Source organism: Aotus nancymaae, unplaced genomic scaffold (assembly GCF_030222135.1).
Source record: "Aotus nancymaae isolate 86718 unplaced genomic scaffold, 86718_ANA_hifiasm-v0.15.2.pri h1tg000004l, whole genome shotgun sequence".
NCBI classification, from domain to species: Eukaryota; Metazoa; Chordata; class Mammalia; order Primates; family Aotidae; genus Aotus; species Aotus nancymaae.
This window is the reverse complement of record NW_026988415.1, coordinates 28,198,816-28,342,994: the sequence shown is the minus strand read 5'-3', so window position 1 is coordinate 28,342,994 and position 144,179 is coordinate 28,198,816. Positions and strand designations below refer to the sequence as shown.

At 40.5% G+C, this 144,179-nt stretch overlaps 2 protein-coding genes, 1 non-coding gene and 2 pseudogenes across 6 annotated transcripts in view; 2 read left to right on the top strand and 3 right to left on the bottom strand.

Annotated features, from left to right (window-relative positions):
- ATP1B4 (ATPase Na+/K+ transporting family member beta 4) overlaps positions 1-4,306 on the top strand; it is a 20,616-nt gene extending 16,310 nt beyond the window's left edge. For both annotated transcript variants that reach the window (XM_012475592.3, XM_012475586.3), the window contains exon 8: positions 565-4,306. In XM_012475592.3, coding sequence (XP_012331015.2) covers positions 565-726 — 162 coding nt within the window. In that variant the 3' untranslated portion in view covers positions 727-4,306. The remainder of the gene's footprint in view (positions 1-564) is intronic.
- Positions 4,307-50,267: 45,961 nt separating this feature from the next.
- On the bottom strand, positions 50,268-100,742 carry LAMP2 (lysosomal associated membrane protein 2). Of its 3 annotated transcripts, none has more exons than XM_012475561.3 (9): positions 100,511-100,742; positions 83,030-83,148; positions 81,430-81,643; positions 74,381-74,539; positions 73,263-73,447; positions 71,456-71,578; positions 67,000-67,063; positions 66,122-66,286; positions 50,268-52,748 (listed from the first exon to the last, which is right to left on the bottom strand). In XM_012475561.3, the coding sequence occupies exons 1-9, from the start codon at positions 100,572-100,574 to the stop codon at positions 52,606-52,608; spliced, it is 1,236 nt and encodes a 411-aa protein (XP_012330984.1). In that variant the 5' UTR covers positions 100,575-100,742; the 3' UTR covers positions 50,268-52,605. The 3 variants fall into 3 exon arrangements, with proteins under 3 accessions (XP_012330984.1, XP_012330987.2, XP_012330995.1); XM_012475564.3 differs by having other exon boundaries at positions 50,268-55,563; positions 100,511-100,729; XM_012475572.3 differs by lacking the exon at positions 50,268-52,748 and adding an exon at positions 61,008-63,688.
- Positions 83,890-84,556, top strand: LOC105733259 (histone H3.3A-like; annotated as a pseudogene).
- A 41,464-nt stretch (positions 100,743-142,206) lies between the features above and the next one.
- On the bottom strand, positions 142,207-142,266 carry LOC135269352 (U7 small nuclear RNA). The gene has a single exon (XR_010337654.1). It is a non-coding gene; the product is annotated as a U7 small nuclear RNA (small nuclear RNA).
- A 1,593-nt stretch (positions 142,267-143,859) lies between these two features.
- LOC135269357 (U7 small nuclear RNA) lies at positions 143,860-143,910 on the bottom strand (annotated as a pseudogene).
- Positions 143,911-144,179: the final 269 nt, after the last annotated feature.

The window sequence follows — 144,179 nt, the reverse complement described above, 5'->3', positions numbered from 1 at the left end:
CCCTCATCCAATTCTTATCACAACCACACTCCTTTCCGTATCTGAAAGAATCTTATATATGGCCTAGTTTAACATTTTAAGTTTACAGATGGGAAAATTGGGGTTTGGAAAGAGAAAGTGACTTGCCCAAGATCACACTGCTAGTTAGTGGCAGAGCCAGGAGCAGATAAGTTACTACCATTGTGCTTAAACATGTCCTAATAATCACACTTCTGTTTCTCCCATTTGAAGCGTTGGGGTAAGTCGCCAACATAGGGACTGGATAGACACTAGTTTTGGTTTAATTCATGGTGTGATTTCCAGAAAAATCATATCATACTGAGTCAGAATTGGTTTCCCCAGAGGACAATTAGATATCAGAAAGTGACTTATTAGAGAAATGTATGATTTTCCCACACTTTCCCAACTGAAAGAGAGTATGTCAGTTGCTTTGGCCATTTGTAAATTGGCATCACAGGATTTACTCAGTTCTCTTTGGGACAGTTATCATCCTGCAGTGATTATTTGATCACTTCCCTCATACCACCTCCCCACACTTAGAATTCATTGTTCTTCCACCTACAGGTTAACTACACCTCCCCGCTGGTGGCAATGCACTTTACAGACGTGGTGAAGAACCAAGCAGTGCCTGTGCAGTGCCAACTGAAGGGCAAAGGCATCATAAATGATGTCATCAATGATCGTTTTGTGGGCAGGGTAATCTTTACCCTGAACATAGAAACCTAAGAACCTCAGGGGGCCACTCCTACCAGTTCTGTTTCTGTTTTATCTCATGGTATCTCTGGAAACACCTGAATTCTTTTTCTTCAATTAGGACACAGCCAGATGGACATCTAAGACAGCAGATCATCTTTCCTTGCCTATGACATGTGTATAAAATGACATTATGGGAGCTGTTTGATTTTTTTAAAGGTAGTCTCTCCTGATGACAAATAGAGTATATTAATTTCCTTTCCTTCCACTTAAAACTAAAACCTATTCTTGCTGCTAGTAGTCTCCCTGTAGCGTAAACATAGTATCTGATAAAATTCACAATAGCCATGCAATAGCCATGAAGGAGAGTTTCTATTATGATTATAAATTCATCATGTTTTCTAAAATTCTGCTGGTTTTAGAGGTCAGATTCCTCCCAACCAGGCTAATAATCTAACCAATTTTATAAAAATCTGCCTAAGCCAGATGTGGTGGCATGCACCGGTAGTCTCACCTATTCGGGAGATTAAGGCAGGAAGATTGCTTAAGCCTGGGACGTTGAAGCTGCAGTGAGCTGAATTGCACTCCAGCCTGTGTGACAGAGCAAGATCCTGTCTCTGAAGGAAAAAAAAAAACCTGTCTGGCAAGGTTCTTCCCTGGGAATCACCACTCAGACCAACCTAGACAACCTAGACCACTGTACCTATGGAGCTTTATATCCAGAGGGGCTTAAGAAACTGCTGCCTCCCACAGACAACTAAATGCTGATTCGAAAACTAGGTTATTTTCAACTGGGGAAAAAAACAGTGCTAACAGGATATTGTTCTGGGATAGGGATGAAGACCGTCCTTGTGACTTTTTAAAGAGGTGGGGCTCACTGCAACTGGGGAGAACACATATGGATGTGATTGGTGTTTGATTCCTTGCTCTCTAAAGGCAAACATTCCTGCAAATAGGTTTTTGTCAGCTTCAGGCAGAGGAGACAACATGGAAGAAGATCCCCACCAGCTAATTCTTGTTGGGCTATTTGTTTGACAGTAGCATGATGTTTTCTGAGACCATCGGGGTGGTTACATTGACCTGCAATTACAGCTCTAGAGATTGAAATCAGAGTCTGTCAATGAATACATGACAAGACAGAACGTTCCTGCCAGGCCAGGCAAAAGCCAAGTCCATTAGCCAGTTGAGCATTTACTTTAAAAATGGCATGAGGCAGATGCTTATCCAGGATGTGGATCAGCCAGGTCACTTTGTCTTATCTTTGGTCACCTGCTCACTCCACTGCTTCTTATCACCTCCACCAGGGGGAGGGCTGGGACAAGGAGAAAAAAGGCAAGCATCAGCGAATAGTATAGTGTCTCAGGGTCCGAAGCAAGTTTAAATGCCATGTAGGAGCATCCAAAGTCTGAATCTCCTCTACGATGTTTACTTTCTCCCAAAACAGGGAACTGGCAGTCTAGTAGTGAAGACAGGCAAGTGGAGAAGTTATATAGTATAGTTTGATGAGCGTTATAAAACCAGTATGTGGAAAGCTATGGGAACATGAGGAAAAATATCCTGAGCTGAGAAAGTAGCAGACAAAATTTCACATGCAAAACCAGAGTCATGAAGAGACCACGGTGTGTCTGGGTAACTGTGAGCAGTATATGTAGCTGGAATGACAAGGGCTCAGAGGAATGGCAGGGAGTGTCAGGAGATCAAGCTAGAGGGTATTCAGGGATGGAAAGAGAACTTTGAGTTTTATCCAATAGGTGAAAATGAGTCATTAAAGCATTTTAATCAGGGAGGCTCTGTGGTCACATTTGTGTTTTATTTTATTTTTTGTTGTCGTTTCTTTTGTTTGTTTGTTTTTGAGACGGAGTTTCGGTCTTGTCACCTGGGCTGGAGTGCAGTGGTGCAATCTCTACTCACTGAAACCTCTGCCTCCTGGGTTCAAGCAATTCTCCAGCCTCAGCCTCCCGAGTAGCTGTGACTACAGGTGCACACCACCACACCCAGCTAATCTTTGTATTTTTGGTGTAGACGGGGTTTCACCATGTTGGCCAGGCTGGTTTCGAACTCCTGACCTTCAGTGATCCTCCTGCCTCAACCTCCCAAAGTGCTGAGATTACAGGTGTGAGCCACCGCGCCCGGCTTGCATTTTAGAAAGAGCACTTGGCAACCACTATGTGAAGGGTGATTGGAGAGGGACAAGACTGGAGAATGGGGAATAAGGAAGGAGAAGTTTGCAAAATGACTCCAAAGGTTTGAACTTGGCTAGAACTGGTAAGGTGGTGACATTGTTGATCAAGACTGGGAATACGAGACAGAAGCAGGTTTGGAGAGATCAATTTTGAACATTTTAGACGTGATTTTCTATTGATCAGACATTGATGTGGAGATGTAAACACATGTAGGGTTGGAAAGAAGGAAAGATGAGAACAAAAGCAACATTGGGTTAAGTGAATTCACTTAGGAAATTTTAAGCTATTTAATCTTGACAATTAAAGCCAGTCATGTAAACATCCTACACCAATCTAATCCCTAATGTGATTTTTTTTCTCTTGGCATTGTGGCAGAAAGAATAGCTGCTCCTCTTTGGAATCTCCTTCCCAGACACCTTGTAAGTCTTATTGATGGAGTAGAGGGGGGCCAACTGCTATTAGCAAGTAATAGAAGATATAGGATCTTCTATAGCAGGTTAATTGAAAATACAAAAACAAACAAACAAACAATGAAGCTGCCTCCTTTCAACCATTTTCTTTTAACAAATTCAATTTGCAAAACTAACCTTTAAAAAGACAAAGAACGAAATGAAAAAAGACAACAACTCAACTACTTGAAAATTACCTCAAACAATCAAACTCTCAAGATTCAGTAGTAAAAGATAATAGAATGTTAGATCTGGAAAGGATATTAGAGAGTGTTTAGAAAAAACAGCTTGCATTGCATCTGACTCCAGGTCCAGTGCTCTTTCTACTCTGAGCTGCTGCTTACCAGAAAGTACCATCTTGTTAAAAATCAATGAATGATATCCCAAACATTTTGAAACATATGTCAAATTTAAGTTAAAACAGTTAACATTTCACAGGAATTCTACTACTGGTGCTATATTTTATACATAATACATTATCCTGTTAAATGCATTGACTATTAGACAAGGAATTATGAATCATTTGTCAAACAATATTTCTCTTTCAATGGAATCCATTGTGTCCACAATTGAAAAGCAATATTGAAGAGTACTAAGGTAGTTTGGGTTGTCAGCTAGGACATGAAAAAAGTAGCGTTATCATACAGAACTGGATTCATTAATGTACTAACTGTTCAATAAACTTCTAGTAGATTAATTTAAATAGTTCCCCATACTGTGCTGCATCAGGATTTTATTTGTATGCCATCTGTTGCAATGTACTTGGTTTTGCTTGACTGCCAATGAGAAATACCACTTCTAAATATCTTCATGGTTTTGTCCATGCTGGACTTTGGTTATGATTTTTCGCCTTCTACCCCCCTGAAATCATTATCCTAAAGTAACCTTTCTTAGGCATCTATTTTCTGGGAATCAACATGTAACAACATTTATATTGTGTTGAGGAGTTGTCAACAACAATAAATTGAAATAAAAAAGAAATGTATGATTTTCTCCTTCTAGACCATATCGCTAATTTTCCCAAAGGAATATTGGGCAGCCATGTGGGTGGAAAACTTGACAACTGACAAGCTGTTAGTTAAATATTGTTTTTCTTTTCTCTCCCCTCTTTTTGACTTTTGGGATTTAGTTACAGGAGGATAAAACTAAAAGTTGTTTTATTTCTGGGCATTTTTTCTTTTGCAGTCTCTGTGCTCTGGTTTCTCAGAAGATGGCGTTGTGAGAGCAGCCTTTCTTTATCAAGGTTGAGCCCTGGTATAAACTGTTCTGTTTGTTTGTATAGGAGAGGAACACTAAGATAAACTTTCAGGTGGAGGGACAGAACCAAAATTCAAAGAGAAACTTTGTTTGATGAAAGTCTGACTAAATGCCTTTAAGACACATCTAGCCACAGACTGTCTCCCAGAGTAAATCTCTAAAGGCAATTACAATTAAAGACAGAAATATTTCCAATCCCTTACTCAACTCAGAGGCTAGGCTGTAGCAGGAATCTTTCCTTTCCTTAGAAGCTGCCTTGGCCTAAAGTCTACTAGGCAACAGATCCATTATCCCAACATATTTCTCCATGTCTACATCTTCATTAGAGTCATTTTCTTTACTAACGCCCTCTTAAAATCTTCATACATAATAAAGTAGTATAACCAAAACATATGGACGTATGATTTACACTGTACTTTTATCCAGGCAGAAAATGGAGGTTTGGGTGTTTATATGCATGTGTTGGGAGGAAAGAGAGTGAATAGGATGTATGGAGGCAAATGGCAAGGAAAAATAAATGGAAACACTACTTCACAAAGTTCTTTAGTTGTAAGCTAGAATGGAAGAAGGGTTGATGGGGGATCCAAAACTTTTAAGCAGAATACAGTAAGCTTTCAGTCTGACAGCTTACTTTGCAGAATGTACTTCCTTGCAGACCCCTATATGACCATAACTCAATAAGAAATAGATACACACTTGACAAAAAAGGATAATTAGAAGAGGATTTATTTACAAAGGGATTACTTATAAAAGCATAGATATAGGGACCCAACAATAGCACAGTAACCCACCCAAGTAAGAGCCGAACTCTTACCATCTCTTGACCCTAAGGTATAGGAGCAAGAAATGGTTACCAGAACTCAGAAGGAATGAGTTGTGTACACTTGGCTGCCTTGAGAGGATTAGTGGCTTTGTTGAAGGACTAAGCTAGCCCAAGGTGAACTTTTAGGGAGAATAAATACTGCAACTGAATTTTTCTCATTAGCCAAACCCAACCAAAAGTTAGAGGGGAAAAAAACTATTGAGGCAGTCCATACAGGTCAGCCTCCTAAAAAAGAAAGCAGTGTGGGGCCAGCCGAGGTGGCTCACACCTGTAATCCCAGCACTTTGAGTGGGGGAGGCGGGCAGATCGCAAGGTCAAGAGATCGAGACCATCCTGGCCAACATGGTTAAACCCTGTCTCTACTAAAACTACAAAAATTAGCTGGGCGTGATAGTGCATGCCTGTAGTCCCAGCTACTTGGAAGGCTGAGGCAGGTGAATTGCTTGAACCCAGGAGGTGGAGGTTGCAGTAAGCTGAGGTTGATCCACTGCACTCCAGCCTGGGTGACAGAGCAAGACACCATCTCAAAAAAAATAAATAAATGAAAAATAATAAAAAAAAGATCAAAAGAGGCAAAGAAGGACATTATCAATGTAACAAGAAGAGCTAACGATTCTATAGATCAACGAGACAGAAAATTAACAAGGACATCCAGGACTTAAACTCAGACCCGGAACAAGTAAACTTAATAAACATTTATAGCACTCTCCACTTCAAATACACAAAACATACATTACCACCTCACACCTATTCCAAAAGTGACTACATAATTGGAAGTAAATCACTTCTCAGTAATCGCATAGCATTTCATAGGTTTAAATGAAATATTGGTTGGCTGCTTGTTTGTTATTTTCTTCCCTTATTCCTTCCTGTCTACATCATTAAGTATAATTATTGGTATAAAAGAGGTTTTCAATACCCATTTTTAAACTGCATTCTAGCCTGGGCAAGAAAGCAATACTCCCATTCTCTCTCTCTCTTTCTCTTCCTCTTCTTCATTCTTTTTTTTTCTTTCTTAAAAAAAAAAAAAAAAGAAAAGAAAATGCCGGCTGGGCATGGTGGCTCATGCCTGTCATCCCAGCACTTTAGGAGAACGACGCAGGAGGATCACTTAAGGCCAGGAGTTTAACACCAGCCCGGCCAACATGGTTGAAGCCCCAGCTCTACTAAAAATACAGAGATTGGCTGGGCATGGTGGTGTGTACCTGTAGTCCCACGTATTCAGGAGGCTGAGGCATGAAAATTACTTGAACCCGGGAGGTGGAGGTTGCAGTGAGCAGAGATCATGCCACTGCACTCCAGCCTGGGTGATAGAGCAAGAAAATAATAATAATAATAATAATAATAATAATAATAATAATAATAAAGAAAGCAGGGTGGAGAAAGGTAGAGAGTGCATCTGGAGGGGCAAACTGGTGACATCTAACACAGTTATCGAGTGGAGGTTCTGTGAGTGGAGGTTCTGTGAGTGGACTCCTTGGAGCCTGGTATAGTGTTGGAATCATCTACTGAAACAACCCCAGAGACTGGGGCAATTTTATTGTCATACATACTTTGATCCATGGCTGTGGGGTCAAAGGCATTAGGCTTTTCCATTATAGAACTTTTTTCTCTATTCTGTAGTATTCATTCCCTTTTCCTTCCTAATCTGGTAGTATCCTTTGGTATATTATTTAGAACTCTTTTGCTTGCATGTGACAAAACAAACAAATGAACAAAAATAAAATCAAATTGACTTAAGGATAAATGAGAATTTACCAAATCAAAAAACTGAAAAGTCTAGTAGTAGTTTGGCTTCAGGCATAGCCAGGTCCAGGAACCCAAAGATGTCATTAGGAATCAATCTCTCTCCACCTCTGTATTCTGCTCTCCATCACAAATCAAGATAGGCAAGGTGGCTGCCTGCATTGCCAGGCCTACATCCTTAAAGGCTAATGTCCAATTGAAAAGAAGGCTTCTCTTCCCTGAAAATTCAAATAAAAAATAAAAAATTCTTAGTAGAGGCTTCAAGTGGCTCACTAGCAGCATCTCATATTTGCCTCCTGTACTAATAAGGACTAAAATAGTGAGTAGATAATCATACTTAGAATAGACAATCCAAGAAAGAATACTGAAATTTAACAGAAATGTGACAGGAAACACCTAAAGCAAAGAAGGAGGGAAGCAAAGCAGCCTACTCAGCTGGAATCAACTGGGAGCCTGGAGAGACTCCCCAATGCTGGGAACGGGTAAGTCAGAGACCCCCACGGGATCCACATTCCCACCATGAACTCCTGCCATCCTAGCCAGGGGAAAGCCTCTAAATTCTTGCAGGCCCTGAAACTAACCTAGAGAGCTTCCTGGAAACCACACAATGACACTGCTCCAGGGATAGAGTCTGTGTGGGGTCCCACACTCCCTCCCATTCCTAAGAAGCTATGTACAGCAAAGTGCCATTTTGAGAGCCCAGCTGACAATAGACTGCATATTGTACTGGGGCCCAGCAGCACCCTGGCTGAGGTGCCACCTAATTGCAGTTTGTCACAGAGCTGAGGCACAAGCAAGATGCAGCCTGGCATAACAGAACTTAGGATACAAAAACACGCATTCCCTACCTTACTGCCACCATCCCAGCTGGCACCTACCTGAACATGCCACCTGCAGACCTGGAGATTGGCCCACACAGCCCATCGCAGCCACCACCAATGCCAGCATGCACCACTCAGGACCCAGAGGGTTCTCTTGCCACCACTACTGCCATTGCCCACACCACATCTGCTGCTCAGGGCCTGAGAACTTGCATACCTGCCTAGCCCACCACTGCCACTACCAGCATCTGAGCAAGACACCTGGAGGCCCAAGGATCTGTCCCCCTGGACCCACTGACATTAGTGCCAGTATACACTGCCCTGGGGCTCAAGGAAAGACACAGCTCACAGCTGCCACCAGTGGCAAAGACTTGGCCACCTGGTATCTCAGTCCTCAGCAAAACTTCACTAATAAACATACCCTAAGCCACCTAGGAAATTACAGATACCAGACATTGCTTACAGCCAAAGAAATCATACAGAGGCTGGATGTGATGGCTCACATCTGTAATCCCAAAACTTTGGGAGACAAAGGTGGGAGGATCACTTGAGACCAGGAGTTGAAGATCAGCCTGGTCAACATGTTGAGACCCTATCTCCACCAATAATAATAATAATAACAATAATAATAATAATAAACAAAGATAGCATACAGAGACTATGCTACTGCATGCACTCAGAATCAGAGCCAAAGTGCCCTATCCAACCAACACCATAGACACATTGTCATGAAAAAGTCATCCTCTACAAAAGCAAATTCAAAAAATTGGAGGAAGCAACTGCTACACTAGATGCACAAATATTAACATCAGGACACAGGATACATGACAAAGCAAGGAAATATGACACCTTCAAAGGCACACAATAATTCTTCAGGACAGATCCCGATCAAAAAGAAATTTATGAAATTCCAGAAAAGAAATTAAAAATATTGATTTTAAAGAAGCTTAGTGATCCCAAATAGCCAAAGCAAAAAGAACAAAGCTGGAGGCATCACATTACCTGACTTCAAATTATACTACAAGGCTATAGTAACCAAGACAGCATGGTACTAGTATAAAAATAGATACATAGGTCAACGGAACAGAATAGAGAACCCATAAATAAATCCACATATTTATAGCCCACTGATCTTTGACAAAGTTAATGAGAACACACACTGGGTAAAGGGCACTCTATTTAATAAATGATGCTGGGAAAATTGAATAGTCATATGCAGAAGAATGCCACTGGACCCCTGCCTCTCACCGTATACAAAAATCAAATCAAACTGGTTTAAAGAAAGCTAGCATCCAAATTGGAAGAGATGAAGTCAAATTTTCCCTCTTTGCAAATGATACTGAAATGTTTATATCTAGAAAAACCTAGAAAGTTTACTGAAAAACTATTAGATCTGATAAATAAATTCAGTAAAATTGCAGGATACAAAATCAACATACAAAGATCAGTAGTGTTTTATACACCTAATAAATTAGCTGGGAAAGATCAAGAAGGCAATCTCATTTATAATTGCTACAAAAAAGAACAAAATACCTAGGAATAAACTTAACCAAGGAGATGAAAGACCTCTACAATGAAAACTATTAAAAGTTAATGAAAGAAATTAGAGAGGACACAAACAAATGGAAAGACATTCCATGCTTCATGAATTGAAAGAATTGACATCATTAGAATGGCCATATGCCCAAAGTAACCTACAGATTCAATGTAGTTCCTATAAAATATCAATGTCATTTTTTCACAGATGTAAAAAAATCCTAATATTTGTATGGACCCAAAAAAGAACCTGAATAGCCAAAGCAATCCTGAGCAAAAAGAAGACACCTGGAGGCATCACATTATCTGACTTCAAAATATATTACAAGGATATAGTAAACCAAAATAGCATGGTATTGGTATAAAAAGAGACACATAGACCAACAGAACAAAACAGAGAGTACAAAAATTAATCCACATATTTACAGCCAACTGATTATTGGCAAAGATGCCAAGACCATATATTGAGGAAAGGGTAATCTGTTTAATAAATGGTGCTGGAAAAATTGAATATACACATGCAGATGAATGTAACTGGACCCCTATCTCTCACTATATACAAAAACCAACTCAAGGTGGATTAAAGACTTAAACACAAGATCCCAAAATATAAAAATACTAGAAGAAAGCATAGGGGAAACACTTCAGGACATTTGTCTAGGAAAAGATTTTATGGCTAAGACCACAAAAGCACAGGCTACAAAAACAAAAATAGACAAATGGGGCTATATTAAACTAAAAAAATCATAACGGGGATCTCTGAAAATGAAAAAAATAAATAAAATAAAAAGCTTTTGCACAGCAAAAGAAACTGGACCCCTTTCTTACACCTTATACAAAAATTAACTCAAGATGGATTAAGACAAATGTAAGACATAAAACCATAAAAACCCTAGAAGAAGAAAACACAGGCAATACCAATCAGAACACAGGCATGGGCAAAGACTTCATGACTAAGACACCAAAAGCAATGGCAACAAAAGCCAAAATTGACAAATGGGATCTAATTAAACTAAAGAGCTTCTGCACAGCAAAAGATACTATCATCAGAGTGAACAGGCAACCTACAGAATGCGAGAAAATTTTTGCAATCTATCCATCTGACAAAGGGCTAATATCAGGAATCTACAAGGAACTTAAATTTATAAGAGAAAAACAACCCCATCAAAAAATGTGTGAAGGATATAAACAGACACTTCTGGAAAGAAGACATTTATGCGGCCAACAAACATATGAAAAAAAGCTCATCATCACTGGTCATTAGAGAAATGCAAATCAAAACCACGAGATATCATCTCACTCCAGTTAGAATGGCGATTATTAAAAAGTCAGGAAACAACAGATGCTGAAGAGGATGTGGAGAAATAGGAACACTTTTACGTTGTTGGTGGGAGTGTAAATTAGTTCAACCATTGTGGAAGGCAGTGTGGCAATTCCTCAAGGATCTAGAACCAGAAATACCATTTGACTCAGCAATCCCATTACTGGGTATATACCCAAATGATTATAAATCATTCTACTATAAAGACACACGCACATGTATGTTTGTATGTTTATTACATCACTGTTCACAATAGCAAAGACTTGGAACCAACCCAAATGCCCATCAATGATACACTGGATAAAGAAAATGTGGCACATATATACCATGGAATACTATGGAGCTATAAAAAAATCCCTTTTCAAGGACATGGATGAAGCTGGAAACTATCATTCTCAGCAAACTAACACAGGAACAGAAAACAAAACACCACATGTTCTAACTCATAAGGGGGAGTTGAACAGTGAGAACACATGGACACAGGGAGGGGATCGTAACACACTGGGGCCTGTCAGTGGGTGGGGGGCTAGGGGAGAGATAGCATTAGGAGAAATACCTAGTGTAGATGACAGGTTGATGGGTGCAACAAACCACCATGGCACATGTATATCTATTTAACAAACCTGCACATTCTGCACATATATCCCAGAACTTAAAATATAATTAAAAAATGCAACAAATATAAAAGTTAATTTCAAAAAATCATGCAAAAAAATTTTTAAAAGTGCAGGACATAAATAGACATTTCTCAAAAGAAGACATACAAATGACCAACATGTATATGATAAAATGCTCAGCATCACTAATCAACAGGGAAATGTAAATCAAAATCACAATAAGATATCATCTTATCCCATCTTATTCCAGTTAGGATGGCCATTATTAAAAAGACAACAAATTACAGATGGTGGTGAGGATGTGGAGAAAAGAGAACTCTTATTCACAGCTGGTGGGATGTAAATTAATACAACTACTATAGAAACAGCATAGGCATTTCTTTTTTAAAAAAATTAAAAATAGTACTACCGGAGACGGATCCAAGATGGCTGATTAGGAGCAGCTCAGGATTGCAGCTCCCAGCGAAAGCATGGAGGGTGAGTGGATGCTGCATTTCCAGACGGATTTTTATTGCCCACAGACCAGGAGATTCCCAGGCGGAGGAGCCCCACTGGTCACCAGTGTGGCTGTTTTGGCTGGCGCGGCTGTTTTGGCCAGCGCCCCAGTGCAGTGGTTCTCCGCACAAAATACACGGGTCCGGGCACTGTTTTAGCTGGTGATTGGAGCTTGGGGAAGACAGAGTCGCCCATTCAACTGATAGAAAAGGGGACTGAAACAGGGAGCCAGGCCGGGAGATTCCTGGGCAAAAAAGCACCACGAATCTCAGTGCGGCTGTTTCAGCCAGCACAGGCACAGTGGGTCGCCACACGGGAAATCACACAGATCCCGGCACCTTTTCAACAGGTGACTGGAACACCTGGGAGACAGAAAAAAAGGCTCTGAGGCAGGGAGCCAGGTGATCAGGCTCAGCTGGTCCCACCTCCCACAAAAAAACAGCAATCTGAAATGCTCTGGATTGAGAGTTTCACAGCAAGCACAGCTGAACCTGGGATGGTCCAGCTCTGTGGGGGAAGGGTGTCTGCCATTACCGAGGCACTCCACCACTACGGAGGTAGTCCACCATTGCTGAGGCAGCCCGCTGTTGCCGAGGGAGCCTGCCATTACAGAGAGAGTCCACCATTACAGAGGTGGGTCGCCATTGCCGAGGCAGTTCTAACTACACCCATATAAACAGGACTGCAGGGAAGTCCACATGGCAGCTGGGCAGAGCCCACAGCAGCTCAGCAAAGCCTCTGCAGGCAGACAGTGACTAGGCTGCCTCCTCACTGGGCAGGGCAGCCCTGAAAAAAGGCAGCAGCACAACAGAAACTCATAAATAAAGCCCTAACTCCCCAGGACAGAGCACCTGGGGAAAAAAAGGGGGTTTATGAGTTCAGCTGCAGCAGACTTAAACGTACCTACCCCCCAGCTCTGAATGAACAATGGAGCTCACAGCTCAGCACTTGAGCTCCTGTAAAGGACAGACTGTCTCCTCAAACAGCCCCCTGACCCCTGTATATCCAAAGAGTCACCTCATAAAGGAGAGCTCAGACTGACATCAGGTGGGTATCCTTCAGGGACAAAGATAGCAGAAGAAACTGGCAGCAACCCCTATTGTTTTGCAGCTGCTACAGGTGATCCTCAGGCAAGCAGGGCCTGGAGTGGACCTCAGCAGTCCTACAGCAGAGGGGCCTGACTGGTAAAAGGAAAACCAAGAAACAGAAAGAAATAACTTCATCATCAACAAATGGGATGTCCACTCAGAGACCCAATCTGAAAGTCAACAACTACAAAGATGACAGGTGGATAAATACACAAAGATGGGAAGAAACCAGTGCAAAAAGGATGAAAACACCCAAAATCAGAACACCTCTTCTCCTACAAGGGATTCCAACTCCTCACCAGCAAGGGAACAAGGCTGGATGGAGAATGAGTGTGATGAATTGACAGAGTCAGGCTTCAGAAGGTAGGTAATAAGAAACTTCTGTGAGCTAAAAGAACATGTTCTAACCCAATGCAAAGAAACTAAGAACCTTGAAAAAAGATTTGATGAAATGTTAATGAGAACAAACAACTTAGAGAGGAATATAAGTGAATTGATGGAGCTGAAAAACACGAGAACTTTGCGAAGCATACACAAGTTTCAACAGCCAAATTGACCAAGCAGGAGAAAGGATATCAGAGGTCGAAGATCAACTCAATGAAATAAAACAAGAAGGCAAGATTAGAGAAAAAAGAGTAAAAAGGAAAGAACAGAGTCTCCAAGAAATATGGGACTATGTGAAAAGACCTAATCTACATTTGATAGGTGCACCTGAATGTGATGGAGAGAATGAACCCAAGCTGGAAAATACTCTTCAGGATATTATCCAGGAAAACTTTGCCAACCTAGCAAGACAGGCCAATATTCAAGGCCAGGAAATACAGAGAACACCACAAAGATATTCCTCAAAAAGAGCAACCCCAAGGCACATAATCATCAGATTCACCAGGGTTGAAATGAAGGAAAAAATGCTAAGGGCAGCCAGAGAGAAAGGTCGGGTTACCCACAAAGGGAAGCCCATCAGACTTACAGCAGATCTCTCAGCAGAAACCCTACAAGCCAGAAGAGAGTGAGGGCCAATATTCAACATCCTTAAAGAAAAGAACTTTCAACCCAGAATTTCATATCCAGCCAAACTAAGTTTCATAAATGAAGGAAATATAAAATCCTTTGTGAAACAAGCAAGGACTCAGAGATTTCATCACCACCAGGCCTGCTTTACAAGAGCTCCTGAAAGAGGTACTAAACATAGAAAGGAACAACCAGTACCAGCCACTCAAAAAATGTACCAAATGGTAAAGAGCATTGACACAATGAAGAAACTGCATCAACTAATGGGCAAAACAACCAGCTAGCATCAAAATGGCAGGATCAAATTCACACATAACAATATTAACCCTAAACGTAAATGGGCTAAATGCCCCAATCAAAAGACACAGCCTGGCAAATTGGATAAAAAGCCAAAACTCATCCGTGTGCTGTATCCAGGAAACCCATCTCACATGCAAGGATACACAAAGGCTCAAAATAAAGGGATGGAGGAAGATTTACCAAGCAAATGGAGAGCAAAAAAAAAGCAGGAGTTGCAATTCTCGTCTCTGATAAAATAGACTTTAAAGCAACAAAGATCAAAAGAGACAAAGAAGGACATTACATAATGGTAAAAGGATCAATGCAACAAGAAGAGCTAAAGATCCTAAATACATACGCACCCAATACAGGAGCACCCAGATACATAAAGCAAGTTCCTAATGACTTACAAGGAGACTTAGACTTCCACACAATAAGAGTGGGAGACTTTAACACCCCATTGTCAATATTAGACAGATCAACGAGACAGAAAATTAACAAGGATATCCAGGACTTGAACTCAGACCTGGACCAAGCAAACCTAATAGACATTTACAGAACTCTCCACCCCAAATCCAAGAATATACATTCTTCTCAGCACCACACCACACCTACTCTAAAATTGACCACATAATTGAAAGTAAATCACTCCTCAGCAAATGCAAAAGAATGGAAATCATAAAAAACAGTCTCTCGGACCACAGTGCAATCAAGATAGAACTCAGAATTGAGAAACTAACTCAGAACCGCACAGCTTCATGGAAACTGAACAACTGACTCTTGAATGTTGACTGGATAAACAATGAAATGAAGGCAGAAATAAAGATGTTCTTTGAAACCAACAAGAACGAAGACACAACATACCAGAATCTCTGGGACACATTTAAAGCAGTCTCTAGAGGAAAATATATAGCAGTAAATGCTCATATGAGAAGCAAGGAAAGATCTAAAATCGACACCCTATCATCAAAATTGAAAGAGCTAGAGGAGCAAGACCAAAAAAACTCAAAACCTAGCAGGAGACAAGAAATAACTAAGATCAGAGCAGAACTGAAGGAGATACAGACACAAAACACCCTTCAAAAAATCAATAAATCCAGGAGCTGGTTTTTCGAAAAGATCAACAAAATAGACAGACCACTAGCCAGATTAATAAAAAAGAAAAGAGAGAATAATCAAATAGATGCAATAAAAAAAAGATAAAGGGGACATCACCACGGATTCCACAGAAATACAAACCATCATCAGAGATTATTACAAACATCTCTATGCACATAAACTAGTAAACCTGGAAGAAATGGATAAATTCCTGGACACTTGCCTCCTCCCATGCCTAAGCCAGGAAGAAGCTGAAACCCTGAACAGACCAATAACAAGGTCTGAAGTTGAGGCAGCAATTAAGAGCCTACCACCCAAAAAAAGTCCAGGTCCAGATGGGTTCACAGCCGAATTCTACCAGACATACAAAGAGGAGCTGGTACCATTCCTTCTGAAACTATTCCAAACAATCCAAAAAGAGGGAATCCTTCCCAAATCATTTTATGAGACCAACATCATCCTGATACCAAAAACTGGCAGAGACTCAACAAGAAAAGAAAACTTCAGGCCAATTTCCATGATGAACATAGATGCAAAAATCTTCAATAAAATACTGGCAAACTGATTGCAACAGCACATCAAAAAGCTTATCCACCATGATCAAGTAGGCTTCATCCCGGGGATGCAAGGCTGGTTCAACATACGCAAGTCTATCAACGTAATTCACCACATAAACAGAACCAAAGACAAAAACCACATGATTATCTCAATTGATGCAGAGAGGCCTTTGACAAAATTCAACAGCACTTTATGCTAAAAACCCTCAATAAACTAGGTATTGATGGAACGTATCTCAAAATAATAAAAGCTATTTATGACAAACTGACAGCCAATATCATACTAAATAGGCAAAAACTGGAAGCATTCCCTTTGAAATCTGGCACTAGACAAGGATGCCCTCTCTCACCACTCCTATTCAATATAGTATTGGAAGTTCTAGCCAGAGCAATCAGGCAAGAAAAAGAAATAAAAGGTATTCAAATAGGAAAGGAGGAAGTCAAATTGTCTCTATTTGCAGACGACATGATTGTATATCTAGAAGACTCCATCATCTCAGCCCCAAATCTCCTGAAACTGATAAGCAACTTCAGCAAAGTCTCAGGATACAAAATCAATGTGCAAAAATCACAAGCATTCCTATACACCAATAACAGACTTAAAGAGAGCCACATCAAGAATGAACTGCCATTCACAATTGCTACAAAGAGAATAAAATACCTGGGAATGCAACTAACAAGGGATATAAAGGACCTCTTCAAGAACTACAAACCACTGCTCAACGAAATAAGAGAGGACACAAACAGATGGCGAAACATTCCATGTTCATGGTTAGGAAGAATCAATATCGTGAAAATGGCCATACTACCCAAAGTAATTTACAGATTCAATGCTATCCCCATCAAGCTACCAATGACCTTCTTCACAGAACTGGAAAAAACCACCTTAAACTTCATATGGAACCAAAAGAGAGCCCACATATCCAAGTCAATTCTAAGCAAAAAGAACAAAGCGGGAGGCATCACACTACCGGACATCAAATTAGACTACAAGGCTACAGTAATCAAAACAGCATGGTACTGGTACCAAAACAGAGATATAGACCAATGGAACAGAACAGAGGCGTTGGAGGCAACACCACACATCTACAACCATCCGATCTTGGACAAACCTGACCAAAACAAGCAATGGGGAAAGGATTCCCTGTTTAATAAGTGGTGTTGGGAAAACTGGCTAGCTATATGCAGAAAGCAGAAACACGACCCCTTCCTGAAACCTTACACTAAAATTGACTCCAGATGGATTAAAGACTTAAACATAAGACCTAACACCATAAAAACCATAGAAGAAAATCTAGGCAAAACCATTCAGGACATAGGCGTAGGCAAGGACTTCATGACCAAAACACCAAAAGCATTGGCAACAAAAGCCAAAATAGACAAATGGGACCTAATCAAACTCCATAGCTTCTGCATGGCGAAAGAAACAGTCAATAGAGTGAATCGGCAACCAACAGAATGGGAAAAAATTTTTGCAGCCTACCCGTCTGACAAAGGGCTGATATCCAGAATTTACAAAGAGCTAAAACAGATTTACAAGAAAAAAACAAACAAGCCCATTCAAAAGTGGGCAAAGGATATGAACAGACACTTTACAAAAGAAGACATACATGAGGCCAACAAACATACGAAAAAATACTCATCATCACTGGCCATTAGAGAAGTGCAAATCAAAACTACATACCACCTCATGCCAGTTAGAATGGCGATTATTAAAAAATCTGGAGACAACAGATGCTGGAGAGGATGTGGAGAAATAGGAACACTTTTACACTGTTAGTGGAAGTGTCAATTAGTTCAACCATTGTGGAAGACAGTGTGGCGATTCCTCAAGGACCTAGACATAGAAATTCCACTTGACCCAGCAATCCCATTACTGGGTATATATCCAAAGGATTATAAATCATTCTACTATAAGGACACATGAACACGAATGTTCTTTGCAGCACTGTTTATGATAGCAAAGACCTGGAACCCACCCAAATGCCCATCGATGATAGACTGGACAGGGAAAATGTGGCACATACACCATGGAATACTATGCAGCCATCAAAAACGATGAGTTCGTGTCCTTTGTAGGGACATGGATGAACCTGGAAATCATCATTCTCAGCAAACTGATACAAGAACAGAAAATCAAACACCATATGTTCTCACTCATAGGTGGGTGTTGAACAATGAGAACACATGGACACAGGGAAGGGAGCATCACACACTGAGGTCTGTAGGGGGGAAATAGGGAAGGGACAGCAGGGGGTGGGGAGTTGGGGAGAGATAGCATGGGGAGAAATGCCAGATATAGGTGATGGGGAGGAAGGCAGCACATCACACTGCCATGTGTGTACCTATGCAACAATCTTGCGTGTTCTTCACATGTACCCCAAAACCTAAAATGCAAAAAATAAAAATAAAAATAAAAATAAAAATAAAAATAAAAATAGTACTACCATATGATCCAAGAATCCATTACTGGGTATTCATCCAAAGGAAAAGAAATTAGTATATCAAAGGGATACCTGCACCTCCATGTATATCCCAGCACTATTCACGATGGCAAAGATATGGAATCAACCTAGATGTTTATCAAAGAATGAATGGATCAAGAAAATGTGATACACACACACATACAATGGAATACTATTCGGCCATAAAACATGGAATCATGTCATTTGCAACAACATGGATGGAACTGGAGGCCATTATGTTAAGTGAAATAAGCAAGGCCCAAAAAGACAAATATTGTATTTTCTCACTCATGTGAGAGCTAAAAAACTTGATCTCATGGAGATAGAGATTAGAATAATAGATACCAGAAGCTGGGAAGGGTGTGTGTGTGGGAGAGGAGGAATGAAGAGAGGTTGGTTAATGAGTGTACAGTTAAATAGAAGAAATATTCTAATATTTGATAGCAGAGTAGGGAGACTATAGTTTATAATAGTGTATTGCATATTTCAAAGTAGCTAGAAGAGAGGATATGAAATGTTTCCAACACACAAAAATATAAATACTCAAGCTGATGGATACTCCAAGTTGATAATTATACACTCGATGCATGTAACAAATACTTACATGTACTATTGATACATAAGTAGTATGTATCAATAGAATAATATTTTTACAAAAAATAAAAATTCTCAGTCTCCCATTGGCTTGAATTTGATCCTGTGCCAATCTGTGCACCAATCTCTGTGGCCACTGGAAGAAATGTCTCTGATTGGCCAGGCTTCAGTTACATGCCCACCCCTGGAGCTTAGAGTGATATCAATGTGACTCAAACTGCCTGGATTGAATGTCAGGGAAGGGTAATCCCCTGAGGAAAATTGAGGTGATGTGACCAATGAAGAGTGAATGGATATGAAATGGCAGATAGAATACATAGAATATGAAGTGGCAGATAGAATAGGTGTTCACTACATTTTGTCAAACAGTTCCCTGTCAAATTCTACACCTATGGTTATATCTGAACTTTTAGATTAAAATATTTTCAAAATTTTAACATGAAAATCTCCAAGGAAGATTTTATCCCACCTTAGCATTTTGTTTATCCCACCCTAGCATTTTTTTTCACATTTTCTCAAAAGAAGGAAGGGGTAGGAAGAGAGAGAGAGAGAGAGAGAGAGAGAGAGAGAGAGAGAGAGAGAGAGAAAGAGAGAGAAGCCTTCTTGACTTATTGAGCTTTGCCTTTGCCAAAGAAAATTCTATAATTAAATTCTGCATTAGAAGTCTAGCTTGAGGTCAGGTACAGTGGCTCATGCCTGTAATCCTAACACTTTGTGAGTCCAAGGCAGGAGGATTGCTTGAGGCCAGGAGGTTGAGACTAGCCTGGGCAACACAGCAAGACCCCATCTATATAGCATAAAAAATAGCATAAAAAGAAATAGAAAAATAGTGAGATCCATCTCTATAAAATAAACAAATAAAATAGCATAAAAAGAATAAAATAGGAAAATATTAACAAAAGAAATCTAAGACTTATACTCTGAAATCTACATACTATTACTGAAATAAAGAACTAAATAAAGGGAAAGACATTGGGCTCATGGATTAGGAGATTAATATTATTAAAATGGCAATGCTCACCAAATTTATCTACAAATCAATACATTTCTTTCAAAATTCCAACTACCATTTTTTTCCCCAGACATTGACAAGGTGATCCTAAAATTCATATGGAAATGGAAGGGACACAGAATAGCCAAAACGATCTTTCAAAAGAAGAACGAAGCTGAAAGACTTACAATTTAAAATTTTACTATAGGCACCAGGTGTAGTGGTTTATGCCTGTAATCCCAGTGCTTTGGGATGCTGAGGTGGGAGGATCTTTTGAGCCCAGGAGTGCAAAGTTACAGTGAGCTATGATTATACGACTGCACTCCAGCATGGGAAACAAAGTGAGACCTTGTCCCTATAAAAATAAAAATAAAATTTTAAAATGATAAAACTCTTAGAAGAAAACATAAATATAAACCCTCATGAACTTGGATTAAACAATGGTTTCTTAAGTATAACACCAAAAGCACAAGTGACAAAAAAATAGATAACTTGGACTTCATTAAAATTAAAGTCTTTTGTGCTTTGAAAGACACTATCAAGAAAATGAAAATACAGCCCACGGAATAAAAGAAAATATTTGCAAATTATATATCTGTTAAGGGTCTAGTATCCAGAATATGTAAAGAACTCTTACACTTAGACAATAAAAAGACAAATAACTAAACTAAAATCTACAAAGAATCCAAATAGATATTTCCTCAGAGAAGATATACAAATGGTCGAAACACATGAAAAGATGCTCATCGTCATCACTCTTTAGAGAAATGGCAATCAAAACCACAATAAGGTCTTATGTTTATATGCCTTTGATCCATTTTCAACTGATTTTTGCAAATGGTATAAAATAAGGGTCCAATTTTATTTTTTTGAATATGCATATCCAGTTTTCCCAACACCATTTATTAAAGAGACTATCCTTTCCCCACTATGTGTTCTTGGCACCTTGTTGAAGGTTAGATGATCATATATATGCAGGTTTATTTCTGTGCTCTCTATTCTGTTCCATAGGTCTATGTGTCTGTTTTTATGCCAGTACCATATTTTGATTACTCTATCTTGGTATTATGGTTTGAAATAAGGATATATGATGCCTCCAGCTTTGTTCTTACTGCTCAAAATTGTTTTATCTATGTGGGTTCTGTTGTGGTTTTATATGCATTTTAGGATTTTTTTTCTATTAAAAAGGTCAAAAGATAACGAATGTTGGTAAGGATGTAAAGAAAAGGAAACCCTTTCACTGCTGTACCCTTTCACTGTTGGGAGGGAATGTAAATTGGTACAACCATTATGGAAAACAGTACAGAGGTTTCTCAAAAAATTAAAAATAGAACAACCACAGGATATAGCAGCCCACTTCTGGGTATATATCCAGAAGAAATAAAATCACTATCACAAAGAGATAGCTGCACTTTTATATTCATTGCAGCATTATTCAAAGTAGCCAAGATGGAGAAACAATCTAAGTGTCCATGAACAAATGAATGAATACACACAATGTGGCATATATATGCAATAGAATGTTATTCACCCTTTAAAAAAAGTAAATCCTGCCATTTGCAACAACATGGATGAATCTTGAGGACATTATGCTAAGCAAAATAAACCAGACACATCAAGTCTAATATTGCATGGTCTCAGTTATATGTGGAATCTGAAAACAAAAAAAGTTGAACTAATAGTAACAGAGAGTAGAAGGGTGGTTGTCAGGGGTTAGGGCATAGGAGAAAAGGACAGACACTGGTCAAAGGGTACCAACCTTCAGTTGTAAGATGAGTGAATACTGGAGACCAAATGTAAAGCATAATGACTGTAGTTAGTAATAATGTATTGCATACTTGAAATTTGCTGAGAGTAGATCTGAAGTGTTGTCACCACACACACACATCACACAAAGGTAACTATGTGAGGTGATCGATATGTTAATTAGCTTGTGTTAATCATTTCACAATGTATATATGTATATCAAAACATCACATTGTACATCCTAAATATATATAATTTTTATTTCTCAATAATACTTCAGTAAAGCTGGAAAAAAGATACATTTCACACCCTCTATGATGGTTATAATTTTTAAAAGTGAAAAATAACATGGGTTTTTGAGGATGTAGAGAAATTATAACCCTTATTCAGTGCTGGAGGAAATTTTAAATGGTGAAGCCCTTTTGAAATAATTGTTTGGCAGTTCTTTAAAAGGCTAAATAGAGTTACGATAGGACCCAGCCATTTCACTCCTAGATATACATTGAAGGTAATTGATAATATATGTCCATGCAAAAACATGTACACAAATGTTCATAGCAGCAATATTCATGATAACCAAAAGTAGAAGCAACTGAAATGTCCATCGATGACAGACAGATAAGCAAAGTATGGTGTATTATTCAACCATAAAAGGAATACAACATTGATTAATGCTCTGGCATAGATGAACCTCAAAACATTATGGTAAGTGAAAAGAATCAGACACAAAAGGCCACATGTTGTAAAATTCCATTTATATGATGTGTCTAGAATAGGCCAATTCATAAAATACAAAATAGACCAGTGGTTACCCGGGGTTGGAAGAAGGAGGAATAGAGACTGCTAATTGGGATGATTATACATATATATGGAGGTGGGCTTTAAGAGGTGATTAAGCCATGAGGGCTGCACCCTTGTTAATGCGGTTAAGGCCTTTATAAAAGATGCTTTGCAGCATTTGGTTAGCTTGTCCTCATGCCCTCTGCCATGTAAGGACACAGCAAGAAAGTTCTCATCAGACCAAATGCAGATGCCTTGATCTTGAATTTCTCAGCCTCCAGAACTGTCTGAAATAAATTTCTATTTTTTTCATAAATTACCCAATCTGTGGTATTCTGTTACAGTAGCACAAATAGACTAAGACAGAACAAAATGTGGGAAGAAAGAAGGAGAAATTTCTCATATGGCAGCTTTATGTTTTAACTTGTTGAGGAACTGTCAAACTGTGTTCCAAAGTACTTCCATCATTTTACATTTCCACTAGCAATGTATGAGGGTTCCAACTTCTCCACATACTTGCCAGCAGTTGTTATTGTCCAATTTTTTTGAAATTATAGCCATCCCACTGGGTGTAGAGTGACATCTCATTGTGATTCGGATTTCCATTTCCATAATAAGTAATGATATTGAGCAGTTTTTCATGTGCTCATTGGCCATTTGTATAGCTTGTTTGGGGAAATTATTTAAATTCTCTACTCATTTAAAAATTGGATTATTTATCGTTTTATTATTAATTTGTTAGAATTCTTTATCTATTTTGGATACCAGACCCTTATCAAATAAAAGATTCACAAAATTTTTCTATTGTTTTGTGGGTTGTCCTTTCAATTTCTTGATAGTATTTTTTGAAGCACAAAAGTTTTACATTTTTATTAAGTCTAATTTATCTTTTTTTCTTTTGTTGCTTGTGGTTTTGGTGTTACATCTAAGAAACCATTTCCTAACTCGAGGTCACGAAAGATTTACTCTTATGTTTTCTTCTAAGTGTTTTGTAGCTTTAGTTCTTACATTTAGATCTACAACCATTTTGAGTTCTCAGAAATGGGGGAAGAGCCAGGGGAGTGAATCTTTCCAGCTGATCATCTTCCCTTGGTGCCATAGGAAACAAGCACAAAGCCAAGGAGTCTGCTGAGGTGCTTGGCCTTCTGTAGCCTCTGCCACTCTTCCCAGGGCAGGCCATGAGCTTTAAAGCATCCTGAAACCAGAAATAAATCTCAAAGGTACATTGGTCGTGAAGGCCCAGGGATGAGGCTGTGATTTGCAGAGCCCCAGAAAGATGGTTCAGGCAAAACCATCTCCTCCAACAGGGGCCCCTTGCCTGAAATCCCAATGTTAATGATTCATTTCTTCTTGGGGAATGACCTGCAGGGAGCCTACCCCAGACAGGCAGGCAAACTTGCTTCAGGAAGGCAGGAAAAAAAAAAAAAAAATACCCTGCCTCGGTCCATGGCTCCCTCCTAGGAAGGCCTGGGTCCCACAGGCAATACCTAAGTGGACCAACCCCTCTGCCTGTCCTGCCCCCCAGACAGTGACTGAACGCTCCCCTGACACCTTGAGATGACTCTGCTACTTTCCAGACTTTTCTTACAAAGCAAACACTTTTATTTTCTATGCAAAGGCCCTCCAGGCCGAGGGCCTGCAGCCACCTGCTCTAACTCTGGGTGGGGGAGGTGGGGGGACCTGCAGGGGCTCAGGGACAGGACAGCAGCAAGAGGCAGGGGCTGAGGACGGAGGCCTTCCCAACAGCGGGGTGGGTTGTACATTCAAGTGTGAGGTGAACCCTTTGGTGGGGAGGGGGCCCCTGAAGCCTCAGCGGGGCCACCCCTCCCCGCGGTGCCTCTGAGTCTGGGGAGAGGGGCTGCTGGCTCGGCCCGGCCGGCCTGGCTTCTCAGAGGGTCTGTGGATTGACACTGGTAAAAAAAAAAAAAAAAAAAAAGCCACACTTAATTACTGTAGCTTTGCAGTAAGTTGTGCAATCAGGAAATAATCTTTAGGATTATTTTAACAACTGCTTGTCCAACAGATGGTTTTTCTGCATCCCTTGAATTTCCATGTGAATTTTTGGATCTGCTTGTCAATTTCTGCAAGAAAAGTTCTATCTCAATGTTGCTTTAGGATTTATAGTAGGTTTTCTCAACCTCAGAATTATTGGCATTTGGGGCCACATAATTTTTTGTTTTGGCTTTCCTGTACATTTTAGAATATTTAACAGCATCCCTGGCCTCTATCTAATAGTTACCAGTAGTATCCCATGTAAAACAAAAACCAAACTCAGCCAGGCATAGTGGCTCACATGTGTAATACCAACGTTTTGGGAGTCCAAGGGGAGGATCACTTGAGGTCAAGAGGTCGACCAGCCTGAGCAACATGGTGAGATTCTGTCTCTAAAAAAATTTAAAAATTGGCCGGGCGCGGTGGCTCAAGCCTGTAATCCCAGCACTTTGGGAGGCCGAGACGGGTGGATCACGAGGTCAAGAGATCGAGACCATCCTGGTCAACATGGTAAAACCCCGTCTCTACTAGTACAAAAAATTAGCTGGGCATGGTGGTGCGTGCCTGTAATCCCAGCTACTCGGGAGGCTGAGGCAGGAGAATTGCCTGAACCCAGGAGGCGAAGGTTGCGGTGAGCCGAGATTGCGCCATTGCACTCCAGCCTGGGTAACAAGAGCGAAACTCTGTCTCAAAAAAAAAAAAAAAAAAAAATTTTAAAAATTATCTGGGCATGGTGGTGCCTGCCTGTAGTCTTAGCTACTTGGGAAACCGTGGAGGGAGGATTGTTTGAGCCCAGGAATTTGAGGTCACAGTGAGTTATAATCACACAACCGCACTCCAGTCTGAGTGACAGACCAAGACACTTTCTCTAAAAATAAAAAGAAGAGAAAGAAAAAAATCTCAGTTTCTCCTGTAAGTTCACAACACACTTCTGCTATCAGATATATGGGGATTTCTCCCCACCAGCAAGCAAGCAATCAATACTACAACAGACATCAGCAATTGGGTATCCTCTAATTAATTCAATTCTGACAGTATCTACCTGGAGATAGCATCAGATTACACAGGTTGAAGAATCAGTCCTACAAGACTAAGCTCCACTTTACAATGCTGATTGCAAGACCCAGATTATTTTATCTGTGATTCTGACCAACTGGCTATATAAATCAAAGTTACCACAACCCCCTCCTTGGGTTCTATTAATTTTCTAGAGCAGCTCACAGAATTCAGGGAAACATTTAACTGCATGTACTCGTCTATTACAAAAGATATTTTAAAGGATATAGATGAAGAGATGCATAGGGCAAGGAGTGTGGGGAGGAGCTCAGAGCTTCCACTTCCTCTCCAGGCATGCCACCCTCCAGTGACCTCCATGTGTTTGGCTATCCAGAAGCTCTCTGAACCCAGTCCTTTTGGGTTTTTAGGGAAGCTTCATTAAGTAGTCATGATTGATTACATCACTAGCGATTTGTGATCAACCTTCAGTGCTCTTCCCTCCCTAGAGGCTCGGAGTGGGGCTGAAAGTCCCAACATTTTAATCCTACCTTAGTGTTTCCATCCTAGGGGCTGCCAGCCATTAGTCTACTCATTAGCATATAAGTGTTATGGAGAATGATGTGAGAAAAAATTTTTAACGGAAATAAAACATACAAAAAGACACACCATTTTGAAGATCCCAAGGATTTTAGGAGTTATATGCTAGGAAACTGGTATGAAGATCAAATATATATTTCACAATATCAACATAATCCCTTCAGTTTTGGAAACCAAAAATGTCTTCAGACATTGCTGAATGTCCCCTAGGAGTCAAAATCACCCCTGATTGACAACCACTGGTTTATAGTTTATGTCTTTAACATCACAATCTACCTTCAAGTTATTTATACTATTTCATGCATTGCATAAAAACCTTACAATAGAATACTTCCATTTCTCTCCTTGAGAACTTTATGCTAATGTTATTATACGTTTCTCATATGCATATGTTATAAGCCCCACAACCTATTGTTAATACTTTTGTTTAAACAATTACCTTTTTTTTTTTTTTGCTGGAGTGCAGTGGTGCAATCTTGGCTCACTGCAACCTCCGCCTCCTGCGTTCAAGCGATTCTCCTGCCTCAGCCTCCTGAGTAGCTGGGACTACAGGTGCGCACCACCATGCCCTGCTAATTTTTGTATTTTCAGTAGAGGCAGGGTTTCACCATGTTGGCCAGGATGGTCTCGATCTCCTGACATTGTGATCCGACCGTCTCGGCCTCCCGAAGTGCTGTGATTACAGGTGTGAGCCACTGTACCTGGCCAACATTTATCTTTTAAGGAGATTTCAATTATATCACTCTATCTCCAGGATCACAGTCATGAGCTGGCTAATAAAAAAACAGATTTCAATTATAAGGCAAAATTCTTATATCTCTAATCACATAGTTACCATTTCCAGTTGTATTTATTCTTTTGTGTAGATCCAGATTTTCAAATAGTGTCATTTCATTCTGCCTGAAGAATGTCCTTTAACATTTTTTATGGTGCAGAACTGCTGATGGTGGTTTCTTTCAGCTTTTATATTTGCACTTGTTTTTGAACAATATTTTCAGGAGTATAGAATTCTAGATTGCGAATGTTTTCTTTCACTTTTTTAAAGTTGTTTATAATATCCCCCTATAGTCCTCATAATGCCAGGGTGAATCTGCAGTAATGTCTTTTCGCTCATTCCTTATATTGATAATTTGTGTCTTTTCTCATGGGTCTGGCTAGGTATTTATCAATTTCATTGATTTCTGAAATAACCAGGGGTCCTGCTTTTTTTTTTTTGTACTGACAATCTCTCACTTACAGTATTGTCATTGTACCATATAATCTCTGGTTTCATTCCATTGTGACTAGAAAAAATATTTTGCCTTTTCGCTCTGCTGATCGTGTTCGTTTGTGCACAGAAGTTCTTAATTTTGATGTAGTCCAATTTATTTTTTCTTTTATTGCCTATGCTTTTGGTCTCATATCCAAGAAATCATTGCCAAATCCATCCTTTTACTTTTAAATTATTTGTGTCTTTACATATTAAGTGTTTCTTGGAGGCAACATATAGTTAAGTCTTGCTTTTAAATCCACTCTCCGGGCCAGGTGAGGTGGGTCACATCTGTAATCCCAGTAATTTGTGAGGCTGAGGTGGGCAGATCACTTGAGCCCAGGAGTTCAAGACCAGTCTGGGCAACATGGTGAGCCCTCATCTCTACAAAAAATTAAAAAATTAGCTGGGCATGATGGTATGCACCTGTAGTTCCAGTTATTCAGGAGGCTGAGATGGGAGGATTGCTTGAGCCCAGGAGACAGAAGTTGTAGTGATATGAGATCACAGCATTGCACTCCAGCCTGAGTGACAGATTGAGACCCTGTCTCAAAATAAAGACATCCATACATATATAAATCTACTCTCTGATAATGTCTTACTTAACTGGGGCATAACCATTGATATTAAATGTGGTTATTTATATGGTTAGGTTTAAATCTATCATCTTCCTATGTGTTTTCTATTTGTCTTATCTATTGTTTAATTTTTCTTCTTTTTTTGCCTTATTTTGGATTAATTACATATTGTTTATGATATAAATTTTTTAACCTTTTTTGGTTTATTAGCGTTAGCTCTCTGCTTTGTTGTTTTAGGGTCACTTTAGAGTTTATAGCATACATTTTTAAGCTATCACAGTCTACCTTAATGTGATATTACATCATTTTATATCATATGAGAACTTTACAATAGTAGTAAATTTCTATTTCTCCTCTCCTAGCCTTTGAGCTATTGTTGTTATGCATTTTACTTTTCATATATTATCAACCCTATGCTATATTGTTATTGTTTTAGCAATTATATTTTAAAGAGATTTAAATAATAGGAAAATCTTTATTTAAAAGGAGGAGATATATATATATATATTCTTGTCATAACCATTTCTAGTGCTCTTTGTTCCTTTGTGTAGGTCTATATTTCCACCTATCATTTCTCTTCTGCCTGAAGGAATTTCTTTAACATTTCTTGCAGTATGGATCTGCTAATAATGCATTATTTCAGTTTTTATATGTCTGAATAAGTATCTATTTTACCTTCTTTCTTGCTATTTTCACTGGGTATAGAATTCTAGGTTAAAAGTTATATTTTCTTTAAATAATTTAAAGTTTTGCTCTCTTGTCACCTCACTTTATTTCTGATATTAAGTCTTTTGTCATCCTTTTATGTGACATGCTTTTTATTCTGGTTGTTTTAAGATTGTCTGTGTCACTCATGTGAGTAATTTAATCACCATATGCCCTGGTGTAGTGTTCAGTTTTTTGTGTGTTTGAGGTTTATTGAGCTTCTTGGATCTGTGAGTTTATAGTTTTTGTAAAATTTGAAAACATTTTTATCTATTCGTTCTTCAAATATTTTCTGTACTCCCCTTTTGGGAATATATGTTTGTTTTTTGAGAAAACAAATAGTTTTCTCACAGTTAACTGATGCTTTTCTTATTTCTTTAGATGGTTTTTCTTCTGGATATCCAATTTTGGAGAGTTTCCATTGCTAAATTTTGAAGTTGACTATTTTTTTCTGCAATGTTCAATTTGCAGTTAATCTATCTAGCATATTTTATCTCATCTCTGGAAACTTTATTTTTGCCTTTTTACATTATCTATTTTTATATTATCTGTCTTTACTTAACTTTTTGAACATATGAAATATAGATATAACTGTTTTAATGTCCTTGTCTGCTAATTCCAATATCTATGTTGCTTTGGGGTTGGTTTTGATTGATGGATGTTTTGCCTCATTATGGGTCATGTTTCTTCATTTCTTTGCATGTTTGGTAATTTTTGACTGAATGCTCAGTGTTGTTGAATTTTGACTTTGGGGTATTTGTTGTGTTTGCATTCTTATAAATATTCTTGAAACAGTTTGATCCTTTAGGATCTTGCTTTTATGGTCTTTCAGATAGATCAAGAGCACTGTTCACCCAGAGTCCAAATATTCTCCACTATTAATGCAAGAGCATTTTTAGTACTCTACCCAGTGTTCCATGGATTATGAGGTTTTACTAGTCTGGCTAAAGGGGACAGGCACTATTTCCAGCTGTGTGTGTGCCAATTCTTTTATGAGGTTAATTTCTTAGCCTTAGGTAGTTTCCTCACATGTGTCCATAAGTAGTTCTCTTTTTTTTCATTTGACATCCTTGAGTCCATCAGTTCTTCAGGGGACCATTTCTACTCAAAGGGACCCTGTGCAGGTTTCCGGAGTCCACGCTATCTACATTTCCCCTCTCTGGCAGTCTGTCTAACAAACTCTAGCCACCTTGGTCTCCCAGATTCTTCCCTCTCCCTCTTTAACTCATGGAGTTTTCTGGACTCCACCTGAATTCCTCTTCCCTGCGCCATGGCCTAGAAACTCTCTCCAGACAGTATAGTGAGCAAACATGACTCTCACCTCATTTCTTTCTCATTTTTCAGGGATCATTGTCCTTCATTACTTAATGCTCAGTGACTAGAAAACCACCATTTTGTATATTTTGTCCACTTTCAAAGTTTTTTTTCTAGTGGGAGCATAAATTCAGTCTATATTATATCAACTTGACCAGTAGTGGAAATCTGCTTGCTTTTCTTGTGAAATTTTATTTACAAGTGTGTCAGTTAGGCTTCAATCAGAGTAGCAGAACTACTTTGTGTGTTTGTGTGTTTTTTTTGTGTGTGTGTGTCTAATTTTCAAAGACATTTGTTCCAGATATTTTACCTTACACAATTGGGGAAGTTGGTTAAGCAGTGTTGTCTCCACATATGATGCTGGAACTTGAAGTCCAGAGTGCAGATAGTCAGGAAGCAAGATAAACATAGACATAAAGTGGGAGCAGACAAAAACAAGGTGAAATCCATAAGCGCAAGCTGGCATCCCCAAGGATGGACTAAAACCCGTATCAGTTCTTGTTTCCTCTGACCTTAATGGTATGGGTATCCTGTAAAAGCCAAGACACTGTCACAGAGCCAAACTCACACACCTGCTCCAGGAGTTGGAGAAGCTAAAGGAGAATCCAGAAGAAGGTGGAGGAGTTCCAAACCCAGCTAATGTCTTGTGCCAATGTGGTGAGCCAGCAGAAAAGAAGTAATGTGTTCAAGCTCCAAAATGGCTGCTGCATCACTTCTGTCCTCCAATTATCCCACAATAATCTCTCTTGTGACTCACCCTGATTACAAACCTACAGGAAAGAAAACTCTGAGAAATGTAGCTGAACCTAAAGAAGCTTGCCTATTACAAACTTACTACATAATGTATTTTATAATTTAAGCCATTTTGGTGAATAAAATATTTCTCCCATTTCTATTTATTCCCACTTATTCCTACTATAGGAGAACTTTTTTTTTTTTTTTTTGAGATGGAGTCTTGCTCTGTTGGCCAGGCTGGAGTGCAATGGTGCAATCTTGGCTCACTGCAACCTCCGCCTCCCGGATTCAAGCGATATCTTCTGCCTCAGCCTCCCCAGTACCTGGGACTACAGGCACACACCACCACACCCAGCTAATTTTTGTATTTTTAGTAGAGATGGGGTTTCACCATATTGGCCAGGCTGTTCTCGAACTCCTGACCTAGTGACCCACTCCCCCCTCGGCCTCCCAAGGTGGTGGGATTACAGGCATGAGCCACCATGCCCAGCCAGGAGAACATATTTTTTATGTTTACCCTGTGTCCTGCTATCTTGACAATTGTATTAACTGTAATGGTATTTATAATGCCTCTTGCATCTGCTGGGCATTCACTCACACTAGAAAAAGTTATATCTTTCTCAGTAGTTGTTATGCTATACCATTCTCTTCCTTTATTGCATTTATTGGAACCTCAAAGAATATGTGGAATAGTTGTAATAGCATTGCTGTATAATTTCTGATTATCTTTAAAACATTATTACTGTTTCATTCTTTAGACTGATATTTGTTGTTAGTTTTAGTAAGGAGTTTTTAGGTAGGTGCTTTCTGCTTCTCTTTACCTTGTGTTTTTATTAAGGATAGTTACTGGATTTTGTGAAAGCATTTTAAGTATGTTATTAGTATGACCGTATGATATTCTCCTTTAATTTATTTTTGTTATGAATTACATTCATGAATTTGTTATATTGTCCCTGTATTCCCTGAATATATCCAACATGGTAGTAATTGATTATATCTTCAACATTGTATCATGCAGAGTTCTTTTGACTGCAAGTAGCAGACAGCCTAGCTAAAATTATCCTCAACCATAAAGACATTGAATTATTAAGCAGCACTAGAAATCTGAGGCAGATGGTTCCAAGGTCATTTTAGAGGTTGAATAACATGATCAAGGACCCCAGTTCTCTCACTTTTCCATGCTGTCATCAGAAGTATGTTGTAATCAAGAGTCTGATTCCGTTTTTTGAAGCTTAAATTCTGATAGCTTTTAAAGCTCATTTTCCCCTTCTTCTTGTGCCTCACATCTTGGCAAGCTGTTAAGAAAGCCTTAGCTCTCTCTCCTTTGGTACTGGCCATAGACTCAAACTATGCAGTCCCCATCCCATGCACAGGAACACTCACCTCAGCCTACTCGCTCCCCACCATAAAAATCTCAACCCAGTCTCCTTTCCTTGCTCTATCAACCCACTTATGGATCATCTTGTGATGTCTGCTCTGGTTGCCCCAGAAAGTCTCATTATGTAAGTCATAAACCTTTCATATCCTCTTGATGCGTTGATGGCATCATTAGTCTTGACATTAAAACCAAATTTTGGGTGGCAATCCATCCTGTTTTTGTCAATAGTCAGTACAGTTAGCAGGAGGTTGAGACAATGACCACCACTACCAGGTATCCTTCTTCTCTTACTTTGATTTGCTAACTGACTCTGCTGCCTGGTGGTAAGCATGCACTCCAAGCTACTGCCTGCTGACTAGCTTGCACTGTGAGTTGTGCAAAGATTTACTGAGTTGTGCTGGATTTGCTGAGTTCTACTAAACCTCTGTTATAGATTTAACAGACTTAAGTCAGAAGTTTCAATAATCAACTGATGTTTAGAAACAGGAGCATGGGACTGAAGTTACTCTGGCTTGTGTGTCTTGGCTCAGAACTGTCTGTGTGTCTTAGAATGAATCATCTGTCTTGATTCCAGCATCAACTGTGACTAATGCTAGGCTTAGGGGAAATAGTCATATCCTAAGACTGTTTGACTATGGGTTTCAACCAAGCATTGGCCACTATTCTATAGAGTGCTAATGGGAAAGATTATACCTCATGCAATATACAAGCCCATTGGGCGGTTGTTTATGTGAAGGAAAAGCTGTCACTATTTGAAAAGCAGTTACTATTTGACGATTTTAATTAACAAGTCTACATACCTGTATTAGTCTCTTCCCACACTGCTATAAAGAACTGCTCAAAACTGGGTAGTTTTTAAAGAAAAGAGATTTAATTGACTCACAGTTCCACATGGGTAGGGAGGCTTCAGGAAACTTGCAATCATGGCAGAAGGGGAAGGGACACGTCTTACATGGCAGCAGGTGAAAGAGAGAGTGAATGTGTGACAGAGGAACTGTCAGATACTTATAAAACCATCAGATCTCATGAGAACTCACTCACTATCAAGAGAACAGCATGAAGAACACTGACCCCAAGATCCAATTACCTCCTGCAAGTCTCTCCCTCAACACGACACATGGGGACTTTGGGGATTACAATTCAAGATGAGATTTTGATGGGGACACAGAGCCTAACCATATCATGGTTAGATTTAGCAGGGGTCTGCTAAATCTCATGTCCTCACATTTCAAAATCAATCATGCCTTCCCAATAGTCCTTCAAAGTCTTAACTCATTTCAGCATTAACTGAAAAGTCCAAGTCAAAAGTCTAATCTAAGACAAGGTAAGTTCCTTCTACCTAGGAGCCTATAAGAACAAAAGCAAGTTAGTTACTTCAAAGATACAATGGATGTACAGGCATTGGATAAATGCTCCCATTCCAAATGGGAGACGTTAGCCAAAACAAAGGGAGTACAGGCTCCAATCAAGTCCGAAATCCAGCGGGACAGTCATTAAATCTTAAAGCTCTGAAATGATCCCTTTGACCTCCTGTCTTACATCTGGGGCATGCTGATGCAAGAGGTGGGCTCCCATGGTCTTGGGCAGCTCCACCCCTATGGCTTTTCAGGGTACAGCCTCCCTCCCAGCTGCTTTCACAGGCGGGTGTTGAATGTTTGTGGCTTCTCCAGGCACACCATGTAAGCTGTCAGTGGATCTACTATTCTGGGGTCTGGAGCATAGTGGTCCTCTTCTCACAGCTCCACTAGGCAGTGCCCCGGTGGGGACTCTGTGTGGGGTCTCCAACCCCACATTTTTCTTCCATATTGCCCTAACAGAGGTTCTCCATGGGGGCAAATGCTGGGCTCTAAAACAAGACATTCAATGAAATTTTCAGGTCTTATAGAGTCCCTCAATGGCTTATTTAAACAAGTTCAAATTCAATTAAATAAGCATGTTATAGTTTTGTCATCACTCAAACATCAGGGGTAAATTATAATGAAGAGCCTGACTCCATTTTTTGATGTTTGACTGCTAACAGCTTTTAAACCTCACCCTTCACTCTCCCTTTATGCCTCACATCTGGGCAACTTGATAAGAAAGCCTTAGTGCTCCCTCCTTTGGTGCCAGCAGGAGTTTCAAACCACATAAGCCCCTGCCCATACACAGAAACCCTCACCCAAGTTCCAACCCTAACCACAATTAAAATTCCGAGCCCCTTTCTTTGCTCTCTCAAGCAATTTTTTAATCAACTTGGGAGGCCTAGCTGCTCTCTCCAGAAAGCTGCATTATGAAAGTAATAAACATTTTTGTACCTTCTTAGTGCATGTGTGGTACCATCAGTCTTGACCTCTGAACCAAATTTTGGGTGGGGATTCACTCTATTTCTGTATGATGGTCACAATATATGTCTGACATGTCTCTTCTCATGGTCTCAAGGTAACTCCTGCAGCTCCAATCAACATGCCCTTATACTTGCATCAGAAACATAAAGGACTGGGACTCATGGCGAATGGATTTCACTTTATTTGTACTCTAATCACAAAGGAAAATCTTTCCTGGAAACCCCCAGAAAAATTCCTGATGTATCTTATTTAGTATCACAGGGTTACATGTCTACCCCTAAACCAGTCACTGACAAAGAAGAACATTGGCTGAAACCAATTATGAGGTGCTATCCAGGGCTTGCAAAAGAGTGGGCTTTGTTGTTAGTTATTAACCAACAATATCTGCCACAGGAATGTTGACACAGTAACTTTACAGATATTTTATGTAGATTTTTTGCAGATGTGTCAGTATATTTTGTACACTATTTTTCTGATTGGCTGTTAAAATTGTGTTGGCTTCATAAAATGAACGTGGGAGTTGTCCATCTTTTTCTATGGTATGGAATAGACATCTTTAACTTATAATGTACATCTTTAACTTATCATAACATACCTTCAAAAGTTATACTACTTCATGTATAATGCAAGAATCTCACAAGGAATTGCTTTTGGATATTAAACAAAAATAACATAGAAGTGTCAGTGCAATCTCTTTGCAGTTATATTTATAAATAAGATAGGCCAACAGCATTCTTTTTGATAATATTTTTCTCATTGGATGTGATTAAAGCTAAATAAAATTAGCTGGGGAGTTTTTCATATTTTTCAATGGCTGAAATAGCATGCATCACCATAATTATCTGATTTTAAAGGTTAAATCAAAATTAACATGGGATCATCTTCGCACTTTTAATGATTGACTGTAACTATGATTGTAACATTTGGAGTGCCCCAGGACTCAGTCCACTGTTTTCAACTCATCTCTATGTGACTCTCTTCTCCCTAGGGAGTCTCAGTCAGGTCCACCGTTGTTAAATACCATCAATAGATTTCCAAATTTATATTTCCAACACAATTTCTTCCCTGTGCTCCAGATCTTTAAATCCCAGAAGGCCTACTTGATAACTCTACCCTGGTTGCTAAGAGACATCACAAACCATTATCTCTGAAACAGTACTCTTGGGCTTGGCATGGTGGCTCATGCCCATAATCCCAGCACTTTGGAAGGTCGATGTGGGAGCATTGCTTAAGTCGAGGAGTTTGCCACGAGCCTGGGCAACATAGCAAGACCTTGTCTCAAAAAAATAAAAACAAATAAATTTAAAACTAAAAAATATAAAAATATATAAGGAGTACTCTTGCTTTTTCCTTTATTTTCTCAATCTTCTCCATCTCAGAAATGGTACCACCACTCACCCACTTGGCTCAAACTTAAAAACTATAGGTCACTTTTATCTCCTTTCTTTCTCTCAATCTTTACACCCCGCTAGACAAGCAATCTACAATGTCTGTCAAGTTTGCTTTCAAAATATATTCTCAACCTCTTTCCAGATGAGCACCATTCCACATGTTACTGGAGATGGTGTTCATCTCCAATAACACCACTTTAGACTAAACCAAATCTTTATCATTACTTGCTTTGTCAATTGCAACAGCTTCTTCCACACTATTATCTCAATTTATATTCTTAATCTCCATATAATCTTTATTCCATGCCACATTCAGAGTAAAATGTTTCAGATCTGATGATGCTATCACTAAAAACACTACAATGTCACCTCCTCACACCTAGAATAAAATTCAATCTTCTTACTATTGCTTCTGAGGCCATGCAAGATAACATCTTCGCTGATGTATGTTCTCAACATTGTCTCATTTCACTCTCTTCCAAACTTATCATGTTCTGGTCATACAGAGATCTCTTTCTTTCTTTCTTTCTTTCTTTCTTTCTTTCTTTCTTTCTTTCTTTCTTTCTTTCTTTCTTTCTTCTTCCTTCCTTTCCTTCTTTCTTTCTTTCTTTCTTTCTTTTCTTTCTTTTTTTTTTTTTTGAAACAGCATCTCACTCTGTCACCCAGCCTGGAGTGTGGTGGTGCAATCTCAACTCACTGCAACCCTGCTTCTCCGGGGTCAAGCTACCCTCCCACCCCAGGCTCCCAAGCAGCTGAGGCCACAGGTGTGTGCCACCATGACCAGCTAATTTTTTGTATTTTTAGTAGAGATGGGTTTTCTTCATATTGCCCAGGCTGGCCTTGAATTCCTGAGCCCAAGCAATCCGCCTGCCTCAGCCTCCCAAAGTGCTGGGGTAATCCCAGCTGTGCCCAGCTGAGATTTTCTCTATTTCTTGGAGATTTGAAGCTTCTTCTACACCAAGACTTTTGCTACTGGAGTTCTAGATCTCAGCTCAAATGTCATCTCAAAAAGACCTTCCCTAAACTCCTTATATACATGGTACAATCTCAACCCCTGTAGAATCCCTCTCTCTCATATCAACTTATGTATTATCTTGCCAGCACATATTATAATTTACTTATTTATTTATTGAGACAAGGTCTCACTGTGTCACCCAGGCTGGAGTGCAGTGGTGTGATCATGGCCCACTGCAGCCTCGATCTCTCAGGCTCAGGTAATCCTCCCACCTCAGCCTCCTGAGTAAATGGGACTACAGGCACACACCACTATGCCCGGTTATTTTTTGCACTTTCAAAAATTAGAGACAGGGTTTTGCCATGTTACCTAGTCTGGTCCTGAAGTCCTGGGCTCAAGTGATCCACCCACCTTGCCCTCCCGGAGTGTTGGGATTACAGGTGTGAGCCACTGCACCTGGCTATATACCACAATTTATTATTACCTTATCTATTTATTTACTTTTTTCATTTATTATTGCACCAATGTGATATAAACAGCATGAAGGCCAGGACTTTTCAATATTTTCCACTACTTTTTGTCCAGTGGATTTACTATGCATCCAATAATTATCTGCCAAAGGAAGAAAAAGATATGGATGTGATCATCAAGAAGGGTCTAAGCTGGAAATACAGAGTTGTGGTATAGGTAGCATTTAAAATTATAGAAGTAAATAAGCCCATCCAAGGAAAGTATATAAAATGAGAAGAGGAGTGGTCTGAGGACAAAACTGGGAAAACACCAACTTTGGGGCCTTGGACAGAAGAAGAAGCAGTTCAAAGAAACTGAAATGTTATAACAAGATGTCTTAGAAAAAATTCAAGAAGAAAAAAAAGAAAAGGAACTGAGAAAGATGAGCCGGAGGGATAGGAGGAACATCAGTAAAATTCGATGTTGCAGAAACCAAGACAGAATGGAGTGAATGTTCAACAGGATCAACCCCTACTGAAAGATCATGTAAGAACTGTCAAAGGTTCCACTAGCTTTTGTACTGAAGTAGGGACTGCTGGCGACCTTATCAGAGAATTTTCACTAGTATTTTGGGGGTGAAAAACAAAATGCAGTAGGTTGAATGGTGAAAGGAGCACAATGAAGTGGACATAGCATAGGCTATTCTGTAATGAGAAGAGAGAAAGGATGGTGTTGAGAAGAGCAAGACATAGAGTAGAGGGAGGAAATGATTTTAAGCATGGAAGGAACTTGAACAGGTTTACTATATGGGGGAAAATATCCAGTAGCACAGGAGATGGGGGAGATCCAGGAAAGATAGGGAGACTAAGATATGTTAAAGTCCTTGAGGAAATGGAATAGGAGGTACTGGAATCTAGAGCATGGACATAGGGCTTAGCAAATAAAGCAGAGGGACTTAACGACTCAATCACATGATTTCCTTGCTGAGTGGGAGTCCAAGATCATTCATTTGCCTAAGATGAGGAGGGAAGAGTATATAGAAGGTTTGCTATAGCAACTGAGACTTATGGGAGAGGAAGCCAAGCCAAAAAGAGGCTCCCCAAAAGAGCCACCCAGATTAGAAATTCATGCCATGCACCTGAGTGCTGTCCTTCAGAAACTCTTGGAAACAAGAGTTCTCTCTGGGCTCACTGCAGACCCCGGTACAGTCATCCAGCTGGCCTGCTCTGTAAAGGGCGATGTGACAAGGAAAATAGATCCCAGCTTGCCGGTTCAGCATGGGGAGCTCTATTGAAGAAGATTGATCTCAGCAGGTTTTGCGGCAAGACTCAGCGCCCATATGTGTGACGGGCTCTCCTGTTGCTCTGGTAAGGGTTGGTGGGAAGGAACTGGCTTCAGGGCTTCAGTCTTTGTGAGGAGGATGGGGTAAGGGAGAAAGGAGGCCGAGGAGGGGGCCAGGACTGGGCAAAGACTGTAATAGGACTAAGCGAGGAGGTAATGAGGGGTGCACCAGTTGACAGCCCACTGTTTTACAGTAACTGCTTTGGGTCATCTGACTAGGCAGCAGCAATCATGGGCATCGACTTCGGGGGTCCTGGGAGCAGGTTCCGCCACAGCGAGATGGTCGAGTTCATCAATCAGGAGGTCCTCAATAACCGTGGCGATCTGAACTTCCACCTGACCTTCAACTCGCGGTCCCGGAATGAGATAGAGACCAACTGCGCTCCATAGTGATGGACCCATGGGTGTTCCGCGCCATCAAGAGGGCCTGTGCCTGGAGTGCACTGGTTCTGAGTGTGCAGGTGGTCATGAGGCACCAGGAACAGCAGGAGCACCGGGTCCAGCAGCTGCAGGAGCACGTGAAGGAGAAAGAGGCAGCTTTCTGGGCTGTGTCCTCCAAGCTGCAGCGGCTTCACGAGGAGCACAAGGAGGTTGTCTCGCACTTGCATCGCACACAAGAGAGCATGCAGCACGTGCTGGGCGAGGGTGAAGTGCTGATGTGGCAGCTGCTGCGGGCCAAGAGGTTGGCCCCGGGCCAAACTCCTGACCCAGGAAGTCACACCCTGGGTGCAAAATGAGGAGCATGAGACTGAGGAGGGGCCTGGGGATGCAAAGGAGTGGAGCGAGGTGCTGGCTGCGTGGTCACGGGGTGGGCAGGATACGAAGTCCCAGAGGGAGGAGGCCTAGATGGCATCTGTGACCAGTGTGCATTTCCCATTAAAATCCTCTAGTCCCTGGGCCACGGTTGTTCCACTCCCTCTAGCAACGCCATTTCCCCAACCATTCCCAGTGATATTCTCACACTCACCACCCCACCAACCCAGAGTAATTACAGTAATGGAAACAGTGGCAGGAGCTTCATTCAATTCCACCCCAGATGCCTACTGGGGGCATCCACCCACTTGGCCTGCAGTCAGCTGCAGTGGGGTCCCAGAAGGAGACCACTCCACCATGGGACCAGAGAAGCCAAAGCCAGGTTGAAGGTCTGCCAGTCTTCAGGCGTTGGCTCCCCGAGTGACAGCAGGAGCCAAGGCCAGGAGGGAAGTCCTGTGAGGTCCCACTTCAGAAACACCTCTGAGCACAGCTGGAACCAAGGAGACCCAAGGAAGCAACGACCTTAGGGACAGAGAGCCAGGCCACCAAATGGTAATAAAGCCTTTGAATCCTAGCAAGACAAGACTCTTGCCCCAGACTTCAGGAGGAGGGATTGAGACTGCCCATGGTGTACAATGTGATTCATTTTTCTTGACATTTGGCCTGCTACAAATGCAAGAAAAATCTAAATACCAGTTGAGGTGGGAAGTCTTGACTTAAAACAAGTTCCTCGCTGAATTCAAGAAGGTAGAAAAAGAATGGAGACATAGTCCAAAGATAACTAAATTTCTGGAACCCCCTTCTGATAAAAAACTCATACTTTTATTTACATCATAGAAAATTTTGAAATCTATCAAACAAAAATTTTCATCATCCCACCATCAAGCAATAGCCATTTTTAACACATTAATATATCGATTTCTACATATGGAACTCTTTCCCCAGTTTCGTGTTATAAATGTATATGTGTGTATATAATTAGTATTGTTTTCTTCTCTTTTTTTCTTTTTAAGATGGAGTCTTGCTCTTATCACCCAGGCTGGAGTGCAATGGCCCAATTTTGGCTCACTGCAACCTCTACCTCCTAGGTTCAAGCGATTCTCCTTCCTCAGCCTTCTGAGTACGTGGAATTATAGGTGCCTGCCACCATGCCCAGCTAATTTTTTGCATTTTTAATAGAGATGGGGTTTCACCATGTTGGCCAGGCTGATCTTGAACTCCTGACCACAGGTGATCCACCTGCCTTGGCCTCCCAAAGCGTTGGGATTACAGGTGTGAGCCACCATGCCCAGCTGAGTATTGTTTTCAAGGTAGATGAGATTCTATTGAATATATCAATCTTTAAAAGGAAAATCTGTCCAATTGCATTTAAGTTTACAGGTGGTGGACTCTGGGTGGCCTGCTACTAACTGGTTGACACCCTGAAGCTGATGTTATGGAATGTTATCTTTTTCTCTTTCTGCATTCTCCTAACCTCCTCTCTCCTCAACACCAGGTTTTTGGATGGGAATAGCCATGCTTTTAGAACATAAGACACATTATGTTCTAGAACATTGCTTTTTCCTTGAGATTGCTATTGTTATATTGTAAACTATGGCAGTGTTCATATTTGTTTGATTTTATAACGTTCACAGGTGAGGGCCTGTTTTTTGTGTCTCTAAGCTCCAGGAATCTTGCATGAAGCTGAAGATGATCTGATTCCCAGCATGTGAAACCTCATGAAATACCCTTCTGACTCTCAGCATCCTTCACCTCAGTGAGACCTCAACTGGCGGTGCTGAAAATAATGCAAAAGAATCAGGGAGGAGATGCGCTGCATGTATTTTGGAACAAGGGAGAGCAGACAGATTTCTTTAGAACCTAATCCTATTGGAGAAAGGGGATTGATATAGCTGAGTTCAAAGGGAGATGGGAAAATAGCATTAAATTTTAGAGAATATAGAAAGTTTGTTTAATTTCATTCATTAATTTATTGACCAAATAGTCATTGATGGCATAGTATGAGTTAGAAACTATAATGACATGTTGCTATCTGGTGCACAGATTATAATCTAATTGGATGAGTTTGGTTAGATAAGAGAACAAAATACTAATCTTGTCGCCCAGGCTGGAGTGTAATGGCATGATGTCGGCCCACTGCAACCTCTGCCTCTTGAGTTCAATTGATTTTCCTGCGTCAGCCTCCCAAGTAGCTGGGATTACAGGCACCCACCACCATGCCTGGCTAATTTTTTGTATTTTTAGTAGAGATGGGATTTAACCATGTTGGCCAGGCTGGTTTCGAACTCCTGACCTCAGGTGATCCACCTACTTTGGCCTTCCAAAGTGCTGGGATTACAGGCGTGAGCCACCGCGCTCAGCCAAGAAAGCCTAATTTGAAATACAGTGTAGATCAGAGGTGTCTTTGTAGCCTTGCACATAGTGTGGCCTTTGGATAAACCCAATTGAAATAACATCTATTCTTGTAACTCTCGGGGCAGAGTCAAAGAAATTTTCATGAAAGGCCTTGAGTGACTGAACTGCTCATCACTTTAGTCTCAATGGAAATGAATGGGCAGTGGTAAATGTTAGGAAAGTGCAGGCAGGGCTTTTCTGATTGTCTACTGATTTCCTCCCTTGAGAGGAACAGGCATTTTCTTGGTTGCCCACCAGACTGACTGGAAGACCACTGGGGTGTCTTGAAGAAAGACAGTGCTTGAGGGCAAGGGGTATTGGCTATGCACTCTATCCCTCAGTCTCGGGCTACCTCCATCCCAAGTCCCTTTCCAGTCAACAGTGGATGAAGAACAAAATGGATTCCAAGGACAGACATCAGGGGCACCAGGCTCTGGATGGTGCTTCTCTTGGGAGGACTAAGTGGGTTATAAATAGAACTGGACTGGGGCTAGCAATCATGGGAATGCCTCTGGGTCCCTTCTCTCCCTCTTGGTGTGTTCTCTGCAGGCTCTCTGCTCCCCATGGCAGCTGCTGAAAAGCAAGAAGGGAGCTAGGGGCAGTTGGTTAGATCTACCTCCAATCTGAGCTAAAGGTGTCCTCGAGTTTACACACAGGATCCCACCCAGCTCACCAAGATAAACCTTTGTCAAGGCTTTTCTGATCCTAACTAGTAATAAAGAGTGTGCACTTGACTGCCGTGTCTTCTATGTAGTGTGTATCTCAAGGCAGGTTTGCTCAGAGGTGGCAGCTTAAATCTGTATCTTCGCTCCATCCCACTGAAGTTCAATCTCATTCACTACTAGAGGGCTCTTCCTCTTCTGACAAGTTACCCAAGGATTAGGGGCACCTCTGTGGGACCTTCAGTCCATCATGATTGTCCCTGCTACCCTCACTGTCCACATGGTCCCTTGAAGGTGGGACTGCTCCAGGGCAGACTGCTCCAGGGCTGGTGGAGCATGAGGGGTCAGGTGAGGAAGATGCTTCTACCTAGGCTTGGAGCTCTGATGCCTGGGGTCTAGCCTCCTGTGTACCAGTAAGACATTTCCCTGAGATACTGTCTCCCTAAAGTCCCCTGATGTCTCACATGCAGAAACTTCCCTCCTGCATTTCTGCCTGCCAAGGTATGTCCCCTCTCTCCTATGCATAATCCTATCAAGGTGTTCAGAATTCTGGAAAGCAGTCAGGCTGTAGCCTGTCTGCTCACAAGACAAATGTTCCCTGAGGTGAAGGGGAGTGGAGGCCAGCTACCTGCTTGGTATGGGCACAGGAGTAGGGACAGAGAACAAAAGTGGCCCTGCCACACCAGCAGCATTCTCACTTCCCTGAGAGTCATGATTACCAGGAGTGCTTTGGTTACTTACTTTGGAGCACTAGAGGGGAAAGGGTCCACCAGGGACAGCAAACCCAAGCTAGGGTTTCTGGATTGGCAGCTAAGATTTTGTGATACTCATGTACCTATAGCTCCTTGGAATTTTTGGAAGATGAGACACAGATGAGACTTGGGACTGTTATAGTACATTTTTACGTTGTTCTCAATGTGTAGTTTCTGGACCAGAAACATCAGGATCACCTGGGAACTTGTTAGAAATGCAAATTATCAGGCCCCACTCAGACTTCCTGATGCCAGAAGTTCTGGAAGTGGGGCCCAGCAGGTGTTTCTGATGCACACTGAAGTTTGAGAACTTTTGTTTTCATCCATAGTGTAATGTGAACAAATCACCCTAGTTCTCATTATAGCTGGTTTATTTAGAGCTTCACAATATACTCTGATGTCCACTGAAATGTCTAAAGGTCTGTGCATAGCTTTTTATATAGCTCAGTGTGATTACCCAACATATCAGGGCTGACTTTTTCATGGTAACATCCCAGAATCACTGAAGTTGGCTGTCAATTCTCCCTTTGTTCTGGGATGGGCACATGCAGGTAAAGGCAGTAAGTGAGGTGTTTGTGGGAAGAGCCTGAGCTTTGACTCCAGAGAGAACTGGGTTCAAATACCTGCCTGTATTCACTAGCTGTGCAACCTCGAACAAGTTTCTGAATTTCTTCAAGTCCCAAAAAGTGTTGGTTCCCTTCGCCTACCCTCAGGGATCTGCTTTGTGATGCTGGGGTAATGAATATGAGGGATGTCTCTCCCGATTGCTTACTCGCACCATTGAGTGCCTTGTATGTGAGAATTTATGGCCATTATCCTGTTGGTAACCATCACATCTCTGTAAAGTTATAGGTATAATAGCTACCCCCATTAACAGTTCTTCAAGGAGGATATTCTACTCTATTTTACAGATGGGGCAACTTAATCATCTACCCAAAGGCATTCATTTGGGAATTGGGGTGAAGCCTGGGTTCAAACTCCAATTTGCTTGGCACCAAACTCCATGCTTTCTCTACTATAACACAGTGCCTTAACCTTTTACCCTTACCAATTAATAGCAGTTAATAGGGTATGTCAATACCTTGACCCATAGAATTGACAATAATGGAGGAAATTTGAGTCGTAGAGAGAGTAGGGTAGAAAGGGAAGTGGGTTGAGGCGCCAAAACAGTCAGGCTTTGTTGTTATGGATCGTATTGGTGCTAGGAAAGGAAATGGCAGGAAAGGATTGGGTACATGTCTCCTAGGGGTGTTGAGACAGAGATGCAGGAGATGGACAGCATGCAATGGTTGGCATGTCCCCATCCCCACCCCCACTAAGACCCATGCCATCAACACTCAATGGTATGAGTGGGCAATCGGGAGGCATCCCTTACATTCATTACTCCAGCATCACAAAGCAGAACGCCGAGGGTAGGGGAAGGGAACAGTTTTTGGGGCTTGGAGAAATTCAGAAACTTGTTCAAGGTTGCACAGAGCAGGTGTTTGAACCCAGTTCTCTCTGATGCCTCATTCAGCTGCAAGTAATGTCTCCAATTCAGACCCTTGCTGTGGAAACCTCTGCAGACAATATGTAGGAATGGGGAGAAGCACCTTTCAGGCATCACAGGAGAGAACAATAGACTGATGGGTAAGTGTGCTTCTGTATTCCTGAGGGGGTGGGAGAGCTGTGCGTGATCAAGGCTAAGTGACTGGACTAATGAACAATGTAAGATAAAGGAATTTTTCTTGATAAAAACATGTTTCAAATGAGGAGAGTGCCCTGATATCTGGTAGAAGTGGAGTCTTTGTCCTCTCATGGGGCCAGCTCTCACTTACATGCAGAATGCAAGAAAGAACCAGGCCAATGCCCCTAGGAGCCATGTCCCCAATCCTCTCCTTCCACTACCTCCTTTTCTAGCACCAACACTAAAAACCAAGACACACAGGAAACAACCAAGGAGATTTAAATCCACTCTCTTGGGAAATCATTTTCCTGAGGCCCTTCTGATGATCAAAATAGACTGCATTTATCAAAAAAGAACTACGAAAAGCAATTCACACCACCCATAATCCAAAAACCTGGAGGTGACTCCTGTTTTTTTTTTTTTTTTTGAGACGGAGTTTCGCTCTTGTTACCCAGGCTGGAGTGCAATGGCGTGATCTCGGCTCACCGCAACCTCCGCCTCCCGGGTTCAGGCAATTCTCCTGCCTCAGCCTCCTGAGTAGCTGGGATTACAGGCACGCGCCACCATGCCCAGCTAATTTTTTGTATTTTTAGTAGAGACGGGGTTTCACCATGTTGACCGGGATGGTCTCTATCTCTTGACCTCGTGATCCACCCACCTCGGCCTCCCAAAGTGCTGGGATTACAGGCGTGGTGACTGCTGTTTATACTTTGATGTATTTATATACACACACCTATTTACAGATACACATACATATATACCAAGACAGGACACAGTACACATTCTTTTGTGGCCTCCTCAACTGTAGAAGTAATGGCTCCAATCTGGAACCTCCTGTGGTGGACTCTGTACCAAGCATGTGGTAAGGTATAAGGATAGGGAGAAACACTTTTTGGGTGGTAGATGAGTAGTTAGATGTAGATACGTAGAGAGATAGAGGTAGAGAGATTTACTTACCAAAACAGAATGGTATGTATTTCTTTCTGATGTTCATTCTTCACTTAACACTAAGACACAACCACAATCTCATATTCTTCATTTTTGATATTGTGATATTAAATGGCTTTGTAACATTTTGTCATGTCAGCGTTCCACAATATACTTACCTAGTTCGATCTTACTGGGCACTTAAATATTGTTTCCAAATTTTTATTTTCACTCCCAACATTGTTAGTGTTCAGTTTTCTATACCATCGCCAAGAGTAAATATTATCACTAAAAATATATTAGCCAGTTTGAAAAATACCTTGTTTTAGTTTATACAGGCTGAGCATCTGTAATCCCAAAATCCCAAACTTGAAATGCTCCAAAACCCAAAACTTTCTGAGTGCCGCCATGATGCTCAAAGGAAATGCTCATTGGAGCAGCTCAGATTTTCAGATTGGGGATGTTCAACTGGCAAATACAACGCAAATATTCCAAAATCTTAAAAAAATCTAAAATCCAAAACAGTTCTGGTCCCTAGCATTTCAGATATGGGATACTCAACCTGTATTTCTTTGGTTACTAGGGAGATGGAATATTTTTTCAAGTTGCTTGTCTATTTTCAATTCTTCTGTCATAATTTTGCTATTCATGTCCGTATTCCAGCTTATTCAGGGAATATTCATTTTATCTTGTTTGTATTTATTTGATAGTAAAAGTATCACCTTAACTCTTTGTCATACTTAAGATTGCAAATATTTTCCCTTGTTTGTAGCTTACCTGTAAATTTGTGTCTGGTAGCATTTTAGTGATCAGATATATTAAATGTTTATACATTGAAATCTTTTTTCCACTCCATTTCTTCTTTTTCTTCTATTCTTAGGAAGGTCTTTATTTTGAGATAAAATAAACAGCCATTATATTTTCTTCTATATCTTTTATAGTTTTTTTTAAACTTTACTTATCCTTGAATTTATTTTGGTATTGTGAGGTAGGAGACTAAGTGTATTTTCCCCCAAATAACTAACCTAGTATCTTAGTATCTCAGCATCATATTTTTTTTTATTTAAATTATTTTTTTGAGACAAGGTCTCCCTCTGTCACTGCAACCTCAAACTCCTAGGCTCAAACAGTCCTCCCACCTCAGCCACCTGAGTAACTGGGAATACAGGCATGTGCCACCACGTCCAGCTATTTATTTATTTATTTATTTTGGAGACAGTGTCTTGCTATTTTGCCCAGGCTGGTCTCAAACTCCTTGCCTCAAGTGATCCAGCTGCCTTGGCCTTCCAAAGTGCTGAGATTACAGGCATGAGCCATGTTGCCTGGCTCTCAGCATCATTTTTAAATGTTCCATTCTTTCCCCACTTATCTAAAAAGAACATCCTTATTAAATACCATATATATATACACACACACACACACATATATATGTATATACACACACATATATACATACTAGTGTGTATATATGTGTGTGTATATTGTGTCTTATCCTTTGAACTGTTGGTCTATTCTTATACCCCCCTAACATCTGATTATAGCTTTATAATACATTTTAACAAATACAGTGCAAGTTATTACTCATTTTTCATTTTTTTTCTAAACTTTCTTTGTAGTCTAGAATACACCCATGTATTCTCTCAGTTGAAGCTTTATAATCTAATTCTGTATTCCTTTGAGTCCAAGATGTACTTCCTTCAATTGGATTCTGTGAGCCTTACCCTATAGCTTCACAATTCATTCTTTCTTTTTAACCCAGTCTGAGTAGATTTTTGTTCCTTAAGGTTTTATCTCAGCCTTATTCTCTCTATCTACTTCCTCCTTCTATGATCTTATCTAAACAGCTGATATCTGTCATCTTTAGGAAGAAGTCCAGATTGATATAAATAAAAAGCTAACATTGGCCGGGTGAGGTGGCTCATGCCTATAATCCCAGCACTTTGGGAGGCCAAGGCGGGCAGATCACTTGAGGTAAGGAGTTCGAGGCCAGCCTGGCCAACATGGTGAAACCTCGTCTCTACCAAAAATACAAATATAAACAAAAATTAGCCAGGCATAGCAAGGGGGTCAGTATGGCTGAAGTAAGTACAGGAAAGTAGTAGATGAGGAGGGAGGGGCATGGGGGCTGTTGAAGATTAGGGCTGGAAACATTGCAGGTAAAGATTTCTTGAAACCAACTGTGTGCACAGTGGCTCACGCCTGTAATCCCAGCACTTTGGGAGGCCGCGGCAGGTGGATCACCTGAGGTCAGGAGTTTGAGACAAGACTGGCCAACACAGTGAAACCCCGTCTCTACTAAAAATACAAAAATTAGCCAGGCATAGTGGTTTACAACTGTAATCCCAGCTACTTGGGAGCTACTCAGGAGGCTGAAGTATGAGAATCACCTGAAGCTGGGAGGCGGAGGTTGCAATGAGAGATTACTCCCCTGCACTCCAGCCTGTGCAACAGAACGAGACTCTGTCTAGAAAAAAATTTTGTGTGTGTGTGCTGAAAGTGAAACTTTACTGATATCTTAAGTTCAGTCCTTTTTTTAAATTATACTTTAAGTTCTGGGGTACATGTGCAGAACATCCAGCTTTGTTACATAGGTATACATATGCCATGGTGGTTTGCTGCATCCATCCCCCCGTCATCTACATTAGGTATTTCTGCTAATGCTATCCCTCCCCTAGCTCCCTACCCCCTGCTATCCCTCCCTTAGCCCCCCACCCCCCGATAGGCCCTGGTGTGTGATGTTCCCCTTCCTGTGTCCATGTGTTCTCATTGTTTAACACCCATTTATGAGAATATGCACTCCAGCCTGTGTGACAGAAAGAGACTGTCTCAAAAACAAAAAACAAATTTCTTGAAACCCTTCCCAGAAGGCCTTAAATTTGGGAATAGGAACTGTGTATTAATAGGGTTCAGAACTGGCAAAGATAGTTGAGTGACATGGCTACACTGCACTTAAAGCTGAGGAACAATGGGAAGGAGTATGAATGGTATTTATTTAAGGAAAGTGAGAAGAGAGACACATTTAGTCTCTTCACACTAATGCACAGTCAAAATGATTCATGGTGCAGAAGAGTTTGAGGGCAGAATGACAATGATATGTGATCAGAATAACTAGATAAGGCTACCCTGAAAAAAGTGACATTCGGGGCTTAATGTTACTGATGAGGTACAGTGCAAACTGGCCTTGGTTTTGATCTTCTAAAAGGCATGCTGCCACAACATCTGTCGGCCCCACAAATGGGCTGGATAAAACTCAAGTTATTTTAAGAATATTGGAAAACATTTATAAGGCAACTACATACAAGATAGAAGAGTACAGAAGTCAGGTTTCTGTAACCATTTAATGGAAGGCATTTGCTTTAAAAAAATCTATTGTTTCTGTGAAAGGCAGGATGTATAGTGGTTAAGTGCATGGTCTTTAGAGGGCAAACAGAACTGCACTCAAATGTGCATTTTGCCACTTACTCCTGTGTGACTTTGGTTAAGTAACCAACTCAAGTCTCAGTCATCTCATCTGGAAACTGGGAATGATACCCCCAACCTCAGAGAGTTGATGTATCAAATGAAATAGTGTGTTTAAAGCGCACAACACTGTAACTGCTCAATAAAATTACGGCTTTTTCCTACTAAAGATGCATTAGTATGGCAAGATTTCTCCTGTTCATTATGCATACCTCTTGAAATTAAAGGGACCCAAACTTACACTGCTATCAAAATACATGCAGACAGTAAAAACAAAGGAAAGAAAAAATATTTCATCAGAATTCTAAAGGCAGTTCTGTCATTCAAAAAGTATACACATTGAACTTACAAAGATGACCCTCCAAGCTGATTTTTTAGATACATGGTAACCCTCACAGCAACATATATCGAACCACACTTCCTGGTATCAGTCATCTTAAAGTGCTTCTTTCAGAGGCCTCGTGAGGTAGCAGAGTTATGAAGGCCATTTTTTGACGCGATTAAAAACTACTAAACGTCTTTTAGGAAATGAAACCCTATTATTCTGGAACTATGGAGGGAGCCAATGTCTAATTCCTTCTCCCACCAAAAATACCCCTTATGTAAAATGGAGTATGTTTATGTATGTGTTGTCATTTTATCCAATAATATAAAAATTGAGCATTAGACTGGATTGTAAGGAATTTAAAAAAATTTTCAGAAAATGCATAGCTCCTCCCCATGCCACGCCATAGCCCTGATGTATATCTCACCCAGAATGAAATAAACTTCGACAATGAGTATACTTCATCAGTGAAGACAGACATATGCTGAAAGTACATTTGTTAAGATGTTCTTATATTTGAGAGATTTCCATATTTTGTTTTTGATGATTCCTTGTAATTTCCACGACTATGTAGGCCCCCCTATTTGAGGTGTCTGTACTAAAAAGGTTCTGTACTAGTGCCTTCCTAATGACGGGACTTGGTTACGTTGCAGACCTATGAGATCCTATGATTCCTCTTGACAATCCAAGAGACTAGAATTTAAGGAACTTAGATTACACAAATAAGTATAAGCTCTTAAGGCTGAGCATATGGAATAAAAATGAGGTTATCCATAGTGGCATAGAATGTATGATCTTTATTATTTTTTAATCCATCAATCTAAAATCACACATACTAGATCAAACAGGAGTACCACAGTATGTTTTATTTTGCAGGTATTAATTAGTTCTCTAAGTTGATACATCCAACAACACTTTAGTTAGCAGCAAGCATCAGTTCTTCCAAAGCAGCTTAGGTGAAAAACAATTCTTTACATTCACGAGTTCAAAGTCATACTGTCTGATCCACTGTTGTGTTGACATAAAAATGAACTCAGCAAGCAAAGCTGATTGATCACTCAGCTCATAGATTTTGAGCTTTCTGTATCTTATTGGAGTTGAAGCAGTTTTTAACCCTCTGTTAATATTCTGTATTTTAATTCTCAAAGAATTAAACATACATATTTTCTAATTAATTAAGATAGAGCCATGATAACTATTGAGGAATTAGTGATATTAGTCTCATACCCAAAATACAGAACGCTTGTAAATGAACCCATAATTTTGAATGTATCTGAATTTTCAACGTATATGCTTAGCAAGGTCACAAGCTGATTTAATTAATCTGGCTTCTAGACAATCATCTTAAAAATAGGTATTGAAATGAAGCCACTGTTCTCTATGGTGCCATCATTTTAACCAAATGCTTTTATAACAAACAAGCAGTTGTTCTCAAAAGAGAACATGTTAAAAGAAAACATTCTTTACGTACTTAGCAAATAGAGGAGAGTGTGAATCTGCATGTCAGAGCTATAGAGTTCTAGAGGAGTTGTAATTGAGCAATCTAACTCTCTACTCCAGTTTGGAATATATGTTTTTGAGATGTACATATAGACAAGACAGTAAAGGAAGATTTTGATAAATTTTCTTTAACAAAATTTTGTAATTCCAGTTATTGGCAAAGAGTTCTGGCATGAGTTAATGGCAGCAATACAGTGGTGAGCATCTGCATTGTGCTGAGAGGTAGATTGGGACTTAGTCCTTGGATTTAATAACCAACTCACTTTAGTTAAGGTTCAGGTTTAACTTTTTCAATCAAAAAAAAATTCTGAAGTGAAGGCATATCTTTGGGAACTTTTGTTTTTAGTTAAATGTAGAGATAAAATAGCTTGATAAAATAAACATCTGACTTACTCTAATGATAGGTGTACAAAGCAGCCATTTGGACCCTAGACAACTTCAACACTGTGTTTCCAAATAAAAGGGCCATTCAACAGCTGAATCAATCAAGCAGACACGGGTATGAGCGGTCTCTAGTACCTTACTCCAGAAGCCAGAGCCATCAGAGTTCCCTACAGGGATATAAGCCTACATCAGGATCAACAAATTTACAGGATAGTCTTGGTCCAGCTTTGGCTAGGCAGCCATCTGATTGATGACACATCAGGGCCCACTAGCCTCTAAAGTAAGCACTTGTTGCTGAGAGAAAAAAGAAATCAGTATATGAAAAACATCAGCTAGAGTATATTCATGTAGGAAATTGGAGAGTGCAGGAGGCACACAAACAAAGTATATAGAGTTTTTGTTTTCAGTGCAGGATAAATGAACCTTCTCAACAAGTTAAGGCTCTGAGGGGAAAAAACTTTCTATATCACAACCTTAATAAACCGTAACCCATATAGGTGTTCCAAATCATCACCTTTTTTAAAAAGCTGAAGGTCTTACTTCATCCTCCAGTGTAAATGTCAAGTCTGAGATAATCAGTATATTCCAAACTCCAGAACAAAAAAATAAAAAAAAGAAAAGAAATCTCCTTGTTAAAATATAGTAGTTACTAACAGTAATGGAGAATACAGCCAGACTTTTTGCTATTAAATATAATATGAAGCCATTTCTTTCTTAACAGAAAAATATGGATTTAAATAATGTTAATCAGGAGGTGGGGAAAGGAAGTCTTATTATGAACCGAGTTTCATGTCTGCCACCAATGAAAATGAATTCATTATGTTCTTAAATTTTTTTCCTGAAGCAAGTTAAATTCTCTAACAACTTTGATATTGCAAGTAACATCAAAGTAGTAAAATATAAGTAACTGTAACATTTAAAATTACACATCAGTAAAAATGCTTTCGTAATTGGATCCAGGGCTCAAAATCATTATTTACTTAAAAAATTCTAAGCCACAATTGTTCTTTTAATTACACTTTAACAAAGGAAGAAAAAAACAGAAAAAAAAATTGGTCCTAATATATTTTGTTTTAAATAAGTGTACTCATGCCCAAGTCAGCTAGCAAGCCACTGAAATTAGTCTGCATATCTTAAACAATCTATTGCACAGCTGGTCCTGGCTTTTAGCCAATGGAAAAGTAACTTCTAATTGCAAAAAAACCCAAAAAGCGTTAGATTTAATTGATTACACAGACTGATAACCAGTACGACTTTTCCTTCTTCCAATCATATAAGAGATAAAGACAACAATTATAAGGAAGCCCAAGGCCACACCCACTGCAACAGGAATAAGAAAGTTGAGGTCAGAGTCAGCAGAACATTCTTCAGCTGTTAGAAAAGAACAGACAGCAAGGAAAGGAAATTAGTAAAGAATGCAATTAAGTAGGAAAAAGCATGCAAGAAACAAGCATTTTGAAAGCGTACATGGCTTAGTCTTTCATAGCATTACCTCTATTTTCTTATTTGCTCAATAACTCATTATCACTTTATCTGAAATCACATGAAATTCCTCAGTACAAAAAGCAGAAGGTAAGGGAAGAATGGGAAAGGGTCCAAAATAGATAACTGTGCTTGCTTAATATGGGAAGACTTTAGGTCTGACTGTCTAATAATAATGGGGAAAGGAGCCATCATCTACACTTAAAACCACTGCCTGTGTATTTCCCTACTCTCTTTCTCCTTTGCCACACCTATAATTAAAGTATAAATAAGAATTCTGTATAAGTAATAGAATTTAAGTTAAAAAAAAGACAGGATTGAGAATGCACTATGTATCTATCTATCTATCTATCTATCTATCTATCTATCTATCTATCTATATTTTTTGCACAGGCATTAGGTAGCTATCAGATTATATACAATTATTTTTAGCTGAGCAGTGGCCTGGAAGAATAACACCATACTCTAACACATTGCAGTCCATTCCACTGAACCACCAGGAAAGCAACATGTGCAATGTAGATTTTGAGTTCTGGATTCAGACAGAACTGAGTTTAAATCTTGACTCCTTCAAGTACTGGCCAAAGGACCTTGGGCAAGTTATTTAAACTGGGCCTCACTTTCCTCATCTGCAAGACGGGGATAATAATACCTATAAGGTATTTGAGGATTAAATACAATTATATTTTGAAAGCATCTGATACACATCAGGAGGTCAACAAGTGTTCATTCTCTTCTCTTTTCCTCTTATGCTCATGATCCCATCTGAGAAGGATTAGGTTTTGAAGTAGCAAACAGACATCAAAATAGGAGTGTTTTGGTATATTGCTACTGAAAAAGCCAATATCAGTATTAAAAAAAAAAACAACTTAAAACATAGTACAGAAGCCCAAAATGCCCAATTCTGGTCTCATAATTTCAAGTGTAAACCAGATTGCTGTTTTACTGTTGAGTGACTAGATTTCATTGGGGGCAATTTTTATCAAAATGCTAATAATAGTTTCATTGCCCACTTGATATGGAACGTGAATGAATTTCACTCCCCTTTCTGTAAAATTATGGGGTTAGAGTAAATAATCTTTAAGGTCCTTTCCAGTAATAGCTAATGAAATTAACAAAATGTGTTATCTGGTGTGATTTATGACTGAGCAATAACTTGTATTTTTCCTCTAATTTTAACTTTTCTTCCTCTTGTACTTTTGCCATTCATAAAAATGTTGCTATGGTTCTGAGTATATAACATTCATTTCAGTAACTACATTAGCCTATGTTGAAAGAACTTACTGTATTTTACTGAAAGCTCTCAGAGACTGAGAGCTGGGCAACAAGATACACTGCACTGTTAATCAGAAAGTTACAGAATTTCTGATCAAGCCAATATATACATACAATGCGTTAATAATACTTCAACCCAGAAGTCTTCTCGTCTATTAATCTTTCTTTTTTATCTATGTTTCGTATCTGTGCTACTCTTATACCATGGAATATGCTTCAACAAGGGCTGAATTGTCTAGCTCATTTTAATGCCAATAGTTTCTCTTTATACCCCCATCTATGCACTGCCCCACCGGGGCCATCTTGAAGAAACAAGAGTCTAGTTGTCATGCTTCACTACCTCCCTTCTGAGATTGCTGTTAGCTTACATTTCATAAGTACCACTCTGATGACAACACTAAATAGATTTTAATGCTCCAGAGATCAACAAGATGAGGTAGAGAAACACAACACGATCTGTCCTAATTAGTTCATAGAATATTTCTATCTTTCAGTACTAATCAGGCATCCAAAGAAGAACAAAACAAAAACAAAAAAGCAAGCGGTTAAATATGCTTAATCTTTTCAGTCTATATTGCTGAAAAACAAACAATTATCTTAAAAACTCTAATTCTGAAGCCAGTTTAAGTTCTGTTGGAGCCTCTTGGGTCTGTATCATCCCTAGGGAAAAATCACAAACCTGAGGTACCAACTTCGTCCTTAACTTGAACTCAGAGAAATCAGCAAAAGTCACATAACCTTTAAAATGCTGATGGTCCGGAGGACATTCCCTACTTCATTCAACTGAAAACCAAGTTTAAGCATATCTGATGAGCATTTATACTACATCAATATTTATTTAATGAACTTTATGCAAAGGCACAGTGATGAGTTTAAATCATGATAAACCTTATACATTGAAACAGAACACCAGTAGTGAAATGATATTTATTAATTCTATTAAGACACAACTACATATTTTATTTTTATAATGGCCATGTAAGTTCAAGGCATACTTCAAGGTTAGGATCAAAATTTGGCCAAGGCTTCTTAAGATAGACTTTAAAACATTGCAAATCAATGTTCTTTTGAACAAGTTTGTCTCCAGGACTAGTAAATATTACACTTTGGATTTTAAGCTGATCAAAGGGAACAGGTTTCATTAACAAGCACTGATCTCAAAATGCTGGGATTGATAAAAGAAAAGTTTCAACAAATCAAATTTAAGAAGCAAAGTGTTCCAACAACTGAAAGGTAAGAAAACCTTGTTATTTGCACGTATTTTTATATTATCAATCAGCTTGCAGATTCTAAAATTGCTCATATCCAGCATGATGGCGCTTGAGACCAATAAAATAAGCCAGCAACACTAGAATAAGTACTCCTGCCAAGGCTGCTCCCACCGCTATGGGCACAAGGAAGTTGTCGTCATCTGCACTGCAGTCTTGAGCTAGATGTGGAGAAAGGACAATTGAGAACAGAAACAGTGACAAACTTTCAAGTCTGTGAATTTTTGAGTAAAATGACAGCACTTCCTGACAAGCATATTTTGTTTTTTTATACCAATGTAACAAGTCACTGGCATTCATTATCAGCAAATGAGATGTTCCACAAAAGTGATTTTCCAAATAACCAAATCATACACTTTTAAGTACCAAGTCAAAATGCAGTCATTTTGGATGAAAAAATATATAACATGGTCACATACTTCCCAGATTTCTTAAACAGAACATAATGAACAAATATAATGAGCCTTTCCTCAATGATCAGGCCATGAGCTTTCAGAGGCAAACTGTTATGATGTCGAAGAAGCATAGTGCTTCAAATACTGCCAATTGTTGAGTATTAACTCACTGAATGAACAACTATACAAAGCAGAGATAAGGACTCAATACATAACAATCTGGGGTCATTTACTAATGGGAAAAGAGATATAAGCGGGACCTGATGACATAATTGTTTGCCTCAAGATGCTGAGTCTAGTGTGAAGAGTCAGACAAGAAAAATCAGTGGTTATAATTTCAAAATGTGCTGTGGTAAGAGCAGGCAACACAAAGTGTCATGTTAAAATTTCAGAGGCACACTCAAGCTCAGCCTTATTACATAAGACACACTGTGAAAAGGTGACGCTTGAGCTGAGATTTTAAGGATGAGTAGGAATTAACGATGTAAGTAATGGGGTAAGGGCATTTCAGGTATAAGAAATAGCAAAGACAAAAATATGGAGAGTAAAAAGACACAGCACTTCAAGGGAAATGCAAGCAGGCTGGCATAGCTAGAACAATGGATCAAAAGGTATTCTTGGCAGGACAGAAGGCAGAAAAAGTGTACAGGGACCCAGATCACAAAGGTACTATATGCCCTTAGGTAGTTTGGCCTTATCCCGATGAAAATAAAGATTTAGCAGCAGGGTACTAAGCAGGATTTCATTTCAGAAGTTATGGCAGATGGAAGTAGTAAGGTAGGAGGTGTCTCTATCACTAGAGTTCAGGTAACCAATAATATTTTTCTGAGCTGGATTAATGAAGTGCTGAAGAAAAGCAGAAGGCATAGACTGGAGATCAAATTAGAAGGCAAAATTGACCAAATGGATGTACGGGGTATAGGAGTAGGAGGTAATAGAATGGTTTCTGATTCCACGTTTGACTGATAATGTAGATGCTGGTGCCATTCATCATAACAGAAAATAGAAGAGGAAGAATAAGTGTATTTCAGTTTTTTGTAGTTCTATGGGGCAGGGGGTGAAAGGATATGTGGAAGAGAGAGATGCTCAGTTTTGGATACATGAGTTTAAGATACCTGTGTCATTAGTTGAGCACAATGGTTTACACCTGTAGTCCTAGCTACTTGGGAAGCCAAGATGGGAGAACTGTTTGAACCAGGGAGTTTAAGACCAGCCTGGGCAACATATCAAGAACCCATCTCAAAAAAAAAAAAAAAAAAAAAAAAAAAAAAGACTATGTCCTAACTAAGTGGCTGTATGAACCTAAGTAGTAGTTAAAACATGAGCAAGAACACTTCTCAGTAAGGGGAAGCAGAATAAAAAGAGGACCAGAGACAAAACCCTTGGGAACACCAATACCTGCAGGATAGACAATGGAGCAGGAAAAAGAAGTAAAAGGGGAGGTAGAAAATGGAAACAGAGAAGCCAGGGAAGGAGAGCTTCATTTTGGGTGGGAAGATAGCAAATAATATTAGAGAGCTTTGAAACATGTTCACTGGCTCTAGCAGTATGAAGGGTGGGAGATATGAGTAAAACTGCTGCAGGTTTAAGAGGAAATGGGAAGTGACTGGTTAGGACATCAAGAACTTGGGCAGGGTAACAAATACAATACTCATTTTGAGAAGTTTAGAATGATTAAGAGAGGACAGAAGGGAGGTAATTAGAAGGGGGACACAGGGACAAGAAAGGATAGCTTCAGGTTAGAAGAACTTAAATAGGATGAGGGAAAGAGCCATTAGCAATTGAGATAGAAGATGCTGAATGGTACAAGGTCTCCTACAAGGTAAGAGAAATGAGATTTCGGAAGCATAAGACATAAGAACTCAATACATAACAATCTGGGGTAACTTGGTAATGGGGAAAGATATATAAACGGACCCTGCTGACATAACTCTTTGCCTCAGTTTAATCAGGAAAAGAAAATCTACTCTGGGGCCGGCCGCGGTGGCTCACGCCTGTAATCCCAGCACTTTGGGAGGCAGAGGCGGGTGGATCACGAGGTCAAGAGATCGAGACCATCCTGGTCAACATGGTGAAACCCCGTCTCTACTAAAAATACAAAAAAATTAGCTGGGCGTGGTGGCGCACGCCTGTAGTCCCAGCTACTTGGGAGGCTGAGGCAGGAGAATTGCCTGAACCCAGGAGGCGGAGGTTGCGGTGAGCCGAGATCGTGCCATTGCACTCCAGCCTGGGTAACAAGAGCGAAACTCCGTCTCAAAAAAAAAAAAAAAAAAAAGAAAAAGAAAATCTACTCTGAGACTGGAGAGAAGGAAGGAAGGGTACAGATGGATACACTTGCAGGAAGGATGTTAACTGCTACTTCTACTTCCCATTTCCTGTCTTGTTGCCCTAGTTCTCCTCCTAGCTTGCAATCTACCAGGGACTGATAAATCAGATAACTGAGCTTATTAGAATTGGGTCAAAGATAGGACAAATAGGCTGCATGGCAATTCTGATTGTGCTTGCATTTAAGAAATGTGCCAAGCTTTCCCTCCCTCACCACGCCCCACTAGCCTCTGGGGCCATAACTAGGAACAAAATGCAACCCTGGAGTTTATGAACTTTTCTGACATCAACTTTGGCTGCCAGTTCAATTATCATTTTTTTAACTTGCTTCTTGGTTCTGTTAAGAATCCAGATAGCTGAGGCTGCCAGATGTAACCTGTGAATAGACGGTGTTGAGAGTCCCCAGTTAGCACCTCCCCTTCAATTTCCCAAATTACCACCTAGCCAATAAACTATTAGATGACATGTACCATAAAGCATATGCCTTGGGTTTAATATAACTTGGTTTTTAAAAAATTCATTAGTAGATTAACTTCTTATTCTGGCAACAGACTCATAGTTCTCTCTTTCCCAAATTGGGTATTTGACCTAGTACTGAAACGACTTTCATAAATAATGCCAATAAGGCTTTCATGTAAGACAAATATTCCCAGAGTAGCTCAAAAAGGCAATTCCACTAATACAAAGATCTTTCTAGATACTGTCACTTACTTACAATGCTCTCAATTAGTATGTGAAATATTAATTTGTAATAACTATTGATTTTATGAATTCAACCTTTAAAAATTCTTTAGGTAATGGAAAAAAATTTTGGTAAAACAATAACTTTAAAGGGATCACATTCTGAAGAAAAGAAAATCTCGCTTTACGTCATTTTAACCTGATCTACTTTCCTAGTGTATACTTAACACTGTATTGAAAATGCTTCTGGGGAAAAGAAAAGTGTATTTGCAGAAGAATTTAATAGCCACAGAAGCAATAAAGATTTTTAAAGATTAAAAAGTTCCATCGCCACTAAAATTTCAATGAGAAGTTTCACGTAGATTAAAAAGGCTGCCAATCTTCAATTTTCTGCTAGTTCAGGTATTTTTCAAATACAATTTTCAGCACAAGAACTGGAAAGCTGAGGTATACATTTACAACAAAAACTAATAAAATTCCTTTTAAAAACCAACTGAGGCTGGGCAGAGTGACTCACGCCTATAATCCCATTACTTTGGGAGGCCAAGGCAGGGTACAGTGGCTCACATCTATAATCCCAGCACTTTGGGAGGCCAAGGCAGGCGGATTACTTGAAGTCAGGAATTCAAGACCAGCCTGGCCAATATGGCAAAACCCCATCTCTACTAAAAAAATACAAAAGTTAGCCAGGTGTGGTGGTGCTTGCCTGTAATCCAAGCTACTCGGGAGGCCGAGGCACAAGAATTGCTTGAACCTGGAAGGCAGAGGTTGTAGTGAGCTAAGAACGTGCCACTACACTCCTGCCTGGGCAACAGAGAGAGACTCAATCCCCTCCCCCCCAAAAAAAATATATATATATTGAGTCAAAACTCTCTTTGGAAGAATCAACATTCTTAGGTGACATCTTAGGTGAATCACATTCTCAGGTGACATCTTATTTGGTATATACATTTTATATCTATAATCAAACTGTTTTAAGTAAATCACATGCATCTGAAAAGATTCAGGAAGCTACTCAGTATCATTCATGAAGATCTATACCAGTTTCAAAGACAAGAAATGGCAATTATTGATGGAGAAAGTTAGCTACCAGAGTAAAAGAAAAGGAGATAGTTGGAAGATGAGCCCAAGACAATTTAACATTATCTACCTAAATAAACAGATGAAATGCTATAATCTTAAAAATGTCTGAGTCTTCTAAGAATTCTTCCTGAAAAACTGCAGGAAATTTAAGTGGTGCATCTTACACTGAACTTATAGTATGTTCTTGATACGTAACAAGTAGCTTCTTATCAGATTCTTTTTAAAATAGTAGTATGAAATACTAAAATGCATTCCTCTGAAATGCAAACTATCACTCAAAGAAATGAGTAGCAGGATTTTAAAGCACCCACTCCCTGGATGAAGAAACTAAGATACTAGAAACAACTTGGCCAAAGTCACATGGTAGCTAACTGCAGAGTTTGGAGTTGTGATGACTAACTGGCATTCACATGGCTTAACTGGGTAATTCAGAGAAAAGTTACCAGCTACATTGCTAAGTTTTCTTATGTGATATAGTAAGGTGACTGGGACACTATTAGTATACGGAAATTGGAAGGCTCAAGTATTTTAGGGTGATCTAAGTAAGAGAGAGACAGCACACAGTCCTACACTGGTTCAAATCAATAGCTCAATATGTAAAGCTAATATGGAAAGCTGCAATGTAAAGCTATTGTGTATTATGTAGAGATATTAAATGTCAACCTCAACTTAGGAATTGAGAACAGTGTACAAAAAGATACTACAAAGCTTTTATCATGAAATAAATATTCTAGGTCACTGGTTCCCTAACTGGCTATGCATCAGGTTCAGCAGGGGAGCTTACATACACACACACACACACACACACACACACACACACACACACACACTCACTCTCTCTCTCTCTCTGTCTCTTCATTAGACTCACTGCGTTAAATCCTCTAGGGATGGAGCCTGGAATCTATTTTTATAAAACACTTCCCAGGTGAATCTTTATTCTATAGCCTGCCTATGGGACCATTCTTCCAGATAGTAATATACAGACGGAACATCAGAACATTTTGCAAATAATTTAGTTCTACTTCTAAACAGTTCTAAAGTTTTTTTTTTTTTTGAAAGAAATTGCCATTATGTAACATACAAAATCTTGACTTTAACCAACGGGAAAAAATGTGAGCAAATTGCCTTAAGAAATAAAAGAATCTTTATTGTTTTAGAAGCAATTTTGAGTAAACAGACAGGCAAATATCTAAAGATACCATACATCAACTAGTGGTTTAAACATTTGAGGAAAAAACATGGAAAGTATTTACATGGGCCAGTTTCTTTATACAAATGCTAACACATGAAAAACACCCAAAACCAAAGAGGGTTACCATCAAGGTATGAGCCCAGTAAAACAAATAAAACTACAAAAGGCACAAAGAACATGTAGTTATAGGAAAAAATAATAGTGTAAAGATCAGTATATAAACTGGCCCATGTAAAATACAAAAATATTCACTGAAGTCAGGTTTTCTATAAAACAGTGTTTATTAGAGGTATTTTTCTATGAATCAGGCATATAATCTGAATGTAGAAACTTCTAGAAATATTAACAGCATTCAGTCAGTGCCACGCACTTGTGCTTCCAATTAATTTTTTTAAAGCTGCTTTGTTTTGACTCGTGAAATAGTTAAGGCCTACATTCTTATACGCATTATCCATCTTATAAGGTTAACAATTTTACACTAAAGCACATTTAAATAAAAAATAATTTTGAAAAATCACATCTATATTTCATCTTTAAGAAGTGTTTTAAGCTGGTAATGCAGCTAGCTGTAGCTCTAAGAGAGGGGTTAGTCAGGAATCTGATCTTGAGCCATAATGGTTTTCAGGCTAAACAAAGAGCAAATTTAAGTGACAGAAAATATTTATAATTCCAATATAACTCAGTTATATTGTTATAGAAATACACATGCTAGCATGCAACTGCTTGTATATGTGTGCAAATATATACATCTGTATGTGTGTATTGATCCATTCAATATCAATATTTTGGAACCCAGATATTTTCTCATTTTCTAGTGAATGGGAGGCACATAATCCACCCCTCCAAAAAACCCCCAAAGGAACCTTTCATATATGGCTGTATATTAACAATTTTAATATTTGCTCATACATTGCAACACACACCAAAAAACTTCTAGAAGCAGCAAGATATATTTGATGTGTTAACTATCAAGCTGATGTATCTTGCTTTCTCCTATAAACATTAGGTGGTGCACAGTAATTCGACAATTGGTGCATCCCTCAGAGCACAAAACTCAACACAAAGTACATGAATTAATACTGATTCTACCATAACGAATAATAACAATGAAAGTTTTGATTAGCACAGAAGCATTTAAATGTGAAGCCAAATTAGCAATGTTGTAGCAATCAATGCAAGCTGGAAACAAAGAACAACTTTTTAATGGATTAAGAGAAGACCAAGACTTTTAAGTAAGTTTTTGTTTTTTTTTTGAAACGGAGTTTCGCTCTTGTTGCCCAGGCTGGAGTGCAATGGCGTGATCTCGGGTTGCTGCAACTTCCACCTCCCAGGTTCAAGCGATTCTCCTGCCTCAGCCTCCCGAGTAGCTGGGACTACAGGCGCCCGCCACCACGCCCGGCTAATTTTTTGTATTTTTAGTAGAGACGGGGTTTCACCATGTTGGCCAGGCTGGTCTCAAACTCCTGGCCTCAAGTGATTTGCCCACCTCAGCCTCACCGTGCCTGGCCTAGATGCAAGTTATTTTATAAGTATAAGTGCACTTCGTTATCTAGGTTCTAGGACATACTGGCATTTCTTAAGAAAAAGAAAAGAATAAAATATATCACTACCAACAAGAAATATTGGAAGACTAAAGAGAAATCTGCATAATTTTAGTACTGCATGCAGAGGCCAATTTATGAGCACAAAATACTAATGCCCTCAATTGGCACTGGCAAGCAATTATCTCTAAAGCACCTAAAAAAATGGATTGAGATGCCCAGTTGGAATAGTCTCATATCTTGCAATTTAAAATATTGAAATATCCAATTTTTTAAAAAAGAATTAAACAATAAGATTAATACCTATTCTAAATTTTAAAAGGCTTTTGTATCTTTTGTTATTACAGCTACATAAATACAAATGTATTCAAAAAACATTAGAAAAGCATTTATTGCTAAGAACATAATAATACCAGCCCCTGTTCCAATCTACTAGTATATCTCTCATAGGTCGAATATGCAGCAATGTCAAATTAGCTAAGTTAACCTGCAAACAAAAATCACCAAAAAAAAAAAAAAAAAGCAAAAGGAGCAAGTACAAATCCACTGTACAGCATGTTGTTCCAACTCGACTACATGCAGGGAAAAACATATCTTTCAAAAATTGTTTTTTCTAAACTATTTTTAATCTGAATGTCTAAAATGAAAACACTGAAATACTAACTCAAGACAGTAAATTAGAACCTATAATCCAGTGATTTTGTACATCTTTTGTTGTAGAAATAACAGTTTTTAATTCCTTGGTTGGAGAAATCAAAATCAGGCAACTAATTTGTAGTTTACAGTTGTTTGTTTAAGTTTGAAATCCCCCATACTACCCATTCTAAGAGCTGGACTGCAACTAAATATACCTTAAATTGACCAGTATTGCATGTTGGAACTTGTACTTGCTTTTTTCTTTTGTAACAGAGATCACGTATGGATTAGTGTTACAGAGTCTGATATCCAGCATAACTTTTTCTTCTGCCAATTAGGTAAGCAATCACTATAACGATAATCAAGCCTGAAAGACCAGCACCAACTATAATTGGGATTAGAATGGTGTCATCATCCAGCGAACACTCTTGGGCTGTGGGTGAGAAAAAGTGTGTAACAAATAATGAGTATAATCAAAAAAGAATGTCCCAAAGTAAAAGATGTTGATTCAAAAGTCAGAAATGTTCTTACAAGATCAACTTCAAGTAACTAAGACAGGTATACTTTTATGATAAAGCTATAGAAAATTGAGAACTGTTCTAGAATTAAAATCCTAAGACTTACTTTGTCCTTTCATTTGTTTATGTGTATATATTGCAGATATTCATATATATGAATATACATATATTCATTTATATTTATAAACACAGCTCATATTATAATGTGTATATGCACACATTATATATTATATGTGTACATATTATACATATGCACATGTGTATATACGTATATGTATATGCACAATTATATATAATATAGTGTACATATAATATATATATACACACGTGTATATGTTTGTCTATATTCCAAATCCTTTCCAAAAGAGGAGTATTACTTTGTCAGAAATAAAGGGAGCTAAACTAGCCCACTTTCACATAGGCAGATTAGCTCTCAATGGTAGAGTGAATGTCTTTTGGGAAAGTAGAAACAGTATCAGGAAGGTATCATGTGATGAGAATAGCCAGGCTGGCTCTGGAGTCCCTTTAGAGCAGGGGGTCAGCAAGCTGTAGCCCATGGGCCAAATCTGGTCCAAGAGCTAAAAATGGCTTTTACATTTTTAAATGGCTGAAAAAAATATTTTGTGACACATGAGAGCACATAAAATTCAAATTTCAGTGTCCATAAATAAAGTTTTATTGGATCACAGCCATAGTCATCTGTTTATGTGTTGCTGTTTTTGTGCTACAATAGCAGATTTGAGTAGTTACGACAGAGACCATATGGCCCCAAAGCCTAAAACACTTACTGTTTGGAACTTTACAGAAAAGTTTGCAGATCGTGACTTAGAACATATGATTTTAGTGGCTGCAAAGTCAAGAAACTGGGACCTCTTACTAATTTGAGTGTGCTTACTGCATTTCTTATCTGGTCAGGGGTGGGCAGCCTAAGGGGGCTATTTTCTTCTATTTCTAGAGAGTGGTCTGATCCAGTAAAATCCAATCAACACTCTTCTACCTTACTGCAATTCTATTTCTTTCCCCACACAGTCACGTATTACCTATGCATTGTATTTATAGGTACCCACAGCCAAGAATCTAGTTCCACAAATGGATTATACATTCAATATCAGTATTAAATGCTGCATATCTCTTTGGGTGATATTTTTAATTCTATGTACATAAAAACCAAAGTTTCAAATTAAGAGAAATAACACAGCTCATCTCTATTACAGCTGACTAGATATACAGGCTTGAACTGATGATACTAATACTGCAAATAATTTTAAACTGTAAACACAAATCTGGACTTAAAATTAGGGGAATAATGAAGGGGAGCCAGATAAAAAGTCCAAAAATAAAGCTAGTAAAGGATCAAAATAATTGAAGTACATAAGCAAAACAGGCAAAAGGTAAAATTAATTATTGAAGATATTTTTAAAGTGTAACTAACATCTTCAGTCACAAGAGTGGTAGGGGGGAGACCCCAATTTATTGTGAGCTAACCAAGTCAGACTAAGTAGTCAACACCACTGCAAAAGCGGTCGAATGGCTCACAGTATATTCGCTTTTAAACACAGCTTCCACATTTCCTTCCAAACCACAGAATTAATGGTTAAAAAGGATGTGGATGATCTGAATAGCTCTGCTCAACAGAGTTGTGATCCACAAACCCCCAATTTTAGGTAATGGGCTTAAAAGGACAAGTAAATTAAGGAACTTTATGTACTTTTCTTCTTCATGCAAATTTTAATCTTGTAATGCCAAATATGTCTTTCACATTCATATGAACACATTATAATGAGCCCTTCACAAAGGTTTCATTAAAAATCTAATAAATACCACCATTAGCCTTGAGTGATCTTCAAAAAGCCTCATTCACACTGGCACATGCTTTGAAAACTCTCCAGATTACATTGGCTGGCAAAAACATAGCTCATGATATTTGAGGCTGTGCTATCACTCTTTATCTTTTGTCTTAACAAAATTGAGACCAAACTGCTTTCGTTCAGGTATGAAAATGTTTCCAGTGAGAAGATGGCCCCAGGAAGCAGATGCAAGATGCTCAAAATTGCCGCACCCAAGTACCATCTTCCCTACAAACTAAAACCCGTACCTCAAATAAAGCTTCTATCAGTTTTTAGCTTTAAGAACTTTGTTGCAAATGATTTTAAGATAAAAAAAAATCATCTCAGTTGAGCAAAATGATGAACTAAATACAGAGTTGCACAATTTGCTCAAGGCTATGAGACCTCTGGTGAATTCATATTCCTCTATTTCAACGTTTAAATGTCTATGATTCAAAGGAAAAGCTACCTATCAGTCAACATAAGAACATAAATTATTAATGAAGTTTGCTTGATTCTTACCTGTAGAATACTTTCCTTCTATCACATTGAAAGGCTGAACCCTTAGATCAAAGGTATTTATCTGAAATGCTCCAGACACTGAAACAGTCTGCTCTTTGTTGCACATATAAGAACTTCCCAGGGGGGCATCCCAGTAGCTGAGATTGTTATTTGCAATGCTGAAAACTTCAAAGAAAAGAAACAGGTTAGTAACTTCTTATCCTATCAACATCAAAACTGGGAAAGGGCCAGGTACACTGGCTCACGCCTGTAATTCCAGCACTTTGGGAAAGCCACGGTAGGCAGATAGTGTGAGCCCAGGAGTTCGTGACCAGCCTGGGCAACATGGAGAAACCCTTTCACTACAAAAAATACAAAAAATAAAAAATTAGCTGGGCATGATGCTGTGCACTTGCAGTCCCAGCTACTTGGAAGGCTGAGGTGGGTGGTTGGTTGGCTTAAACCTGGGATTAATCTGTGGTCACGCCACTGCCCTCTAGCTTGAGCACAGAGCAAGACCCTGTCTCAAACAAACAAACAAAAAGGGACAGTCCTCAGGGTTTTTCAGGGAAGTATGGGAGCCTGGGGGACAAGATCAACCCACAAAAAGCAATTTTTACCATCACTAGGTTCCCTTATCTTTCTATAGATGTTTCTATAGTCTAAAAATCAGTCCTATCCTTAATTATTATCTACCATACTTTGAAAAGATGAGATACAGGAAAAGACAGAACATCATAGTTCTAAGTTACTGATTTTAAGGTATGATCAAGGTACACTTTTTACATAGCATCTTCTGTCTCATTAAATAAGGCACTATTTGGTAATAAGACCATTATGATTTCTAATCCTTCAGGGTAACCCACACATTTTTCCCCACAGGCCAATGCTTTGCTTACCAGAGCCATTAACCAAATTCATGCTGACGTTCACTTCCTTCAGATAGAATCGGTTTTCATTTTTCTGTTTGAAAAACAGCTTCCAGTTAACATATGACAACTGTCTACAGATAACAGATACAGTTAATATCTACAGAAGAAAATCAATCTAACACTATTACACAGAAGAAGAAACCATGCATTAGAATAAACTGCAACTAAGTAAAAGAGAACTCAAAATCTAACAGAAACCCCTTTCCTCTATATTTTGTTCCAACTTTTGGAGCATAGGTGTAGTAATGCGGATCTTGGACACTTGAAGGTTTATCCCCTCAATTTTATTCCTCCTGTCACTTGCTGAGCCCTCACCACCTCTAGCCTGGATCACAACAGCCTCTTAAGTGGGCTCCTCCAGCCTAATCCTCCCTTTTCACTGCTATTATCTTTCTGAAGTACTCATCCGATCAGCCAGTCATTCTTATCATTTCAGAGTGCAAATATTCCATGAACTACCAAAATGAACCACACATCAATCCTGCCTTTACCCTGTTTGCAATCTGCCAGGGAAGCTGAGATAAACACATAAATAACCATATTACAAAAAAGAAAGTGAGAAGTTATGGAGATCGCTCCACCAGCGTAGAGATCCCTCCGTGTCTCCGCCATGACGGAGTTAGAGCCTGGACATATTCTCCCCACGCTGAGGGCAGTCGAGCTGAGGAAAAAAGAAGGAAGTGATAGAGGCCTGAGTTTGCAGAAGCCTATTCTTGATCCACTGAGCTAATGGTATGTCTGGGTGAGGCCTGCGTGACTATCTATGAGACTATTGTCTCTTGAAGTTCCCATTCTGGGCTGGTTTTATGACTCTGTCTACCTGCATTCACTAAATCCCGTGATCGCTCACATGTTACTAGAAAAATGCTACCCCTCAAATTATTGCTCGCCTTGATGTTATTTACTGTAACTGTAGTCATTGATAAGAGGATAAGAATCTTAATAGGATTAGAATCTTTTGTTTGTTTTGGGTTTAGTGATCTTTAGCTTAACCTGTATGCTACCCCCTCCCATGCTTACTTTGTAATTTTCTGTTCCCTCCTGATAAAACTATTGTAATGGGACCTACGTCAGTCACTGTATGAAAAAACGTATATAAGCAACTGTGCACAAATAATAAATCGCTGATCTGAGCATAGCTCTTATCAGACCTCCAGATCCATTTTTCTATCTCTCTTTTCTTCCGCGCACTCTCTCTTCCAGGTATTAGGACCCTCTTGCTGGTCAAGAGATCCCTGGCAGACGTGCCGATCTCACGGACCCCAACAAGAAGTCATGAAAATAGGAGAGAAATCACTTCCAACTAAGGGAGGAGAAAAAGTAATGCCAGCTTAGGGATGGGGTATTTTGAACTGGGCAGGATTCTCTTAGGAAAAATTTAGGAAAAGGGATATTCGAGAGAGCAACAGCATAAATAAAGGCAGTTAGAAAATAAGCACAATAACAAATTTTTATGCTAGCATTTGAGTACTTACTAAGTGCCCACACTGTTCTTAAAACTTTACATATGACGCTTCACTGAGTAATTACAATATTCCTATGCAATAGGTGCTGTTATCAGCCCCATTTTGGGATGGAATAATTGAAGGACAGACATGTTAGGTAACTTCGCCCAAAGCTACATGGTTAGTAGTCAGTGAGCTGGGATTTAAATCCCCAAAGTATGGCTGCAGAGTCTATATAATCATGATTACTATGTTCTCCTACCTCACAAGAAGTACATAGAGGACAGGGTGAGGGAAACACCCTGAAGGAACTGAAGGAAGCCTAAGGTTCATAAAGAGGGAGTGAAGGCTAAAAACGCAGGCTGCATTGCATGGGAGAAAGGAGGGCTTGAACTATCCAGCCATGGACTTTAGATGTTACCTTGTTGGCAAAAGAGAAACATTGATGGTTTCTGAGGAGAAATGTGCTTTAGGACCGTCAAGCTGATGCAGAACATTGGAGAAGGTGAGGAAGAGGAGCAATCAGGCAGGAGCTGTTTGAATGGTCCAGGTGAGAGGTAATGTGGACTGGACCCAGAGCAAAGGCAATGGAGAGTAAAAGCTACGGGACAGACTTGAGAGAAATTTCAGGAGGAAGCATAAAGGAAGACTTCATACTCTCATCACATCCCTCCTCTACTTTGGCTACATCTCGGCTTTGCATTCAAGACTCTCCACAATCTGTCCCAACGACTTTTCCATACTTCATTAAACATATAACACTTCTCATTCTCCCAGCTGCTCTTGGTTATGCCCTTTACCCAGGGATAATCTGCACTTTCCCACTTACTCTCCTTATCTCTCTCTATACAAATCTGACCCATCCTTGAAGGGCCAGCTCAAATGCCATCTCCACCATTAAACCTTCCTGACTCTCCTCCAGCCAGAATGAACCTCTCCCTCCTCCATTCTCCTGCAGCACTCTGTACTCTTCTCTGGTCTGGCATTCATCCCATTTCACATACACCTTCCACAGTACTCTACTGCCCACAGAATCGAGTTCAAAAGCCTTGGCATGGCATGTAGGCCTTTCACAAAAATGGTATTATTTGTGGATTTCTCCCATTATCACTAAACTGTAGGTACTTTTAAAAATACTTTCTTCTCTGTAACCTACCATAGCAGTCTGCACATAACGTGCTCGAATGCTATAAATTCTCCTAATGAGCATCTATCATGACAGGGTTGAAGGCAATAATAGGCCCCACTGAACTCTGGGGATACTGCAGGTGTCTCTTGATTTTTCAGAGTGCCTGGAGCATGATTAAAATGTCACCATTTTGGATTACATTTTAAAATAGCCTGCTGGGTAAATTAAATATTGTAATTCTTAAATACTAAACATTTCCCTATGAGAGTCAAAAGAAATCATGTTCCTTTCAGGAGCCTACCACAGCTAGAAAGATCAAACTCAATCACTTGAAAGGAATAAACCCAAAATACTACTTTCCTTGTTCATATTGACCATAACCTCTATGAGGTAACTTTAAAAGAGAATGTGCCTGGGTGCAGTGGCTCACACCTGTAATCCCAGCACTTTGGGAGGCTGAGGCAGGCGGATCACGAGGTCGGGAGTTTGAGACCAGTCTGACCAACATGGTGAAACCCTGTCTCTACTAAAAATACAAAAATTAGCCAGGCGCAGTGGTGCACACCTGTAATCCCAGCTACTCAGGAGGCTGAGGCAGGAGAATCACTTGAACCCGGGAGGCCGAAGTTGCGGTAAGCCAAGATCATGCCATTGCACTCCAGACTGGGTGACAGAGTGAGACTCCATCTCAAAAAAAAAAAAAAAAAAAAAGAGAGAGAGAGTATAGGAGTTTGAGAATGTGCCTGAAGCTTTCTTTTACCATACGGGAGAGGACAAGCTTAATTAGACATTTTCAATAGTAATTCACTGGTCACATGGTATGTTAACAGAGGAATTATTTGAATGCTGGAAAAAGGAAGATTTTTGCAAACCTTTCCAAAATATAACTGCCTAATGTAATCCTCAATTACTCAGCATATATTCTATAGAGGAAAAAGTGCTTTAGACTCAAAATACCAAGTTCACATATGACATAGCAAAATATCTACTTTTTATATATTAGATGTTGAGATTATTTCCCCATCCCCAAACACAGTAATCTGATTTAAAAGCAGAATTGGTTTTTATCTAATTATACAATTTTTTAGTTTGAGAATAGTTGGTAGTTCAACAGTTTCCCTCACTTACAGCTATCTTCTATTCCACCACTCCCATTTGCTACCACATGTTCACACATACATCCCCTCACAGAATTATGGGAATAATAATTGCTTCTAAGAAGGTGGAAATGAAGGTCCCCAATGATTAATTTATGCTAGCAAAAAGCAGAACAGGTATGCTTAACCCAAAACCTTCTTTTTAGGTTCCAGCTCTTGATCAACAACAAAAACCTGAAAACTGCCATCATAAATTGTCCCGATTTAATGACCTTATACTCACACTTACACAGAGCTTTGTACATAGTAAATACTCAATAGATGTTACCTATTTTTATTACTGACACCATTACAAATAATATAGCCCCCAAGAGGCTTAAAATAGTATCACAGAAAAACATGAGCATATTTAACCAATAACAGAGAAAAATTATCATGGAAATTACTTATATATGGATACATCAGACAACTGTCGTTTTTTTTTTTTGATGTGAGTTAATTCTTACTCCTACCCTAGAGTCTATATAATGGCAAAATGGCCACTCTTGGTGAATATTAATGCAAGAGTCCAGTCCACAGACCACTGCACAGGCTTTGACTGATGAACAGGGATGAATGGACTACACTTTATAATTGAGTACTGTAGAACTGGAAACTAAAGCTAAATATCCCCCGCCCTCCATGCAACGATTTAGACTTTCAGATGTGTTTCTAAGAGAATGAACTTAACTTTAGAAAAATCTGTTACTCACCACAGCAAAGACAAAGTCAAGATACTTAATAGTGCTGCTATTCAGCCTAAGTAGAGCAGTGTGAGACTGGCAGCTGCCGGTGGAGTGAGTTGTATTGGGGTTGATGTTAATAACTGAAGCAACCTTCAGGAGAAGAAGAAAGCGAAACGGTACAGGTTAGCTATCAAAGTGGCCAGCAAAGCCTTATACTCTAACAAAACCAACTTCAGTGTAGAACAAAAAACTTTTGTCTGGATACTTAAATTCATGGTGTCTTAACTTTCAAACAAAGTTGGCATGGGCCCTCAAGCTATGACTCAGACAACTTAGGGAAGCTTCTACAGTAATGAGCCAAATGAAAACACACATTTTTATGGAGCACAAGAGCCATCTGTCTCGCTTGTTTAAGTCACAGGATCCTGGAAATCGGATGTTCCCTGGCACTCCCTCTATGCACTCAGTGCCATCATGTACTTGAACACATCTACACGATCCGAGTCATCAAATAGCTGGAGAAATGGATAGCTGTGCCATTCCTGTATGCAAACCTACAGTGCATTTCAGATCAAAGTGTGAAGAAGTTATATTTTAAACTGACCGAAATAAAGGCCAACTGTTTGTACTCTGATCCACTGATGGTAAACAGAATCTAAATCCCAAAGAGTACTTTAAACTGCTAGGTTTTCTGCTAGCCAAGACAACCTGAAAGTGACGTTAACACTTCATGGTTATAGTAACTCTTAACTAACCAGGCTCAACAAGCCAACATGAAATCTCCATTTAAAACTGAATTGGTGGGCCGGGCGCAGTGGCTCACGCCTGTAATCCCAGCACTTTGGGAGGCCGAGGCGGGTGGATCACGAGGTCAAGAGATCGAGACCATCCTGGTCAACATGGTGAAACCCCGTCTCTACTAAAATACAAAAAATTAGCTGGGCACGGTGGCGCGTGCCTGTAATCCCAGCTACTCAGGAGGCTGAGGCAGGAAGAATTGCCTGAACCCAGGAGGCGGAGGTTGCGGTGAGCCGAGATCGCGCCATTGCACTCCAGCCTGGGTAACAAGAGCGAAACTCCGTCTCAAAAAAAAAAAAAAAAAAAAAAAAACTGAATTGGTGGCTCACACCTGTAATCCCAGCACTGTGGGAGGCTGAGGCAGGCGGATTACGAGGTCAGGAGTTCGAGACCAGTCTGGCCAACATAGTGAAACCCTATCTCTACTAAAAATACAAAAAAATAGCCAGGCATGGTGGCACATGCCTGTAATCCCAGCTACTCAGGAGGCTGAGGCAGGAGAATTGCTTGAATTAGGAGGCAGAGGTTGCAGTAAGCCAAGATCGTGCCACTGTACTCCTACCCAGGCAACAGTGCAAGACTACATCTCAAAAAAAAAAAAAAAAAAAAAACTGAATCGGGCCAGGCACGGTGGTTCATGCCTGTAATCCCAGCACTTTGGGAGGCCAAGGCATGCAGATCACTTGAGGTCAGGAGTTCAAGACCAGCCAGGCCAACACGGTGAAAACTCATCTCTACTAAAAACACAAAAAATAAGCTGTGCATGGCGGTGCACACCTGTAATCCCAGCTACTCAGGAGGCTGAGGCAGGAGAATCACTTAAACACTGGAGGCGGAGGTTGCAGTGAGCCAAGATCATGCAACTGCACTGCAGCCTGGGTGACAGTATGAGACTCCATCTCAAAAATAAAAACCAAAAAAGAACCAAAAAAAACTGGAATCATTCTAGTAACACTACCCTTGGGCGGAAGGTAGGATACACAACATTTGAAATGAAATACAAAAAGGATGTATTGACAAAAATGGACACCTATACCTTATCCTGAGTGATGTTCAGCTGCAGCCCCATGGTAGCCAGCAGACAAGTACCATTGCCATTATTAACTGAATAGGTTCCAGCTTCCGGTTTTTCCTTTGGAGTAGGTGCTGTAGTAGGAGACGGCACAGTGGTGTGTATGGTGGGTACCACTGTCGAAGTTTTGTCTTTATCACACAGGAACTCTAAAACAAGCAAAAAGGGACAAAAGAAACTAAAGTGGACTTTTTCTTAATTCATAAGGCCAGGGAAAACAAAACAAAAAAATTCTCATAATAGAAGTCCAAAAGGGTTGGATTAGGGGAAGAGAATATCTTGTTAGGATATTTGAAACTAAATTAGGGAGAAGTTCCTAAACTGCTGCTTCATATACAGACAATCTACCTGAGTTAGGACACAGCCATATGTTTTACCTACTCACACATGGCCACATACTCGTCTTTTTCAGACCCTTAAATCTTTTCATTCACAAAGAACTCTGCCTGCCTCTGATACGAAATTCAGAGATGTAAGTCTTGAATCTTTTGGTTCTTTATTCCCACATACAACCACCACAAGGAAGGATACTGTTTACTAGAAAAAAGCTTAGAAATCATCAAAGTACTTAAACACAAATGAACCATTTATCTGCATTAGCCCTATGGCAAATCATAAACATTTCAACCTCTTTTTAGAAAGTGTTAGTCGTTTTCCAGAACTGGCAAATCAGAAATTATTACCTTTCCATAAAGCTATGTAAAAATTATAAAATCAACTTTAAAAATTCAAGATTAGAACATGAATCTGATTTCTAAGCTTTGGTCTTAGAACTGCTAAAAAGTTGATAATCAAGCTATCTGAGATCTGTTCAAACAATGATTAGGTTTTACCAGCTGAGAACAGTATACGTAGGGCCTTTTGAAAGACCACTCCACAACACGTACACCAAAGACTTTAAATTGTAAGTTCCACAAGAATAAGAATTGCTATTATTTACAAAAACTTTATAGCCTAGTAGAAGCTATGAATAAACCTTAATATATAAATGCTTTCAGATAACAACTTCAATGAAAGCTACCTGGTATACTCTACTATTAAATTAGGATCCAAGTGTAGAAATACACACTTCAAGTACTCACCATTTTTGCTCACTGTGCCGTTTTGGACAAAAGCTTGTACATGAACATCCCAATAGTGCTGGACAACATCATTATTTTCCAAAGTTGATAAACTACTGCATCTAAAAATCTTATTCAATGGAATTTTGATGGCCAGAGGGTGATAAACAGTATGCATTCCTATAAAACAAGATTAACAATGGCTGTTTCCAAGAAGGTAGGAAAAAAGGGATAATATAAATATATTTGTATAGGCTTTCTTCTTCTCTCTGCCTGCCCCACCCCAGGCCCAAAGTGACAAAGGGTATAGCATGCTCAAGGGCATGACCAGCTCACTGTGGCTAAAACATAAGGAGTAAGGGGAAAGAAGAAATGGGGGTTAGGGGCTAGGCGCAATGGCCCACGCCTATAATCCCAGCACTTTGGGAGGCCGAGGTGGGTAGATCACCTGAGGTCAGGAGTTTGAGACCAGCCTGGCCAACATGCTGAAACCTCGTCTCTACTAAAAAGACAAAAATTAGCTGGGTGTGGTGGTGGACACCTGTAATCCCTATTATTCGGGAGGCTAAGGCAGGAGAATTGCTTGAACCCAGGAGGCGGAGGCTGCAGTGAGCCGAGATCACCCATCGCACTCCAGCCTGGAAGCAAAACTCTGTCTCAAGAAAAAAAAAAAAGAAACAAATAACAAGAGCAAAATTCTGTCTCAAGAGAAATAAAAAGAAAGAAAGAAATGGGGGTTAGAAAGGAAAGAAGATAAGTTGCAGGTGATCATACTTTGAAGCATCTTCTATGATCTGAGGCCAGTTTGGGCTTTTCTTTTTAGCAGTGGAGGGCTAGCTTCAGTTTTAAAGCAGGAAATAACACATATATAATTTATTTTAAGAAAGATAGCAAATTTGTAGGGGATAGGCAGGAAGGAAACGTTTTCAGGCAAGCCACTTAAGAGGGAAACCAGAAGGGTAATGGTTAAGGTGAAGGGTAAGGGAGGGTTGACTAAACAATGGTGTGAGGCAGTAGAAAGAGCACAAATAAACCAAACTGAAAACACCTATCTATGGTAGAATCAACAGGACTTAAAGACTATAACTAAGGAAGCAAGAGGCCGGGCGCAGTGGCTCATGCCTGTAATCCCAGCACTTTGGGAGGCCAAGGCGGGAGGATCACCTGAAGTCAGGAGTTCAAGACCAGTCTGACCAACATGGAGAAACCCCATCTCTACTAAAAATATAAAATTATCCAGGTGTGGTGGCATATGCCTGTAATCTCAGATACTTGGGAGGTTGAGGCAGGAGAATTGCTTGAACCCAGGAGGCGGAGGTTGCAGTGAGCTGAGATCATGCCACTGCACTCCAGCCTGGGCAACAAGAGTGGAACTCTGTTTCAAAAAAAAAAAGGAAACAAGAGAGATGGATTAATCACGGATTTGTATAGTAAATCCTTATTTTTATGCTACTGATCCCAAGTAAGTTATATTAACTCCAATGAGCTTATAGAAACTCTTCCTAGATGAAATTTAAAGATTATCCCATTTCAGAGAATGTTCAGAATATGAAAGCAGTAAGTTACAGCCATTTCGTATAGTTTTTATTAGCCTCCCTATAGTGAAAATTCAAATGAGATGATCACCCAAGTGGTTTGGCTTCGTTTGGAAAAGTAGCAAGAAAGGAAACTATCCAAGGTCCTTAATACAGGCTGCCTTCTGTGCCTCTCCATCAGGTAGCAAGCAGCCATATAATGCTGCCTTGGCACCCCCTAATGGCCATAGGAATTTTTTTAAAAAAACCAATGAACTAGAGCATTTTTCCCAGAACTGCTTCTCACCGTTAACAAAAATGAATAGATACGTGAACTGGCTGTATATAGACAGACTTCAAGCACAAATGAGCGAAAAAACAACTTGCAGATATATTGGGGTTATACTATGAATAGCTTTTTTAAACTGTGTATTGCTTATGAACATGTACTTATGTAGTAAAAAACAGACATAAAGATAGGAAGTTTACACCCCAAATTCATGAGAGTGTTTGCCTCTTAGCAGGCAAGGAGGAAGATGGGTCTGGGGAATGGAGACAAAAGAAATATCAAGTGTATCTTCAACGTTTTATCTTTTTAATCAAAAAGTGACACAAACAATAAAAAAAAGCACTTATTAATTCTGGATAATGGGTACATATAGGTCTGCTATATTATTCTCTGTACATATATATAATCTTTATATATGTGTGTGTGTGTACACACACACACACACACACACACATATATAGGTAGGGCCTTTTAAAAGACCCTTATTATATATATATATAATTTACATATATATAATTTTTTTTTTAGATGGACTCTTGCTCTGTGTCCCAGGCTGGAGTGCAGTGGCATGATATGAGCTCACTGCAACCTCTACCTCCTAGGTTCAAATGGTTCTCATGCCTCAGCCACCCAGTAGCTGAGATTACAGATACACACCACCATGCCTGGCTAATTTTCTTATTTTTAGTAGAGATGGGGTTTCACCATGTTGGTCTCAAACTTCTGACCTCAGGTGACCTACCTGCCTCAGCCTCCCAAAGTGCTGAGATTACAGGCATGAGCCATCGCACCCAGTCAGTACATTTCTATATTTTAATCATGCAAAATTTTTAAAAAGGAAAAAAGCAGCTTCAATGTTGCCAAATTACCAGATGCCTAAAAATAAATTAGTAGTTTTTTATTTTTTGAAATGAGTGTCACTATGTTGCCCAGGCTGGTCTCATACTCCTGAGCTCAAGTGATCGGCCTGGGCTTCCAAAGTGCTGAGATTACAGGAGTGAGCCACTGCACCTGGCCTAAATTAGTATTTTTTTGGGGGGTGGGGGTGAGGGACAAGGTCTCACTCTGTTGCCCATGTTATAGTGCAGTGCCGTGATCTGAACTCACTGCAACCTCCACCTCCCAGGTTCAAGTGATTCTCCTGTCTCAGCCTCCCGAGTAGCTGGGATTACAGGCGCGCACCACTACCGCCCAGCTAATTTTTGTGTTTTTAGTAGAGACAGGGTTTCGCCATGTTGGCCAGGCTGGTCTTGAACTCCTGACCTCGAATGATCCACCCACCTCAACCTCCCAAAGTGTTGGGATTGCAGGTGTGAGCCACTGTGCTTGGCCATAAATTAGTATTCCTGAAACACTGAACTGTATCAAAAACATCAACAGTCCATTTCAGGAAGTCATTTAACATTCCAAATAGTTTCAAATATCTTATTACATAGAAAGTAATAATTTAAAAAGTAATCCTATCTTTGTTTTAAATAAAAGGGGAGAGAGAGAAGTGTTAACATTTCAGGGTCCATAGTTTTTCTATCCAAATATGTCAGATTAAACACCTCCTAATAACTGCTAACGACTGCTGCCCCTGTGGTCCTGTCATTTGTTACATTGGCCCTTGATTATTATAACAGTCTCTTAAGCTGGCATCTCTGCCTGCAATCTCCTCACTTCTCAACTAATCCTGCAGAATTTCTTTATAAGCTACTGTCTCTGCTTTGTTATATCATTCTCCTGCTTTAAAAACCTAAAATGGTTCCCTAGTGCCTACCCCATCAAGCTAAATATCTTTCCTTGGCTTCCAAGGCCCCCTATAATTTAGGCCCACTGCCCTTAGCCAACTTTATTTTTCTTCTGCTACACACACAGCCTCTGTTTTAAACGGGCAGTTCTCCAATTACTGCTGCATATGCTATGCTTCCCCTTGCTGGAAACATCCTGCTCAAAATCCTCTGCTTACTTAAATTCTACCATTAGCTGAGTTGCAGCTCAGGTTCTACTTCTCTACCATGCTTTCTCACTACCCTAACACACACTGAGTTTTCCTTTATCACTCCTCCTAATCAGGACCACTTGTGGGAACACTTTTAAATCAGCCAGTCTTTTTTTGTTTTGAAACAGGGTCTCTCTCTCTCTCTTTTTCTCTGTGTGTCACCCAGGCTGAGTGCAGTGGTGCGATCATAGCTCATTGGAGCCTCAACCTTCAGGGCTCAAGCGATCCTCCACCCAAGCCACCCAGGTAGCTAGGACCACAGGCACACTCCACCCCACCCAGTTTTGTTTTGTTTTGTTTTGTTTTGTTTGTAGAGATGAAGTCTGACTATGTTGCCCAGGTTAGTCTTGAACTCCCTGGCTCAAGTGATCAGCCTGCCTTGGCCGCCCAAAGTGCTGGGATTACAGGCATGAGGCACTGTGCCCGACCTAAATCAGGCACTCTTAACCACAGGGATCCACATTTGGGCTCAGGGACTATGTTCCATATGCAAAGTTTACTGCGTACTTTTTCTTTTGTGAGAGAGAGTCTAAAGGTTTCCTCACACTGTCAGAAAAGATTTATGAACCCTCTATTCCTTCAAACAAAAATGTAAACAACAACGAAGTCAGACTGAGCTCAACGTTTTCCAATTTTTCCATGTAACCTGGGAATCGCATTTAGCTTTGTCTCCTCAGCTCATTCTTAGGCTACTTGAAAGTGAGGGGCAAATCTTATACTAGCTCTGAAAGGCAAATAAGGGCACAAAGATAAACTGATAAGATAGCCAATAACCATTTGTTTTAGTTATACTCTCAAACTAGGAGATTAATAAAAAGAACACTAGGATTTGATTTCCAAGTCTCATTCTGCAATACCTCCCAAGTCTTACATGAGCTTATTTACTTCTGGTTCTTTTGAATATGATCTTTTGATATCCCTAAGTCCAAATGAGTTATTAATCCCCAGGTCTAGGCAACTAAAGCTCATCTACCTGTGTTTCTAGAGTCAGAATGAAACACTGTCTGTGAGAAGAGTTAAGTTACTACAAATACCACATTAACTCAATCTCAGTGGGTGGAGGGGGTGGAAGAAAGAAGAGAATTATATCCCTAACAAAATTAAAATCTCAACCGGGTGTGGTGGCTCACGCCTGTAATCCCAGCATTTTGGGAGGCTGAGGTGGGAGGATCATCTGAACTCAGGAGTTTGAGACCATCCTGGCCAACATTGTGAAACCCCGTCTCTACTAAAAATACAAAGATTAGCCAGGCACGGTGGCATGTACCTGTAATCCCAGTTACTCGGGAGCCTGAGGCAGGAGATTTGCTTGAACCCGGGAGGCAGAGGTTGCAGTGAGCCAAGATCAGGCCACTGCACTCCAGCCTGGGTGACAGAGCAAGACTCCATCTCAAAAAAAAAAAAAAAAATTAAAATCTGTACACTCTATATCTTCAAAATATTTTAACATGCATTTCAATTCTGGGAATTACTAGAATGGCCTAGTTGCCAATGCCTTCCCAAGTTCATTTTGACCCGAAATTTTCTTAAAATAACAGCAAATGTTGACTTTAGTCTCCCCTTATCCATGGTTTTTGCTTTCCTTGGTTTCAGTTACCAATGGTCAATTGAGCTTTGAAAATATTCAATGGAAAATTTCAAAAATAATCAATTCATAAGTTTTAAAATGTATGCCATTCTGAGTAGCATGTTGAAATCTCTTCCTGTCCCGCTCTGCCCAACCAGGAACACGAATCATCCCTTTGCCCAGTATATCACGTTGTATCACTTAGTTAGTCACTTAGTAGCCATCTCGGTAATCAGATTAAAAAAAAAAAAACATAATATAGTTGGGCACAGTGGTTCACACCTGTAATCCCAGCACTTTGGGAGGCCGAGGTGGGTGGATCACCTGAGGTCAGGAGTTAGAGACCAACATGACCAACGTGGAGAAACCCCGTCTCTACTAAAATACAAAATTAGCTGGGTGTGATGGTGCATGCCTACAATCCCAGCTACTCAGGAGGCTGAGGCAGGAGAATTGCTTGAACCCAGGAGGCAGAGGTTGTGGTGAGCCAAGATCATGCCACTGCACTTCAGCCTAGGCAACAAGAGCAAGACTCCATCTCAAAAAAAAAAAAAAGAAAAAAAAAGGAAACCATGGTATTTACTGTATAGGGTTCAGTACTAACTGCAGTTTTAGGCATCTACTGGGGGTCTTAGAATGATACCCCCTGAGTGTAATGAGGGACTACTACTATACCTTTAACTAATCACTTACTTTTCAATCGAAATCCAACCTAAATGAGAAAAAGATTTGAAGAGGAGGCATTTCTCCTAGTCTCAGGTTACTTAACTTGTACACATTTAAAATAGCTATTAGTAGCCAGGTGCAGTGGTGCATGCCTATAGTCCCAGCTATTCAGGAGGCTGTGAGGCAGGAGGATCGCTTGAATCCAGGAGTTCGAAATCAGTCTAGTCAACATAGTGAGAGCACCCCCCAATCTCGAAAAGAAAGTAACGATTAGTAAAGCATTTTCTCATTCATCAAAACTTTGCTTAGTGCCTACTATTGAATGAAATAATAGTTAAATATATGAATTCTGCAGGTCAATAGACTGCTTCAAACACCAGCTCACCCCCTTACTAGACTCTGTGATGTTTGGAAAAGTCATCTAATCGTATCATTTCCTTTACCTGTAAAAATGAAGCAACGTCTATTTTCCAGGGTTGCTGTTAAGGATTAAGTGAGGGCCGGGTGTGGTAGCTCACGCCTGTAATCTCAGCATTTTGGGAGGCCGAGGTGGGTGGATCACTTCAGGAGTTTGAGACCAGCCTGGATAACATGGTGAAACCCCGTCTCTACTATAAATACAAAAATTGGCTGGGTGTGGTGGCGCATGCCTGTAGTCCCAGCTACTTGGGAGGCTGAGGCAGGAGAATCGCTTGAACCCAAGGGGTGGAGGTTGCAGTGACCCGAGATCATGCCACTGCAGTCCAGCCTGGTGACAGCGAGACTCCGTTTCAAAAGAAAAAAAAAAAAAGGATTAAGTGAGATGCTGCAGGTAACACTGTTAGGTAGTGTCTAGTACACAGTAAGGCACTCAAGCAATGATGGCAAATATCATCACTGTGTTGGATGGCGTCATATGTGCTCTGCATGGGGTCGGTGGGAGGGGTATAAAGACGTGAAGTTTTCATTCTAGTTAGGAAGACAGACATTCATAACAATTTTTAAATTGTTTACATTTTTATCATTAATAAAAAGCAAGAGAACATAACACAAATCCATTCTTAAGGTTACCTTTATCTTTAGCATCAGGAAATGTTGTGTCATCACTAGTGTTGTAGGAAAATGAGATGCTGTCAATTGAATAAGTAGATGCTGCCTTGGTAAAATTCGCAATCCAGGAAAAGCCAGATCTAAACTGCACAGCTATTCTGGGACCACTCTGCTCGTCTCCACAAATGCTTCCATTATATGTCACAGTACCAAGGTCTGAAATGGTTTGGGTTTTCTAAAAGAAATAGAAGTTTGGGGGTGAGAAACAAACAGGCAGCAAGGAGCACCAAGCATTTATGCAGGGAATGCCACTTCAGCCTAAATCATACAGTCTCCATGGCCAGGTTGCCCTTTGCCTGGTTTGCTGTGTAAACCAGTCCCTGATTCTTCAGGTACATATCACTCCTCTGGACAAATCCATATATGTCTACAAAGAAAAGGAAAGCTGGCTTGAACTGCTGTTCTTAAACTGATTTTTTAAAAAAATTAGGTTTAAGTATTCAGGACCTTAACAAAAAGAAAATAAGAAGGCAAAGGGATCAAGAAGAGACGCCAGCCAGGCATAGTGGCTTACGCCTATAATCCCAGCACTTTGGGAGGCCAAGGCGAGTAGATCATGAGGTCAAGAGTTTGCGACCAGCTTGGCCAGCATGGTGAAACCCCATCTCTACTAAAAATACACAAAATTAGCTGGGCATGGTGGTGTGCATCTGTAATCCCAGCTACTCGGGAGGCTGGGGCAGGAGAATTGCTGGTACCCGGGAGACGGAGGTTGCAGTGAGCCGAGATCATGCCACTGTACTCCACTCTGGGCGACAGAGTGAGCCTCCATCTCAAAAAAAAGGAGATTCCAAAAAGGGGGAGATTTTAGTATTAGGTTGGTGCAAAAGTAATTGTGGTTTGTGCCAAAAAAAATTGCTTACTTAGGTTGGTACAAACGTAATTGTACTTTGTTTCTTTAATGGCACAAACCACAATTACTTTTGCACCAACCTAAGTAAGCGATTTTCTTTTTTCTTTTTTGGAGATAGAGTCTTGCTCTGTTGCCCAAGTTGGAGTGCAATAGCACAATCATGGCTCACTACAGACATGACTTCCTGGGCTCAAGCAATCCTCCTGCCTCAGCCTGATGAGTGGCTGGAACTACATGTATGTGCCACCATGCTTGGCAAATTTTAAAATTTTTTTGTAGAGATGAGGTCTTACTATGTTGCCCAAGCTGGGCTCATGTAATCCTCCTGCTTTGGCCTTCCAAAGTGCTGGGATCACAGGCGTAAGCCACCATGCCCAGAGGGGAAGCTATTTTATAAAAGGGCAAGCTTTGGTGCTAGTACATTTTAAACATTTTACAGAAATAGTTAGACCTGAACACCATATAGTCTTCAGATTATTTGCCCTTAACCAACTCCTACAAAAACTCCCAAGAACCAATGAATCAGAAGAAATATTCATTCTAACACTAAACAGAATAACTTCTAAGGGTGTATGCTAAAAAAATCCCAGAGTTTAAGCGTTAAGTCAGTCAACATGGAATTTCATTTTTACACATGTATCTAAAGGATAAAAAAGTCAATTAAATTCCTACTACAAAACTCAAAGAAAAATTAAAATATTTACTTACATAAGTTTTGTTTGTAGTTTCATAGCGTACTCTGAAAGTCATCTGCCATTTTGCATAAAGGCAAGTGGCTTTTCCTGAATCTTGCAGAGTAAGTTCCAATGCATAAGACCGCAAGGCTCCTGGATTTATTTTTAAAAAATAAGATTTTAAAATTGTACTACAAAAGAATATATAAAATATAAACAAGCTCTATCCACCACTGAAGTTCAACCAGCTCTAAAATGAAACAAAAGCATTTTATATCTATACATATATACGTGTGTGTGTGTGTGTGTGTGTGTATAGTATCCTGCTGATCGCTTTTCTTTTTATTTTTAACAGAATCCTGTTGATAAAGTTGGCATTATCCCTTACCAAAAGCTTGGTTACTAGACCTAGGATGCTTAGGTAATGGCTCACACTGGTGACATTTATTTGCTTTCTGCCTTCAAATAATCATTTCCACATGCATTTACACCTTACTAGTTTTGTTTTAGACAATTACAGTTTGCCTATTAGGACTTGTGATTTTTGAAGTAAGTGAGGTAAGAGGAAGCCTGGTAGGGGTGTAAAACTTCTCTCAAACCAGCTGGTGAAACATTCTCTGCAAAAATAATGATAGATCTGATAAGCTATCATCTAGTTGCTTTAAATCCTGTTGCAATCTACATAACCTATGACACATGGATGTCTTCCCAAATGATTTTATTCTGATGTGATCAGATACTCTGAGTATCATGTAACCAAAGAAGCAGAGTTGCAAAGGGCTGTTAAATCCATAAGAAAAACATGAATTACTGGTTGTTGCTGTCCAATGCCAGTGCTGCCTCTCGCTTGCTGAGCTCCAGCCGAAGGAGAAGGGTAAGTCAGGAGGTCTCTATACCATGGCTCGTACAAAGCAGACTGCCAGCAAATCGACCAGTGGTAAAGCACCCAGGAAGCAACTGGCTACAAAAGCCGCTCGCAAGAGTGTGCCCTCTACTGCAGGGGTGAAGAAACCTCATCATTACAGGCCTGGTACTGTGGCACTCCGTGAAATCAGATGTTATCAGAAGTCCACTGAACTTCTGATTTGCAAACTTCCCTTCCAGCGTCTGGTGCGAGAAATTGCTCAGGACTTTAAAACAGATCTGCGCTTCCAGAGGCAGCTATTGGTGCTTTGCAGAAGGCAAGTGAGGCCTATCCGGTTGGCCTTTTGAAGACACCAACCTTTGTGCTATCTATGCCAAACGTGTAACAATTACGCCAAAAGACATTCAGCTAGCACGCCGCATACGTGGAGAGCATGCTTAAGAATCCACTATGATGAGAAACATTTCATTCTCAAAAAAAAAAAAAATTCTCTTCTTCCTGTTATTGGTAGTTCTGAACATTAGATATTTTTTTCCCATGGGGTCAAAAGGTACCTAAGTATATGATTGCGAGTGGAAAACTAGGGGACAGAAGTCAGGTATCAGCAGTTTTTCCATTTTCATTTGTGTGTGAATTTTTAATATAAATGCAGAGACGTAAAGCATTAATGCAAGTTAAAATGTTTCAGTGAACAAGTTTCAGCAGTTCAACTTTATAATAATTATAAATAAACCTATTAAATTTTTCTGGACAATATCAGCATCTGGATTTTTTTAAAAAACAAGTAAGTTTCTTATTGATGGCAACTAAATGGTGTTTGTAGCATTTTTATCATACAGTAGATTCCATCCATTCACTCTACTTTTCTAACTGAGCTACCGTACATACAAGTACATGTTTTAATGTTGTCTGTCTTCTGTGATGTTCCTGTAACTTTGCTATTAAAATACATTAAACTATTTTTAGAGGAATATCAAGAAGGCATGCCTCAGCAACAGCTTTCAAGTTGCACACAAGAGCCTACCGTCATGCTCTGGAGTCCTGGCTGCTTTGAAAGCCAGAATATCATGCTAAAGCTTGCGGTTACTGACAGTGACTAAATGCATTGGCTAAGACTCAAAAAGATCTTGTGAGGCCTAAGTAGGTTTTATGATCATTCTTTTCTAAGTACAATACGGAAGGGAGCTGTCATATTTACTGATCCAAGGCTACCCTGCTGTGGAGCCAAGAACTCCAACTTACAATTTTAATGAACTGGAGGTTTGCTTTTTCTATGCAGTCTTTCTCGGTCTTGTTTAAGGTCTCTAGCTTTAGTATACTATTCTCCTTGTATTCAAAGCATTCAAAACTAGTGAAAATAACCAAGAAAACCTCACATACATTAATCATTTTCTTTCCAAACATATTAGAATAACAGGAAGAAGACCATGGAAAATAGTAATAGTATCAATGTGTCCTGGAGTGTGAGAACTAACGTTTTATGAAGCAGAAGGTACAGGGTGGGGTTCAAACTTATCATTGAAAATCCAAATCAAGACAGTATACCTGGTGGCCCGTAAACAAGAGATGAGAAGTACCCTGAGGGTTCGGGCATACTCTGTTCCATTCCCTTCACGGCCTTTCTGCCTGGAAGTGCAATTCCTTCCACTTCTTGGTCCCCAACTCTAACTGCACAGGGACCACTTTTACTCAACATCTCTCGCCTCAAACTCAGCAATTCCCAAACTAAAATTCATTCTTCTACTTCCTCCAAACTGGGTCCCTCCTCAGCCTCGCTGGCTCTAAATGAAGAGTGGGACCAGTCACTCAAGCTAGGTTTCAGAAACAGCCTCTACTTCTTTCTCTTCAAGAAGTCCTATTGATTTTTTCCCTTCAAATCTTCTCTTAAATCCTATCTTTGCCTTTTATCTCTACACCCCACTCCTAAATTCTGACAGACAATTCCTAGATACCCCTAAAAGTGCTGCCAGATTAATAATCCTTAAGTACCATTTCCTTTTAGGACACGTTCTCGTTCAAAAACTTTTATTAGCTCCAAAATTCCCAAATGAAATTTAAATTCCTCTGCCTGATTTTCAAAGTAATCTTTAATCTTGTCCCATCCTATTCCCTCAACTTTTCTCAAACTATTTCCCCAGAGCATATCCTTTAATCCAGTTAAACTTGTTTCCACTGGGCTCAAATGCCATACTCTATTCAGCCTCTACCTTGGGCTTCTATTGTTCCTAAAACTTGAAATCTACTTTCTTCTATTGGCCTAAATGCTCACCTCAAAGATGGATTTTCCTCTCTGTTTGGTTGCCCAAAATCTAAACACTCCTTACCCCCTTTCTGGCAGAAATTACCACCCACTATGAAAGCTGACAACACTGGATACTTGCTTTCCCGGACTCCTTTGCAGTAAGGAGGACCACTTGTGCTAGGCTCTGCCTAACAAAGGTATCCACCCCACGCTTTGAAAGGAGGGCTGCAAATGGAGCCAGGAAGGGAACAGGGTGGGAGGCAGGTGTGGAGCAGCAGCAGCAGGATCAAGCTCCCAGGCAAAGGAGGCGGAGCAAACTGTAATTTCACACTTGGCAGTGGTAGTGCAGTTCAGCGGCATGATCTGGGGTGTTGAATCCTGAATCGGGATTTGGTATATACAGCCAGGAGCACCAGAAATTCTGAGTTACCCAATATACCCCATTTAATAAATATTTTGATATGTAACATATGTATAGAAACAGGCACAGCATAACAGATATAAGGGAAAAGTGCATATAACATTAAGTCTACAGCTCAAATAATTTTCACAAACCGAACCCACTTGTATCAAGAAACAGAACATTATCAGAACAGGTGTTGACCCCCTACACAGTTGAAAATCTGCATAGCATTTTTGACTCCCCCGAAACTTAACTACTAATATCCTACTGTTGACCGGAAGCATTACCAACAACATAAACAGTCGATTAACACATATTTTATATGTTTTATATATATATATATATATATATATATATATAACATACTGTGTTCTGACAATAAAGCTAGAGAAAAGAAAATGTTAAGAAAATCATAAGGAGGGCCGGGCGCGGTGGCTCACACCCAGCATTTTGGGAGGCTGAGGCAGCAGATCACTTGAGGTCAGGAATTCAAGACCAGCCTGGCCAACATAATGAAACTCCCGCCTCTACTAAAAATATAAAAAATTAGCTGGGTGTGGTGGCGGGTGCCTGTAATCCCAGCTACTTAGGAGGCTGAGGCAGGAGAATCCCTTGAACCCAGGAGGTTGAGGTTGTAGTGAGCTGAGATCACACCACTGCACTCCAGCCTGGGCAACAGATAGAGACTCTATCTCAAAAAAAAGAAAGAAAGAAAAGAAAATCATAAGGAGGAGGATGAAGAGGCGGGGTTGGTCTTGTTGTCTCAAGGGTGGGAGAGGTGAAATAAAACTCATGTATAAGTAGATCCACACAGTTCAAACTTGTGTTGTTCAGGGGTCAACTACACTTCCAAAGCCCTCCTTTTTTCCCCTTCCAGTTACTACTTCCCTCCTAAGGGTAACCATTATCCTGATTTCTAACACACAGATTAATTGTATCCATTTTTCTTATAAATAAAATCATTCACGATGCTATCTTTTGTGTCTGGTTTCTTTCACTCAATTTTAGGTTTTGTGAGATTCACCCGAGTTGTGCATAATTGGTCTGTGGTCACTGCTGTATAACTTTCTATGATCAGGTGAATACAGACCAGGCACTGTGGCTCACGCCTGTAATCCCATTACTTTGGGAGGCCGAGGCAGGCGAATCATTTGAGGTCAGGAGTTTGAGACCAGCCTGGCCACCATGGCATGGGTTTGGCTCTACTGAAAATATAAAAATTAGCTAAGTGTGGTGGCACATGCCTGTCATCTCAGTTACTCAGGAGGCTGAGACTGGAGAATCGCTTGAACCTGGGAGGCAGAGGTTGCGGTGAGCTGAGATCGTGCCATTGCACTCCAGCCTGGGCGACAAGAGCAAAACGCCATCTCAAAAACAAACAAAACAAAACAAAAAAATTATTTATCTATGCTACCTTTAATGGGCATTTATATAGTTTCCAGTTTGATTCTATTACAAACGTGGCTGCAAACATTCTTGCACATATTGGTAAACACATGTATGCGTGTCTGTTAGCTGTATATCTAGGAATGAAACTGTGGGACTAAAGGGTATACATTATATCCCAGTATCTTTTTAATAAATTCTTTTCCACTTAAAATCAATCAGATTTTATTTCTCTTGCTTGCAATTAAGAACCTAGGCTGATATGCTATCTGTTTTTTCAGTAGCCATTTTCTCCACAAAGCTTTCCTTGACTCTAAAAGCCCTCAAGGAGCAGTCATAATGCATATCCCATTTCAGTATATTTCATATTATCGTGAATTATTCAGTTATTTTATGGCAGTAAATCCTGTCCCTCCTACTGTCATAAGCTCCAACACAGCAGTTTTCAACTGTCACTTCATAACAAACTGGTGTGCCAGGTAAATTATAGTATACAGCAAGTAATTTGTTACTAATAAAAAAAGTACCAAGTCTGTGAATTAATGATATATATAGATAGAGTCAAGATTCCCTTTAGATAACATTTCTGTCACTCATTTGAATTCCAATATGCTCCCTTGATCAGATGATCTGATCTATGCTGCAACCCCTTGCAGTGTGTCTTTTATATGAATGACATCTATCATAGGTGTCATGGTAGGGGACACCATGCGTATTACTTTTCCTCTATCTCCTATCATTCCAAGTAGTGTTGAATGCATATTAGATTTTCAATGAATACTGATAGATTATATCAAGGTGAAAACACACTGCAATAGGGACCCAAAACATAGCTTAATCTAATTATAAGGAGGCCAGTCCTTTAGCTCTTCCAAATCTTGAACCTATCAGTCTTCTGGATATTCCCTCAAACCCCATGTCAGTTTTCACCTCAATAAATCTTGACATGGATTTCAAGCTAGGAACAGAGCTTTTCCCAAAAGGTAAGTTACAGTTGAAATATTTATACTTTGTTAAAAAGTCTCTAGCAAGCAATTTCCATCCTTATTTCTTTTTTTTTTTTTTTTTTGAGAGAGAATAGGAAGGAGGAAAAAGGAAGAGAAAGAGAGAGAGAGAATGGGGAGGAGGGAGAAGGAAAAGAAAGAGGGAGAGAGAATGGGAGTATTGCTTTCTTGCCCAGGCTAGAATGCAATTTAGTAATGGGTATTGAAAAGCTCTTTTATACTGATAATTATACTTAATGATGTAGTCAGGAAGGAATAAGGGAAGAAGATAACAAACAAACAGCCAACCAATATTTCATTTAAACCTATGAAATGCTATGCGATTACTGAGGAGTGATTTACTTCCAATTATATAGTCACCTTTGGAATAGGTATGAGGTGGTAATGTATGTTTTGTGTATTTGAAGTGGAGAGTTCTATAAATGTTTATTAAGTTTACTTGTTCCGGGTCTGAGTTCAAGTTCTGAATATCCTTGTTAATTTTCTATCTTGTTGATCTATAGAATCGTTAGCTCTTCTTGTTACATTGATCCTTTTGCCATTATGTAATGTCATTCCTCGCCTCTTTTGATCTTTGTTGCTTTAAAGTCTACTTTATCAGAGGCAAGAATTGCATCTCCTGTTTTTTGTTTATTAGTTTATTTTTACTCTCTGTTTGATTGGTAAATCTTCCTCCTTCTCTCTGAGTCTTTGTGTATTGTTGCATGTAAGATGGGCCCGGATGCAGCATACCGATGGGTTTTGGCTTTTTATCCAATTAAAATATATATAGGTTTAATACCGGCGTTTGATTCTAGCTGGCTGTTTTGCCCATTAGTTGATGTAAATTTTTTATTGTGTTAAAGTTCTTTGCTTTTTGATATATTTTTGGAAAGGCTGATATTGGTTGTTCCTTTATATGTATAGTGCTTCTTTCAGAAGCTCTTGTAAAGCAGGCCTGGTGGTGGTGAACTCTCTAAGTACTTGTTTGTTCGCAAAAGATTTAATTTTTCCTTCGCTCATAAAGTTTAGTTTGGCTGGATAGGAAATTCTGGGTTGAAAGTTCTTTTCTTTAAGGATGTTAAATATTGGTCCCCACTCTTTTCTGGCTTGTAGGGTTTCTGCTGAGAGATCTGCTGTAAGTCTGATAGGTTTCCCTTTATGGGTAACCTGACCTTTCTCTGTGGCTGCCCTTAGTATTTTCTCCTTCATTTCAACCCTAATAAATCTGGCGATTATGTGCCTTGGGGTTGGTCTTCTTGAAGAATATCTTTGTGGTGTTCTCTGTATTACCTGGAGTTGAATATTACCCTGCCTTGCCAGGTTGGGAAAATTTTCCTGAATGATATCCTGAAGAGTATTTTCCAACTTGGATTCATTCTCTTCATCACATTCAGGTACACCTATCAAACGTAAATTAGGTCTTTTCACATAGTCCCATATTTCCTGGAGACTTTGCTCATTCCTTTTCATCCTTTTTTCTGCATTCTTGTCTTCTCGTTTCATTTCACTGAGCTGGTCCTTGACTTCTGATATCCTTCCTTCTGCTTGATCAATTCGACTGTTTAAACTTGTGCATGCTTCGCGAAGTTCTCGTGTTGTGTTTTTCAGCTCCATCAATTCACTTATATTCTTCTCTAAATTGTCCATTCTCGTTAACAGTTCGTCAAACCTTTTTTCAAGGTTCTTAGTTTCTTTGCATTGGGTTAGAACAAGTTCTTTTAATTCACAGAAGTTTCTTATCACCCACGTTTTGAAACCTGCTTCTGTTATTGGAGCACACGTGTAATCTATTAAGCCTTGTTCCGTTACTGATGAGGAATTGCAATCCCCTGTAGAGGGAGAGGCATTCTGATTTTGAGTATTCTCTGCCTTTTTACGCTGGTTTCTTCCCTTCATTATATATTTGTCCGTCTGTCGTCTTTATAATTACCGGCTTTCTAACTGGGTCTCTGACGTCCAACTTGTTGATTCCCTGCGCCGAGATCTGAGCAATCCACTGAGCCGGCCAAAACAGCGGTGTTAAGATTGATGGTGCTTTTCTGCCCGGAAATCTCCGGACTCTGCACCAAGAACTGGCGTGCTAAGGCACCAGCAAAACTACCACGCCGGCCACAAGAGTCGCCCTGGCGACCCGTGGGGCTCCTCCACTGGGAATCTCCTGGTCCGTGAGCAAGAAATATTCGTCTGAAAGTGTGGCGTCCTCTCGTTCTTTGCGCTTTCACTGGGAGGTACGTGCCCGCCCGAGCTGCTAATCATCAGCCATCTTGGATCTCTCTCTCCATCCTTATTTCTGTGTTTGATTTTAGAACACCCAATTTTTAAAAGGGTTGATGATATTAAAAAACCATAGATGAGGAGAGATCCAAGATGGCTGACCACTAGCAGCTCGGGATAGTAGCTCCTAGTGAAAGCGCAGACAACAAGAGGACGCCACACTTTCAGATGAATTTTTGTTGCTCACGGACCAGGAGATTCCCAGCAGAGGAGCCCCACGGGTCGCTAGCGTGACTCTTGTGGCCGGCGCAGCGGTTTTGCTGGCGCCTCAGCGCAGCAGTTCTTGGTGCAGAGTGAGCGGGACTGGGTCCCCTTTTGGCCGATTCCCGGGCAGAAAAGCACCATCAATCTTAACACCGCTGTTTTGGCCGGCGCAGTGGATTGCTCAGATTTCGGCGCTGGGAATCAACAAGTTGGACGTCCACTCAGAAACCTAATTTGAAAGTTGGAAATCACAAAGACGACAGGTGGATAAATTTACAATGATGGGAAGAAACCAGCGTAAAAAGGCAGAGAATACCCAAAATCAGAATGCCTCTCCCTCTACAGGTGATCACAGTTCCTCATCAGCAATGGAACAAGCCCTGATGGAGAACGAGTGCGTTCCATTAACAGAAGTAGACTTCAGAAGGTAGATGATAAGAAACTTCTGTGAATTAAAAGAACTTGTTCTAACCCAATGCAAAGAAACTAAGAACTTTGAAAAAAGGTTTGACGAAATGCTAATGAGAATAGACAATTTGGAGAGGAATATAGGTGAATTAATGGAGCTGAAAAACACAACACGAGAACTTCGCAAAGAATGCACAAGTTTTAACAGTCGAATTGATCAAGCAGAAAAAAGGATATCAGAGTTTGAAGACCAACTTAACGAAATAAAACGAGAAGTCAAGATTAGAGAAAAAAGGATAAAAAAGAATGAGCAAAGTCTCCAAGAAATACGGGACTATGTGAAAAGACCTAATCTACGTTTGATAGGTGTACCTGAATGTGACGAAGAGAATGAATCCAAGTTGGAAAATACTCTTCAGGAGATTATTCAGGAAAACTTTCCCAACCTAGTAAGACAGGACAATATTCAACTCCAGATAATACAGAGAACACCACAAAGATATTCCTCAAGAAGACCAACCCCAAGGCACATAATCGTCAGATTCACTAGGGTCGAAATGAAGGAGAAAATACTAAGAGCAGCTAGAGAGAAAGGTCAGGTTACTCACAAAGGGAAGCCTATCAGACTTACAGCAGATCTCTCAGCAGAAACCCTAAAAGCCAGAAAAGAGTGGGGGCCAATATTCAACATCCTTAAAGAAAAGAACTTTCAACCCAGAATTTCATATCCAGCCAAACTGAGCTTCAAAAGCAAAGGAAAAATAAAATCTTTTGCAAACAAGCAAGTACTTAGAGATTTTACCATCACCAGGCCTGCTTTGCAGAAGCTTCTGAAAGAAGCACTACACATACAAATGAACAACCAGTATTAGCCTTTCCAAAAATATATCCAGCTAGCATCAAATGGCAGTATTAAACTCATATATATTATTAACTGGATAAAAAGCCAAAACCCATCGGTACGCTGTATCCAGACCCATCTCACATGCAACAATACACAAAGACTCAAAGGGACAGAGGAAGATTTACCAACCAAACGGAGAGCAAACATAAATAAATAAATAAAAAGCAGGAGCTGCAATTCTCACCTCTGATAAAACAGACTTTAAAGCAACAAAGATCAAAAGAGGCAAAGAAGGACATCACATAATGGTAAAAGGATCAATGCAACAAGAAGAGCTAATGATCCTAAATACACACGCACCCAATTCAGGAGCACGCAGATACATAAGACAAGTTCTTAATGACTTATAAAGAGACTTAGCCTCCCACACAATAATAGTGGGAGACTGTAACATCACATTGTCAATATTAGACTGATCAACGAGATAGAAAATTAACAAGGATATCCAGGACTTGAACTCAGACCCGGAACAAGTAAACTTAATAAACATTTATAGAACTCTCCACTTCAAATACACAAAACATACATTCTTATCAGTACCATATCATACCTATTCCAAAAGTGACTACATAATTGGAAGTAAATCACTCCTCAATAATCGCACAGCATTTCGTAGGTTCAAATGAAATATTGGTTGGTTGCTTGTCCGCTACCCTCCTCCCCTATTCCTTCCTGTCTCCATCATCAAACACAATTATTGGCATAAAAGAGGTTTTCAATTCCCATTTTTAGACTGCATTCTAGCCTGGGCAATAAAGCAATATTTCCGTTCTCTCTCCCTCTTTCTCCTCCTTTTTCTTCCTCTTCTTCATTCTTTGTTCTTTCTTTTTTTTCTTTCTCTCTTTCTTTCTTCCCTTTAAAAAAAAAAACCATAGATGAATATATTTTAGTGAGTAATTATAGAGCTAAGAGAGTTTATTCTCTAAATAAAAGAAAAAGGTATGCCTCAAAATCAACGTTCTGAAAGTCAAATTTCCTCTCAATACTGTTTCTAGAAAGGTCATTTGTAGATTTTTTTTTTTTTTTTTTTGAGACAGAGTTTTGCTCTTGTCACCCAGGCTGGAGTGCAATGGCGCAATCTGGGCTCACTGCAACCTCCGCCTCCCAGGTTCAAGCAATTATCCTGCCTCAGCCTCCCAAGTAGCTGGGATTACAGGTATGCGCCATCATGCCCAGCTAATTTTGTATTTTTAGTAAAGACAGGGTTTCTCCATGTTGGTCAGACTGGTTTCGAACTCCCCACCTCAGGTGATCCGCCCGCCTTGGCCTCCCAAAGTGCTGGGATTACAGGCATGAGCAACCACGCCCAGCCTGTAGATTATTTTAGAAAGCAGACCTCATCGGGGCAGTAGCTCACACCTATAATCCTAGCACTTTGGGAGGCCGAGGGGGGGCAGATCACTTAAGCTCAAGAGTTCAAGACCAGCCTAGGCAACCTGGTGAGACACCATCTGTACTAACATTACAAAAAAATAGCCGGGTCTGGTGGTGTGTGCCTGTGGTCTCAGCTACTCGGGAGGCTGATGTGGGAGGACTGCTTGAGCCCAGGAGGCAGAGGTTGCTGTGAGCCAAGATCACTCCACTGCACTCTATCCTGAAGCAATGGAATAAGACCCTGTCTCAAACACACACACACACACACACACACACACAAACACACACACAGAGGAGGAGGAGAGAGAGAGAGAGGACACAGACCTTACTTCCCCAAGTGTAAGATGCTGCAAAAAGTGGTTAGGTTTTTGCAAGTCTATTTGACCCCAAGTATAGCTGAAAAAATATAAACACACAAAATCAGGGGTGGGGGAAGAACATAATGCTAGCAATAAAACAAAACCAATAAAAAAGTCAAACAATGATCCAAGATATGATGGATTGTTTATATAATGAAGTGATTAAGAGTCCCCATTCCTGGAGTTGAAGAGCTAGAATTCAAATCAGGCAGTCCTTCTTCCTAGCTATGAGACTTTGGGGAAGTTACCCTTGTTAAGAATTATAGTGTATATTTCTCCAATAGGTTCTTTGAAAGCATATAAACCCTTCAGAGCTAAAAGAAATTTGCCAAGCAAGTTAGATACGAATTTATCTTTGTTTTCTGTTCAGAGTGATAGCTTTCCTATAGGTTTAAGTCAGATTAACTGTTTCTTCTTCATAATTCCTCATAATTTATACCCTCATTGCATTCAGTTACTTCACACCCTTGCTTTTTGGTAAGTTTCTTAAAACAGAAAAGTAATACGATTTTAAGCTAAGAATGTTGAACACATGAAAAGGGGCATTAAAAGTTAATAAAAATATATTTTTAAACTATAAAATGACAATTCTTTAAGGTCAGAGAGTGGGTAAGGAAACAAGATTCAACACTAATCAACTAATGGAAAATACTAATTGTTGAGCAGTGTTTCACAGACCTCCAGAATTCTTTCACAATGCACAGCAGGATACCAACAAGTACTTATAAAGTATACTTTTGGATCTGAGGGGATCTCTGATCACTTTAATAAGAAATTATGATCAGAATGCTTTTGAACTATAGAAGAAAGAGCAGTCTTCCTGCATCAGGGGTCATTTAAATCAGCTCCAGTGTTGCAAAATAATCCTTGGTTATAGACAAAATCTACCCAAAGATATAGGGGAAGAAAACTGTTCTTTGGGGACATATTTGGATATCTGTAACCCTATCAGATATGATAATCAGTGACTAATGAACTGGTGACTAATGAACTGATGACAAGCCTGTCCTTTCCAGTACTCTATTATAGCTAGAATAATTTTGGCAGAACCTCAAAATTAAAGTTATCAGTTAAATGAAATGTGATAAGTCTATAGAAAAATCTTACTGCTTATTTTCTCTCTCTCAGATAACATCCAAAAGGAGAGAGAGTAGTTCTTTGTGAAAACCTAATTCTCCTCACCAAGGACCTCCTAATTCTCGGTATTACCCGCTTCAAGACTATGGAGGTATATCTGAAGGAGTACAGGTAAGACACTAGCATTATTATATGGGATTATACTTTAGTAAATTACTTCATAATTATCTGTACTGCTTCACGCTGATCTTGAAGTTTTCAATCCAAAAGAACTTCTTGCAAAACGTCATTTAAAATTCATGGAAGGAAAAGGAGACTAAATTAGTCTAGTTTACCACCATATCCCTAGTGCCCACCAATGAATATCCTCAACAGAAATTTACTAATGGTTAACAACGTACCAGGCCCTATACTAGGTAGTCAATGGGAAATAACAGTACATAAGATAGTCGCTGCTCTTAGAGACTGCTACCATAGGAGAGACTTGACTAAAATCAGGAGAAAAAAAGAAAAAGGGCAGAAAATAGGTTAGTAACCTAAGATTCTGCAAATGTTAATATTTATTCCTATTTCCCCAGATGGTCACGTAGCTGGTCTCCTGCCAACATCCAGGTCTCTGCCCAAATGTCACCCAATAATGGAAGGCCCTCTGACCACATACTATAAAGAAGGATCATCCCCCATCACCCATTCCTATCATCTATTCATTCTCCTTTCTCATTATCTGCATAATTCTCTTCATAGTGATTTTGTTTTGTTTTGTGACAGTGTTTTGCTCTTGTCCCCCAGGCTGGAGTGCAGTGGCATGATCTTGGCTTACTGCAACCTCCACCTCCTGGATTCAAGCAATTCTCCTGCCTCAGCCTCCCGAGCAGCTGGGACTACATGTGCCCGCCACCACATCCAGCTAATTTTTGTATTTTTAGTAGAGACGCTGACTAGGCTGATCTCCTGACCTCAGGAGATCTGCCTGCCTTGACCTCCCAAAGTGCTGGGATTACAGGCATGAGCCACCATACCCAATCTCTTCATAGTGTTTATCACTGTCTGAGATTATATTATTTATCTGTTGAGCTTTCTTCTCCCACTAAAATGTAAGCTCCATGACAGCACAGACCTCATCTGTCTTATCCATTGCTCTGTCCCTTTCACCTAGTATAGTGGCTGGGACACAATAGGCATTCAGTAAACACATGTGAAAGGGAGAGGTTCCTACCAGTGACGTACACTAGAATAATTCTGTGATGCCTTTCCCACCCAGAAAAGACTCAAACCTAAAAAAAATTCTGAACCCTAACAACAAACAACAACAAGAACAACAACAACAACAAAAAAACAGAAGTCAAGCTAATTACAAGAATCAATAACCACAGAAGAATCCTGAAATCTATGATGTCACAAAAGGACCATAATTAGGCAATTATATAAAGAAAGGATTTTCACTCACTATCCACTTTGTAACACCTTTAAATCATATAGCTTTTCTTCAGAAAGTTGGTTGCTCAGTGACAATTCATCGAAATAAACACCAGCATAATTCAATCTCTATGACAAAGACCAATATATAGCCTCTAAGAATCCTTTTCTGTACTTACTCTAAAGCTGCTGTTTTTAAAAGGTTACAGGTAAAGCTGGGATAGAGTTATAAAGTTACGAAATCAAACTGGCACAGCTAGAGCACTAGTGCTAATAAGACTATAAATTCAGGACAGATCCTCCTTCATTGTCACCCTCTACAGTACCCAGGCACAGTTCTAGCTACATAGTAGGTACTTTAAAAATATTCACTGAATTTTCAAAAACCTATCCTTCGTATCCATTTTGATATAGAAAAGTAACTTGCGTAAAACCCACCAAGCAACTGCCAAATTTTTTAGAGAAAAAGCTATACGGGAGGACTTTGGGCTCCACACTGAACCAAGAGCTATCAGAAAAAAGCAGCTGTATAGAAAAGTGGTTTCTATTTCATCCTAGAACCTCTTAAAAATCAAATCTAGGTACATTATTAACTTTTATTCCTCCAAATCCTGCTCTGAACTTGAAGGAGGAGGGAATCAACCTTGGAAATTTTCTAAGAGGATAAATGTAGTTAGTCCTGATCAATAAATGGCAAACTAGCAGATGAGCTGATTTTTTAATGTGCTTCTTTTTGCATGTTTATTTTCTGCAATGAGTAAGCATTGCTTTTGTAAAAACAAAACAAAAAAAAGCTTTCATTAAAAAATAAAAAAATTTAATGATATGAAAGCCAACAAGTAGGACAACTATTATTTTTTTCACTTTCTCTAAACAATATCAGTGTTGTATTTGTGTACAGATTCAACTGGCAGGGAACTACTGATTAACAGATGCCTTGGTCAGATGTGTTCCAGTCACTGATAAGGTACTTTCCATTGTAAACAATCCTTTCTTAGGGTCAGTCCGCCCTCAGTAAGTGCTCCAAGGTACAGTTAAGGCTTAGAATTAAGTATTCAAGCAAAGCCTCATGGTCCCCTTTCAGAAGTGGTACAGAAGACTTTCCTGCACCATGTTAACAGTTGGAGTACATCAGGGATTCCCAAACGTTTTGGTGTCAGGACCCTTTTACTTTCTTATCCACTGAGGACCTCATAAAGATTTATGTGAGTCATATGTATTGGTATTACAGTATTAGAAATTAAAACTGAGAAATGAATAAAACACAAGAACATCATAGTGGTGAGGACATCACAGGTTGTGTAGCCTCTGGAAAACTCTGCTGTACACTGGTGAAAGGATAAGAGTGAAAAGGACAAATACCTTCTTTTTTTTTTTTTTTCCTTTTTGAGACAGACTTTCGCTCTTGTTACCCAAGCTGAAGTGCAGTGGTGTGTTCTCAGCTTACTGCAACCTCTGCCTCTTGGGTTCAAGAGATTCTCCTGCCTCAGCCTCCCAAGTAGCTGGGATTACACGTATGTGCCACCACACCCATATAATTTTTGTATTTTTAGTACAGACTGGGTGTCACCATGTTGGTCAGGCTGGTCTTGAACTCCTGACTTCAGGTGATCCGCCAGCCTTGGCCTCCCAAAGTGCTGGTATTACAGGCATGAGCCACTGTGCCCAGCCAAAAAGGACAAATACCTTCTTAACATTATTCTGAAGTTTTGATTTCATAGACCTATGAAAAAGTCCTTGCGAGTCAGTGAATTAGATAATCAGGAACTGTTTCAATACCATGGATTTTGAGCAGAGTTTCTCAACCTTGGCACCATTGACATTTTCAGGAAGATAATTCTTTGTTGTGAGGGCCTGCCCTGTTCTTGGTTAGGATGTTTAGCAGCATCCTTGGCCTCTACCCACTAGATGCTAAAAGCAATCCCCCAGTTGTGACAACCAAAAATGTCTTCAGATAACTGCCAAATGTCCCCTGGTTGAGAATCACTATTCCAGGGTGTTGATTTTATTCTACTGAAATGTGAATTATAAAATGTATATCTCTCACTGCTTTCTCAGACCCCTAATATGTCTATTTCCTCCCCACTCTCATCTGGGTCTGCTCCTTATGTTATTTTATTAGGTCACAAATATCAAGAGCAGGTGGGTAGCAACAAGCACAGCATGAATCAGGTCAGGAAGAGACACTCTGATCAAAGTCCAGCTTTAGGCATGAAAGCTGTTAGGGATCCATTATCTATTAAGGTACAACACAATCAGCAAACAGTCATCCAGCCATTCTTTTATTATTATTATTATTATTATTATTTTGAGAGAGTTTCACTCTTGTCACCCAGGCTGGAGTGTAATGGCATGATCTCGGCTCACTGTAACCTCTGCTTCCTGGGTTCAAGCCATTCTCCTGCCTCAGCCTCCCAAGTAGCTGGGATTACAGGCACCCACCACCACACCCAGCTATTTTGTATTTTTAGTAGAGACGGTGTTTCACCATGTTGGCCAGGCTGGTCTCGAAATCCTGACCTCAGGTGATCCACCAACCTCGGCCTCCCAAAGTGCTGGGATTACAGGCCTGAGCCACTGCAACGAGTCCCATCCAGCCATTCTTAGGCCCTGGTAACAACTCAATCCTTAGCAAGTTTCCTATCTGCTCCCTGTACCCCCCAGAATGAGGTAATAGGCTAGTTGCGTGATGGGGAAGAAAAAAACCAAGAGACTGAAGGCAAAGAGGTAGTCTACCAAACTCAGATACTCCACCCGCAAAACCTCACATGTGGGAGGCCCTCCCAACTGAAACGTCTGGGGATTTTTTTTGTCACTGCCTGGCTGGGAGGAAGTAGCAAAATTGGGAGAAAATCGACATCCTCAATACCTCCAAGTAGATATGTACTCCCCATCAAAGTTCCCACCAAACCCCTTAGTCCCCAGAGGTTGAGTCCAAATTTTCTTTCCTGGAAATTTCCCCAGATACCTTAGGTTCCTTCCCCCTCAAAATTGTGACTGCCAAACTCAAACCCAGTATCACTCCTCATCTCTTGAATCACCCTTTCTCCACAGCTTCAAATTCCTACCTACAAAATGCCCAACCCTGTCCCTGCCCCTGCCCCTCAGGCTCTACTGTCCTATCTGTCCCCCACCCACATTCTTCCCCCAAGCTACTCCAGGCAGGCATGGTCTCCTCTCTTAATTTCCTATCTCGACCCATAGTTTTTCCACCATCTTCAAAACTCTTCCCTGGTCTCAACAAACCGGGACTCTCCTAATTGTCTCTGGCACCCAAAATCTGCATGTACCACACTCCTACGCTCACTCCTCAGTGTTTTCCCCAAGTTACTCTTTCCACTCCGACCCTCTCCACGCGTCACTCCTCCCAGCCTACTCCCTCGGCGTCCACCCCCTTTACCGGCCCCTTCTTACTCTCCTGGGCCCTTCTTTCCTGCCATCCCTCGGTCAGGCCTTCTCTAGGTCACCCCTCGCCTCCCCGGGCCAACCGCCGCCGCCCAGTGTCAGCTGCTGAGCCTCTCAACCCCCTCACCCTCGGACCAGTCTTTCAGGTTGTAGAATTAATTGGCGCCCCAGGCCCAGGCGCACAGACTAATCGGGAGGGCCCGACAACTCACCCAGGACTAGGCAGACCAGAACGAGCCCTGAGCCCGGAACCGGGAAGACGCGGAAGCACACCATGATTCCGCAGAGCAAGCGGCGGCGGCGGCACAACAAGAGCTGCAACACCAGGAAAAAGGCTCGCTAGACCTGGGTCAAGTGCACGGGTGACCACCGACCACAGCGTTGCAAAAGCCAGTAATCGGGGCTTCAGCGGGAGTCATAAGACTAAGGGCGGGGCTCTTTCTTGCTTACACCCAATCTCCGCGCTCGAAAGCGGCGAGAGGGGTGGTGATGTAGCGGCAGGTGGGCGGGGATACCACGCCCTGGCTTTTTGGTTCACAACCCTAACTATGCTCCTAAGAGATATGCGCGGACGGCATTTTCTTTTTCTTTTTCTTTCTTTCTTTCATTGTTACAAATTTTACTTTAAGTTCCGGGATACATGTGCAGAATGTGCCTGTCTGTTACATAGGTATACATGTGCCATGGTGGTTTGCTGCACCTATCAACCCATCATCTAGGTTTTAAGCCCCACATGCATTAGATATTTGTCTTAATGCTCTCCCTCCCCTTGGCCCCCACCACGTGACAGACCCCGGTGTGTGTTGTTCCCCTCCCTGTGTCCATGTGTTCTCATTGTTCAACTCCCACCTATGAGTGAGAACATTCGGTGTTTGGTTTTCTGTTCCAATGTTAGTTTGCTGAGGATAATGGCTTCCAGTTTCATCCGTGTCCCTGCAAAGGACATGATCTCATTCCTTTTTATGGCTGCATAGTATTCCATGGTGTATATGTGCCATGTTTTCTTTATCCAATCTATCATTGATGAGCATTTGGGTTGGTTCTAAGTCTTTGCTATTCTAAATACTGCTGCAATAAACATACGTGTGCATGCGTCAAATGGTATTTTTGTTTCTAGATCCTTGAGGAATCGCTACAGAGTCTTCCACAGTGGTTGAACTGATTTACACTCCCTCCAACATTATTAAAGCATTCCTGTTTCTCCACAGCCTCGCCAGCATCTATTGTTTCCGGACTTTTTTATAATCGCTATTCTGACTGGCGTGAGATGGTATCTCATTGCGGTTTTGATTTGTATTTCTCTAGTGATGAGTGATGATGAGCTTTTTTTCATTTTTTTTTGGCCGCATAAATGTCTTCTTTTGAGAAGCGTCCGTTCATGTCTTCTGCCCACTTTTTTATTTTTTTTTCTTCAAAATTTAAGTTCCTTGTAGATTCTGGATATTAGACCTTTGTCAGATGGGTAGATTGAAAAAATTTTCTCCCATTCTGCAAGTTGCCTGTTCACTCTGATGGTAGTTTCTTTTGCTGTGTGGAAGCTGTTTTAATTAGATCCCATTTGTCGATTTTGACTTTTGTTGCAATTGCTTTTGGTGTTTTAGTTATGAAGTCTTTGCTCATGCCCATGGCAGATGGCATTTTGTAAGGCTAAGGAGAGAGGAGGAACTTTTGAGGGCTGTAGATAGTAGACTATTTCCATTTTGGCTCCTTGACAAAGAAGAGAAAAATTTTGCTGGTGCAAAAACGGTTGCTAGGCATCTCAAACGTAATACATACAAAAATAATACATGCTTATTCTCCAAACACTGTTGTTAGCCATGCAGTTCATGCTGTGAGATGGATGAGGGAGCCTAGAGGGTAGTATAAAGAGTCACGAACTATTGGAACAGGACATGATCTTGAAGTTCACCTACTTACAGCACCCTGTTCTCAGTGGGGAAATCAAGCTCAGAAACAAGAAGCATCTTTTTTTAAACACAGGGAAAAAAGGGAGAGAAATAAAACAGAAGGATAAAAGGGAAAAAATAGAGATCATCTATATTCCCACTATTAACATTGTTATATATATTTACACATATACATACACACACCCACATCTATACTTCCAGATGTTTTTCCTATGTACATACACACAAATATTCTGTAATGAGTTCATACTAAGCATACTGTTTGCTATACTTGATAGATGAACAGACAAAACCTAAAATATTCAACAGATGAAAGCATTTAAAAATCTCAAGTAGGAATAAAGCACTGATTCTCAAGTGTTAGTTTCCAAAAGAACCATCTGGTTTTGGGTGTTTTTTTTTAACATAAAGATTCATGTACCTCATTCCCCAGAGATTCTGAAACAGTAGGTCTGTGGCAGTCTTATGAATCTCTTCATTTCTTTAACAAACACCCCAAGTGATTCTGATTCTGTGGTCCATGGGCCACACTTTGAGAAACACTAAAAGAGAGCTTCAAAAATCATCTAGTTCAGATTTTAATCTGGAGTGTATATATGAGTTTAGACAGACTAGGGGAGGTGTTGGTGAATCCTCAGAAATTACATGCAACATTTATGTGTCTTTTTGTGGGGAAGTTTGTAGCTTTCACTAGCTCTCCAATGGGACCTGTGACTCCCCGCCCTAACCCCCACCCTAACTCAAATATTAAGAACCACTGATCTCCCCGACTATTGTTTGCTTTAATGTAATTAATTCTTGAAAGTGAGAACATTTGTCAATGAATGTTTTCTACCATAGGTGAAACTAATTCAGGAGCAAGTGACTTGCCCAACACAAGACTAATGAACACTGAATACAGTATTAGTCATTGCCTTTAGCAAAACGTCATTTGACTGCCATCAGTAACAGTTGGCAGGAGCAATGCCCTGGGCATGGTAGTCTTCAGAAAACCCACAATTGAGTTGAGCCCTCTGAAGATGCCCCACCAATACTTACTGAATTCTAGCTCTTCTCTCTCAATCATAAATCACATAACTTGAATGTTCAGTAAAACCCTAAGTTCTTTCTATAAGAAGAAACAAAAAAAGAACATAGTGGAAAGAACATTGCATTGGCAGTCAGAGGAGTCGGTTGTCAGGCACTACTTACTGGTAGTGTGACCTTAGGCAGGTCACTTCATCTGTTTGGACTTCTATACCTTTATCTGTAAAATGAAATAGTGAAACTAAAGCTGTTTCTTGATCCTGGCTGCATGTTGGAATCAGCTGTGGAGCTTTAAAAGTGGAAATCCCCCTTGGTCACATTCCTTGAGATTCAGATTCAGATTCAGTCTGCCTAGAGTCAGGCCTGTTTTTCTCAAAACTCCCCAAAGCAATATTGATGGGCCTCAGATGATCTGTTAAGGTGGTGCCAACTTTATAATTCAAGGATTCTATGTGAGTAAATGCTCATATTTAAAAAATTGGCCAGGCACAGTGGCTCACGCCTGTAATTGCAACACTATGGGAAGCCAAGGCAGGCAGATTGCCTGAGCTCAGGAGTTTGAGACCATCCTGGCCAACATGGTGAAACCCCATCTCTACAAAAAATAAAAAATTCGCTGGGTGTGGTGCTGTGCACCTGTAGTCCCAGCTACTTGGGGGCTGAGGCAGGAGGACTGTTCTAGTCCAGGAGGTGGAGGCTGCAGTGAGCCATGTTTGCACCACTGCACTGCAGCCTGTGTGACAGACCAAGACGCTGTCATTGAAGTAAAAAAAAAATATATATATATATATATACACAAACACACACACATATACATATACATATATTTATATTTATATATAAGGATAGCCAGGCATGGTGGTGCACACCTATACTCCCAGCTACCAGGGAGGCTGAGGCGAGAGGATCACTAGAGCCCAGGAGGTTGAGGCTGCAGTACTCTATGATGGTGCCACTGCACTCCAGCCTGTGCAAATGAGTGCTACCTTGTCTCTCTTAATTAAAATACAATACTGTCCCAATTTGTCAAATATCTGGTGTAATAAATTGTTGCCCTTTAGCTCTTGAAGGTGTCACCAAATTAAAAAAATAAAGGAACACAGTGAAATATGAGCAGCCTTGCAAGCGAAAACCACTCTCGCCCCCATCACAACCCTTCCCTCAGGCAAATAACAAATGCTGGCTCCTTGATTGGGACAGCACCGTTGTGAGACACAACAATGTTTTGAAAGTTGTAGATACATGCTGGGTATTTTATCAGAATAAACAGGGTAAAAATTCTCAAATCTTTGTTTACTCTGAGCTCCCACACTCAGAATTGTTTAATGTTTTCCCCACAAAAACACTGTGAGAAAAATCCCTTTTTGTATACTGTCTCCCATTACCCTGCCTCAGATTGAAGGAGCTTTTCCTTGGCTTTCAGTGCTAGATGGACATGTATATGTGAGACTGGCATTAGTGTTTGAGGAAATCTGTGAGATCCCGTCCAATCTAAGCTTCACATGGATTGACGTGATTGTTGATACTGCTGTTTCTAGGGTGCTCTTATGTGTTCTCCTGAATATACCTCATACCACCCCAGTGCACAAACTCCTCAGCGGTCCCCCGACACGGTCCCCTACCATCATAGGTAGATTTAGACTCTTTTCAGAAGCTTTGAGAGTGCATGACTTTTTGGCCAAAGAGCAGGGACTCACTGGCAAACATTTCCCTGAATGTCGACATACTGAATGGTGTAAGAAATGACCCTATCAGATTTGGTGAATGATAGTCAATAAAATGTGGGGATGAGTGGAGGAAATTAACTTAAAGGTGCAGAGGTTTAGAATGGAAGAATAATAAATAGTAATTAAATAATGGGCCAGGCTCGGTGGCTCATGCCTGTAATCCCAGCACTTTAGGAGGCTGAGGTGGGAGGATCACTTGAGGTCAGGAGTTCAAGACCAGCCTGGCCAACACGGTGAAACCCTGTCTCTACCAAAAAATACAAAAGTTAGCTGGGTGTGGTGGCACATGCCTGTAAACACAGCTACTTAGGGGGCTGAGGTTCAAGAATTGCTTGAACCTGGGAGACAGATGTAGTGAGCCAAGATGTCGTCACTGCCCTCCAGCCTGGGTGACAGAGGGAGACCCTGTCTCAAAAATAATAATACATAATAAAAATAAATAAATGAGTGGCCCTGCAGTATTGGTGTCATGTATTTGCCACCATAGAATCTTTATTTTTCTTATTTGCATTCTCTTTTTCTCTGCCCCATTTTTCCTTTCCCTACTCATCCTTCTTTTAGTTTCTCCTACACTCCCTGTTTTTCCTTTCTCCTTCTGGTACTTCCTTTTTTCTGGATAATACTTTTAATACCTACTGTCTGGATGACAGTACGGTTATCGCTCAGCCCCACATCAAGGTCACAGTGGGCTCAAGGGGCTGCCAACTCTTGAGTCAGAGCTCTCTGGGTAAATGGAAACGTGCCACTTTGAATTGTTAGTTCTCCCAGCAGGTAGTATTCTCAACCTCTCCTACCGAAAGATCTGAGCCAATCTGCTAAAACAAAATGGTTCATGCAACACACTCACTGGAGGGCTCCTTAAAACACAGATTACTGGGCCCCACGGTGGAGTTCAACAGGTGCGGGATAGGACACAAGAATCTGCATTTCTAGCAACTTCCCTGGTGATCTGATGCTGCTGGTCTGGAGACCACGTTCTGAGAAATGAGGTCTCAGACTCTCAGCAGGGGCTCTCTGGCCTCTGGGGAATGGGGTTAAGAGACGAAGGAGAAGCTGGGCGCGGTGGCTCACGCCTGTAATCCCAGCACTTTGGGAGGCCGAAGCGGGCGGATCACCTGAGGTCAAGAGTTCGAGACCAGCCTGACCAACATGGAGAAACCCCCGTCTCTATTAAAAAAAATACTAAATTTGCCAGGCATAGTGCTGCATGCCTGTAATCCCAGCTACTTAGGAGGCCGAGTCAGGAGAATTGCTTGAACCCGGGAGACAGAAGTTGCGGTGAGCCGAGACTGCACCATTGCACTCCAGCCTGGGCAACAAGAGCAAGAATTCGTCTCAAAAAAAAAAAAAAAATGAAGGAAAGAGATTTTTATTAACTTCTGCAGTATATAAAGTTGTACAACAAATGGATTTTTTGTAATAATGATTTTTAAATTAGTGTAAATTATTAAGATCAAATCACTTTAAAAGTTATGAGCTGGACGAGGTGGCTCATGCCTGTAATCCCAGCACTTTGGGAGGCCGAGTTGGGTGGATCACCTGAGGTCAGGAGTTCAAGACCAGCCTGGCCAACATGGTGAAACCCTGTCTATAGTAATAATACAAAAATTAGCCAGGTGTGTTGGTGCATGCCACTAATCCCAGCTACTCAGGAGGCTGAGGCAGGAGAATCGCTTGAACCGCCGCCACCCGCAAAAAGTTATCCAAAAAGCCACCCTTTCTCTTCTCTTGGACATCAGTCCCACTCCCCAAAGTAACAACTGTTATTGGTCATTTTTTTCTACTCTGCGGAAAAACATTATATATGTATCATCATATATATTTATATTCTTTAAAAAAAAAAGGCCAATATGAGTGTGTTCTTTATATTGTTTAGTGACTTACTTTTCTCACTTAGTGGCATATTTTGAAGATTTTTCTTACAAATCTGTAGCTTTACCTCATTCTTCTAAAAGGCTGCGTAATCTTTAATTGTGTAGCTGTACCATAATTTACAAACATAAAAAATATTCTTAAACCCCTTCTCCTCAAATCTCTAGATCTGTCTGCAGCATCACCATGTGGTTAGCATAGGGATTGCATCACAGAACAACACCATTTTATTTTATAGAGAATTTTAATAAGCCATTTAGACTTATGTCACTGTTTTGAAAACTGGAAACATGCCACAAGACAAGCATTGCTCATCTGGCCAGCAGTTGTGGTGCTGAACTAGATTTTTGGAACCCATTCAGCCATCAGATTATTATTATTTTTGAGATGGAATTTTGCTCTTGTCACCTAGGCTGGAATGCAATGGCACGATCTTAGCTCACTGCAACCTCTGCCTCCCAGGTTCAAGCAACTCTCCTGCCTGAGCCTCCCGAGTAGCTGGGATTACAGGTGTGCGCCGCCACGCCTGGCTGATTTTTTTGTTGTTGTTTGTTTGTATTTTTAGTAGAGATGGGGTTGCGCCATGTTGGCTAGGCTGGTCTCGAACTCCTGACCTCAGGTAATATGCCCGCCTCAGCCTCCCAAAGTGCTGGGATTACAGGCATGAGCCACCGTGCCTGGCCAGCCATCAGATTATTATGCGACCTTAGGAAAGTCACTTTATCCCCTTCGTGCATCTGATCTCCCTCTCCACATACAAATTAAGACACATATCTCTCCCTGTCCCTCCAATTTGGAGGAGATAGGGACATAGCTGACGGCAGGAATTTGCTTCTTCGAAATTAAAACACTAGTTGGGGGCTGGGCATGGTGACTCACATTTGTAATCCCAGCACTTTGGGAGGCCGAGACAGGTGGATCACCTGAGGTCGGGAGTTCAGGACCAGCCTGATCAACATGTAGAAACTCCGTGTCTACTAAAAATACAAAAATTAGCTGGGTGTGGTGGTGTGGATGTGCACCTGTAATCCCAGCTACTCAGGAGACTGAGGCAGGAGAATCGCTTGAACCCGGGAGGCAGAGGTTGCAGTGAGCCAGGATCGCACCACTGCACTCCAGCCTGGGTGACAGAGCAAGCCTCCCTCTCAAAATACACAAATAAATAAAACACTAGTTGGTCTCTTGTGTGCATCGCTTTGATCATTTACAGAGGGACAGTATAATGTGGTTGTCAAGAAGAGCCTGACTGGCACAGTGGCTCACGCCTGTAATCCCAGCACTTTGGGAGGCTGACGCAGGTGGATCACGAGGTCAAGAGTTCGACTGGCTAACACAGTGAAACCTGTTAAAAAAAAAAAAAATTAGCCCGGCATGGTGGCACGTGCCTGTAGTCCTAGCTAGTCGGGAGGCTGAGGCAGGGGAATCGCTTGAACCCGGGAGGTGGAGGTTGCAGTGAGTCGAGATAGCGCCTCCAGCCTGAGTGACAAAGCGAGACTCCATGTCAAAAAAACAAAAAGAAGAGCCTGAGCTCTGGCCTTGGAACACTCAGATTTCTTTCCTGCCTCTACCGCTTACTAGCTGTGTGACCTCTGGGCCTCAGTTTCCTCATCCATAAGATGAAGATGATAATAGTATTAACCATCACATAGGATTGTTGTAAGGATTAAATGAGGCACACGGAAAATGCTGATGTGCAGTAAGCACTTAACAAATATGATCAATTACTGTTATTAGTATCAACCATCGTACTGTTCCCTTCTGTCCCTGGCAGTGTGTTCACAGACCTAAGGGAGTTCTCACTGGTGCACACTGAACAAGGGAGCCAGTTGACCTGAGAGCCATTCTCATCCTTCATATTTTGTTTATGTCCCTAGTATATAGAAATATAATTGATTTGTATATGTTTATCCTACATGCTATGATTTTGTTGAACGGTACTTACAGGAATGTTTTTGTAGCTTCCTTGGGATTTTCTATATAGAGAGTAATGTTATCTGCAAATAAGGACAGGTTTTTTTCCCCTAATATATGTATATATTCCCTTTTTTCTTTAATATATATATTTCATTGCACTTTATCATCCTAAATATTTTTAAATTCTTTTTTTTTTTTTTTTTTGAGACAGTTTTGCTCTTTACCCAGGCTGGAGTGCAATGGCACCATCTTGGCTCACCACAACCTCCAACTCCCAGGTTCAAGCAATACTCCTGTCTCAGCCTCCTGAGTAGCTGGGATTACAGGCATGTGCCACCACACCCGGCTAGTTTTGTATTTTTAGTAGAGATAGGGTTTCTCTGTGTTGGTCAGGCTGGCCTCAAACTCCCAACTTCAGGTGATCCTCCCACCTCAGCCTCCCAAAGTGCTAAGATCACAGGCATGAGCCACCATGATGGCCCCTTCCTTCTTTCTTTTCCTTTTCTTTTCCTTCCTTGCATTCTTTCTTTTTCTTTCTTTCTTCCTCATTTCTTCCTCTTTCTTTCCTTCTTTCTCCTTTCCTCCCTCCCCCCTTCCTTCCTCCCTCCCTTCCTTCCTCCCTCCCTCCCTTCCTTCTTTCCTTCCTTCCTTCCTCCCTTTCCTCCTCCCTCCCTCCCCTTTCCTTCCTTCCTCCTTTCCTTCCTTTATTTCCCTTTCTTTCTTTGTTTCTCTCTGTGTGTGTGTTTCTCACAGTTTCCCTGTTTCTTTCTGTCTTACACACACACACACACACAATAAATACAAGTCACTTGATTCTATCCCTTTCCAAACCGTATTTTCTAATCCTTTCTTCCCAGATGCAGTGATTTCTGAAATTCTGGGTAGCTTCCAGGGAGAGACACGTCCACTGGAAGACCTGTAAACCAGGATGGAGACATCAGTCATTTGGATGAAACCTAAGCGCTGGATCTCACAGGCCCTGCTGAGGCATCACCATGATACCACATCTAGCAGAGTGCTCACAACCAAGGGTTGCTCACTCTCCTCAGCATAAAAATCAGGGGAGCTGGTTTCTCATCCCTGTTTGATGACTACTCATTCTGTGGCCTGTTCAGGCCACTTGATCTCTTTGGAGCACATGTTCCTCCACTGTCTAAGGATTTGAACTACATCAGTGTTTCTCAAAGTGTGTTCCATGGAGTCCCTGGGCTCAGGGCTGGTATCTCAGAGGGGGTGAGGTACCCTGCCTCTTTCTCTCCACATCAATCAGAATGGCCTATAATCCCAGCACTTTGGGAGGCCAAGGCCGGCGGATTCCCTGAGGTCAGGAGTTTGAAACCAGCCTGGCCATCATGGTGAAACCTCGTCTCTACTAAAAATACAAAAATTAGCCAGGCATGGTGTCACACACCTATAATCCCAGCTACTCAGGAGGCAGGAGAATCTCTTTAACCCCGGAGGTTGCAGTGAGCCAAGATCACACCACTGCACTCCAGCCTGGGCAACAGAGTGAGACTTTGTCTCAAAAAAAAATTAGCCAGGTGTGGTGGTGCATGCCTATAGTCCCAGCTACTTGGGAGGCTGAGGCAGGAGGATCATTTGAGCTCAGGAGATAGAGGCTGCAGTGAGCTATGATTGTACCACTGCACTCTAGTCTGGGTGACAGAGTGAGACCCCATCTCACAAAAAGAAAAAAGAAAAAGAAAGAAAGGAAGGAAGAAAGAAAGGAAGGAAGGAAGGAAGAGAGAAAGAGAGAGAAAGAAAGGAGGGAAGGAGAGAGGGAAGGGGGAAGAGGTGGGACTTTGAGCATTTTGCCCCTGAAATTGGCATTTAGAAAATATTGATTAAACACTCCACCCTGGGCGACAAAGCAAGACACCGTCTAAAAAAAAAAATCCATCTAAAAACAAAAAAAAGAAAGCAAATGTTGATTAAAAATGCAGTGTTTTTTTTTTAATTTTAGGCATTTTTTTTTGTTTTCTTCTACAGTTAACAAAAGTCCCAGAGTTTCAAGACTGTGGTTTCTTATCTAGTCCGCCAGAAACCTGTAAGTCTGGATGATGATTGTCGGGCACTTTGAGGCTCTGGCTCCATTTTATATCCCTTCTGCATCCTCCCCTCCCTTCTACAACTCAAGTTTCAGGGTGCATACCTAGAACTTACCCAATAACTTCCTTCCAACTCAGCAGTTGCTCAAGTACTCAGACCTTTATTTATTTATTTGTTTATTTTTTGAGATGGAGTTTCACTTTGTCACCCAGGCTGGAGTGCAGTGGTGTAATCTTGGCTCACTGTAACCTCCACCTCCTGGATTCAAGCGATTCTCGTGAGTCAGCCTCCTGAGTAGCTGGGCTTACAGGTGTGCAACACCATGCCCAGCTGATTTGCATATTTTTAGTAGAGATGGGTTTCACCATGTTGGCCAGGCTGGTCTCGAGTCCTGGACTTCAAGTGATCTGCCTACGTTGGCCTTCCAATATTGTTGGGATTACAGGCGTGAGCCACCACACCCAGCCCTCATTATCCCTTTCATTTATAGTACGGGTAGGATTTTTTTCATACTTCTAACATTTCGCTTTGTGATCATGTGTCTAGTCATTTATTCCTTTAATCAATCGCTTGGCTCGTTTCCAGCCACGTTGGCTGTCCGGCTGTTCTTCAGGTACACTCGCACTTCCAGGGCCTTGACACTGACTGCTCTGCCTAGAACGTTCTTTCTTTGGGTATCCGGATGGGTAACGCTCTCACTTCCTTCAAGTCTTTGCTTTAACTGTTACTTTCTCAATGAAGCCTATCCTGACTACGCTATTTAACACTGAGAACCCCCTCTCACCCATGCCATCCCCTCAACACACTTTCGAACTCCCTTTTCCTGTTCATTTTTTCATAGCACTTACCTCCTTCTAACACAAAATAGAATTTAATTACTAATGTTGTGCACTGACTGTCTTCCCTCATTAAAATGTTAATGCCACAAAGTGAGGGGATTGGTGTGTTTTATGTTCACTGATATATCCCTAAGCACCAAGAACAGTGCCTGGTACATAGTAGATACTCAATAAATACTGTCAAATAAATGAATTTGTTATCTTCTTGGTGCCTATTACTAAGCCAGATTCTGGAGTGGGGCTATAAGAGAATAAGACACTGTGTGACTTAGAAAATGCTTCTCCAAATATTACACACCTGTTTTTATTTTGGCTGGCTAGGCTACAAACCTTTGGAGGCAGGTATACTACCTTTCACTTGCCTCAACTCACCCGATGTCCACTCAGTTCCTTTCCTCCCTACCCCCTGCCCCAAGCCCCAATCCTAATTGCTATTCTACTGGCACCCAATTCTCTCCAAGGTTCTCTTCTCTCTTCAGTGGGGAGGAATAAGTACGAAGGGAGTAAAATCGCTCTTTTCATCTAGGTACTTACCAATATATATGATGAAATGCTTCAGAAAAACACGAAAGATGCTTAGAACGATAATTTGGAGTTTTTATTTTTAAAACACAAATTTGTAGGAAAACCTCAAACAACTCCAAAATTTAAAAAACAGGAAAAAATGTTCAGATGTATTTTTACCTTAAACAAATTTCAATAAATGAGAACTCAAACTTATAAAAGTAGACTGAGTCTGGGAGTGGCTTTTCACATTTCAAAGGATGTGTCACTTCATATAAAGAACTTACTACAGGGGTTATGTTTTGTTTTGTTTTGAGATGGAGTCTCACTCTGTCGTCCAGTCTGGAGTGCAGTGATGCGATCTCGGTTCACTGCAACCTCCGCCTCCTGGGTTCAAACAATTCTTCTGCCTTAGCCTCCCGAGTAGCTGGGACTACAGGCATGCATCACTATGCCTAGCTAATTTTTTTTGTATTTTTAGTAGAGACAGGGTTTCACCATGTTGGTTAGGCTGGTTTGGAACTCCTGACCTCAAATGCTCTACCTACCTCAGCCTCCCAAAGTGCTTGAATTACAGGCATGAGACACCGCGTTCAGTCAGTTATTTTAAATAGTTTGCTCAGTTGAATAAAAAATTGAACTCATATGTCCGAAAATGGAGAAACTGAGATTAAATGATCAACGTTCAATTCATACAATGAACTACTAAACAGTCATTAAAAGTTATGTTCTTAACAAAATGGGAAAATGCTAACATTGCAATGGGGGTAAAAGTTTAAAACAAAATTGTATAATTACAATTGTTTTTAAAAATCCATAATATTATATACCAATTTAAGGGCTATAAAAAAAGGAAAAACAAACAAAATCCATGATAAGAAGACTGGAAGGAAAGACACCAAATTATTAACAGATTGTTTCTGAGTGTAAAGATTATAAATAATTTCCTTTTATTCTTTTGAATTGTCTGTCTACATTTTCTATAATGGGTGTGTATTACTTTTATTGTCAAGATTACAATATGGCCAGGTGCTCCCCTTTTGTCAAAAAGGCTTCCTGGGGAAAAAAAAAATATGGCCAGGCGAGATACCTCACCCCTGTATTCCCAGCACTTTGATAGGCCTAAGTGGGCAGATCATTTGAGGTCAGGAGTTGGAGATGAACCTGGCCAACATAGTGAAACCCCATCTCTACCAAAAATACAAAAATTAACCGGGCATGGTGGTGTGTGCCTGTAGTCCCAGCTACTCCAGAGGCTGAGGCAGGAGAATCACTCGAACCCAGGAGGCAGAGGTTGCAAGGACCCAAGATCACACCACTGCACTCCAATGTGGGTGACCAAGTGAGACCCTGTCTCAAAACAAAATAATAAAATTTTAAAAAAGATTAGAATAAACTTTAAAAACAAAATCAAGGTTTGTTTTTTAAATTTGATTTGCACAAAACTTTTCAGAATTGTCATTATTGGGGTGACTATTGAATTGTCACTGTGGAAGGAGAAAAAATTCTAGGACAACTGTTTATCAAGTTTTTTATCTAATCACTCATTTGCTTAAGAACGAGTCTATAAGACCTATTAAACAACATGGTAACTATAGTTAATAACAATATATTGTGGAATGAAAATTGCTAAGTAGCCAGGCGCAGTGGATCACATCTGTAATCCCAGCACTTTGGGAGGCCGAGGCAGTAAGATCGCATGAGCCCAGGAGTTCAAGACCAGTGTGGGAAACATAGTAAAACCCCGTCTCTACAAAAATAATGCACAAAATAGCTGGACGTGGTGGCACACACCTGTGGTCCCAGCTGATCCAGAGGCTGAGGTGGGAGAATGGCTTGAGCCTGGGAGATAGAGGTTGCAGTGAGCCGAGATCGCACCACTGCACTCCAGTCTGGGCGACAGAGCGAGACTGTCTCAAAATAAGAGAAGAATAGAAAAAATTGCTAAACAGATTTTAAGTGCTTGAACCATTAAAAAAAAGTATGGGAGGTAATAGATATGTTAATTAGCTTTATTTAGCCATGTCACAATGTATAAATGTAACAAATATATCAAAATGTCATTGTTAATATATACAACTTTTATTCATCAATGGCAGAAGGGAGGGAGGGACAGAAGAAAGGGAGGGAGGGAGGCACGAAGGGAGAGAGAGGGAGAGACGGAAAGGAAGGAAGGGAAGAAGAGTCTATAATGATCCAGAACCAAGGTAGAAGAGTGAGAAAAGCTGATGGTGCTTTTTTTTTTCTTCTTCTTCTTCTTCTTGCTCTTTCACCAGGCTGGAGTGTAGTGGCAGGATCTCGGATCACTGCAACCTCCGTCTCCCAGATTCAAGCAATTCCCATGCATCAGCCTCCTAGTAGCTGGGACTACAGGCGCGCGCCACCACGCCCAGTTAATTTTCTGTATTTTAGTAGAGACGGGATTTCACCATGGCCAGGATGGTCTCGATCTCCAGACCTCATGATCCGCCAGCCTCTGCCTCCCGATGCGCTGGGATTACAGGCGTGAGCCACCTCGCCTGGCCCTGATGGTCCTTTTAAGAAAATGTGTGGCAGTTGCTTCTGTGGGGAATGAGGAAGGAGCCTCGTGTCAAGTGATTATTTAAAACCCATATCTTGTCATTTGTGGACTTGAAATGAATTTGGCTAAATGAATTGAGTAAATTGAATTTCTAGAAATCGAATCTTGATCTTCATTTTTAAAGGTTTAAAATTTATTTGCTCTTTGTATTGAATGGAGGAATTCCGTTTAAATGTTCAAAACTGTAGGTAGCACTGTACAAGAAAAGATGAAGGCGGTGATGACAAACCAATAAATAAAGGAGGCTGTTCGGAGAAACCGCTGAGTCAAGAGTCGGTCAATCACGTGAAGATTTTAATAAAAACGAAACTAATCAGACGTGTTTAGCCTTCTCTTCCCTCTCCACCCACTTTTGGCGTTGTTAAAGGGAAGAAAGAGGAGCGTCGGTTTTCATCAATCCTTTGGTTTCTTCACTGGGCGGAGCCCTGAGAGGGTGGCGGAAGGAGGGGCATCCGGGCCGGGCTGGCGCGCCTTTAGGAACATGGGTCAGGGTTGCGGACCAGGAACACTTCGATCTGGGCGAAATATTGGCCTTTTGCGTCTCTTGCGTTTGGTACCTTTTGGGAGCCGGCTGCAGCTGTGAGAGGCCGCACTCGCTGCCAGCGGTCAAGGCGACCTTGCTCAGCAAAGCCACTATTGTACTTTGAGCTAGTGACTCCGGCGGCTTGGCCGCTTTCTAGGCATTCCTCCAGGACTTTTCTCCCCCTGGAGGCCTCAGCTTTAAATGCAGTTTGTTTTTACTGCATGATACTGCTCTATTCTTGGCTTTGGCGCCAAGAGTAGCTTGCTGTCCTTACCAGTTAATTACGGCATCTGCGCGAAAAGAACGATGAAATGCTGCCCTTTATGCCTAAAGGTGCCGCTTCGGATTTGCTGGCAGTAGGTGCGTTGAAGTCTTTCTTCAGCGAACCTACTCACCCGGTGGCCTTTATGCGAACAAGAACCTGCACCAAAGCCACTAGACTTAGTGCCTGTCTTGGGTTGGCATGTCTGTGGGTGTCGCGGTAACTATAAATGACTTTGAGCGGCATAAAGCAACACAATTGTTTCACATACGCACTTGTCAAAACGTAACTCATTGTACACTTTATTCCTGCTAGTGAAGTTTCCTAAAAATAAATAGTACACTTTAAATATATGTAGCTTATTATATGTCACTTATGCCTCAATAAAGCTGTTTAAAAGAAGCACATTCAGAAGATTAATAAATGGTAACTAAAATAAGTAACTGATAAAATACAAAAATGTGTTTCTTTTATCTACATCGCTGAGAAAAAAATCACATCTATTGCCCAATTTTGTGATTTAACTGCCATTTATTTTAAAGCCTTTAATTTCTGTAAATATAGGCACGTGGTTTTACTTGCAAAGTTTTTCCCGATAAGCTTAGATGGCTCCCTGCATCTAAATTAGTTTTTTATTTACTGTTGCCCTGACAACTAAGAAAACACAAAGACACTATGCTTCAAAAAAGAAAAGAAAACAATCACAGCCCCATAGGAGATAACCCAGCACAGGGGTCAGGAACCCTGGCTGAGGGGTCAGGTCAACGTTGTAAACTACCGTTTGCCAGCTGTGTGAGCTAAGTTGAATTCCTCATTTTCTCTGACCCTCAGCTTTCTCACAGAGCTCCTGAGTGAATCAGGGTCAGCAAGGGAGGAGTAAAAGGAGGGATCATTTGGGGGAATCCTCAGCTCTATGTGGGCCTCGAACATGGCCTGCTGTCTCATAATAAATTTGTGTAGAATTGCTGGGAGAATGATTCTCACAAAAGTTGATCCTAAGTGAAATCCATCAGCCCTGTTACTAGAAAGTAAGAGAATAGGAGGTCGGTGAGCGTCCTTAAAATCTGAAAGTTTCATGGTGGCTCATGCCTGTAATCCCAGCACTTTGGGAGGCTGAGGCAGGTGGATCACCTGAGGTCAGGAGTTTGAGACCAGTCTGGCCAATGTGGTGAATCCCCATCTCTACTAATAATACAAAAAGTAGCTGCGTGTGGTGGTGCACGCCTGTAATCCCAACTACTCGGGAGGCTGAGGCAGGAGAATCACTTGAACCTGGGAAGCAAAGGTTGCAGTGAGCTGAGATCGCGACATTGCACTCCAGCCTGGGCAACAAGAGTGAAACTCCATCTCCAAAGGGGAAAAAACCAAAAAACAAAAAACAACTGAAAGTTTCCCAGGCCTGGAGGACTTTTAATGATTAAATGACATAATAATGAATGTGAAGGCCCAGAACGCTACCTGTTACATACTACTATGTAATCAATGGTACTTATTTCTGTTTTGTCATTATCATCAGTGGTATAATCACCAACAATGGTACTTATTTTTTAAAATTTTCATTGGCTATAGAACCACCTACCTGATAGTATTATTGTGAGCAGAGCATGAATGAACAAAAGAAAGCAGAGTTCCTAGCAGCGAGCCTGAGACATAAGGCTCAGTTGGTATTAGTTTTATTTCCCCTTCCCTCTCCCTTACTTTGAAGCATTCAGCTCAAATCCAGCCTTCATCATGAAGTTTTCCCTGCTTCACATTTCCCAAGTCCACACATGTGGCCTTTCCTGTGGCTACGGGATAGGATGAGAGAATCGTCATTGCCAAATGTAGGCTATTGTGGGAGAGCTGGGTTGGCTCAGCTACACTGAGCTGCAGGAAGGCATCTAAGCTTATACCAAGGTGTTGCCCTGGACTTTGTGTAGCTCAGTTGTAGTTGCTATAAGGGAAGGAAGGGGGCTGTCATCACAGGTTGGGTTTTGCCAAAACATGCTGAGGCAGAATTTGCAGTGAAAGATGTTTATTCAGAAATCAATACCTGTGATAGGAAGGGGTAGGAGGCAAGATGCATCCCAACAATGGTGATGCCAGCCCAACAAAGCCATGGGCAACCCCACAGGAAGGTCTGGAGTGACCGTTGCCATCAGAGTGTCCCCCAGTGGGTTGATAAGGCTGGGCCTTCATCCCCCTCTCTCTATCACTGGAAGCAGGTTGCCCTGGAGAGAGCATGACCTCATGACCTGAAGTGGAGGCAGACCCTGCAGTAGCTGACATCTGATTCTGAGCATACTCTTCACAGCTGAGCAGCAAGTCCTTCCTTGCAGGGGGATCAGAATGGTGTATTCCCTGTGTCCACCACCCTGGGGGCAAACCAACAGTGTAGTAACACATGGCAAACTGTTGAATGTTCCGAACAGTGAATTGCAACTATATCTCAACATGTAAGGAGGAGGATTGGCAGCCATCTCTTGACACAGGATAGTAGGAAACGTGAGATGAAATGTCTGTGCACCAGACAACTGTACATGTGCGGCAAGAGCAGCTGCCACAGAGAAAAGAGTGAGTGCAGGAAGAGAAGGGAGGCAGGCCCAGGACCCAAGCCCTGAAGCACTCTTAACAGACTTGGGTAGAGGAGGAACATAGAGTAAGGATGAAACACCCACCCCTGCAGAAGCCAAAAGAGGGAAGAACATTTTAAGGAGGATATATAATCAACTGGGTCAAAAGTTCGTCATCCATATCATCATCAGCATGATATTTCTATTCTAGGATATTGGTTAAGAACAGGTGGAGTTATTAAATGGGATCCAGTTTAAGAAGTAATAGGGTGGACCTAGTGGCTCACGCCAGTAATCTCAGTACTTCAGAAGGCCGAGGTGGGAGGATGACTTGGGCCCAGGAGTTTGAGACCAGTCTGGGTAATACAACGAGACTCCATCTCTACAGAATAAATAAATAAATAAATAGGCCAGATGTGGTAGTCTCAAGCCAGGGTGACAGAGTACAACCTTTTCTCAAAAACACAAACAGAAAGAAATGATAATCTAGTAAGAGGTAGTATGAGCAGGACGGCTCTACAGTCTCATTTTGCCTGGGACAGTCTCAGTTTATAGCCACTGTTCCACATCTCATCGAATTTAGCATTCGTCTCACATTGTTTTCATTTTTGAAGTTAATGTTACTATCAATAGCTGCACTAAAATAATTTGGTTCGAGTTTAGTAGATCTCCACTTTGAACTTCCTGTTTCTACAGAGTTCTCATTTTGGCTTTCACCTGATTAAATCTGAAAGACAACCACTGATAATCTCTCTTTTCCTAACCCTTTCCAGATATAAATAACTAACCTCCCCATCAAGGAAAGCAGGCAGAGGAACTCACTGATAAAAGGAAATATGCCCAGACATCAGCAGTTAGGGACTGCTAACAACCTGAGATCTTGAGTAGTGATGGAGGAAGTATCTGACACTGTTCAGCTGCCTGCCACTTGCTGTAGTGGCCAGTCAGTGATTCTTTGGCCTTTGAGTTCTATGTGTGTTTCAGAAGCCATCAGGTCAGACTTGGAAGCTACCCAAATGCCCATCAATGATAGACTGTATGAAGAAAATGTGGCACATATACACCATGGAATACTATGCAGCCATAAAAAAGAATGAGATCATGTCCTTTGCAGGGACATGGATGAAGCTGGAAGCCATCATCCTCAGCAAACTAACACAGGAACAGAAAACCAAACACTGCATGTTCTCACTCATAAGTGGAAGTTGAACAATGAGAACACGTGGACACGGGGGGGAACATCACACGCTGGGGCCTGTCAGGTTGTGGGGGCAAAGGGGAGGGAGAGTATTAGGACAAATAGCTAATGCATGTGGGGCTTAAAACCTAGATGACCGCTTGATAGGTGCAGCAAACCACCATGGCACACGTCTACCTATGTAACAAACCTGCACGTTCTGCACATGTATCCCAGAACTTAAAGTAAAATTAAAGAAGAAGAAGCAGCCATCATGTCGCCAGTTAGCAGGATCAATGGGAAATGTGGGCAATTATAGGTAAGGTGTACCTGTATAGACATAGGACACAGAGGCTGAGCAGACCAGCCACAGAGAATGTACAGAGCAGTCTGAAAATCCATACAACAGTGGTTGTGTAATTTATGCATGATGTAGAGGTACAACTATGTATTGATTGATAATACCTTTTTATTTCATTATAAACCTTCTTAGCAGTAATGAGCGCAAATAAATGAAAGTACATGTTTACTGAAAATTTAGGTACTGTCTGGGCATGGTGGCTCGTGCCTGTAATCCCAGCGCTTTGGGAAGCCGAAGCTGGAGGTTCACTTGCACCCAGGAGTTCAAGGCTGCAGTGAGCTATATGATTGCACCACTGCACTCTGGCCTGGGCAACAGAGCAAGATCCCATCCCTAAAAAAAAAAAACCATAAGTATTAAATTTGGTGATGTACATGTAACTTGCACAAAATGTCTATTGATGTTTACCACTGTGAGGGCCAGAGTGGTATAACTGACCACACAAAACCCAGAAGGCAATGGTCTGTTGAGGAAGCATCAGCATATACCTCATAAGGCAGTAGTTATCTTAAGATGTGCTTAAGGACCACAGGTTTACATATAACTCTGTTCAACATGATTCTCATGTAGATCAAATGACTGTTCTAAATTCATTTTTCTCAATTGAAATTCCAACTTTCCTTGTGCACATACAAAAAGTGAAGTTGTAGCTATTAAGGTGTTGGCTGCATTAGCCAAACAAATAGTTTAATGATGCCAACTTTATATCGGTGTCCTCAGGTGCTTCAAATAGAAGTTAAATTAATAATGATACATTTATTTCATTCAATTCATGAAATCAAAATAACAATTTTTGAACTGAATTCTGATGAAGATGAAACATCTGACAGCATTATAGACGCTGTTGTAATGTAAACTTAACATAAAATCCTAAGTCCCAGCACTTTGGGACTCCAAGGCAGGCAGATCACCTGAGGTCAGGAGTTCCAGACCAGCCTGGCTAACAAGGCAAAACCCAATCTCTACTAAAAAAAAAAAAATACAAAAACTGGCCAGGCATTGTGACAGGAGCCTATAATCTCAGCTACTCAGGAGGCTGAGGCACGACAATCGTTTGAACCTGGGAGGCAGAGGTTGCAGTGAGCCGAGATCGCACCTCTGCACTCCAGCCTGTGTGACAGAGTGAGATTCCCTCTCAAAAAAAAAGAAAGAAAGAAAGAAAGAAATCTTAAGCCTCCTATTGAATGAACAGACCCCTTCTTGGCCAAAAGGACCCCAGAAAAACCTTAAAACTGAGTTCCTGGCCGGGCGCGGTGGCTCACGCCTGTAATCCCAGCACTTTGGGAGGCCAAGGCGGGTGGATCACGAGGTCAAGAGATCGAGACCATCCTGGTCAACATGGTGAAACCCCGTCTCTACTAAAAATACAAAAAATTAGCTGGGCATGGTGGCGCGTGCCTGTAATCCCAGCTACTCAGGAGGCTGAGGCAGGAGAACTGCCTGAACCCAGGAGGCGGAGGTTGCGGTGAACCGAGATCGCGCCATTGCACTCCAGCCTGGGTAACAAGAGTGAAATTCCGTCTCAAAAAAAAAACAAAAAAAAAACAAAAAAAAAACTGAGTTCCTGGCCATCAAGGGATGATAGGTCAGACACGTCTTGTTATACCCTCTCTCTTTTATGCTTTAGACACAACTGACCAACACTAATGTTAAAATATAGATCATAAGACTGACAGAATAGACCCTCTGTGGCAATAAGATACAAAATTATAAACAGGACCTAAGGACATACCAGGCAAGGGTTAAGTCACACACCCTTACATTTAAAGAATAAGCTATGTTGCAAGGTGTTGATTAGAAAATAGAAGTAAAAAAAGAGAATAAGCTATGCTCTGTCTCAAGGTTTTTTTTTTCTCTAGCAGCTAAACAAGCACTGGTCTTGAGATAATAGTAAAATATTAAAACAACCACAACTCATCTAGCTTACAGACGCTGACTAACTGAACCTCTCTTTCCCCAGCCACAACTATAGCTTTAATTGGACAACAGGCTGATTTTAGCAACTTTCTCCTGATAAGATCACCCACCATGGACTGGTTCTGGCTGGTTTACAGAGGCTGTGCACTTGCATGCTGACATGTCCTGAAAAGATCTTTTGTGTCTAGGGCCTAATTGTAATACATTTAAATGTTAAGTCTCGGCTGAGTGCAGTGGTTTATGCCTGTAATCCCAGTGCTTTGTGAGGCCAAGCTGGGCAGATCACTTGAGGTCAGGAGTTCAAGACCAGCCTGGCCAACATGGTGAAACCCCGTCTCTACGAAAAATACAAAAATTAGTCAGGCATGGTGGCATGTGCCTGAAGTCTCAGCTACTTGAACCTGTGTGGAGGTTGCAGTGAGCTGAGATGGTGCCACTGCACTCCAGCCTGGGCAACAGAGCAAGACACCATCTCAAAAAATAAAAATTAAAGAGAGCTTTTGAAGGGCTCCTTTGATAGTGCATCTAAGTGTCCTAAAATGGGTACTGACCTTTTGTTTTTGTTTTGTTTTTTTTTTTTACAAAGATTGGGTTATTTTGTTGAACATCAGTAGGTAATATTTAATCGAAATAGTCAACAAATAGAGTGTCTAAAAAATGTTGGCTTTTGAAGCTTTTAGCAGATTGCAGTTATTGAAAACAAAGCCTGAAAAACAGAAAGGCATCAAAATGTATCTCTAAAAAAAGGATTGAAACAAACTAGAGCTGTAATGGTGAACGAACAGGATTCAATTGTGAAATTCTATAATTGTGCTTTGGAATATGCTGACTTGAGACAAAACGCTTGTTATGTTGATAGGGCTCTTATTTTTTTTAGTTGGAGACACTTAATTTGATAAAATTTTAATTAGATTTATATTCTGTACCTGAATGGAACGAAATTGAGAAGCCTATGATTCTCAGCATCCACATTTGGCAAAATTTTCAAAAGAAACATAGATACAACTTTTTAAATGATTTCTTTTTTTTAAGAGACGAGGTTTTACTATGTTGGTCAGACTAGTCTTAAACTCCTGACCTCAGGAAATCCACCCGCCTCAGCCTCTCAAAGTGCTGGGATTACAGGCATGATTTAAATGAATTTTATCTTGTGACAATATTCATTGAAGAATGACATTTTGAATAGAGAGTTTCTGTAAGAATATTTGCGATAAAATAATTACCCATTTTATTTTTATTTTTATTTTTTTGAGACAAAGTTTCGCTCTTGTTGCCCAGGCTGGAGTGCAATGGCGCAATCTTGGCTCACTGCAACCTTCACCTTCCAGGTTCAAACGATTCCCCTGCCTCAGCCTCCCAAGTAGCTGGGATTACAGGCATATGCCACCACGCCCAGCTAATTTTATATTTTTAGTAGAGACAGGGTTTCTCCATGTTAGTCAGGCTGGTCTCGAACTTCCAACCTCAGGTGATCCACCGGCCTCAGCCTCCCAAAGTGCTGGGATTACAGGTGTGAGCCACTGCACCCAACCCCCATTTTATTATTTTTTAAAATGTAATTGTAAGCCTGGGGAAGGTAGCTCACACCTGTAGTCCCAGCACTTTAGGAGACCAAAGTATGAGGATCGACTGGGGCCAGGAATTTGAGACCTGTTGGGGCAACTTTAAAAACCCTATCTTTACAACAACAACATGTTATAAAACAAAAGTAGCCAGGTATGGTGGCACACACCTGTGGTTCTAGCTACTCAGGAGGCTAAGGAGTTAAGATTGCTTGAGCACAGGAGTTCAAGGTTGCAATGAACCATGATTACACTACTGCACTTCAGCCTGGGTGACAAAACAAGACTCCATCTAAAAAAAAAAATTGTAATTGTGACTAAGTGTGCTGTAGTTAAGATGTATACCATTTATTGAAGTTGAGGTGCAGGGTACCTCAGCACCTGCAGACATAGTATTTTCTAAATTAAAAATAGGATGGTTTACAGATACAAGACAATTGAAGGGTATGAACAATTTCAAATTTCTTTTTTTTTTTTTTTTTTTTTTTTTCTATTTATCACCATATTTTTTATTTCAGAATTGGGTTGATACTTTTCCTCAAGATGCAAATTTCAGAGAAGCAATGAAACACAATTTCCCCTTGGAGTCTTGAAGAAGGTAACTATTAAGAAAATCTATCGATTCTGAATTTTAAAAACTACATAAATCACACGGCAAAAATAAATGAGTTGTCAAAGAAATCTTAATTGAAATAATGCCAATTAATCAAGAATTAATTTTTATTTATTTATTTTTTTTTATTTATTTATTTTTTTTTTAGAAATGGGAAGTATATTCTTTTTTTTTTTTTTTTTATTGCATTTTAGGTTTTGGGGTACATGTGAAAAACATGCAAGGTTGTTGCTTAGGTGCATACGTGGCAGTGTGATTTGCTGCCTTCCTCCCCTTCACCCATATCTGGCATTTCTCCCCATGCTATCCCTCCCCAATTCCCCACCCCCCCGCTGTCCCCCCCACTCCCCCACAACAGACCCCCATGTATAGTGCTCCCCTCCCTGTGTCCATGTGTTCTCCTTGTTCAACACCCGCCTATGAGTGAGAACATGTGGTGTTTGATTTTGTGTTCTTGTGTCAGTTTGCTGAGAATGATGGTTTCCAGGTTCATCCATGTCCCTACAAAGGACGCGAACTCCTCGTTTTTAATGGCTGCATAATATTCCATGGTGTATATGTGCCACATTTTTCCTGTCCAGTCTATCATCGATGGGCATTTCGGTTGGTTCCAGGTCTTTGCTATTGTAAACTGTGCTGCTATGAACATTCGTGTGCATGTGTCCTTATAGTAGAACGATTTATAATCCTTTGGATATATGCCCAGTAATGGGATTGCTGGGTCAAATGGAATTTCTATTTCTAGGTCCTTGAGGAATCGCCACACTGTTTTCCACAATGGTTGAACTAATTTACACTCCCACCAACAGTGTAAAAGTGTTCCTATTTCTCCACATCCTCTCCAGCATCTGTTGTCTCCAGATTTTTTAATGATTGCCATTCTAACTGGTGTGAGATGGTATCTCAATGTAGTTTTGATTTGCATTTCTCTAATGGCCAGTGATGATGAGCATTTTTTCATATGCTTGTTGGCCTCATGTATGTCTTCTTTTGTAAAGTATCTGTTCATGTCCTTCGCCCACTTTTGAATGGGCTTGTTTGTTTTTTTCTTGTAAATCTTTTTTAGCTCGTTGTAAATTCTGGATATCAGCCCTTTGTCAGATGGGTAGGCTGCAAAAATTTTTTCCCATTCTGTTGGTTGCCGATTCACTCTATTGACTGTTTCTTTTGCTGTGCAGAAGCTGTGGAGTTTGATTAGGTCCCATTTGTCTATTTTGGCTTTTGTTGCCAATGCTTTTGGTGTTTTGGTCATGAAGTCCTTGCCTACGCCTATGTCCTGAATGGTTTTGCCTAGATTTTCTTCTAGGGTTTTTATGGTGTTAGGTCTTATATTTAAGTCTTTAATCCATCTGGAGTCAATTTTAGTGTAAGGTGTCAGGAAGGGGTCCAGTTTCTGCTTTCTGCATATGGCTAGCCAGTTTTCCCAACACCACTTATTGAACAGGGAATCCTTTCCCCATTGCTTGTTTTTATCAGGTTTGTCAAAGATCAGGTGGTTGTAGATATGTTGTGTTGCCTCCGACGCCTCTGTTCTGTTCCATTGGTCTATATCTCTGTTTTGGTACCAGTACCATGCTGTTTTGATTACTGTAGCCTTGTAGTAGAGTTTGATGTCTGGTAGTGTGATGCCTCCTGCTTTGTTCTTTTTGCTTAGAATTGACTTGGCTATGCGGGCTCTCTTTTGGTTCCATATGAAGTTTAAGGTGGTTTTTTCCAGTTCTGTGAAGAAGGTCATTGGTAGCTTGATGGGGATAGCATTGAATCTGTATATTACTTTGGGCAGTATGGCCATTTTCACGATATTAATTCTTCCTAACCATGAACATGGAATGTTTCTCCATCTGTTTGTGTCCTCTCTTATTTCGTTGAGCAGTGATTTGTAGTTCTCCTTGAAGAGGTCCTTTACATTCCTTGTTAGTTGTATTCCTAGGTATTTTATTCTCTTTGTAGCAATTGTGAATGGCAGTTCGTTCTTGATTTGGCTCTCTTTAAGTCTGTTATTGGTGTATAGGAACGCTTGTGATTTTTGCACATTGATTTTGTATCCTGAGACTTTGCTGAAGTTGCTTATCAGTTTCAGGAGCTTTTGGGCTGAGATGAGGGGGTCTTCTAGATATACAATCATGTCGTCTGCAAATAGAGACAATTTGACTTCCTCCTTTCCTAATTGAATACCCTTTATTTCTTTTTCTTGCCTGATTGCTCTGGCTAGAACTTCCAGTACTATATTGAATAGGAGTGGTGAGAGAGGGCATCCTTGTCTAGTGCCAGATTTCAAAGGGAATGCTTCCAGTTTTTGCCCGTTCAGTATGATATTGGCTGTTGGTTTGTCGTAAATAGCTTTTATTATTTTGAGATACGTTCCATCGATACCTAGTTTATTGAGGGTTTTTAGCATAAAGGGCTGTTGAATTTTGTCGAAGGCCTTCTCTGCATCGATTGAGATAATCATGTGGTTTTTGTCTTTGGTTCTGTTTATGTGGTGAATTACATTTATAGACTTGCGTATATTGAACCAGCCTTGCATCCCCGGGATGAATCCTACTTGATCATGGTGGATAAGCTTTTTGATGTGCTGTTGTAATCGGCTTGCCATTATTTTATTGAAGATTTTTGCATCTATGTTCATCATGGATATTGGCCTGTAGTTTTCTTTTCTTGTTGAATCTCTGCCAGGTTTTGGTATTAGGATGATGTTGGTCTCGTAAAATGATTTGGGAAGGATTCCCTCTTTTTGGATTATTTGGAATAGTTTCAGTATGAATGGTATCAGTTCCTCTTTGTATGTCTGGTAGAATTCGGCTGTGAACCCATCTGGACCTGGGCTTTTTTTGGGTGGTAGGCTCTTAATTGCTGCCTCGACTTCAGACCTTGTTATTGGTCTATTCAGGGTTTCGACTTCTTCCTGGTTTAGGCTTGGCAGGAGGCAGCTGTCCAGGAATTTATCCATTTCCTCCAGGTTTTCTAATTTATGTGCATAGAGTTGTTTGTAATAATCTCTGATGATGGTTTGAATTTCTGTGGAATCTGTGGTGATATCCCCTTTGTCATTTTTTATTGCATCTATTTGATTATTCTCTCTTTTCTTTTTTATTAGTCTGGCTAGTGGTCTGTCTATTTTGTTGATCTTTTCAAAAAACCAGCTCCTGGATTTATTGATTTTTTGAAGGGTTTTTCGTGTCTCTATCTCCTTCAGTTCTGCTTTGATCTTAGTTATTTCTTGTCTACTGCTAGGTTTTGAGTTTTTTTGATCTTGCTCCTCTAGCTCTTTCAATTTTGATGATAGGGTGTCAATTTTAGATCTCTCCTTTCTTCTCATGTGGGCACTTATTGCTATATATTTTCCTCTAGAGACTGCTTTAAATGTGTCCCAGAGATTCTGGTATGTGGTGTCTTCATTCTCGTTGGTTTCGAAGAACGTCTTTATTTCTGCCTTCATTTCATTGTTTATCCAGTCAACATTCAGGAGAAAGTTGTTCATTTTCCATGAGGCTGTGCAGTTCTGGGTTGGTTTCTGAATTCTGAGTTCTAACTTGATTGCACTGTGGTCTGAGAGACTGTTTGTTATGGTTTCCGTTCTTTTGCATTTGCTGAGGAGTGATTTACTTCCAATTATGTGGTCAATTTTAGAGTAGGTGTGATGTGGTGCTGAGAAGAATGTATATTCTGTGGATTTGGGGTGGAGAGATCTGTAAATGTCTATTAGGTTTGCTTGTTCCAGGTCTGAGTTCAAGTCCTGGATATCCTTGTTAATTTTCTGTCTCGTTGATCTGTCTAATATTGACAATGGTGTATTGAAGTCTCCCACTATTATTGTGTGGGAGTCTAAGTCTCTTTGTAAGTCTTTAAGAACTTGCCTTATGTATCTGGGTGCTCCTGTATTAGGTGCATATATATTTAGGATCGTTAGCTCTTCTTGCTGCATTGATCCTTTTACCATTATGTAATGTCCTTCTTTGTCTCTTTTGATCTTTGTTGCTTTAAAGTCTATTTTATCAGAGATGAGAATTGCAACTCCTGCTTTTTTTTGCTCTCCATTTGCTTGGTAAATCTTCCTCCATCCCTTTATTTTGAGCCTTTGTGTATCCTTGCATGCGAGATGGGTTTCCTGGATACAGCACACTGATGGGTTTTGGCTTTTTATCCAATTTGCCAGTCTGTGTCTTTTGATTGGGGCATTTAGTCCGTTTACATTTAGGGTTAATATTGTTATGTGTGAATTCAATCCTGTCATTTTGGTGCTAGGTGGCTGTTTTGCCCTTTGGTTGATGCAGATTCTTCATTGTGTTGATGCTCTTTACCTTTTTGTGTGTTTTTGGAGTGGCTGGTACTGGTTGTTCTTTTCTATGTGTAGTGCCTCCTTCAGGAGCTCTTGTAGAGCTGGTCTGGTGGTGATGAACTCTCTGAGTTCTTGCTTGTTCACAAAGGATTTTATTTTTCCTTCACTTATGAAGCTTAGTTTGGCTGGATACGAAATTCTGGGTTGAAAGTTCTTTTCCTTAAGGATGTTGAATATCGGCCCCCACTCTCTTCTGGCCTGTAGGGTTTCTGCCGAGAGATCTGCTGTGAGTCTGATGGGCTTCCCTTTGTGGGTAACCCGACCTTTCTCTCTGGCTGCCCTTAGCATTTTCTCCTTCATTTCAACCCTGGTGAATCTGATGATTATGTGTCTTGGGGTTGCTCTTCTAGAGGAGTATCTTTGTGGTGTTCTCTGTATTTCCTGGACTTGAATCTCAGCCTGCCTTGTTAGGTTGGGGAAGTTTTCCTGGATAATATCCTGAAGAGTATTTTCCAGCTTGGATGCATTCTCTTCGTCACATTCAGGTACACCTATCAAACGTAGATTAGGTCTTTTCACATAGTCCCATATTTCTTGTTGACTTTGTTCATTCCTTTTTACCCTGTTTTCTCTAATCTTGCCTTCTCGTTTTATTTCATTGAGTTGATCTTCGACCTCTGATATCCTTTCTTCTGCTTGGTCAATTCGGCTGTTGAAACTTGTGCATGCTTCACGAAGTTCTCGTGTTGTGTTTTTCAGCTCCATCAATTCGCTCATATTCCTCTCTAAGTTGTCCATTCTTGTTAGCATTTCGTCAAGTCTTTTTTCAAGGTTCTTAGTTTCTTTGCATTGGGTTAGAACATGTTCTTTTAGCTCACGGAAGTTTCTTATTATCCACTTTCTGAAAGCTGATTCTGTCATTTCATCACACTCATTCTCCATCCAGTCTTGTTCCCTTGCTGGTGAGGAGTTGTGATCCCTTGTAGGAGGAGAAGTGTTCTGGTTTTGGGTGTTTTCATCCTTTTTGCGCTGGTTTCTTCCCATCTTTGTGGATTTATCCACTTGTTGACTTTGTAGTTGTTGTCTTTCTGATTTTGGTAATTTTAAGTCTGCTGTGGCAGAACTCATAAACCCCCTGCTCTTCCCCCCAGGTGTTCTGTCCCAGGGAGTTACGGTTTTATGATGTTCCCCTGTGCGGTTGCTGTTTTCCCTGCCCACAAGGTGGCAGCCTAGTCACACTCAGGTTGCAGAGGCTTCGCTAAGCTGCTGTGGGCTCCACCCAGCTTCCATGTGAACTTCTGGGTGTAGTTAGAACTGCTTCCGATATGTTGGCCCGCCCCTGTAGTGACGGAGTCTCTGTAGTGGCGGATTGCCTTGGTAGAGAACAGCAGGGTGCCTATGGAGAACGCCCCTCCTCCACAGAGCTGGACCGTCCTGGTTTCAGTTGTGTTTCAGGTCTTCTTGCTGGATAAGAGGGGACACCGTCTCATCTGATCTGCCTCCGGAGCCGCTGCGTTGGCTAAAGCCGCGGCTCTGAGATTCGTGGCGCTGGCCTGGCTCCCCGTTTCAGCTCCCCTTGCTGGCTTATAGGGGACTCAGACTCTCTCACTTTGTACAGTGAGCCGTTGCCTCAGGGTGCCGGCCCAGCGGCTGTGCCGTTCAAGCCAGCGGCGCCAGCGGCGCTGGCGACCCGTGTGGCTTCTCAGCGTGTGAATCTCCTGGTCTGTGGGCAGTAAAAATCAGTCTGGAAATACGGCGTCCACTCACCCTCTGTGCTTTCTCTCGGAGCTGCATTCCCGAGTTCCTCCTAAGCGGCCATCTTGGATCTCCCCCCCAATTTCAAATTTCTTAACCATAAAATGCAAATTTTTCTTTTCTTTTTTTTTTTTTTGAGACAAATTCTCACTATGTTTCTCAGGCTGGTCTCGAACTCCTGGGCTCAAGTCATCAGCCCTCCTGGGCTTCCCAAAGTGTTGGGATTATAGGCATGAGCCACCTCACCCAGCCTTAAATGCAAGTTTTAAAATGATTGCAGACCATTTTATTTTAAAGTTTAAAAATAACAAAATCATATTGAAATAGTACCTTCTTCACAAAAATACCAGTGATGCATTATAAGACAGGACTAAGAAACTGATCAGACTATGTGAATATGTACCAATAATAATTACTCCTGCTATTTAAAAATTTTCAGGTAATCAATATAAATATTTTGCTTTAATATACACAGATGGATGTTATCTTTGTTTTTTAAATAAAGCATCTTACTTTTGACAATGGTTTTTGCCACTAATATAATAAAATCAATGTTTGGTACCAAAGAAATATTTCAGAAAAGTTATGTAGTTGGTTTCAGAGCTCTCTTCACTCAAAAGTGTATCAGCTTGGACAAGAAGTTATGAGGTCACCTTAACTATAGCATACTTAGCATATTAGCTTTTGCAGCAGACAGCCTGGATTTCAATCCCAGTTCTAACACTTAGTAGTTTTGTGACTTTAAGTAAGCTAATCAATCACTCTCATACTGAGATTCCTCATCTTTTTTTTTTTTTTTTGAGACAGACTCTCTCTCTGTTGCCCAGGCTGGAGTGCAATGGTGCAATCTTGGCTCACTGCAACCTCTGCCTCCTGGGTTCAAGCAATTCTTCTGCCTCAGCTTCCCAAGTAGCTGGGATTACAGGCGTGTGCCACCACACCCAGCTATTTTTTTTTTTTTTTTTGTATTTTTAGTAGAAATGGGGTTTCACCATGTTGGCCAGGCTGATTTTGAACTCCTGATCTCAAGTGATCTGTCCACCTTGGCCTCCCAAAAGTGCTAGGATTACAGGCGTGAGCCACCACATCTGGCTGTAATTTTTGTATTTTTAGTAGAGATGGGGTTTTGCCATGTTGGCCAGGCTGGTTTCCAACTCCTGACCTCAGGTGATCCGCCCACCTCAGCCTCAATTTCCTCATCTTTAAAATGGTGATGGTAATAATAGAAGTTCTCTCAGTGGTTTGTTCAAGGATGACATGAAATAATGTGTATAAGGCACTTGGTACAGTGCCGTGGCATGTTGCACTCTCAGTAAACATGAACTATTATCATTGCTGTTATTATTATTAAGAGGCTATATTCATGATTATTGTTAGATTTTCCTTACCATTGATTTGATGTCCTAACAGCAGATTGGTTGCCTGGCCTTGTCTTTATCTAGCAAAGGGATCCAGTGATCAGGAAGATTTGCCAAATTCTATGGTGGCATAGACTAGCATTTTCTTTTTGTTTCCTTCTTTTTTCTTTTCTTTTCTTTTCCTTTTTTTTTTGAGACAGTCTTGCTCTGTTGCCCAGGCTAGAGTGCAGTGGCAATATCTCAGCTCACTGCAACCTCCACCTCCCAGGTTCAAGCAGTTCTCCTCCCTCAGCCTCCTGAGTAGCTGGCATTACAGGTGTGCACCACCACACCTGGCTAGTTTCTGTATTTTTAGTAAAGATGAGGTTTCACCATGTTGGCCAGGTTGGTCTCGAATTCCTGAGCTCAGGTGATCCGCCTGCCTCGACCTCCCAAAGTGCTGGGATTACAGGCGTGAGCCACCACGCCCGTCCGGTTTTGTTAAATTGTGAAACCTATGGTTTTAACAACCTCTACGCCCTCTCGGACTGAAGGTTTCCGCTCATAGGCAACAGGCAGAGACCACAGACCACAGTAATGGAAAATGGTCTTTTGAACTGACACTAGATGAATGCCAGAGGGCGCTCTTTCCTAAGCGGTACCAATTTAGAGTCCCTAGCAGGAAGGCACAGAAATAGCAAGTTTCAAGGAGATGGAGGAAGAGAGAAAACACTGTCCCTGGAGGAAGCATAATAAGGTTTAAGATATAAAGCCATGAAGTTAGAAAAGAAAGGGAGACCGAATAGCACTATATCGATATATAAAATTGTTTTATAATCAACAAAACTAAGATTATAGGCGGGGCGTGGTGACTCAAGTCTGTAATCTTAGCACTTTGGGAGGCCGAGGCGGACGGATCACTTGAGGCTAGGAGTTCGAGATCAGCCTAGGCAACATGGCAAAACACCGTCTCTACCAAAAATACAAAAATTAGCTGGGCGTGGTTGTGCCCATCTGTAATTCCAGCTACTCGGGAGGTTGAGGCAGGAGAATCGCTTGAACCCAGAAGGCAGAGATTGCAGTAAGCCAAGATCATGCCACTGCACTCCAGCCTGGGCGACACAGCAAGACCCTGTCACAAAATCAAACAAACAAACAAACAAAAAACTAAGATTAAACAAAAAAAGTAAATGCAAAAAAATTTTTAATGCATAGGAATGATAAAAAGCCAATATGAAACTATATATATAATCACATATTATAAACATGTTACTTATAATTTAATATTTTAATTTATAAACATGTTAATTATAATTAAATACATAAGTAATTAATTTTATATTATAATCATACAGTATATACACACATACATACATACATATAACCTGTACAAATCTATGAGACCACCAAGTCTCCAACAGCCAAAATGTCAAGTTTATATTTAGAGGAAATAATATAAAAATAATTGCTAAGGACCCCATCTCTAAAAAATAAATATTTATATTTATTGAGCACATACTATGTATTTGCTACCTTATGTCCACTTTTAACACTTAAGCTTATGAAGTAGTTATTATTAGGATACTGTCCTCATTTTTTGTTTTTTTTTTCAACAGGGTTTTTGTTGCTCAGATTGGAGTATAGTGGCATGATCATGGTTCATTGCAACCTAGAACTCCTGAGCTCAAGCAATCCTCTTGCCTCAGCCTCCTGAGTAGCTAGGACTACAAGCATGTGCCGCTATGCCTGGCTAATTTTAAAAAAAAAGTTTAGAGGTGGGGTCTTGCTATGTTGCCCAGACTGGTCTGGAACTCCTGGCCTCAAGTGATCTTCCCATCTTAGCATCCCAAAGTGCTGGGATTATAGGTGTGAATTACTGTGCCCGGCCTTGTCCTCATTTTACACATGAGGAAACTGAGGCTTAAAGGCTTAAGTAACTTGTCCAAGTTCACAGTGCTAAGTGGAAGAGACAGCTGAGACTTCAAGGTCTTCCTCCAGAGGACCCAACCACTGCCTGCTTCTTTCCCATGGCTTCTAAAGCCCTGTGTGGCCTGCTTTCCACTTACTTCTCCAGCCTTCCTCATCACTCAGCTCTCTGAACAGACCATGATCCCTGCCTAGGACCCGCTTCCCTGCAAAGACCTATCTTTGTCTGACTCAATGTTACTCGTCCTCTGGCTCAGCTTAGACATCACTTAGAAGACTCAGCAGGAAGTGTTCTCTGTTCTCCAAGCCTGAATTAGGTGACCTTTCTTTGTGGGTGTTTGGCTCGCCATCATCTCACCATACTGCATGACAATTGTCCACTTCCTGATCTGTGTCCTTTGTTAGACTGGGAATTTGGGGAGAGCAGAGACTAGATTTGCTCCCCACTGCATTTCCTGATCCTGGCACAATGCCTGACACATAGTAAGTTCTCTATACACAGAGACTCCTCTGCTTGAAATATTTCTTAGAGAACCACATGTGGAAAGCAAATGTCATCAATTCTGCCACCAGCAGATGGTTATTGGCTGTCATTTTAGTCTCTGGCACTGGTGGTTCATCAGACATGTTTGCTGTGATTTTGCTTATGTTTGAGTAGTTTAATTAACGTTATTAACATATTATATATCTGATACATATAAAGAGTGTTGAAAGTCCCAGTAAAAAGTGACATAGGGTTATGATAGAAATGAAATTAGAGCTGGGTGCAAAGGCTTAGGCCTGTAATCCCAGCAGGTTGGGAAGCCAAGACAGAAAGATCACTTAAACCCAGGAGTTAGAGACCAGCCTGAGCAACATAATGAGACCCCATCTCTAGGAAAAATTTTTTAAAAATTAGCTGGGCATGGTGGCATATGCCTGTTGTCCCAGCTACTTGAGAGGCTGAGGTGGGAGGATCACTTGAGTCCAGGAGGTTGAGACTGCAGTGAGTCATGTAATCCCAGCACTTTGAGAGGCAGACGCAGGTGGATCACCTGAGACCAGGAGTTCAAGACCAGCCTGGCCAACATGGTGAAACCCTGTCTCTACTAAAAATACAAAAATTAGCCAGATATGGTGGTGATTACCTGTAATCCCAGCTACTCAGGAGGCTGAGACAAGAGAATGGCTTGAACCCGGAAGGCAGAGGCTGCAGTGAGCCAAGATCACGCCACTGCACTCCAGTCTGGGGGACAAAGTGAGGCCCTGTCTCTCAAAAAAGTGAAAAAGAAATGAAATTAGAAATAAATAAATATGAAAAGTATAAGGATTGTACAAAATATATGTGAATAGTTAAGGGAAGTAAACGTTCTGATGGATGAACAGTAAATCATGCAGCATGTGAAGAAAGCTGTATCTATGAAGGTCAAAAATCATCTATAAGAACTGTATATTTTGACTGGGGAAATGCATGTCCTAGGCTAACTCCCAGAGCACTTCTTTCTTTCTTTATTTTTTACTGTATTTTACGTTCTGGGGTACATTTGCAGATCTTGCAAGACTGTTGCATAGGTACACACATGCCACGGTGGTTTGCTGTCTCCATCCCCCTGTCATCTACATGAGGCATTTCTCTCAGTGTTATCCCTCCCCAACCTCCCTGCCTCCCGCTGTCCCCTAGCCCCTCACCCCACAACAAATCCCGGTGTGTGATCTTCCCCTCCCTGTGCCCACGTGTTCTCATTGTTCAACACCTGCCTATGAGTGAGAACATGCGGTGTTTGGTTTTTTGTTCTTGTGTCAGTTTGCCGAGAATGATGGTTTCCAGAATCATCCATGTACCTACAAAGAACAAGAACTCATCTTTTTTTATGGCTGCATAGTATTCCATGGTGTATATGTGCCACATTTTCCCTGTCCAGTCTATCATCGATGGGCATTTGGGTTGGTTCCAGGTCTTTGCCATTGTAAACAGTGCTGCAATAGATGATTTATAATAGAATGATTTATAATCCTTTGGGTATATACCCAGTAAAGGGATTGCTGGGTCAAATGGTGTTTCTATTTCTAGATCCTTGAGGAATCGCCACACTGTCTTTCATAATGGTGGAACTAATTTACACTCCCACCAATGGTGTAAAAGTGTTCCTATTTCTCCACATCCTCTCCAGCATCTGTTGTCTCCAGATTTTTTTAATGATTGCTATTCTAACTGGCATGAGATGGTATCTCAATGTAGTTTTGATTTGCATTTCCCTAATGACCAGTGATGATGAGCATTTTTTCATGTTTGTTGACCTCATATAAGTCTTATTTTTAAAAGCATCTGTTCATATCCTTTGCCCACTTTTGAATGGGTTTGTTTGTTTGTTTGTTTTTCTTGTAAGTTTGTTTTAGTTCTCCGTAGATTCTAGATATTAGCACTTTGTCACATGGGTAGATTGCGAAAATTTTTTCCCATTCTGTTGGTTACCGATTCACTCTAATGATTGTTTATTTTGCTGTACAGAAACTCTTAGGTTTAATTAGATCCCATTTGTCCATTTTGGCTTTTGTTGACAATGCTTTTGGTGTTTTAGTCATGAAGTCCTTCCTATGCCTATGTCCTGAATGGTTTTGCCTAGGTTTTCTTCTAGGGTTTTTATGGTGTTAGGTCTTACATTTAAATCTTTAATCCATCTGGAGTTAATTTTAGTGTAAGGTGTCAGGAAGGGGTCCAGTTTCTACTTTCTGCACATGGCTAGCCAGTTTTCCCAACACTATTTATTAAATGGGAAATCCTTTCTCCATTGCTTGTTTTTGTCAAGTTTGTCAAAGATCAGATGGTTGTAGATGTGTGGCATTGTTTCTGAGGGCTCTGTTCTGTTCCATTGGTTTATATCTCTGTTTTGGTACCAGTACCATGCTGTTTTGATTAGTATAGCCTTGTAGTATAGTTTGAAGTCAGGTAGCATGATGCCTCCAGCTTTGCTCTTTTTGCTTAGGATTGTTTTGGGTTTGCAGGCTCTCTTTTGGTTTCATATGAAGTTTAAAGTGTTTTTTTCCACTTCTGTGAATACGGTAAATGGTAACATCTGCCTAAAGTAATTTATAGCATTGAATCTATAAATTACTTTGGGCAGTATGGCCATTTTCATGATATTGATTCTTCCTAACCATAAGCATGCAATGTTTTTCCATCTGTTTGTGACCTCTCTTATTTCCTTGAGCAGTGGTTTGTAGTTCTCTTTGAAGGGGCTGTTCACATCCTTTGCTAGTTGTATTCCTAGGTATTTTATTTTCTTTGTAGCAATTGTGAATGGGAGTTCGCTCTTTATTTGGCTCTCTTTAAGTCTGTTATTGGTGTATAGGAATGCTTGTGATTTCTGCACATTGATTTTGTATCCTGAGACTTTGCTGAAGTTGCTTATCAGTTTCAGGAGATTTGGGGCTGAGATGATGGAGTCTTCTAGATATACAATCATGTCATCTGCAAATAGAGACAAATTGACTTCCTCCTTTCCTCATTGAATATCCTTTATTTCTTTTTCTTGCCTGATTTCTCTGGCTAGAACTTCCAATACTATATTGAATAGGAGTGGTGAGAGAGGGCATCCTTGTCTAGTGCCAGATTTCAAAGGGAATGCTTCCAGTTTTTGCCCATTCGGTATGATATAGGCTGTGGGTTTGCCGTAAATAGCTTTTATTATTTTGGGATACGTTCCATCAATACCTAGTTTATTGAGGGTTTTTAGCATAAAGGGCTGTTAAATTTTGTCAAAGGCCTTCTCTGCATCTATTGAGATGATCATGTGGTTTTTGTCTTTGGTTCTGTTTATGTGATGGATTATATTTATAGACTTGCATATGTTGAACCAGCCTTGCATCCCCAGGATGAAGCCAACTTGATCGTGATGGATAAGCTTTTTGATGTGCTGTTGCAATCAGTTTGCCAGTATTTTATTGAAGATTTTTGCATCTATGTTCATCATGGATGTTGGCCTGTAGTTTTCTTTTCTTGTTGAGTCTCTGCCGGGTTTTGGTATCAGGATGATGATGGTCTCATAAAATGAGTTAGGGAGGATTCTCTCTTTTTGTATTGTTTGGAATAGTTTCAGAAGGAGTGGTACCAGCTCCTCTTTGTACATCTGGTAGAATTCGGCTGTGAACCCGTCTGGACCTGGACTTTTTTTGGGTGGTAGGCTCTTAATTGCTGCCTCAACCTCAGCCCTTGTTATTGGTCTATTCAGGGTTTCAACTTCTTCCTGGTTTAGTCTTGGGAGGGTTCAAGTGTTCAGGAATTTATCCATTTCTTCTAGATTTACTAGTTTATGTGCATAGAGTTGTTTGTAGTAATCTCTGATGGTAGTTTGTATTTTTGTGGAATTGGTGGTGATATCCCCTTTATCGTTTCTTATTGCATCTATTTGATTCTTCTCTCTTGTCTATTAGTCTGGCTAGTGGTCTGTCTAGTTTGTTGATCTTTTCAAAAAACCAGCTCCTGTATTTATTGAGTTTTTGAAGGGTATTTTGTGTCTCTATCTCCTTCAGTTCTGCTCTGATCTTAGATATTTCTTGTCTTCTGCTAGCTTTTGAGTTTTTTTGATCTTGTTCCTCTAGCTCTTTCAATTTTGATGATAGGGTGTCAATTTTAGATCTTTTCTCGCTTCTCATGTGGGCATTTATTGCTATAAATTTCCCTCTAGACACTGCTTTAAATGTGTCCCAGAGTTTCTGTTACATTGTGTCTTGGTTCTCATTGGTTTCAAAGAACATCTTTATTTCTGCCTTCATTTCATTGTTTATGCAGTCATCATTTAGGAGCCAGTTGTTCAGTTTCCATGTAGTTGTGCGGTTTTGAGTGAGTTTCTTAATCCTGAGTTCTAATTTGATTGCACTGTGGTCTGAGAGACTGTTTGTTATGATTTCCATTCTTTTGCATTTGCTGAGGAGTGATTTACTTCCTATTATGTGGTCAATTTTAGAATAAGTGCAATGTGGTGCTGAGAAGAATGCATATTCTGTGGCTTTGGGGTGGAGAGTTCTGTAGATGTCTATTAGGTCTGCTTGGTCCAGATCTGCATTCCAGTCCTGGATATTCTTGCTGATTTTATATCTCATTGATCTGTCTAATATTGACAGTGGAGTGTTAACGTCTCCCACTATTATTGTGCGGGAGTCTAGGTTTCTTTGTAAGTCATTGAGAACTCGCTTTATGTATCTGGGTGCTCCTGCATTGGGTGCATATATATTTAGGATCGTTAACTCTTCTTGTTGCATTGATCCTTTTACCATTATGCAATGCCCTTGTTTGTCTCTTTTGATCTTTGTTGGTTTAAGGTACATTTTATCAGAGGCTAGGATTGCAACCCCTGCTTTTTTTTTCCTCTCCATTTGTTTGGTAAATCTTCTTCCATTCCTTTATTTTGAGTCTATGTATGTCTCTGCATGTGAGATGGGTCTCCTGAATATAGCACACTGATGGGTCTTGACTTTTTATCCAGTTTGCCAGTCTGTGTCTTTTGATTGGGGCATTTAGGCCATTTTATTACTAGCTGGTTGTTTTGCCCCTTAGTTGACACAGTTTCTTCATTGTGTTGTTAGACTTTACCATTTGGTATGTTTTTGCAGTGGCTGGTACTGATTGTTCTTTTCCCTGTTTAGTGCTTCCTTCAGGAGCTCTTGTAAGGCAAGTCTGGTGGTGACAAAATCTCTCAGTAATTGCTTGTCTGTAAAAGATTTTATTTCTCCTTCACTTACGAAGCTTAGTTTGGCTGGATATGAAACTCTGGGTTGAAAGTTCTTTTCTTTAAGAATATTGAATATTGGCCCCCACTCTCTTTTGGCTTGTAGGGTTTCTGCCAAGAGATCTGATGTGAGTCTGATGGGCTTCCTTTTGTGGGTGACCTTACCTTTCTCTCTGGCTGCCCTTAGCATTTTTTCCTTCATTTCAACCCTAGTGAATATGACAGTTATGTGCCTTGTGGTTGCTCTTCTTGAGGAGTATCTTTGTAGTGTTCTCTGTATTTTCTGTATTTGAATGTTGGCCTGCCTTGCTAGGTTGGGGAAGTTCTCCTGGATAATATCCTGAAGAGTGTTTTCCGGCTTGGATTCATTCTCCCCATCTCCCTCAGGTATACTGATCAAGTATAGATTAGGTCTTTTCACATAATCCCATATTTCTTGGAGGCTTTGTTCATTTATTTTCACTCTGTTTTGTCTTTTCTTGCCTTCTCATTTTATTTCGTTGAGTTGATGTTCAATCTCTCACATCCTTTCTTCTGCTTGATATATTAGGCTATTGAAACTTGTGTATGCTTCATGAAGTTCTTGTGCTGTGTTTTTCAGCTCCATCAAGTCGTTTATGTTCTTCTCTAAGCTGGTTATTCTAGTTAGTATTTCATCCAACTTTTTTTCAAGGTTTTTAGTTTCTTTGCATTGGGTTAGAACATGTTCCTTTAGCTCAGAGAAGTTTGTTATTACCTACCTTCTGAAGCTTATTCTGTCAGTTCGTCAAACTCATTCTCCATCCTGTTCTGTTCCCTTGCTGGTCAGGAGTTGTGATCCCTTGGAGGAGGAGAGGCTTTCTGGTCTTGGAAGATTTCATCCTTTTTGAACTGGTTTCTTCCCATCTTTGTTGGTTTATGTGCCTTTGATCTTTGAAGTTGGTGATTTTGGATTGAGGTCTCCAAGTGGACGTCCTTTCTGTTCATGTTGAAGTTACTTCTTTTTGTTCTTTTTGTTTTTTTATTTTTCCTTCTAATAGGCCCCTCTGGTGTATGAGGCTTTTTTTTTTTTTTTTTTTTTTTTTTTGTTATACAGGGGTCAGAAAGCTGCTTGAGGAGGCAGTCTGTCCCTTGTCTGCCTGCGGAGGCACTGCTGGGCTGCCTCGGACTCAGCCTGGCTGCTGTGTAGGCTGCCTTTGGATTTTGTTTACACAGGTGAGATTAGACCTGCCTTTGCAATGGCAGATGCCCTCCTTCCCCCACCCAGCTCGATCGTCCCAGGTCAAGCTCAAACTGATGTGCTGGCTGTGAAACTCTCAAGTGAGAGGGCTTCAGTTTGCTGGTCTTTGTGGGGGTGGGACCTGCCAAGCCGTATCATCTGTCTCCCTGCTTTCCATCTTTCTCGGGGGTGAGTAGATCCGTCCTGCAGATGCTCTCGGTGCTAGCCAAAACCTCTGCCCAGTTCTGTGCCGACAACTTGTGGTGCTGGGCTGGCCAGAGCTGTCACTCAGATCTGCGCTGGCAACTCGCAGTGCTTCTCAGCCCAGCGGTGTTCTCCTGAACTGTGGGTTGCAAAGGGCTTGGGAGAAGCGCAGTATCTGAACCAGAGTGCTGAGAGGGTAAAGTCCCTGATCCTCTGGTCGGTTGCACTTCCCGGGTGGGGTAGCGCCCCACCCTGCCTAGGTTTGCCCTTCCTGGGCTACACCCACTGTCCAACCAGACCCATTGAAATGAACTTGGTACCTCAGTTGGAAATGCAGAGATCACTTGTCTTCTGAGTCTCTCTAGCTGGTAGCTGCGCTCCGGAGCTGTTCCTCTTCAGCCATCTTGGCCGAAGTCCCCCCTAGAGCACTTATTTTTGGCGGGTCGAGGTGGAGTTAGAGGTCTCTGTCCACTTTCCAAAAGTATTTTTTAATCCTTTATGACACAGGACAGCTCAGAGTTTCTCTGAAAACTATTATTGTGACATCCTGCATTTAAAGACGTTATGGCAAAGAGCTAAAATAATCAATGTTTATGAAGGAAGGTGCATCCTAAAAAATAAAACAAAAAACAAACAGAGAATTCCTCCTATTGTGTATCCCCTTACCTCATTTCTTTTTTTTTTTTTTTTTTTTTTTTTGAGACGGAGTTTCGCTCATTACCCAGGCTGGAGTACAATGGCGCGATCTCGGCTCACCGCAACCTCCGCCTCCTGGGTTCAGGCAATTCTCCTGCCTCAGCCTCCTGAGTAGCTGGGATTACAGGCACGCGCCACCATGCCCAGCTAATTTTGTGTATTTTTAGTAGAGACGGGGTTTCACCATGTTGACCAGGACGGTCTCGATCTCTTGACCTCGTGATCCACCCGCCTCGGCCTCCCAAAGTGCTGGGATTACAGGCTTGAGCCACCGCGCCCGGCCCCCTTACCTCATTTCTATAGGATTTTAGAAGATATTATCTAGATTTTGCAATGTATTATTATCTTCTGAATGCCTATTACAGGTCAGGCACTTTTTTTTTTTTTTTGAGACGAAGTCTCACTCTGTCACCCAGGCTGCAGGGCAGTGGCTTGATTTTGGCTCACTGCAACCTTCGCCTTCTGGGTTCAAGCCATTCTCTTGCCTAAGCCTTCTTAGTAGCTGGGATTACAGGTGAGCACCACCATGTCCAGCTAATTTTTGTATTTTAAGTAGAGACAGGGTTTCACCATGTTGGCCAGGCTGGTCTTGAACTCCTGGCCTCAGGTGATCCACTGGCCTCAGCCTTTCAAAGTGTTGAGATTACAAGTGTGAGCCACTGCACCTGGCTGAGGTCAGGCACTTCTAAACATTTTTTTTTCATTTTATTCACATATTCCTGTGAGACAGTTATGATCTCATTCTACAGATTGGGAAACTTGGGCCCTGAAAATTAAGTAACTTTCCCAAGGTCACAAAACTAGGAAGTGCTTATGTTGGAATTGGAAGGATCCAATATGCTCCAGTTTTCCTCTATTATCTAATTTCATTCTCACAACAATCATGTGAATGAAGTTAAGAAAATTATTCCCCCCACTTCTTAAATGAAAACAGTGAAACCCAGAAATGTCTGCAGTTTCACTAAGTGGTGAGTAGAGATAAACGTGAACTCACATCTTGTGTCCCTAATTTCAGGGTCTTTCCAGGCCACCATGTCTTTATTTCTTCATTGTTTGGTTAAAAGCTTGTGGCTGGAGCTTTTCCTGGTATTAGTCCTTCTTAGTGGCTGTGGAGTGTGTGCCTGAGATAGGGAGGGATTGGCTTGCTCTGCTGTTGGGATAAGAGAAGGAACAGCAGATACCCCATTACAAGAAATGTTAGAGGATGTCCTTCATGATAACAGATAAAAATCCGGATCTACACAAAGGAATGAAGAGCAATGGATATGGTAACCACATGGGTAACATGCACAAGATTTTTTTCTTATAATTTAAATCTCTTTATCAGATATTTGGCTTAAAACAAAAATAATAACATTGTATTGTGCAGTTTATAACATGTAGAAAAAATGCATGGCAAAAATAGTGGTTTTCTTTTTTTGTGGAGGTTTTGTGGAAAACCAGAAAACTCGCTAGACAAATTCTAAAAGAGCTATAACACTGACTTTTTCCTTTTTAAATCATGCCTTTGCTCTAAACCCCGTGGATTTTTTCCCATATTTTTTCTAAAAGTGTTGTAATTTTACATTTTACATCTAAGTCTGTGGCCCACTTTGAGTTATTTTTGTACACGGTGTGAGATTTAGATTGAAGTTCATTTTCTTTTGTCCAATTGTGCCAACACCATTTGTTTAAAAGGCTATTGTTCCTCCATTGATTTGCTTTGGTATCTTTGTCAAAAATCAGTCTGAAGAGCAAATTATATGTTACGTGTACTTTGCCATAAAAAAAAAGAAGAAAACAGATGAGTTCTCTCTTCTGTTCCATTGATCTGTATGTCTATATTTCTACGAATATCATACTGTTCTTATTACTATAACTACATAGTAGGGCTTAATGTCAAATACAGTAATTCCTCCAACTTTATTCTTCTTTTTCAATAATAAGCTTGTGTATTTCTACAAAATACCTTGCTGCGACTTTGATAGGAGTTTCATTACACCTACAGATCAGTTTGGAAAGAATTGCTATCTTTATTATGTTGTGTGTTCTAATCCATAAATACGGTATGGCACTCCATTTATGAAGTCTTCTTTGAGCTCTTTCATTAGTGTTTTGTAATTTTCACCATATGGATCCTGCATGTGTTTTGTTAAGTTTCCATCTAAGAATGTACTTTTCTGGAACAATTATAACTGATACTGTACTTTTTGTTTTGGTTTCCATATGTTCTCTGTTAATGTGTTTGGCTTTTGCATGTTAATCTTGTATCCTGCAACCTTTCAAACTCACCTATTAGTTTTAGAGGATTTTTTGTTGTTTATTTCTTTGGTAAATTTATTGGGCATTTCTGCATAGAAAAGCATGCCATCTTTAGATAAGGACAGATTTATTCTTCTTTCTAATCGGCATTCCTTTTATTTCTTTTTCTTGTCTTATTGTGTTGTGTTTCCAGTACTATGTTGAATGAGTGGTAGGGTGAGTATCCATGCCTGGTTTCTAAACAAGTGGAAGCCAATTTTTCTTTCACCATTAACTGTGATGTTAGTTGTAGGGTTTCTGTAGATGCCTTTCATGAAGTTAAAGTAGTTCCCCTATTGTGCTAACTTGCTGAAAGGTATTTTTAAATTTTTTAAAAATATAAATGGGTGTTGGATTTTGTCAAATGTTTTCTCTGTGTCAATGAATATGATTTTCTTTCTTGAGCCTATCGATATGGTGAATTACATTGGTTTTTGAGTGTTGAACCACCCTTGAATACAGGCATGCCTTGTTTTACTGTGTTTTGTAGATATTACGTTTCCTACAAATTGAAGGTTTGTAGCAATCCTGCAATGAGCAAGTCTATCAGTACCATTTTTCCGACAGCATATGCTCACTTTTTGTCTCTGTGATGGCATATTTCAGCAATAAAGTATTTTTAAAGTATGTACATTGTGTTTTAGACATAATGCTATTGCACACTTAATAGACTGCAATATGGTGTAAACATAAGCATTTTTTTTCTTTTCTTTCTTTCTTTTTGCTTTTTTCTTCCTTTTTGTCTTGCATTGGAAAACATAAGCATTTTATATGCACTCTTTTGCCTTTTTTTGTGAAGGTTTTCCAGAAAACCTGCTGACAAATTCTAAAAGAGCTGTAACACTGGCTTTTTCTTTTTGTGACTCACTTTATTGCAATATTTGCTTCATTGTGATGGTCTGGAACTGAACCTGCATCCTCTCCCAGGTATGCCTGTACTGTGATGGCTAATTTTATGTGTCAATTTGACTGGCCATGGGTGCTCAGATTAAACATTATTTCTGGGTCTGTGAGGATATTTCCAGGTGAGGTTGTCATTTCAATCAGTGAACTCAATAAGTAGATTGCCCTCCCTCGTGTAGGTGAGCATGGTCCAATCCATTGAGGGCTTGAAC

Bases quoted from the DNA above. Each gene is read 5' to 3' on its own strand.
- LAMP2 (XM_012475561.3), bottom strand. From the start codon at position 100,574: ATGGTGTGCTTCCGCGTCTTCCCGGTTCCGGGCTCAGGGCTCGTTCTG. The intron at 81,644-83,029 runs GTAAGTAAATAT...TATTTCTTTTAG, and splicing joins AAACTACAAACAAAACTTAT to AAAACCCAAACCATTTCAGA. The intron at 52,749-66,121 runs GTAAGAATCAAG...CTTTTCTAACAG, and splicing joins AGAAGGAAAGTATTCTACAG to CTGAAGAATGTTCTGCTGAC.